The sequence below is a fragment of the Limanda limanda genome, chromosome 9 (genome assembly GCF_963576545.1).
Source record: "Limanda limanda chromosome 9, fLimLim1.1, whole genome shotgun sequence".
Classification (NCBI taxonomy): Eukaryota; Metazoa; Chordata; class Actinopteri; order Pleuronectiformes; family Pleuronectidae; genus Limanda; species Limanda limanda.
The window spans coordinates 9,194,578-9,338,756 of NC_083644.1; the positions used below are offsets into that span (position 1 = coordinate 9,194,578).

General features: G+C 42.3%; 4 protein-coding genes across 9 annotated transcripts in view; 1 reads left to right on the forward strand and 3 right to left on the reverse strand.

Moving 5' to 3' along the window:
• Positions 1 to 18,892: 18,892 nt before the first annotated feature.
• On the reverse strand, positions 18,893 to 79,654 carry nek7 (NIMA-related kinase 7). Of its 2 annotated transcripts, XM_061077661.1 has the most exons (10): positions 79,335 to 79,654; positions 56,460 to 56,547; positions 49,871 to 50,011; positions 49,025 to 49,087; positions 44,840 to 44,950; positions 41,243 to 41,351; positions 38,938 to 39,045; positions 32,551 to 32,645; positions 24,111 to 24,224; positions 18,893 to 21,716 (listed from the first exon to the last, which is right to left on the reverse strand). In XM_061077661.1, the coding sequence occupies exons 2-10, from the start codon at positions 56,517 to 56,519 to the stop codon at positions 21,606 to 21,608; spliced, it is 912 nt and encodes a 303-aa protein (XP_060933644.1). In that variant the 5' UTR covers positions 56,520 to 56,547; positions 79,335 to 79,654; the 3' UTR covers positions 18,893 to 21,605. The 2 variants fall into 2 exon arrangements, with proteins under 2 accessions (XP_060933644.1, XP_060933645.1); XM_061077662.1 differs by lacking the exon at positions 56,460 to 56,547.
• An 8,759-nt stretch (positions 79,655 to 88,413) lies between these two features.
• On the reverse strand, positions 88,414 to 99,929 carry lhx9 (LIM homeobox 9). 3 transcript variants are annotated; one of them, XM_061077845.1, is made up of 5 exons: positions 99,245 to 99,929; positions 98,153 to 98,355; positions 95,670 to 96,037; positions 92,072 to 92,274; positions 88,414 to 88,883 (listed from the first exon to the last, which is right to left on the reverse strand). In XM_061077845.1, exons 1-5 carry the CDS (start codon positions 99,422 to 99,424, stop codon positions 88,827 to 88,829), a joined length of 1,011 nt encoding a protein of 336 aa, XP_060933828.1. In that variant the 5' UTR covers positions 99,425 to 99,929; the 3' UTR covers positions 88,414 to 88,826. The 3 variants fall into 3 exon arrangements, with proteins under 3 accessions (XP_060933828.1, XP_060933827.1, XP_060933826.1); XM_061077844.1 differs by lacking the exon at positions 88,414 to 88,883 and adding an exon at positions 89,320 to 91,494 and having other exon boundaries at positions 95,670 to 96,034; XM_061077843.1 differs by lacking the exon at positions 88,414 to 88,883 and adding an exon at positions 89,320 to 91,494.
• Positions 99,930 to 107,476: 7,547 nt separating this feature from the next.
• On the reverse strand, positions 107,477 to 113,731 carry c9h1orf53 (chromosome 9 C1orf53 homolog). The gene is made up of 4 exons (XM_061078369.1): positions 113,679 to 113,731; positions 113,300 to 113,588; positions 110,761 to 110,862; positions 107,477 to 109,379 (listed from the first exon to the last, which is right to left on the reverse strand). The coding sequence occupies exons 2-4, from the start codon at positions 113,564 to 113,566 to the stop codon at positions 109,308 to 109,310; spliced, it is 441 nt and encodes a 146-aa protein (XP_060934352.1). The 5' UTR covers positions 113,567 to 113,588; positions 113,679 to 113,731; the 3' UTR covers positions 107,477 to 109,307.
• Positions 113,732 to 118,961: 5,230 nt separating this feature from the next.
• dennd1b (DENN/MADD domain containing 1B) overlaps positions 118,962 to 144,179 on the forward strand; it is a 106,961-nt gene continuing 81,743 nt past the window's right edge. For all 3 annotated transcript variants that reach the window (XM_061078317.1, XM_061078318.1, XM_061078319.1), the window contains exons 1-3: positions 118,962 to 119,046; positions 119,637 to 119,701; positions 143,184 to 143,227. In XM_061078317.1, the coding sequence (XP_060934300.1) occupies positions 119,030 to 119,046; positions 119,637 to 119,701; positions 143,184 to 143,227 (126 nt within the window). In that variant the 5' untranslated portion in view covers positions 118,962 to 119,029. The remainder of the gene's footprint in view (positions 119,047 to 119,636; positions 119,702 to 143,183; positions 143,228 to 144,179) is intronic.

Consider the following 144,179-nt stretch of genomic DNA (forward strand, 5'->3'; position numbering starts at 1 on the left):
ATGTGATGATCTGGCTCTCCTCCTACAAAGTCTAAAGAGGCTGTGGCTGTTTGAGAGCAATAGTGTGAACATATTAAAATGAAGGAAGTGCCCTTGAAGGCTTGAGTCTTCCTGCAGCGGCCACAAAATGAAGGAAGTGACTTGCATCAATTCTCAGTGAAGGTGAATCCAAATCATCTTCTATATCATTTACAACGAAAAAGATTAACACTCTGATTCAGATCTTATACTAAATAGAAACGACTTGTGTTCATCAGAAGGGCCGAGTTAGAGATTATAGTCAGAACAACCTCTCTGCACTTCCCCTTTTTCCTTCCTGTCTACACTCTCTGGCTCACACACTGTGACTCCGTTAGACTGCCAGCATCCCCTCCACTGTCTCAGGCTTTACTACATGAATCTATGCCACCTGGCTTCGTCTAAAAGAGACACTTTGCATCACTTCCTGCTCTCACGTGTCGAAGGTGAACTACAGGCCTCGTGTTAGTTCACCAACAAAATCAAACCTCCACAGTTTCACATCATCTGGTTTGCGTGCGACGGTGAAGCAGCTACAAACCACCGGAGGGCAGTGTGGCTTCACGTTGCACCACAGCCGTTTCCCCCCTCTTTCCACAAACATCCCTCCCCTCGGTTGTTTTTTGGGGGAATATCGAATTGGCTGAATGCATTATATACACACGCAAACACGTGTACACACACAACACACACACACACACACCTGCACGGTGCTGCGATTTGGACTCCTTTTGGTTCCTCTCTGCCGATGACTGGCAGGTTCTTAACGAGAGCAGCCTGGAGCGTTTGCCCTGCAGGCCTGTACATCAACCATCAACATACAACACACGCACACACACACATGCACACACACACACACACACACAAACACGCACACACACACACACACGCACACACACACACACTCTGGAGCATTCACGCCGTCTCCCATATTTACTGACACAAACACATCACCCACACAAACACACACATCGACTCTGTCTCTCTGCAGACATTCTCTGTCCTCGGCTCAATCAGTGTGTCCATCGCTGGGGGGGTGGGGTGGGGGGGGGGTTCGACAGTCACTGGGAGACGCTGCGGCTTTAACACTATTATTAGGTTTCTATGAAGCGGCCTTATCCAACGCAGAAAGAATGTCAGCTGCGCCGCTGTTCAATGAGCTTCAACACAAACACATTACAGAACCACACAATGCAGCTGAGGGCCGGCCGCCGTGTTCACACACACACACACACACACACATGTGTGCGTCGGTGTGTGGTTTGTTGTGAAGGCCGCAGTGATAAGACGACATAGCTGAGGAGGTGAGGACGGAAACCCAGAGCAGCACATTTTCTGCCCCCCTCTCCCCTCCACCCCCCTTCATGATTCATCCCTCCTCTCACCCCTGTTCCCTCTCTTTTTTTTTCTGTGGAGGAGAGAAAACCCAATTAAAATACTATGTGGATGGATACGATGAAGAAAGACATACCTCCTCCATGACATTCTCTCTACCCCCCGTGTAGTGACAGATCTGGTGCATTCAAACTGAGGTGAAAAAATGTGCAGGCTCCCGCCCTCCTGCTGCCATTAAATGTTGATGTATAATATCAAAAAATTATATATATATTTTTATATATATATATTTACACACACACACACACACACACACACACACACACACACACACACACACGCACACACAAACACACACACACACACAACATGGGGATTAATGTATAAATCAAAATCGACCACTGATTCACCACACATACATGAATATGCTATATGTGTGTGTGTGTTTGTGTGTTTGTGTGAGAAAGAGAGATTCCCATATGCCAAACAAATACCTGATATAGCAAGAGGTGTAGGAAGCATCCATTTTTTACATTTCCCCCACACACACACACACGTGAATACATGTCTTCAATGTTTATCTCTCTCTCTCTCCTACTCCTCTTCTCTTCTTCCGTTCGTGTTTTCCTCCTGACCCAACATCCGGCCCTCCCAGGAGATCCTGCTCTCTGCTGCCACACCACCACACCTGTACAGACACACACACACACACACACACACACACACACACACACACACACACACACACACACACACACACACACACACACACACACACTCTCTCTCTCTCTCTCTGTGGACCCATGAACTGCCAGTCAATCCAGCCGCAGCTCAGTACAGACCTCACATTCTCTGTGGTTGTGTGGGTCAGGGGCTGGAGACCAGTGCATGCTTGTGTGTGTCTGCCGATGTTTGTGTGTGTGTGTGTGTGTGTGTGTTGGACAGATACAGACAGATAGATACAGAGAGAGAGAGAGAGAGTTAGAGCGAGAGAGGGTCAACGGGCTGGAAGAGTGTAAGGACTCTTCTATTCAGGCCTACTAAATTCTGTATGCTGCTGATATTTACCTGCTTCAATATTACAACAAAGCCCCTCAGGAGTGTGTGTGTGTTTGTGTGTGTTTGTTTCAGTGTGTGTGTGTGCGTGCCAATCCCCAGCAGAAGGGGCTCAACTCTAACCTCAGCCATACACGCAGGTACACAAACATCCCTATTAAACATTTCCCCCCTGTGACGACTTGCTGAAGGGACTTGTTTAACTGCAGCAAACAGCGAGCCCTCGTGAGAAAGTCCAGAGAGACAGAGGCGACACGGGTCTCACGCCCACACACACACACACACACACACACACACACACAACACACACACACACACACACAACACACACACACACACACACACACACACAACACACACACACACACACACACACACACACACACACACAACACACACACACACACACACACACACACACACACACACACACAACACACACACACACACACTCGCACAAATCCAGTGCTGGGCTTTGAGTGGCCATTTAGAAATCTGGACGGCAGTTCACTGACCCAGCACTAACGAGGCAGCTACCCCGGCCTTGGAGGAGCAGCGCCTCTTATCTAGTGACCACACAGCGCCGGCTATCTCCTGACCGCCTGGGACCAGTGGTTAAACTGATTAGCCTGTCGTCCAGTCGAGTTACAGCCACAGTAACACACCCAAATATACATGCAAAAAGGATTTACTGCATGCAACTGTGGAATGTGAGGTGTATTTTACTCAGAGCAGCTCAGAAGTGTGTGTGTCTGCATGTGTGATATGATAGCAGATACGATAGCAGATACACAACTCTGAGCGTTTCACAGGGGCTCGGTCGCTCCACTTCTATCTGTCCAGTTGGATCGGACAAATGGTCAGTGGTGGGGAAACAGGAGAGGGGACGTGTGATGGCCAAAGTGTCAGGGACTCTGGATTCACCCGTTTAATGAGAATCTATGGCCTGGACTGATGAAGGGCCTGACTGAGAGACTGTGACAAGGCCTAATGCTCACATGTATAAATGATGGGGGCGGTTGGAGGGGGGGGGGGTAGTCCTGGTGGGACGTGGCTGCGTGGAATCAGTCCGCAGAGAGAGACACGAGAGGCGACACAAGAGGCGACATGGGCAGAAAAACACAGAATGTACAAAAGAGAGAAGAAGAAAATGACAAGAATGGTGAAGTGAAATGAGTCAAACCTTTTGGGAAACAAGCTCAGACTGTTCAGTTTGCCTTTAGTATGAGGCTACAGCTGGTTAGCTTAGTTAGCTTAGCAAAATGAGCAGAAACCATGGACTGTATATAAAGATGGACGACAGGACACATCCCAGAAGTGAAACCACATCATCTTGATTAGCTGAGCCTCCCTCGTGTTAGTAGATGGGACTCAGACCAAATTTGAGATAATTATCACTATGATGTTACGTTCAAGTGCAGATTTTTCTAGTCAGTTTGGTTTTGATTTGTTATTCCATAAAAAAGGGATGAAACGTCGTGATTGACCACTGAGAGTCGTTCCTGAGCGATCTCGGAAGTCGGATATACCATCTGGAAATTTCCAAGTTCCAACTTCTGAGCGTTCCATTTTAATTTACTGTACTTTGATAACTGAAATATTCTAATATACAAGAGGGAGAGAACACAGGCACTGTCACTAAATCACAGAAACAAGGAAACAAGTCCAACAGAGACGGGCCTCAGCTACAGAATCTAGAAATGTCCGTTCTCTATGAGCGCTGCCATTGTTGTGAGAGGTCAGACACCTGCTTCTCAGTGAAGTCAGGGTAGATGGATTTGCCCCAAGATCCCAAGTTAGAGCTCCGGCTTCGAGTGGTGCTCTATTGCACTTTTTCCAAATAGGAAAATTTGATGATAGCTCCACACAACAATCACCAGCGCACAGACACAGACAACAGGAGGAAGATGTGTGAGCATCGTCAGCCATCTTTATATCCAGTCATGAATCAGCCTCGTCCAGTCAAACAGCATCAAAATCCTACCAACATCTTCGAAGCTCACAAGTTCACATGTTTTCTTTCATTTTCTCTTGTCCAAACAAAAACAGCGGAACTAAAACTCAAGTTGTACCTTTTATAGGAGGAGCTGTGCACCAGACTTCCTCTTGGCCAAGATGAGTCGCTGAGCAGCAGGAGGAGATTTCAAGAAACTACTGATCCAGCCCAAGCAGCCCAGCACACAGCCATAAGAGCAAAGGAGCATTTTACTGCATGGATTTGGTTCCATATATCATATTAGTTTTTTTTCAAATTGTTGGACTATCCCTTTAAGGACAAACTAAATTTGTGAAAAAAAAGTAAAAATGAGAAGTGGATAAAAATGTAAATTATGGTTTTTATTTTGATTTGTGTTGACTGAAGTGGCACATTTGTACTCCCCTGTGTGACGGCTATTCAAAGGGCTACACATCTGAGACAATAATCCAAAAAGTACACACACACACACACGCACACACACACACACACACACACACACACACACACACACACACACACACACACACACACACACAGACTTTGTTATGTTGAGAGCGTTTGTCTCTGTATGGCTCCAGCAGAGAGGGGTTAAAATCCGATTGAGTCGATATCACTGGAGAATAATACATGCAACACGCAGCCTGTGTGTGTGTGTGTGTGTGTGTGTGACTGTGTGTGTTTGTGTGTGAGCAACACGGAGCCTAGGGACTTCCTCCCTCTCTCTTTGCAGCCCTCAGTTGAAATGGAATTGAATAGTCTGAATCCTCAATGGTAAATGTTCACAAAGTCAATACCAACTGTTAAGTCTCCCCTGCATTGGGGTTAAGGGCATTACCATTTCTGAGACTTCAGGAAAACACACACACACACACACACGCACACGCACACGCACACGCACGCACGCACGCACACACACACACACACACACACACACACACACACACACACACACAAACTCACCAGATGCCCCATGAGATGATAAAATATTTTTGAGTCTTTTACAAAATGCTTACTATACATTCTGCTTAAAAATTCCCTTTTACTGTAAAATATTCATCGAAGGCTTGTTTTCATTTCTGTCGACTAATCTGTGAACAATAATCCTGGTGGGCGTTTTTAAAGTGACATCAGTGCCTGAGGGACGGTGGTTTCACTGATCCGACTAAACACCAAATTCAATTCAATTTAACAGTGTTTAGGCACAAGGAGGAAAAAAAGACTTAGAATCACATGAGCTGCAATAAATTCATCATCAGGAGAAGTGATGCGGTTTAATAAACAATATTCAGGAGAATATGTGAGTGTTTCCCATATACTCCTATAAGAGCTGCTCCCAAACAATAAAACACTACATTTAGATCGTGTAAATGAGAACGATATGTATATTTTATTATTATGTGGTGTAATACAGTGGGTTCTATATTTCCAAGGAGATAACTAAAATAAACAATGTGTTTATTGTAGTAATTACAGACTTATATATATATTTTAACTTCTTCATGATTATGTTTGATACATGGATTGGTTATAAAGATAGACGAAATGACAGCACCTAGAAGTGAAGCCAATGCGACTTGATTGCCACCTGGTGGCTGCTTGCAGTATAGGTAATAAATCCTGCCCCCTCCATGTGAATGGTAGGGAGATGGACCAAAAGAAAAATGAAAAAATACACATCAAATACACTTTTTTTTTCCCGATCTTCCAGGTAGTTTGTATCATATGATGCATGTTCAAGTTTTAATTTCTCAAGGAAGTTTTGATGCCATACAAATGGGACACTTCTGGAGAGTGGGAGGAAGCAACGTCATTAACAGTCTATAGAACTACCTCAAAAATTAACAGAAACCAATTTTAAGAAATGTTTTTGTTTGGTCCATGTCCAGTCTGCTAACATGGAGGAGGTGAAATTAATGACCTTAACGGCAACCAACCACAACGGAGCAATCAAGACCCTTTGACTTTTGGGATCCGTCATGTCGTTCGTCCTCATACAGTCTGTGATTTAATACAGAAAAATGTTCACTGTGACTTCAGACACATTTTTATTTACATTTACCATAAAACTTTCTGTACCTGTTCTGTTAGTGACGGGATTGAAGGCCCTGTGCTTCCCAGAGACACTTTCTCTTTTGAGCAGGTCAGATGCAGGTTAGAACATCGTGCGGCTGCGTTCACACGTCTGCCTGGAGCCGTGATAAGTTCGGTTTGGGCAGATTTGCTTCCCAGTGCGGTGGCCAGCTCTACGAGTGGCGCAGCCTCTAATTCATCCTGCTGGTCATTAAGGTTTGGCCGACGAGGAGCTCCTCCACACAGCACAGTGTCTCATCTGAGCAGCGAGCCATAAAACCCCAGGCTCTGTCACTCAGTGTCATTTAAGCCGGGAGTGATTGGAACTATCTCTGGCCTTTGCTTTCCCACCTTCCTCTCCCGCTCGCAGTCTTTCGTGGTCGCTTCATGAATAATGAATGAGGATATATGCAGGCTGCAGCTCAGATATTAATGGAGCTGAAAAACAGAGGGAGAACCATCCTTTGTGCTGCCAGCCATCGCTTCCCTCCCGAAGCTGCCCCTTCCCTGCTCGCCCTCCCATTTTTTTTTTTCTACCTTCCTTTTTACTTCCTTATTCCTCCTTTCCCTCCATCTGCTGCCAGTGGGCCCAGATGAGATCATGCTCAGTTTCTCTCTCTCTCTCCCTCTCTCTCTCGCCCAGAGGTATGCACTTCTCTCTTGGCTGTCACAGCGAGGGCAAGGGTGGACGCTGACTTTGAAATGAGAGAGAGCAACTTTCAAATTTTAAAAAAAAAGTCGGCGAAACTGTGAAAACGCAAGGTGGCCGTCGGTACCATCGTTCAAGGGCATGGCAGCGAGCATCCTCCTTTGTTTACCCTCATCCTGTCTTCCTTCCAGCACTTACATGATTTGTCGGCTCTGGCCAAAGAAGCTCCGGCCAAACTGTGGCGGTCAAGGGCGAGAGGTGCAGTGCAGGTGGAGGGCGGCTGATCCAACACCGGCCTCAGCTCACGTTCCCGAGTCCCGGCCCAAATGTCTCATCATCATAATAATAATAAAAGCAATCAGATGTTAACGAAGCGAAACAGCTCCATTGTTTCGACTTCCATCACCTTGAGACCGACTCATAGACGCCTGCTGACATTGTACATGAGGCACGAAGGGGCTGGCAGGCAGCAGAGTCCGGCCCCGGGCTGGCACCGGCGCTGCCCATCCTTGGATGACTCGCCCGAGCAGGCCAGAGGGCAGACACGATGGGCAGAGTCTTCTCACCCTGTGTTCGTGCCAGATTGTCTCTTCAGCCACGTTACATCCGCAGCGTACAGAGTCAAACAGGCAGAGGATCATTATTCAGTCCAGAGGAACTCTGAGTTGGCCGCTGTGGAGAGAGGAGGCACGCGAGCGACCCGGACCAGGTCGACCTCTGACCTCTGACCTCTGACCTGCAGAGCAGCATCACCTCCTGTGTCTCCTGCGTCTCGTCCCTCACATGTCTAACGACCATTTTATCGGAGCTTCTTTAAAAACACAAACTAAACATTTTACTGATCAACTGCCGGAGCTTCAAATGAATTCTGTTGTTTTTAAGGAATATCAGCAGTTTTTGTGATATGATCCTATTTTTCAAACAAATGTCCCTACACTGTACAGTTAATATAATAACTCTATAATGAGAGGAGGGTGCACACGCCAAACAGTCTCCATAGATTCAATCATGTTTCAAACACTACTATAGATATCCCCTAAATATAAATAAATATATCTCCTAAATATACCTGTTGTTTTTCATCATTATCTCATTATATCGTGAGAAATTCACATAAATGTTGAAAAAACGTTTTTTTTTGTCCAGTCCGACAAACAAATAGCAGTGAAAGCACAACCTTGTTTGGTATCGTGCACTCCTCCTCTGAGCACCATCAGTAAAACATTTAAATATATAACACAACCCAACAGTGAATATGTGAATCTGGTGTACGTATCCTGCAGCTTTATCACAACCTCAACACACGACTTCAACATTATCCCAAATTAAATCTTTCCTGGTTCTTCACCACGACTTCGGGCTCAATGTCCTCGACCAGGAGGTGTTTCTCCGTGGTCGACCGCTTCAGAGCTGCGTTAAAGGGACAATTCCACGTTTTTAAAACCATCGGTCAGTGGATCCAATTACTGTGTCACTCTGTTTGCATTTCATCGCTGCATTTGTGTATTCTCACAGTCGTGCCTTTTTCCATTTGAACACTTTGCACAATTTTAAGTTTCCGCGGCTTGTTAATGGGACTCGCAGGTTGGCAGCACTGTTTTGCTGTCCACGTTCTCCAAAGACTCAAATAAAATATATTTCCACCATGAAGCCGGGTGTGTTTTGATCTTGGAAGTGAAGTAGTGTGTCAGTGAAAAGACCGTTAAAAAAGGAGTGCGGTTCAAAAAGTTGAAAATTTAACTTTTTTCTGCTTGCTTGGGTGAGCTTCTCAGTTAATTACGCGCAAATCCCTGACGCTCGCTGCTCCGATCCGCCGGCACCGCTGTCTCGGCAGAGGACAAAGAAAACAAAGGAGACTGACAAACAAACAGTGAGTGAAAAAAAATATAAAAGGGAGGAAGCTTTCTTTCCATATAGCAGCTGAGCTGAGGCGACAGTGGCGTTTAATCAGTTGGTTTTTCCAGCGCCGTCAGCGAGAGCAGCCTCGGCGGCGCAGCCCTCTGATCAGCGCCGGGAGAGGAGCCCCCCCGCCGTGCTGCTGCCGCCCCTGAACCACAGGTCAGTCCTTGGTGAGTAGGTTTCATTCTGCTGTCGCCTTCATAGAACCATCTCCTTCTCTCATTAGGATACAGCGTGTGTCTGTACTCGCGTGTGTGTGTGTGTGTGTGTGTGTGCACATGCATGTATTTATGGCCTTGTGTTTTGTTTCTGTTTGTTTCTCTCAATGTGTGTGTTTGTGTGTGTGTGTTTGTGTGTGTGTGTGTGTGTGTGTGTGTGTCTGTGTGTGTGTGTGTCTGTGTGTGTGTGTGTGGTGTAAATGCACCCCAGGACTAGCCTAAAGGGGATGTGGATTCCCGGCCTCCGCTGAGATCCGGCAGCACAACTAGGATTTCTACCAGTGGGGGGGTTGTGTGGGTGTGTGTGTGTGTGTGCGTGTGCGAGTGTAAATGTGTGTTGGAGGCAGATGCAAGATGCATCAAGTGACTCGGTGCCTCGGGGTCAGACACACACGCATGCAGAGAAGGAGCTGGTGCTGCGGAGGGGTAAACAAGAGCAGACTGTTAGATCTCATCAGCCTCATCACACGCTTTATTATGCTGATTTGGGAGCATACTGTAAACTAATCAGAAATCCTGCAGTCACGGGGGGGCACTCGGCTAAAGGTTAGACATATAGAGAGTCAAACTTGCTCTGCCTCGGAGTTCTCAACTTTTGCATCTTCTTATTTCTCTCCTCGGCTGCCTCGATGCAGGAGGAACCCGTGGCTGGAAGGTTGAAATCTCTTTCCCCCAGGTTGGAAAGGTTCGCTTAATGTCGGCCAGGGCTCATTCCAGAGGAGCGGGGTGATTGACGGGCAGCAGGGAACCCAACGTGGACCAGGAGTTCTGAACAAGGAGTCAGAGGAGCCCAGCCTGTCGGTCGCTATATGCTAATGTTGGCCTTTAAACAAATTTACAAAACACACTTCCAGCCTGGTCTTTGTTCACTTGCATAAATGCATAAGCTTCTCATTCTGCGGCGGAACACCTTCCCCGGCTTCCACAGCAACGTGACAGAGGGAAGTTATAAAGTTCACTGCGTCTATTAATTTTGAGGCATCTGAATAACATCTCGGTGTTTATTGGACCCGGCGGCGCGCTTCACAAATAATGACTGAAGCAGTCGCCTCTGGTTGTGTGGACACGACTCTCTGAACAGGACCGTCTCTGATCCGATAGATTGCTCTCGACTCCGATGTTTCTCCGAATCGGATCGCGATGGCGGGAAAACGCACACAACTTTTCTTTAAATTTAGCTTTCTGTCCCGTGCGTGTCCTCGGCTCCTCGGCGGGGAAACATTTAACGAGCGCACGGACAGAACTCGCACCGGATATATGGCAGATGAGCGAGTTAGAGAACGAGGGGCGAACAAGGAGGCAGGCTGGGGAGAGGTGGGAGAATTACCTTTTCTGGTCATGGTGACAGAGAGGAGACGGGGGGGGGGGTGTTAATTAAGAGTTTGAGTCGTGTGCTTTGCTGTGCGATCGTACACAAGCGTGCACACTGAACAAACTGAAGTGAAAAGTGCCCGGGGATATTTACCCGAGCGTTTTTTGAGGTAGTTTACTTGGTTATATCTATACAACTTTATAATCACATCCAATCATTTAACAAATGTTTTAAAATTAGAAAATAAGTTTGAGGCTTCTGTCACAAACGTGAATAAGTATTAACAACCTACTAATATCACATATTAGACATATGACACAAATATATATTTTTACACAGTGGTGCAGTGGGCTCTAGATTCGAATCCCCAATTAGCTGGGGGGCTTTCTGTGTGGATTCAGGCCAAGTCTCCCCCCCAAACAACCCTAAAAGGATAATATATTAAAAAGACAACAAAACATCAAGTACGACACATAAAATAGAAAATTGTATAAAAGTGGGGACAGTAATGAAAAAGGAAAAAATAAATATAAGAAATAGTAAAAAAAAGACATTGAAATATGAGTTCAAAACAGACAGTGAGGTTTCAAGCCAATTATTCCACAGGGTCGAGACCTTTTCACTTTTATACTTCATAAAACATCTGCACTTTTTTTCCCACCTTCTGCTTAAAAGAAGCGTAGTTTTTTTTCACCACTGCAATAACACACAAAGTCCCATGTGAACCTGAGCTTCACCTCTGAATGATCAGTTTGGTTTTCAATCGGCCACAAAGCATTTGTGTCAATTCGGCAGAACACCTTCATGGTGCACTGGTGGCCGAACGCAGAGCACATCGGTTTAAATCTGCTCCTGTGTGCACCCGCATATAATCATCTAGTCTTGAGAGTCTGTCATCGTCAGCCTGTGTTTGTGTGTTTGTGTGTTTGTGTGTTTGTGTTGCCGCGCTCTCTCCTCTGAGGCTCCAGTCTGTCGTTTAGGACTCGTAAACAAGAGTCGAGGGTCGTGCTGCTCTGGTGTCTCCTCTGAGCTGTCAGAGAAAACACGACACACTGGAGAGACAGACAGAGAAAGACGGAGGAGGACACGTCAAGAGAGAAAGAGGCAGGGCTGAAGTGAGCCGAGGAGGAGATAGCGGGAATAGAGTGAAAGAGGAACACGGATCCAAGAAGGACAAAAGTCAGAGGGACAGATGGACAAGACAAGAATCAATCAGTCTTTATTCCTGTAGCCCAGATTTACAATTTGCCTCTTAAAAGTGAAATCCTCTGCCCTAAAAATTAGGAAAAACGACCAAGAAAATCCTTTAAACAGAGAAAAGAAAAACGCGTGAGAACGGACAGTGTGTAATACGACTAAATGTTCATGAACGACAAAAAGAGGAGGATGAAATTGAAGAAAACTAGATTGAAACAAAACACAAGCAGGACGAGAAGAGGAAGAAGAAGCAACTTAACACATGAAATTAGATCATCACAGACGTGAACTGCACAACACAACCACAGAGAGAGAAGTCAGATCCAAACAACACAACACACAGTAACACACAGTGTAAGACAGTGGCCAACAAGTTGTGTGATGACCTGCCAGCAAATAACACAACCTTTTGGCTCCTCTCTCTCTCTGATTCCTATAAAAAGTGCTTTTGTTTTTATGTGTATGTTCGTGTATGTGTGCGGGGAAAAAAATGTTTTTGTCGGCTTACACACACACACACAGACACACACACTCCCAGCGCTCACCTGGAGGTGGTGGGTGGGAGTGGGAGGATGGGGTCTGTGTTTAGCTGTGGGCTCTGCAGACAGGGCGATCAAAGGCTCCTCAGTCTTTGTCTGCTAACGTTGAATAGACAATAGTAAAGAGGAGCCGCTTTGATTCCAGCTCACTGGTATTGATCACACAGGAGAAGGGATTGAAATAAGAGAGACAAGCCTGAACTGGATTCTTCTTCAGCTATTGATTATATCCAGAACAGACAGCATTTCACAACCATACAAGTTTTCTATTTCATCCTCTTCTTCTCCTTTTGAGTTTGTTTTTTTTGAACTATGAAAAAGTGTGTCTGGCTCCTCGCTCGTCTTTCAGGTAATAAACCCAAACTTCACCAGCCGATGCATCGTCTTCGCTCTCGGGTTGAAGCTGCTTCTCCGACTTGTTGTAGTTGACGTCCAAAACTTATCCAGGACGTGCTAACAGGAACCCCCCCCCTCGCTGCTCGTGTTTACGCTCTTTCATCCGTCCTCTCCACAGAACCTTTAAAGAGCTGTTAGACGGTTTTAGACGAGAAGTCAGTGTCGTTAGGCCACAGGGGGGGGGTCGGACCGTGGGAACTGGGAGTTATGGGACGACCAGGTACAACAACACACGGCCTCGGGTCATCTAAATCGTTTAAATAGTCCCTGGGATTCAGTGGTGGGAAGTAACGAAGTAGAAATACTTCGTTACTGTACTTAAGTAGATTTTTCACATATCTGTACTTTACTTGAGTATTTATTTTCCTGACGACTTTTTACTTTTACTCGTTACATTTGAGCACAAATATCTGTACTTTCTACTTCTTATATTCTCAAATCTTATTGTGTGTGCCTAGTTTCCCTTTGCTCGGTTATCATAAGGGGCATTGTGTATCACTCTTGCTACTGATGAGAGGTCCATGTTCAGAATATTTACAGAATGTTTTAGTGGTTATACTGTGGTTTATTAATGTTCTTGGCAGACTCAAGAGGAACTTGTGTAGAGTTGATTCTTTGTGGTCTCTAGAAGTGCAGATGCACTGGTCCATTTCTATTTGAACCTCAGCATCTAGGGTTCAAAATTTGTAAAATTATACATTATATACATAATATGCATATTGTTGTTGTCATTTTTCAATCAGTTAATATAAATCTTGAGGAGAAACTTTTTGGGTGGTTTTGTGTCTGTATAGGACTTCTATAAAAAGCACTTTGCATTTTTAATTTTGGTACTTTTACTTGTGATACTTAAGTAGATTTCAACACCAGATACTTTGGATACTTAAGTACTTTTAATATGAGCGACTTTAAGACTTTTACTCAAGTCATTTTCTGACGGGTGACTTTTACTTTTACCCAAGTCACTTTCACGTAAGATATCTGTACTTTTTCTCAAGTATGGCTTTCAAGTACTTTGTACACCACTGCTGGGATTCAGACGGCTCTGCCAGAACTTGAGACCTAACCAATCAGGTTGTGGTCCCGTGTTTCACTGTCACGAGGTGAGATGCAGATCTGCCTCCGAGCTCAACTCACGCACACGATGGTTTAAATTTAACTTGCAATAAAAACAAAAGGAGCCAGCACCTCGTGGAGTGGTAATTAGAGACAAACAGAAGGTATTATATCATTTTGCTTGACAGGTGGATTCAGACAACACCTTTAATCAGGACGTTTGTTTCAGCTCAACAACCAGGAAAGAACATTTTAATTTGAAAAAAAAGTATTTTTGAACCCTTTCTGGTTTTTAAAGAGCAGAAGTGTAATTTTCCTCGTCTTGAGGAAGGAGCTGATGGATTCTCGGGATGTCGACTTTTCGTCTTTTTCACGGCAGAGATAAGAATTCCCAGCGACTGCGTCTGTGTGCAGCCGCTGAGCTCCCTTCATCTCTAAACGTGACTCTTTAGGGCCTGTTTAAGTTGAGCTGACAGATGTGGTTATTTGGGGACAGCTCATTGGCAAGTTTATGGCCAGAGCGCTTATTTTACTGGAGCCGAGCACATGTGCCGGTGACAGTGAGGGAAATCCTTTCGGAAGTCTGGCATACGGTTGAAATAAAGGAGACTTAGGAGGACATAAAACCTGCCTGATGTTTATCGCTATAAAAAAAAAAAGGAATAAAAAAAATGTCAGAGTTTTGTCCGAGAACATGAGATGATGAAGTTTGACTGAGACATTGTTCCTCTCAAAAAAAAAGCTGGTTTTAAAGCAGGATCTTAATATTTGATAAATGATCACATCTACAAATCACTTCCTCCAGCATAAATTCATTGGTTCATTTAAAAATGCAAATTGATTTTATGGTTTTCACCTGAAGATGACGGCGTTTAATAATGCTCTGATATTATTTTAGAGAAATAAAACAAATAAATTGATAAAAGCCAAATTAAAATGTCATTTTAAAGGCAAATATTATTATTTTCACGTTGTTGAGTTTGTGTATCATTGTCGCACCATGCATGTGAAAAGCTGTTTGGAGTGGGTGTGTTGTGTTATGGCAACGTTATAACTCTTTCCATATTATTTCTAGTATGTACAAATACACATTTACATACTGTGCATTCTCTCTCTCTCTCTCACACTCACACTCAAACACACAAACACACACACACACTCACACACACTCCCTCTCTCAGATACACACACGCACACACACACACACACACACACACTCCTGACATCTTTACAGGCTGTATTCTGCTAACATTATAGGGGAAGGGGTGGAGCGACTTAAGTCTCACATAGGAAGTAAAAACCAGCAGTTGTGTGTGTGTGTGTGTGAGTGTGTGTGTGTGTGTGTGTGTGTGTGTGTGTGTGCGTGTGTGCGTGTGTGCATTGGCGAGGCCTGTCTACATCTGACACACCCCCAGCCACCTGTAAAGCCTTCCTCTGAGGATCACATTTCTTTTGAACAACTTTTAAAGACGGCGTTGGCTTCCAGTAGTTTACGGTTTGTGAAAACGCTCGTTCCGGAAGGCCGGGCCGCGGCTGCAGTTCGGTTTTCAGGGACGTTGTTTTACAAACCTCCTGTCAGGCCGCTGGACGGACCAGGGAGAGGCTGAACTCGCCTTTTTAAGAGCCCCTGACGGGTTTAGTGAGCCACTCGGCTTTTTACTTGGTCTCTGCTCACTGCAGGCTGCTTGTACTTTACTGTTCCCCCCCCCCTGTGCTGGCCTGGCGCTTGCAGATGTAGGACATGCACAGAGTGAGAGTCGCTCATTACACCGGGGTCCTGTGTGTGTACACATGCTTATTATGTGTGGTGTTTAGCGTGCGTGCGCCTGCCTCCACATGTGTTAGTGTGTCAGCAGCGGCGCTGATGAGTGACGCCAGTTGCGGCCTGCTGGGCGCAGCTCCCAACTGATAAATGACTGCAGGCGGCGTCTGTCTCTACCTGCACCTCGCCATGTTCTCCCCGGAGAGCGGCGGCTGACAAATATCTCAACCCGAGAAGCCGAGCGAGGCCTACAAGACAACTGTTTCATTCTAAATGTGAGTTTAACCTGTTTAAAGTTACTCAAGTTCAAACAATAGCAGCTTTCACATGATGAACAGGACTGTGCTGCTGTCCCTGGTGATTCTGCTTCTCCCAGCAAACTAATATGTTTGAAGCTCGGGCTGCCATCGCCAAGGAGGCGCCACAAGCTATTTCAAATGTGCAAAAATATTGATATTCCCGGCTTCTAAAAACAAAACAAACAAACGGGTGGGGGGGGGGGGGGGAGAGAGAAGATTTTTTTTTTTTCAAGTCAATGTCCTCTGGAATGGCCCCATTTCTACGCCTCAGAACCCACAGATCACCTGGGACAGATGATGAGCTCAGAGAATATTCTGCTCCGTCTTTAATCTACACACACACACACACACACACACACACACACACACACACACACACACACACACACACACACACACACACACACACACACACACACACACACACACACACACACACACACACACACACACACACACACACACACACACACACACACACAAACACACACATACACTGCTTATAAGATCCTGATGTATTTCTGCTCAAACCCTATTTAAAGTACGAGTGTGTGTGTGAAGTTCAAGTGTGAGCATCTACAGATCCAGGGTCCTTCAGCAGCAGACTTTGGTTTCACATTTCAACCTCCAGGAAATCAGTCTTTAACTAAACAGGTTCAGAACGTTGGATTTATTTTCACATGTGAAATCTGGTTCATTCACTCTTTCATACTTTTAACGTCCATTGTGGTTTTTGTATATTTACTACAGGGGGAAAACACAAGCTTGGATAAATATGTAAAAAGCTACGTTAATCTTTCATTTTGTCACTAATGCAGCTTAATGGCTGCAAGAGGAATAATATACATGCATCGGCTTTTGATAAATAAATAAAATATGAATATTGATGTATTAAAAGGACTCGGCGGGGAAGAAAACTGCAGTGAAGACTTTTCACCACAAGATGGACTTAGGTATGAATGGATTTGGGGTGAATAGTAAACAACAGGAAATAATTATCTGAATGCTGCTAAACTTTTGTTTTGAATCATTACACCCAAAGTGCAGAGCCAGTTTCTGGATATATATAAATATCTCTATAGCTTCAGGCCTTGAGGGCCCATCGATGCTGAGAAGCGCCAAACAACTTATGTATTAATTTCAGATATTTACTTTTGTTTGTTTTCACTGTGTTCGCGGCTCCATGGGAGCAATTTTTGCCGTGATGAAACTGAACAGCCGTCCCCGTGGAGTTCATTACAGGGAGAGAAACCGGTGCCCCCCCCCCTGCTCCTCGGCCAAGAGGGATTCAGAGGTCCCTGAGGGACGGGTTAGTTTGGTGGGTGGAGTAGATGAAACCTATAGTGAATGGAGTGAGGGTGTGACTGGAGGAGGGGGGGTGGTACTCAGGGGAACACTTGGGAGGAAGGAGACCATAAACACTCGAGTAATGACCTCAAACACACTAACAACACACTCGAAATTAATGAAACGACGCAAATGAGAAAATTCCCTTCTGGAGCGAATGGCAGAATGTTTTCTTTGTTTACACTCGGAGTAAAGACACTGTGTGTTGTTTTCTTTGTGTATTTATCGACTTCACTGCAACTTTACTTTTACAGTAAAAACAGGAAGGAGTTAACACAAGAGAGGCAGAAGGAAAACGTTTACCTGCTGCAGGTTTAATGTCTCAAATCTAAATCGCTCAAATCTTGTAACTCAGAGCATTTAAGCTGGTGCTAGAAAAAGAAAAATACAATGAAAGTTTGCAGATGTCCCGAGTCTGAGTTTTAAACCAGAGGCTCAGGCTTGTTTCCAGACTCCGTGACTCATCGTGTTCTTGTTAGTTTGGAATGGAACCGTTCCATCGGCGTCATATCGCAACACCGTGTTTCTACAGAGGCCCTGAGTGGACAAACCAAACACAGACTATCAAGAGAGACACTTCCTTTTCTGTTAATCACTTATAATCGGAGCATGAGACAAGTGGTACTCAGTTGACTGCAATATGCAACTTCAACACTAGAGGCCACTAAATCCTACACACTGAACCTTTGCCATTATAGGGAAAAAATGCTGTGTTGAAGCTGTGAACTTTTTTCTGTTTTTCTATTTTGGTTAGTGGCATTAACATCGGGTACAAAATTGCTGTTGTACTTTTATTGTGTAGAAATTAAATTATTGTAACCAGAAAACAACTGTTAAATTAGCTAATCATGAAATCACTGCTACGTTGTTCCCTGTGCTTTATGTCCGACCAGCTGTAAATAAACAAGACATATAAACATAAATGTTATAAAGATGGTAATTATAATCTTTTAATTGTTATTATTCTGTTAGCATTCCTTCACCTCAGCCTCCAGCTACACACTCACACTCCTCTCTTCATGGCCACCTCCTCCAAAAATGTCATACCTCACACATTGAGCATTACAATATATTGAAACCATGCACAGGAAATGTATGGATCATGTATGGTGAAGAACACACATTTACATTAATTATAGATTTCATGAGCTTGTGGACGCAAACCTGTCAGTTTCATTCCGTTAAAACCTGTTTATTCATCACAGGTGTTAAAACCCCCCCGACTGAAATCACAAAAATAGACAAAGTGTTGACGTCAAACAAGATTCACAAAGTATCTAAGCTCCGAACCAGGTTTGTTTGTGTTTGTGTATTTTGTCTTGTTTCACCAGTTGTGTACAGTAACAAACTAACAATACTAATGACACTTTCAGCAATAAATACTCTGATGTGATTACTACACTGTTATTATGAATGGGGATTGTTGCTTCTCAAGCTGCATTATAGAAATATTTTATTTATATGGATATACTTAACATTAAGGTGATCTATGAAAACACTTTAACTCAGGGAACATGAAACCTGTACAGCTGTATGTGACGGGCGACAATGGTTCTGAACTGCAGCTGTGATTCGACAGTGTTTTCTGAGTTTGGTTTTCGGAAGTTTGAAGAAACATCATCATGTTTGCGTTCAGGTTTTGAATCGATGCCCTGAAGTTTACAATTAAAACCTGTGTGTTGAGTTTAAAAAGTTTCTTCGATCAGGTGAGACAAATTCAAAACCTCGAAGAGCTCCAAGCACTCACTCCGATGTCCAAGAGAGATTTCAAAGCTTTATTGCATCTTAGTTAGCATACAAGGCATTCGTGATGATGGTCTATAATTTGACATGAAATGTTCAGAAAACAATCAGACTACCAGAACAATAAATATTAACCGTAACATTTAATATTTCACTTTCTGGAAAACGCCTGGACTCTCGGGAGTGTACAGAAAAGGAAGGTCAGGCAAGGTAAAAAAAAAGAGAAAAAGCCGGGACATGGAGGAGCGCTGTCATGTTTCATAAAAACAATAAAACACTCAGTATCAAGACACAGACAAAGTGTTAACGTGACTTATTACATGTACACACAGATACACAGAAACAGGGTTTTGAAAGTCTGCTCTTTGGAAGGTGTGTGTAGAAATCTTAGTTTTAGTTAAAACGCTGTTTGCATGTGGACGAGCCGCCCGAACGCAGAGGAAAAACAAATATCCACATCGTTCGGGCATCAAAACTCTCACCTACAGAGGATTAAAAAATAATAATCCTTAAAAAAAGACAGCAGTGCTTTGGAGGCTAAAAAGGAGTGTAAACGTAAATCAATCATTGAAGCTCTTAGAAAAGACAGATGCTTTAGTTAGATACAGTCAAAGCTCAAACTCTTTTTCCCATCGACCACCGGAGAATTACTATTTTGGTATTTTGCTGTAAAATACGACCAATTTATTGAAGGAAATTCTGCATAGCGACTAAAAAATATAGAAAGTGCTTTGAAGCGATTGCTCCCCTGAAATTACAACAATACTGAAAGGTTTTTCTGAGCAACACAGATGTGCTTGATGAGAGAGTAAAGAGTGAGCGAGAGAGAGAGAGAGAGAGAGGGTAAACAGCACAGAGGGTGAAGAGGAACAACAATTAAGGTAGTAATTACATTTTTTTTTAAAGAAATCATTTCATTAGAAGAGAGGAGCAAAAATTAAAGACAATTGCAAACAAAAATTGCAAACACTGTATTTGCACGTCTCAAAAAATATAACTAGTAGCAACACACTATCAAAATATTCTGTTAACCATCATAAAATAACTTATTTTCTTGCTCCTACAAGCTTTGATTTAATTAAAAAAAAACAAGGAAAAACTAAAACATGAAGAACATGAGCAATAATTCAACCGAGCAGTTAACAGGCTATTTGATAATGTTAAAAGACGATTCATAAGAGACTCAAATAAAGCGTTATCAATCCTTGTTTACATGCTGTACCTTCCATGTGGCCTCATTATGTAAACCAGCCCAAGTCAGTGATGGTCGTTTGTGACCCACTGGTGTAAAACTTATACTGTTACAAGAAAAAAATCTATCACCGTTCCCTGCCTCCAAATTAATAAAGGGTCATCACAACCCTTTGGTATTAAAACTACAGGAACCTCTTCACTCATGTACAGTAGAAAATAAACCTTATTGGTGCTTGTTCCTTATATTTGTGTTTGTCTGATATACATCTCATGAAGTCTTAACACACTGTAAATATATATAAACTGCTCTCTCTATGTGTGACTCTCCTCTTTGGTAACTCAGCAGAAGTTATGGAGGCGCGCTGGGATTTTTCTGATGAAATGGACGCTACACAAGGCACTGATCTCTTTCAACACATCATAACAACACTGCAAACGGACACAGCAACGTTAACAAGCTGGTGGGTCCATGGAGAACTACGTGTTAACTCTACTTTATCATGATTATATCTTTTAAACTGTTTTAAACCTAACACTATGTAATAACAGTACATGTTGCTAAAGCTGCACCGGGGAGGAGATATTTTGGTGTCGGTGACGAAGGTAAACAGCAGATGTAAAACTGCTTGTGTAACAGTTTCTACCACTCCTTCCAGGCTGTCAAGACAAAAAAGACACTGATTCTTTTCAAAGACAATACATAGGTGTCGACTTGACTTGCATTCAAAGTGTTGTGGAGACATCTGCCCATGTTCCTTCCCCCAGCGCATCTCAAGTCTACCCTGCAGATGATCTTTCCTTTCCTAATACATTCATTAGACGTGATCACCCTTCCAGCCTTCTTTTACCAGGATTCTTTTTTTTTAAAGTGCAACACAACAACACTTCAACCGTCAATACCGCTCTTTACGTCTCTCACTTCTTCTGACTTTGATTGAGAATCTGTTCACTTCAGAGGTACCGTCGTTCTAAAAGTTTTCACGGCCTTTTTTTTTGTGCCATTTGTTGAACACGGGACACATCAAAACAAAAGATGCTATTTTTAATAATCTTTGCATTGATGAATAAACACTTGAAATTACACTCCTGTTTGCTAATTTGAATATTTTCTAGTATATCTGCTTTAAACAGAATCTTCCGAGGAATGGCTTTACTTCCTTTTGTGAAAATACAATGGACATGCTTTTTAAAGCCACAGCAACAAACACATCAATGAGCTACAAGACACTGATTCTCGAGGGTGTAACATTGAAGCCTAAGGAATGGGAGGTCCGTGTGACAAAACAATTATAATCTCTATAATCTTTATCATAGGGCCGAGATGGTTTGGGTAGTCAGTGGTGTTGTAGACTGTGGCATCACCCTGGAAATATCAATCTGTTTCACGCTCTACTTATCACAGGGAGCTAAACTCTGGACTTAGTTATTGTATGAAAGCTTACAGATGTGTACAAGTCCAGCATGAAAAGCAAGGGGGATGGGGGGGAGGAGGTGTTGGGAGAAGTTCTGCAAAGCGGTCAGGTGTGTAACTTTGGGCTTAGCTGCCCTGTGTGTGGTTCTGCATTGTTTTGGCGATGTCGTACACGTAGGTGATGTCCGGCCTCTTCTCTGGGTCGGGGTTGATGCACATGTCTACCAAGTTCCTCAGCTGCAGGGGACGGACAGAGGGGGGGGAGGTAGAGAGAAAGGATTTAGTCAATGACACTGTGATGAAACTGATTATTGAAAGAGCAGATCCGCAACTGAACAGACCTGCTAATTTTCTCATTAGCAACAGGTAACTGAGACAAACAAGTGGAGATGGGTTCGAGCACTAATCACTTATTGGTCTGCTGAATCCATTTGTACAAGAACCCATCACGCACATCCGCCGGCAAACGTCTGGCATGGGGGTGCACACACACACACACTCACACACACACACACACACACACACACACGCACACACTGCTGCCACTCCATTGCCATCCTGAAACGGCACTTGAAGCTGAGCGAAGCGGCTGATTGGAGCAGATAGATAGACAGGCTTGCTGGCGGAACAGCCACCACCATCATTAAAAAAAGAAGAGAATAAAAGATGGAGAGGAAAGAGGAAAAAAAAAACATAAATTCTACGCGAGGTCGCTATGGTAACCGTCTACCAACGGCCGTTGTTGCATGGCACCAGCTTGGATGGGTTCTCGTCAGCCGCTGTACACACATATGTGTGTATGTGTGTGTGTGTGTGTGTGTGTGTGTGTGTGTGTGTGTGTGTGTGTGTGTGTGTGTGTGTGTGTGTGTGTGTGTGTGTGTGTGTATGTGTGTGTGTGTGTGTATGTGTGTGTGTGTGTGTGTGTGTGTGCCTGAGCGAGAAAGTGAGAGAAACATGCAAATTCAGACAGTCTGAGAATTAGTCCCGCAGAATGGCAATGGTGGTGGTGGTGGTGTTGGTGGAGGGGGGGAGGCAGATATGTAAAATATTCATGTGCTTCTTTGCATGGCGAGTGGGGTGGGGGAGTGTCAGGTGGAGGGAGTGGGAGCGAGTGAAGGGAGGCGTGGGGGGGAAGCATAGATGGAGATGGTTAAATGACACAACAAAGATGAGCAGCTGACAGTTTGCTGCCGATCCTTCAGGAGCATTGTTTACATCCAGACAGGCGCTGCAGGCACCCCCCTCATCTCCATCTCTCCATCGCCCTGTCTCCCGCTCTATCATTCCCTCTCTCTTTCGCTTTGTCTCCCTTTCTCCTGGATGGGGGTGACATGTGGGGCAACACAGAAGCTCACTGTGGTGTGTGTCTGTGTGCTTCAGTAACAAATATAAAATTTGCACAATATCTGTTGCATACATAAAAATACACATCAGACACCGAGGAGGTTTTGAAACACTTTACAATTAGCCTCCATGAGCCTAATGGAGTAAATCTCACTGTATCGGGCTCTGCAGGGATTAGTGTCTGACCCCCGAGACATGAATTAGGATAGTCACTTAAAACCACACACTGTGGACTGTGTCAGTCCGGATCATAGAAGTGAAGAAGGCAAGGAGATAAAGGACACAATAAGACGGAAACTTTTTTTCGTCCAAAACTAATATGTCCAAAATGAAACTTAAATAAGACCAACAGTAATGCATACTTGACCTGCACTGTAATGGATTACACAAGTATATGGCAAGAGTCTGAAGATTTTACTGCTGTTAAGAACTTTACGACATTAAATTTGGATTCAGAGACTGACATTTTTACTTTAACAGTCAGACATTTTATAGTTTGTGGCTTTCATATGTAAAGTTGTGCTCATTTTTCTCTATTTTATGTCAATGTAATCTGAATCTGTTTACACAGTCACACAATGGGGACTTATTTTCATTATGGGGACAAAATGCAAGTAAAGTGAAGACATGTTTTAAAGAAAGGTTTAGTTTAAAGTTAGGGTGCAGGTTAAGGTCTGAAGGAAATCAATGCAAGTCAAAGTAACGTCCTCTGAAGTCATAGTGTGTGACTGTGTGTGTTTGTGAGAGAGAACAAATGCCACCCACACAAAGAGGACATGCAACACAAAGCCAAGCGCACTCATACACATGTCACCGGCAATCACCAATAAGACAACATTTGACCACAACCCGACTAAATTACATTTTTGGGTGCACGGATAAGTCAACGCAGAATTACAGCAGATGATTTAACATTAAGTTTAGGGAAACATGACTCTCCAGCCCATTTAGTTTCACCTCACTCTGTAGCACGGCCAGATGCTTTTGATATGTGCGTTTAATTTAAAAATCATAGCCAGCCTTTTGATCACAGAGTAATATCATGGTTCAGACAGTTGGGTGGATTACACTTACATATAAGAAAAAATAAATTCGGTCAGTGGAAGTAAAAATCAGCAAACCCTCCACAGAGGAGGAGGAACGAGCCACTATTGCTTAGAACAGTAGAGCGTTTGAAAATGATAAATATTTCGACAGTTTCTTTTAAAGGAGTAGAGACGATCGTGAGCTCTTTTAAAAACACTGAGCATTTCCATGGCAGGAAAAGACAACTGAGACGGTACTCACCTCCTCTGAGTAGTGATCTGAGGGAAGAGGGGGGTAGTCACACTGTTCTATCTTCTTACAAAGGGAGTAAAGGTTCATCTTATCCCCATAGAACGGGCTCTGTAGAGCTGCCATCTGAAAGGTAAAGATGTGAGAGAAAGGAGATGGTGAGAAGACAAGAGGCCACGGTATAAGAGGGTGAGGTAAAATTCTCAACAGGTGCTACACAGAAAATATTGTGGTGTAGTAAAAGTATTGCCAGCACAGTTTACTGCTATCAAGCTATTCGACTAAAAGTTTTGTGAACATACAAAAATACATTTATGCATTTTTTTTCCGTAGTGGAATGAGCGATGGCCTAAAATTCAAGTGAACCAAGATAGAAACTTCCACGAGAGCCTCCCTTAGCTTATGTGTTTTTTCCTCCAGTTTGTTGGCCCTTTCTGCTGCATTGCTTCCAAAACTTCGAAATGAGAATGAGAGGAAACAAAGATTTGAGGATGGAAAAGAACGAGAGGTGGGGTGCAGGGATGCGGTGGGAGCGAATTTTTCAGTTTGCTGGAGCAGCTCGAAAACTGTATCCTCCTGAAAACAAATGCAAGCAGGCAGAACGGAGGGAGGGCAAATGGGAATGGTAAGGAAGTGTGGAAAGCATGAGACCTTCGCTGGTGAGTGGAAATAGCAGAAAAATCCCCCTCCGCCTCTCTTAGAGTATAAAACATGGCATGCACTTTTGCCAGACTTGTGACTGACTGACTTCCTGTTATTTGAATAGGAGTGTGCAAGGTGGAGCTGACAGCAGACCTGCATAAAAAGCACACTGAAATTTTTTTTCTTTCAGAAAAAACTGTTGATGCTTATGTGTTGGGCCCAGACAGTCTCAGCAACAGGAACCATTTTCCATTCCTGATCTGATTCCGATGGCTGGTCTTAAATAACATACATTACCGTCTGTATGCTACTAACCCTGAATGTAAATGATTGCTGTGATTGCAATCCTTGTTGTGAGGTTTATTTCTAAGGCTAGCCAACCCAAAGAGATATGTCACAATTTTACTTGACGGACTTTCCAGCGTGAAATCAAACAATCGAACTGCTGACATTTTAGCTCTGGTTCTGGTATGATACTAGAAATCAGTTCTTCACCGCTCTACAAAAACTATTTGCTGTATTTGAGCAGCGAAGAAGAAGTGAGTACCGGGAAAGAAAATTGAAATTTTATCTGGGTGGAAATAATATACTTAAAAGATGTTGTATTGGATCATTAGGCATCCTGCAATTCGGGAAACTGTTGATACATGCAGTTGTACTGTTTGACTCTGTGGCCTGTGCATTTCTCCGTTTTTTATTTATAACTTTATTAACTTTGATTTTACAAAATATAGTATAGTAGAGGCAAATTCTATGTTTCAGTTGTGTGAAATGTTACTGACTTGGGAACAGTAAGACACCTATAATTTTAAAGAATATGTATCTAATATTGTGTTGCTCATATTTAAATCATTCATTACGTTTTGTTGGGGGAAAAAAGAGGATCAAATAAAAAAATCGCATATTAAATCGCAATCGCAATATTGGGGGGGAAAAAATCACAATTAGATTATTTTCCCAAATCGTTCAGCCCTAAATGCAATTAATCGTTCAGCCCTAATCAGTACAGACATTCACATACTCGCCAATGCCCAACCCGACATTTCAAGCAGAATCGGAACATGTGTAGTATAGACTTTTATCAGCCAACAAATAAATTGGTCAGTCTCTAGTAAGCAGACCTCTTCATCAGCTCATCTGTTAAGTCAGTTATTACTTCTACCTAATCTTACCATGTGGGGGGTTTCTAGCTCTGTTGCCTGTAGCTATGAGGGTAACAGACGCTGCCCAAAAAGTGCCGAGCGCATCTCCCATTTGTAAACAGCTTCTTCATTTAAGTCTTCACTGAAAAATGTGTCAGACATTGATGGTGCAGAGAGAGAAAAGTTCCCGCTCCCTATCGGGCAGATTTTGACAGCGTCTCTGTCACAGCTTCCAGTGGGAAGTCAGGATGACAGCAGCATCTCAGCGGGCCATCTCTCTTCTGGACACGATACACTATCGCTCACTCATCCGCTCAGTTAATCAAACACTCGCATTAATATGATACATCCTCACGGAAAACGCATGTGAACAGTAAGTAAAGAGGATTCCCCTCCCTCTCTCCTTGGACACCCTTTCTCCCTCTGCTCCAGCGATTAATACCGAGACTGGCACAGCAGGTGGTTGACAGGGATGAGGGGGGTGTGGAGATGCTCGTTCCTGTGTGTGTCAGCAATGATGCACTTCTACTAGTAACAAAGCCTCATATCTCTCACCCAAGAGTTCACATCTGATTGTACAGTGATTAAGAGACAAACGGATACAGATACAAACACCAATCCTACAGACTTTTAAGGAGACACTTAGAATTAACATATATGGTATCTGGTGCGACATATGGTGTGAGAAAAACAGCTGCAACAATATTAAAATGCTTAAGCAGCTCAATTGCCATCAACCAGAGCCTATAGACAAATCCTCAGTTGGTGAGATGGCGGCCCTCATCACTCTCTAATCTCATCGTCTTTCCGCTTTGTCTGCATCTTTTACGTGTACGATACCTCCTTTTCAACTGGAGATATTTATTTTAAATGTATTTATTTTCAAATTTTGTATTTTCCTGTTTTGCGTATGTCGCACCCTCACTGGAATATTTTCAGGACATTTTTATAAGGGGCTGGCAGGAAAAGTAATGGAAAATGTCCAGAGTCTTAAAGCAGTTTAAGGTAAGGGCATTGCACTTTATTTCAGAAACTCAACAGCGATGCAAGATTTTTATTAATTTATTTTATTTTAGCCCTTCTTGTATATTTCTATGTAAGGTATTGTTTGTATGTATTGTTTTTTTTTATCATGTGGGCCTTGAGCCTGTAATAAAGTTTATATATATATATACTCTTAACATTACAATGTCTTCCAAAAGACCACATGTGAAAATACTCTTCATTGATTTAAACAAATATTCTTACACCACTTAGTAGGCAGTGTGTATGTTTGCGGGTTGTGTGTCAGGACTGCATAGAGCTTCTCAGAAACTCAGTAAGAGGAAAAGGGGGGAGGGACAGAAGCAGAGAGAGAAAAGGAAGAAACCCAGCTCGAGACACCAGGAGGCAAAGGGTTAAACAAGACCCCATCGTATTTTCATGCATCTTCTGCTTTTGACAGATGAAAAATGTCAACTGTCCTGTTTGTATTTGGGAGTTTTTGCACTATTCATCTGCTTCATTAGTGCCTGCTGCTCCGAGCCCCTGACAGCTGCCGGCCCCCTGCTCTCAGCACGCACGCACACGCACACACACACGCACACACACGCACACACACGCACACACGAGCATGCCCACAGACACACACACTTACTCCTTTTTTCAGACTGTGTCATCGCAGGGTTAGATGATTGACTCACTCTCTGACCTCTGCATCCCTGGTGTGTGATTGTGAGACTGTGTGTGTGTGTGTGTGTATGTGTGTGTGTGTATGTGTGTGTGTGAGTGTGTATGGTTCATTGATATTCGAAAGACATACAATGCACACGCATGCCTGCTGTCTGTCTGAGGGGTGTGAGCTGCTGGTGGCAGAACACACCCATGCACGCACACACACACACACACACACAAACAGACGCACGCACGCACAGGCACACACACACTAACACTCGCACCTACACACACACTCCTTTGTTCCTCAGCACATCTTCAGCTGGCCAGGTTGTGCCCTCCTCAGCCCAGGCATGTAAAGCCAGCATCTCTGTCCATGTACAAGGTCTGGATGGGGTCTTCCAGTTTAATTAACACCAATCCATCTCTTTCTCTCTTTCTCTCTTCTTCTCTCTTCAGTGTCCCTCCCTGTACACCAATTAAAAAAGAGCTACGGAAGGCTCCCGTCTTCCTCTTCTCCCCCCCCCCCTTCATCCCTGGAGCCCTTACAGCCTGGGACCAAAGGGCTTCTCATAAGTTCTCAGTTACTCAATTATAAACACACATACAATTATAGGCATATGCCACATCAAAATAAACATCTAAATGTTAACACACACATACAAGACACATGTATATTTGTATATTTGTATCCATCAGTCTCTCTTTCTCTTTCTAGCTCTCTCTCTCACACACACAGACACACACACTCACGCACACACACATTACTATATTACTGTAGAAGTGAGCAAAGCATGACTTTTTCATGTTCTCACTGGTCCTTCATGTGGCTTTATGATGATATATTAATCAAGGCAATAAGTCACAGAGCAGGGACAGTCATTAAAAATATACCTACACCCAGTGGAGTCATCACTTCTCTACTTCAACACACTAAAAAGGGAAGAGGGAAGGAAGAAAGACAAGAAGAAGAAGAATAGACGCATGTGGTAAAAGAGCAAGATTGTTCCACGAAGCTGAACTTTTGAGGAAGACTGATAATAAGTGTTTCCCCAGTGTCCCCATCTGAGCTGAATGCTGGCCTTTGAAATGTGAAACATAAAAGGAAAAACTTAACAATTTGGGAAACTTGTTTATGAGCTAATTGATCCAAATATCGATACCAGTTAGATGTTAGTTAAATATGAGGCTGCCACCAATTAAGCTTATAACAGGTAAACAGCCCGGCTCTTTCTAAATGTAACAACATCTGCCTACTAGCTTCTCCAAAACATCATCACATTGTTTTTCAAGTTTGTTTAATCTGTACCAAAACTAAGACTTCAGTTTTGTATTTAATTGACAACTTGCGATTGGTCTTGGTCTTTTCATTTAACTGTCGATCAAAATATGAAACTATAATAGTCTTTAGTCTTTTAAGACATTCTCATGATATGAGATTATAGAGGTACAACTGAGTTGAATATTTTGTTATTAATAAAGATTAAAAAACCATAAAGTAAGTGTTTCCTCAGGATGGGAAGGAGAGAGTGGATAAATAAGAAAGGTTAGGTATCAAGAAATGTATAAAGTGGTAAAAAATGTTATCCTTGAGATACAGCTCAAACTTTGGTTAAATAGTTTGTTGGACATGTCAAGGCCAGACACTGATATCAGTGCGAGGAACGTGGGTGTTAACGCATCAAAAGAGGCACACAGTATGATAAAGGTTAAAGAACAAGCAGGCTTGGTTTGAAAAAAATAACTTCTCTTTTAAAAACATGCAGAGACATAGCCACAGGGGCAGCTCATCACATGCAAACCCCGGCTCCTGGGAACCCAGGCTTTTTTGGGTCTCGTAAAACCAACAGCAAAACAAGAGAGGGACACGGGTTGAGGCAGGAAGCAAAGGACATAGGCACAGTGAGAGGTATGGATGAGTGAGTTCCACACAGGAAGGAGACAGATCTTGTAAAGCTTTTCAAGATATTCTACTCCTTTACGAACCTTTATACAACCACGACACATGCGTACAGACAGGAGATCAGAGAGTGTGCCTGTAATGCACGGAGCCTGAATTACTGATGTTAGTATCTAATAAGACATTTTGATTGGGAGCAAAAGGAGAGACCCCTGCCATCTCTGATTGGCATGCGACCGAAACATTGTCCTTGTCACTCTGGGCGACAACCCTGACGAGTGCAGCGTCCCTGTTTACCTCGGTGAGGAGGCACAGGGCAGGGTCAGGTGATGTAATGAGGTTAGACACGAGGAGAAAGGGATCAAACAGAATGGGAGATGAAGACAGACGCAGATACAACGACCAGGTATTGACATATGGACCCTTCGGACCCTCAACCAACCCTCGAGCACAAGAATGAAAACTGCAGGCGCTCTCAAACTGAGCCGCTTCACACATAAGGAACCGAGCTCCCTTGGATACAAACGCACGCGATAGTGAATTCACACAGGCAAAAACCTCAACACACGAAACCTCGGCCCCCACTGTATGTCCAGAGTGAAATCAATGAGTACCAAAGGGATCGGGCATGGATTTCTATGTGAATTTCTTATGCCTGAAGGTTAAGTGAGGAAAAGGGAGGCATACGGAGGGGAACTTACAAGAGGGGAGGAGAACAGAGCAGAGGGGGATGGACGAGAGAGTTTGGGAGAGAAGGAGGCAAGTTTCCCGACACCACAATGTAGCGCGCAGCCCACTTACCAAGAAGTTGGCAAGCAAGGGTCTGTTCTTCAAAGAGAATATGCATGACGTGGTGAGCACTCCTCTGGTAACAATGAGGCTGTAAAATCTTTATCTCCACAGGCTCCTTGCATGGCTCACCTTGACCTGATGGTTGGAGTTCTGTCTCTGCTCATGTACCAACAGTACTTTCTCTCTGAATGAACACCCCCCATCTCTCTCTCCGCTCCAGCAATCTATAACCCTGCTCTTGCTATTTGTTATTTTTCCCTTCCACTTCTCGCCCTCTGTTCCCCGTCTGTCTAACCTTCCATCTGCTCTTTCTTCTCATTCTCTCTTAGGACTAAGCCCTCACCCTCCACTAGCTTCCTATATTGTTCCTGTATAGATTCCTAAACTTTTCCACCTTATATCTTCATTCACAGTCCTCTGAACTCCTCAGGGATTAATAGGTTTCCCTCCATCTTTTCACATTTGCTCTCCATAGCTCTCTCCTTTGCTCTCCAGATTTCTGGTCTGCATCTTTGCTTTTCTCAGTGTTTCACCAAGACTGTGACCTCTAGCAGTTCTCCAGTGGTGAAAGGTATAACAGATCAATGCACCGCACCGCGACTGAAGCTGTAAAACAATCAATGCTATGGCTCCACATGCAGCACCATGACAATTTCAAACTGAGCAGCTTCCCCAACAAAATGTTGGAAGGATTTTGGACAATGTCAAAAAACAACAAAGCCCAATGTCTGACGTTGAAAATGATAATACCGCCCTGCAGCTGTGTCCCTCCGTCCGACCAGGGCAGGTTCAGTCCCTCCAGGGGATCCTAACATGTCGCATGTACAATAATGAGGTCACCATGACCTTTGACCACTGAAATCTAATTAGTTAGGCTTTGAGTCCAAGTGAACACTGGTTAGAAATTTGATCAAATTACTGAAAAATAAAGATGAGATATCAAGTACAAAAGACCAAAAACATGCTGTGAGGCCACTGTAACACATAACCACCAAAATCGAATCAATTCATCTGTGAGTCCAAGTGAACATTTGTACTAAATTTGAAATAAATTCTAGGAATTGTTTCTGAGATAACATGTTCACAAGGCAGTACCTGGGATTTTCAAATAAGTTTTTAAATAAACCTTGATCATCCTAATACACCTGACTCAGTGAAAAATAAACCATCTCATCCTTACAACATCACCCACATCGGAATGACCTCAATTTCACAAAACTAATTGGTGCTTGTGTGGTTACACAATCATGACACCTACATAAACTACACAACTGGAGCAACGTAACAAAGAAATAAGATTTTTATCAACAACTCAAGTAGCATCTTCTGTGCAAAACACACAAGTGCACCACAAATAAAAAAGTACAAAAACAGACTGTGACCTGCAGCACCCACCGCTGTAAGCCAACCACAGCCGTGCATTACCATAGTGCATTGTGGGGAACTAATTAGCATGAAGGACTGTGGTCTCTGAGCAACCATGACCTGCAAGCTGAGCTCAAAACTTCTTCCTTGCGTTCTCTCCACCTCTACGCCTGAGGCGCTGTAGAGGAGGTGCAGTCACCGGTGCGTTGAGATGCAGCCCAAGTGATCAGCAGCTCAGGGGAGTTGGGAGAGAGGAGGAGAGGAAAATGTGGGTGTTTCCTTGCCCGGCAGTGTGTCTCTGACTTCGTGCTTGTCTGTTTGTATTCAGTGCATGCGAGGGTTGGCAAGGTGAAAAATCAGATTGACTGCTATCATTCGTGTCCATCATTATTCAGCTCCTCACTCTCCCCTCTCTGTTCCCTGCGCTGTGTGCTCCTCCCGGGCTTGTCTGCTCTCAGTGTGGTCCGCAGCCCTGTGGTGGTTTACTCCTGACTAATCAAACTAGTCAGTGTCACTGGGCAGCCTTATCTAAAACACATGGCCATGTCAGTTCTCCTCACTCAACAGCTTTTCAACATTCAGCAGGTACCTTGCCTAAAAAACTCAGCCTCAGAATTGAGCCAGGGACAGAAGCGAGGAACACGAGGGATATGAGGTAAAGAATTATGACACAGCATTCCAAATTTTAATTATTAAACTGTGACAAAAGAGCACGCATTGTTTTCCTTTGCATGTCTAGTGATGCTCATTGTAAATACAGCATCACTCTGTGGGGAAGCGTAAATAACTGTATATATTTTCTTATAGTACTCCCTTATATGTGGGATTGAGGATGGTTTGTTTGTGTGTGTTTGTTTGTGTGTGTTTGTTTGTGTGTGTGTCCCAGCCGCTGTGTTCTCACGTCACTCCTGCAGTCGACTGCAGGGTGACAGTATGTGCACATATTCCCATAGTTTACCTCATAGAGCAGACATCCTAGCGACCAGATGTCAGATTTGAAGTTGTATCCGTTTTCATGTATCCTCTCCGGTGACATGTAGTAAGGAGTACCCACTGGAACACAGACAAAGGGGGGGAGGAGGGGGAGAGGCGGAAGGTGGGGAGGGGGACGGAGGACAGAAGGAGATAGAAGGAGGCAGAAGAGAACAAGACAAAAAGAGAGAGTGAGTGTTAACACTTTGCATTGCAAACCCATGCCCCCCCCCCACCCAGTTCATCAGCATCACTGACACAGCTCACACGGCACAGAGAAGCGGGCGAGGAACGGAGGTGAAGTCTCAAACTGTGACACATTCACGGGCTGCAATACTTACCGTTCTTTTAGCAATAGCACAAAAACCATAACAAGACCGAGGTAAAAGTGGATTCCCTCGGTTAATTCTAGGGAAGATCAAATTTAATAAGGTTACATTTCATCATGTACACCCATATACAGTGCATGCAATTGTGCAAGTACCACAAAGTTGCAAACATATGTACAGCAGACACACACGCACACACAAAATACACATAAATCAGTTTTGATTACTGGAGCTCGGTAATGATCTGAAACAGTAGTCAGTGAATATGCCCGGGGAGCAGTGGTGGAAACTTAGAAGTTGGCCACTTTCTGGTTCTGGTTTTGAAACTCAAGAATCCCAAACTGCCATGGCGACTGGCGGAGCGCCAAAGAATCAGATCTTCATCCGAACGGACACGACAAGGAACCCCAGCTCTCAACATCACATCCATAACGCACCGCAGGAAGCTTTGGAGATTTGCTGCTTTCTTAGCTGAATATGACCAGATGCCTTTTTCCCCCTGCATTTGCTTTCTGTTTATTGTGATTTCCCATGTAAAAGTTCACCAAGCACATCCAGCAGAGGTTCCACATTAATCGCATAGGGTTTAAGGATGGAAATCTTAGGAGCTCTTTAACCTGTGCTTGGCAGCTCTCAGGCTTCTCTCTCCAAAACCTCTCAAACAAAACGTGTGAATCAAGGACTTGCTGAAATACAACGATGACAGCTGCTCGGACAGTGATGCGCTGCTGTACAACTTTCATCAGTAGCATTGCAGCATGCAGATTGTGTCGGCTGTGTCTCTTATGCTTTAAATTTCAAAATAATAAACATCTTCAAGCATTATCCTTAAAATCCACCATGATTATTAACCTGGTATATTTGAGAAAGATAACCTCACACTGTTCCTGGTTAATTACTCAAATTTTCTGCTAATTAAAAATTCTGTGTGTCCAGTGCTGTACAATAATTCTCAGCTTTTCAGTCCAATCAAAACCAGCTAATTCTGAGGGTGCACATACTAGTAAAATCTATTTGTGAAGTAACTAATGGATTTAAATCTTAAATAGCACTTAACACCACAGAATGAAAGGGCTAACTTTGGACTTCTTCATAGATCTGCTGTACATATGAGATCAAACACAATTTTAATTTAAAAGCAGTGTATTATTAATTTAATCCCTTTACAAAAAATATTTTTTACCCAATCAGTCTTCCCCCTGACCTATATACAAAACGTGTAGTGATGAGTTTTGATAGAGAGGAACTGATGGTTGTTGCATTTACAATACACACTCAACAGTTGCAGTGAGCTGGGAAGGTGAGAACAGCGCTCAAGTGGAACTCCGAAGAAAAGTCAGCTTGCAATAATATAGAAGGAAAAAAATCTATAAGTGCACTTACTCGCAAGCGCAAACACACGCACACGCACACGCACACACACAAACACACACACACACACACGCACACGCACACAAACTCTCCAGAGCCGCTCTGCACATTAACAGGTTGGAGGAAACTGAACTGATGTAATTGCAATTAACAGAACTAATACAGAGGGGGTATTAGATTTGAAGTCTATGGGAAATGAAATGAAAGCTAGCACTTTTAATTTTGGTGCACATCTAATTGAGTTGAAAAAAAAAACACGCTTTTATCTTAAAAGGTGCGGTTTTGAATAATGAAGTGTTACCTGTCATTCCAAAAATAATCAGCATCTGCACAGCCAGAAGCAAGAGAGAGCACGCAGAAGAATAAACAGGGGACTGGGGATTGCCATTTTAATTGGTCATCAGGTTTGTTATGTGGTTTTTTTCTTGTGTGAGTGTGTGTGTGTGTGTGTATATGTGGGTGTGTGTATTCGCTGTGAGATCTCATGGTACGGCCTGAACAAGCTCCCCTAACATTCATTATTAGTTGATTAAAAGAATCAGCCGCTCTTATGCTAATAGTAGCATAAAAAAAGGCAGCAGCGCCCGACTCTGGCTCCTTCAGCATGCTAAATTAAGGGTACATTACTTATTCATGCAAATAAATTGAAAGTCATGTTGGGATTGATTTCCATTATTGTGGATGTCTATGACAACACTGTATTCTCTGTGTAACAGCGTAAGCGTTACTGTATAGGAGGTGAGATCCTATCCAGTGTACAGAACCCTGCTCTTGTGAAAATTAACCAGTCCTGTCGTTTAAAATACATTTATTGATATAATTGCACAGACTTGCTGCAATTTCCTGTCCACTTAAAGCTTTCAATTCACTACTCAAACACAGTGAAGCATTTCGTGCATAGTACTCATTAAATGTGTTAACCTTCCCTAATCTGTGATCCATCACCAGTTTTACATCTGTGTGTTTTAAACAGGGACGAGACTTCTGCTGTGAGGACTTGAAGCTTTTCTGTGTGCAACCACCAAACTAGCGTCTACCGTCTGGATGTAAGGTGTTTAGTGGATGTCTGTGAATTTTAATTACAGATGACCGAGGTTTTACACGCTCCCTCCCTGAACTGCAAGAATCTCTACATGCACATCAATCATGATAAATTCTCAATCTGTAGAAACACGGTTCTGATTCAGAGCCAGGGCAGGAAGAAACTGCCACTCAAGTGAGTTTTAACAGACAAAAGATTTAAACTATTAGTCAGGAGCACAGCCAGAAACGATTTATCCTCATAGACAGGGGATGTTTTCTGTATTTTCTTATAATCCAATTATGTTTTCCTTGGTTTTTCTATATGTGTTGGTGAGCCCTCACTCCCTCTTTGGTCCTCCACCTACGCCTCTTCGTTTCATGTCTCGCTTGTTTGGCTTTATAAGTTAATAAAGTCTTCATATACACATTGAAATTGAAAAGTCATAATATATTTTTTTAACACATGCCTCCCCTTCTTCTGTCTGCTTCCATTTTGTTCTCTCTCCTCCTCTTTTCCTCCCTTTCCCCCGGTACTCATCTTTAACACCTTTCTCATTACAGGTGTTAATTATAGGTTTATTATACTACTTATTACTGCCAATTGGCTAGTATCTCTTTTCTCTAATGATTGCATTAGCTTTCCTGTTACTTCTCTTCTTTTGTTCTTTTTTGCTTTCATCCAACTCTTTCCAGAACCCTACATCCTCAACACTGGAAAGCATAACGTGTGTAGTGGGTGTCTTTTGCATGCTTGTGTTTATTTTTGTCTTATGTCCCAAGTGGATATGTATGATGTATGTATGATGATGACTCTATGTGAATGGTTATCTGCTCTTTCATATGTATGTTCTTTCGTCCAACCCCCATGTGGATGTACATCTCAACATTCATCTGTATAGGAGACAAAGAGTGTGTGTGTGTGTGTGTGTGTGTGTGTGTGTGTGTGAGAGTCTGAGTGTCTGCAGGCTGCTGAGCAGCTGAGTTGAAAGCCTAGGAGCTGACAGGCTGTATGCCTGGACCTCCATCTCAGCTCCAGCACCCTGCTCTACTGTTCAGCTGGGTGGCTGGGCTCATTACAGACCCACGCTGGCACGTGATTGGGCATGCGAGTACACTTGTGTGTGTGCGTGCAAGCACACAAGCGAATGTACACACTCTTTCTTTCTATCCCTCTCTCTCACTCATGTTTTCCCTTTTCTCCTCCATTTTTTTCTGTCACATTGTCATATTCTCTCCTCTTACACTGCTGCAAACTTTTTTTCCTTTCTCTTTGCTTTGTTTTTGTCTCCTCTTCTTTTCATTGTCACTCTGTCACGTTCTCCTCTCTCGCACCCGGCACTCTTTTTTGGTTTCTTTGTCACTCGTTCTTTTTCTTATGCACCTTTCTTTTTCTGACATATTGCTTTCTCCCCTCTCTCTCTATTCCTCTCTCTGTGTGATGTCCTCCATTCTCCAACTCTAGTTTTCTCACACCTTCTCTCTCTTTCTCCTCCACCTTTGTCTTTCTCTTTGACTAAAAGTCAGGCGCCAGAGGGAGGGACAGAGGGGAGGAGAAGTGAGGATGAGCAAGATGAAGAAAAAGCAGCAGGAGAGCAGGAAAGGTGACAAAGAAAGAGAGGAGATCAGCTGTTTAAAACGCACGGCAAGAAATGTCAAGTGGAAAGCCAGTGAATCCCTTGCTGACAGGTCACAATAACCTAGGACATCATCTGCTCGACAGCACTAGATCATCTTGGAAAACATTTTACCAAACATCGTTGTTTGGTTAAAATATTCTTAAAAGAATACAAAGTACTGTAGTGACATAAGGACAAATAAAATTCATCTTTGAAAATAACATATGCATTCTCGTCATGCTTATGATATCATGTCAAATGCATCTACATATAAAAGAAAAATGATTTCACTCTTCACTGGAATAAATATTACACTGTGAGCTGTGTAGATTAACAAATCAGTATTGTTTGCTAGGAATTAATGAGTGGAGTATTCCAGTTGACCCCTCAGCTTGTGGGGCTGCCTATCCTCCGCCAGCCTAAAGAGGGAGCTGCGGACTCAACGTTTAATGAGCAATCACAGGCACGTTTCACCCCGCGCTGCCAGCACTGCAGGCTGCTTCGCTGATCGAGCTTCTGCTGAGTTCATCATGTGATTCACACTTTCAAAGGCTGGGCTGCGGCTGTACAGGGGCTGCATATAGCGCGCCGCTTGTGGTAATAACAGCGTGAAATAGGGAAGCAAGACAGGGCGAATGACAGCTTATATCTTTGTGTTTATATTTTCTAGATTTTCCCGTTCGTGCTTAAAGAGTTGGAATTCAGGGAATTACTTTTTGTGCTACAAGTATATTATTACTTTTATTATTTCTTGTACAATATCAGTTCTGTTATTATCTTGTTCAGTAATATATTGATATCATATGCAATATGATATTTATTATCATGTGCAATACTTCTCATGTCATTTCAATTACTACTTTTCTATATGTATATTTTTACATTTTTGTACCTTATACTACTATATTATTATAATATATTTAGACATATTTTCTACACATATTTTTTATACTATTACATCATTCTTTGTGATTGTAACTTTGGAGCAAGGTTTGGCAGGAATTTCTTTCAGATTAACAGAGCTCCATCTTATCTTAATCAATGATTGAAAGGGTAAAATACTGAAAATTCTTTCAGTAGTCTTATTTACAGGCTTGAACAGTAAGCAGAGCATTTAGCTTTCAGTGTTTTTCTTGATTTCTTCAATCTTCTAGCTCATAACAAAATAGAGAATATGCTCCGACTATTTCTTGACTTTGCAGCATATGCACAGTTAATCACCAGAAAAGGTGCTGGTGCAGAGAGACTGAAACAATATGGCACAGTGGTAAAAGGCTGCTAGGAACAGACAGTTAACAAATTGTTAAAAATGTGAGCTTGTGTTTTGAACACTGCTACACCCATGAAGCGAGGGAGATGAGTGTGTGCATTTGTGTTAAAGCCAGTGTCGTGTGGTAAGTGCGATTAGCTACATGTTTCCCCTGACAAGACAAAGCTAGAAATTGTAGAGATGTCGGTGTATAATATTTTTTAAATCAAGAATAACTAAGTTTTATTTCACTCTCCTCTCCTTGATACAAAAGATTTATAGAATGATCCTTGAACACAATGAACATCAAAGAATGGATGTTTAAATATAAACATGTGGTACCATTCAATTTCTCAGTCTGTACAGTCTTAGGTGAAGCAAATCTTTTTTTGTCACGTCTTAGTTATTTGGAAATTTTGGGCAAACATTTTCATTTCTCTGAACACACCCGAGCACTGCCAACAATAACCCTGATTGTAAAGTTGGCCGACTTGTTTTATGGCACATAGTCACAATCAGAGCTGTGTTTCAACCCGCCTCTGCCCACTCTTCATCTGTGTTAGGGTTAAAGGTCAAGGCAACAGGAAGTGGCTAAGTGGCCTATGAAGGGGGTGGGCACAGCCCTGGCCAGGCAGCATGACTGTATGACACATGGCTCTGGGCTCACCATGCCTAATGAAACACATCCAACATTGGGTGATTACTGGGGGCCGCTCTCGCTCCCTCTCTCTTTCATTGCATGTGTACATGTGTGTGTGTGTGTGTGTAGAGTTTTATAAAAATACCTAGCGAATGAGCGGCAGTTGTTTTGGAGCTGAAGAATCGTCCCAGTCCCAGGTCTCCTAGTTTCACTACTCCTGTGGCTGTGATGAAAACATTGGCTGGCTTGATATCTGGAGAAGAGAAGTGTGGAGAGGAGTCAGTGAAAGAGAAAAGGAAGGCATTTATGAACTGGTTGAATTTAACTCAGACTCACTGTTTACGGGCCTAATATAAATTATATATTCGTAACAGAAGCAGCAACAACACCTGTGGTGGGGCTTTACTATAGTAAACAAAAAACTGCATCTCCTCTTTGCCCAGAAAACATGTCAGCGTTACGGAAATAATGTAAATAATGAAATGTTAATCTAAGTTATTTTTGGGTGTTAGCATCCGATTTCTGTTGCTTTTTCAAACTTAACATTAATGTGACAACACATCAGCCTTTGAAATTTACTGCTTCCGTATAATTGTAAGCGGCTTTTGAATAGGCGGTCTCTGTTAAGTGATCATTAAAACTCCGAGCTCAGGGTTCATTATTGTCCCTGTGCCCTAATCAGAGTCAGCCCAACGGACGTACATCACCTGTAGCTGTGTGTGTGTGTGTGTGTCTGTGCGTGTGTGTCTGTAGCAGCAGCCTATGTACATGAATCTGGGACTTGACCAGGCCCTATTGAAAGCATGTGGGGCCATAAACACTGTGTTCTCTGGTCTATGTGTTGTTTAAGAGCTTCACTTAAAATTTCTGTCATATGCAACAAGGTCATTCACAGTAAAGAAAACCCAGATTGAAATACAGACATAATGTTCTGTTTTCGGTCATTTTCTGAACCATGGTCTGAGTGTTAATGTGACTAAAGATTGTGTTTAATCAAAATATCGGGAGATGATATGCTTCAACTTCTTCAAAATGCCAACAATATGCTTTTCAGGTTTCGCCTCTTCCTTTAGTGTGTCATATATTTTTTGTGCATGTAACAGGTCTGCTAAGTAAAAAACGCATGAGTCCTTCTCTTTCACAGAAAACCCTGCTCCTTAAGAGCCTGAAAAGCTAATATATTTATATAAACCTGGAAATAATTAAGAAGCTTGAGTATTAAAAATCATTGAAAAACATAAGCGCAATAAAGAAGAAACATTAAAGATTCAGGAAGAATAAAAGTTACAACACCATCAAGAGATCAATACATCAGTCTTCATTCCCTGAGAGATAGAAATCTCTCTCGTCACAGATAGAGATAAATAAAGAATTCAAGACAGCAATCAGCTGTCAAAGAGGGCTGTCTTGTTGTGGTCTCGGAGGACGAGTAGCAGATTCTAAACGGCTTCTCAGCCGGGAAACAAGGCCAAACATTTGATGCGGGCATTTCACTGTGGATGACTGAAAAAAATAAAAAGTCCTATTTACGGATGAATCCAAGTTTGAAATTGCAGGCAGCAACAGAGGAGTGTATAAAGGAGACAAACATGAGAATGATACCTCAGTGTATTAGACTGACTGCGAAACATGCTTGAGAGAATATTCAAGTCCGATGGTGTTTTACCTACTCTGGAGTCAGAGACCTGCACCGACTCGACTACACTCTGACCAAAGAGAGGTACCACTTCATTCTTCAGACACATGCTGTACTCTGTGGTTTGCATATTTGTGGAGAGAGCAGCAGGACAAAGACCCCAAACAAACCTCAAAGCTACAAACTGCAATAACTACATGAAGACCAAGGAGTCCCGACTGTCATTGCCTTTATTCCACAGTCACCTGACCTGTACCCCTGAGACAGCTGAGGCTTCTGTGGCATCACTAAGGTTATTGGGACATTGTGAAATATTTCAGGGAGAGAATGAGTCATCAAAGTCCATTTGTTCAAAGATTCAAAGTTTCACTTAAATTGTTAAGCTCATACAAACATTGAAAAAGTGCAGCAAATGTAAAAGAGTATTATCTGAAATAGCGTTTTTTAATTAAATAAAATAAAAAACAATATATTTTCAAGGGCTAATGTAAGAGTTCATAGCTTTAACTTAATTTTGCCAGTAAAAAGTGGTACCTCTGCTTCTGTGTTTTCTTTTCCATAAAATACATACGTGAGAACAGATCTGAGCAGCTGCAGCATTTCTACAAGTCTGTGCATTCAAAATACATAATCCAATACTACTGAAACATTTTTACATTCATGGATGCTCAATTTATAAGCACAACCTGAACCAGGTTTTGAGAGATTCTATATATTAAAATAAATCTATGTATTGGTATGTGTGTGGGTGTATGTTTATGTCCAGTGTGTGTGTGTGTGTGTGTGTGTGTGTGTGTGTGTGTGTTAACATTACCTCTGTGCATGACCCTCCGGGAGTGCATATGTTCGAGCGCACTGCAGAGTTGGACGAAGTACTTCCACACCGTTCTCTCTGGGATAAGCCTCCTCTGCTTCTTAAAGTGCTGAAAAGTAAGAGAGATAATCCTTCATGAGTCCCGCAATGGGGAAATTTGCAATGCACGCACACACACACACAGGCAGGAAGACACACAGAAAACCAAAGAATCATTAGAATACCTGTAAGAAAAAACACATAAAATACTTTAATAGGGATGGTTAAAGGTCTTGTGTGGCACGGAATACAATTTTAAGATTGTAGCAAAAGTTTTTATGTCTGCGTGCGTTTGTGCCGCATCAATCCCCGGCCTCAGTCCTCAGCTCTGTGACTCCACTCCTAATGCAACCCAGACCGCTCTCCTCTTGCTCGGTCCTTTTTCCTAACCAAGCTCCATCTCATTTTCTCTATGGCCTACAATGAGAAGCACATGAATTCCCTGAGAACAGAGAGAAGAAATTTGTGGTACCTTCCAAAAGTCTCCCATCTGGCACACAGCAGCTCTTTTGTTAAGTGCAGGTTTGTGGGACGAGGGTTCCAGTTGTTTTCAGTTTATTTATTTATTTATTTCATGGGGTGGTTCTGGATCATTTAGACTCTGGTCCCTCCCTAGAAAAGCCACACTGATGACAGAGCTTAAACTTGGACATCGTGGCTTTTTGATCCACAAAGACAAAAATCATTAAATGACCATTAGAACTCCTCCTCATAGCATTGTCTAAGTCTAAGAAGATGTAGGAAATACGGCTACTGGCAGGATTTTAAAGGGTGTCTTCATGGTTCTATTTACAGGACGGAAAAGCCTCAACTTGAGCCAGCTCCTGCTCATGGCAATTACAGTTTAAACATTGAGCAGAGACTCCTACGAAAATGTATAACAAGACCAACAGTACATTAAGTGCAACATCAGAAAGGACACCACATAAATCAAACTTACGACCCAAAGTAACTGTGTATGTGTGCATGTTTATATTTAATTGTAGTTGTATCTTATAAAAACTACGGTTATAATTTTGACAAAGCATGTGTGTGATTGTTTTCGCAGTGCAGTATTTAGAGGACCAGATTAGAGTTGAAAATATTTAGTAGGAGGCATTTATTATAGAAACAAAATGAAATTTAGTGTCTAGTCAGATCAGTAGTAGGTCAAGGTGGGGAAAGGATAAGACTATTACAAATTCATTAATTCAAATAACAAATAACAATAAGAGAAAAGAAAGAAACAGATTGAAAGAATGATGAGGTGATGGCACATTATGAAGAATCAGTAAGTAAAGGATGTCAACGATGGTAAGAGGTTTAGAAAACGAGGGATGGTGTGCATGAAAGAGAGGGATAGAGATAGATGGAGGGATGGAGGGATAGACCTTGGCCTACATCGAAACAAAGCGTCAGTGAGGAGCCATTCTTCCCTTGCCCTCCCATTTCCATATCAGAGGACTGTTTGATGTCAATGGGGGAGCACACCAACACCAGCACCACCACCACCCTCTTCTCCATGCCTTTAACAGCAAACACTGCACATGCAATATTCTGTAAGTGCATGCAAATCAAGGTCCATTTGATTTCATTTGAATTCTGAGATGGTCAGAGAGAGTAATAGAGAAAGAGGGAGGAATAGAGGAAGGAGGAGAGAGCAGCAAGGAAGACGAGAAATCAAAAAGAATAAAAAATGTTAAATTCATGCATCGAGGGGGGGGGGGGCTGGTGTCTGTTTTACATATGGAAAACTGTACGAATGTGTTTACTTCCCATTACAGCCAAAGAAGTGGGGCTAAGCCCTGGCATGCACCTCTGGACTGCCACTGTTACATTAGGAAAACAAATCATTTAGAGCGGTGCAGGAGACAAATGCACATGTGCCCTGTGTGTTGTCAGCAGCCATAAGGAGGAAGTCTGAATGCTCCCAGCATCCTCGGCAGCTCGGCTAAGATAGTGACGCTCAGTGGTTTGTTACCTTACCTCCTCAAACTGCCATGTTATGTCTTTGTAAAGTGAATCTCTGAACATTTGTGTGGGTGTCTCCATGGTCGTGTCTGCACATACCTTGGAGTAAGGCATGGCATATGTACACTATGTGTTCGGTTTGTAGGTGTGTGTCGGCACTGGATATATATACCAGTGTGTGTGTGTGTGATGAGCCTGCCATGTTCTTCATTCTTGTACCGCTAATCCTCGCCTCTCCTAATTTGCTGTGTTGAACTATGCGGATGTGGAGCTGCTGAGTATGACTGCAAACAGCTTGTCGAGCTGTGCCGATACAACGCTGCTGTATCATTTATGCATGGGAGAAGACCAGGGCTTTTACATGCACACCACTAATTTGCTATACTGGCAGGATTTTATCATAACTCTGGATTTTGGTCGAACCACGAAAATGAATAACAGGATGAGCCGGGGATGGAATCGCTGCCACTTTTAAACAATAATGTTGCTTCTTCTGCTTCAATTTCAACAGCAACACATGATTTACTTTATTCAAACATACATGTGCTTTTATATTGACTAAGTGTTACTTTAATGGTTAAAGCTAGTTAAATGAATGCATCCCCTTTATTAAGAATATCAAACTATGATGAATACCTGGGAAAATTAATTCAAAAAATCTGTGGTCAGTATTTATAGTATTATAGTATAGTGTAATATAGTATTTAAAAGATGATGTACAAGTGAAAAAAAAGATTTGAAACCTCAAGTTTTCCCTTATCTTCATTAAAATATTACCAGACTTCAACTTCAGGATTATATATGTAAAATATATGAGTTAAAGCCTAAGATTAAAGCCAGATAAGTTATCTTGGGTAATTGTTTATACACCCCCACAAACAAAACCATGCTGTAACTTCAGAACAATTGATCACAGTTTGATTTTTAACAACTTCCCTTTCCCAGTCGAGGCACATGTCACCGCAGACCTTCAGGATTAAAGGAGTTTGCAGGAGGCCTTATATTATTTGGCTTTGGTTTTATTGTGGAGTGGATGATTCACCGTGACTCAGTGTCCAGGTAGTCAAAATCCTTTTACAGCCACAAACCACAGACCCCCTGCCAAACTTCCTTCAGCCATAAAAGGCCACGTCAGCAGTTTGTTCATTCAATACTAACATTTCTTTCGGATACAAGATGTGAAATACAATGTCGGACTGGCTATTTTTATGTTCAGATATTGTCCCCCCCAAGGCCAGAACATGATTTAAAACCAGTTATACACCTATTCATCATCATATTAAAGTACTTAGTAATACATCTCTAATTGCTGACTGGGTTAGTTTCAAGCTTTAAAGATAAGTAGTGTGAAGTCAGTGTTAATATTTGTATAAATCACCTTAGTTTTCACAACTCAATAATCCGTAAAAACCAAAGTGACCACTTTCAAAGCTGGTCACGGACTTTCCCTTAAAATGCAATAAAATTACTGTATAATTTCAGATCATCTGTGTCCTTCAAGCCTCTTGTGGTGTTATAGAAAGTTTTCACAGAATCAAATCACTCCTCTTTCAGCTTCTTGGACACAAGTGGCAGCTAGAGAGGCAGCTGCTGGGCTGAGTTCCTTACCTTGATCATACGTGAGAGGTCCCCGGCATCCGCTAACTCCAGGACTATGTTTAGCTCATTGTCCTCGATAAAGGATGCGTGGTACTTTATCACATTGGGGTGGTTCAATTGCTGTGGGAGACAAAAAATAAAAAAATCAAGACATGTCATGAGAGAGATAAAGAAAAAGCAGGCACAAGACATGTGGGTGACACTTGTCACATTAAGAGCGTCCTTGGTCACACCATCTAAACCAAGAGTGAAAAATCCTCCCTTGTCAAAACTATGGACGGCAGCGTCTTCTTTCAAACCTGTTACACATTCTATATCCAAACAACCGACCAGCTGATAAATAACAGAGGTTTATTTCATAAGTTGTGCAATCAACTGTACTTTCACCACCAATTAAAATAAAACAGTTGGATCCATTTTTGGATTCCATATTTGGTAAATGCGGACCTAATGAGATGCTTTTGTCCTCAAGTGTGACAAAGCTGGGTGATATGTCACAACAACCCCTCCTGTCTGTGGTGACAACAACCCATGTGTGAGAAGCACAGACACACACACACACACACACGGCTGACAGGCTGACATGGCTGGCAGTCAGAAAAACAAGCATCCTGGGTTCATCTCTGTCTGAGATTCCTTCCTGTTGGTTGGCCAATAAGGCAGGAACAGCATTCCCTGTAGTAAGCACAAAGTCTCTATCCATCCAGAGCAGGAGAGGAAAAGGGGGAGAGAGGGAGGGAGGGAGGGAGGGAGGGAGGGAGGGAGGGAGGGAGGTGCAATGAAGGGAAAGAAACAAATGACATAGTGACACAGACAAGGAAAAGGAATGATGGAGGCAGAACTGGATGGGGTGACGAGTTTGGAAAAGAGAACAAAGGTGAGGGGGGGAAAGAATAGCAAGAGAAGGAGAAGGTGAACGAGGGTGGGGGGTGGGAGGGTGATATGTGGAGAGCTGGAGGTGTGGAGCTGTGTGGCGTGGCGATGTGGAGGAGAGGGGGGGGGGGCCCGTGATGCAAGCAGACGGAGCGGTGTGACACGCGTCCTCCACTCGGCTCCACTCTGCTTTCTCTGCTGTGATTAAAGAAATGTTCATGCTCTGGATGATCCAGACAAGAGGGGAAAGGAGAGCACAGTACAGTGCACTCCGCTACACTACACTCTCCACTCCATCCCTGCATCCCTCCGCAATCCTCTGCTTTACCATTCCTTTCCCCTTTCCCTCTCTCATGTCTCCATCCTTCCTTCACCCTCCCGTGTCCGCTCTTGCCAGATGTATTTTTGGCTCAGGGTGGCAGTTCTGCACGGATCCACACTGTCGCACAGCCAGGGAACGATGACAAGTCCCCTCCTCCGCCCGTCCCAACCCACTCCTCTTCCACAACTTCAACCTCCAGCGGAGGATTCAGAGAAATAAAGAGATGTGTTCCCGTGCAGATGTTTATGGAAATGATGGATTGGAGCCTACTGCAGTACAACAATCATTCATTGGGAAATATCACATAGCGTCTTGCTTGATTATGTAATTACACATGCTGGCTGAGACCTACCAGTGTGTGTAATCACTTAATCATGCAGGACTGTGAGATGTATTTGGTGAGCTGGTGATGTGTTTCGAAGAAGGACAATAAACTGATTAATGCTGATGACTCAAAATTAACCATGATACTAAATTAGATTATAGTTATAAAATTAAATGACATGCTTATGAGCAGCTGATCACAATGATTGATCTGGTGTGTTGATCACCATCACCAGCATAACGTAATGCCTTGTATTGTCAGATATTTATATTTTAGAGTAAGAAAATTAGTGCATATGGAAATTTGGGTTGAAGGAGAAACATAAGAGACATTAAAAATGCTACAAGAAATATAGAGCTTAGAAACAGACCTAAAGAAGTGCAGTTAGTGTGTGTATCATGTTAAATGAAGCTGCTTGCTGCCAGCTCTTGGTCTTGTCAGTAAACCGCCGGAATAATCTAATCAGAAGCAGAACCCTGACATACACGCTAGAGGGTGGATACAAAGATTAAAAAACAAAAAAACGTGTAAGGTTTCCGTTTGGTCATCTCAGTCAAATAATATTTGAACTTTGTGTGTTAAATCAATCTACCTATAGCCAATATAAATCACTGTCTTCTGACAGTCATTTAAAAGCTGCCCACCCATATGTAATCAAGGTAAACAGGCAAGCTGTGACCATGGTAACAACTCCATGACAGGGTAACTTAAACTCAGAGCTTCAGCTGAAATTAATTGCATCATGCTCAGGCAAAAAAACTGAAAGCCTGCTTGGTTCGGGTCGGGCTCGTTTACTCTCTCAGACTCGGGTCAGGTTCAGATCTAAATATGCAGCCGTAGCCGCACTCTAATACACACAGACACACACACATTTTTACACAAATACATAAAACGCAGAACACAGACAAGCAAGCACACAGACATCATTACTGCTCTTCACTGTTAATTTGGGCGGATCATTAGTCTTCAGAATACAATGCAGTCTTGATAGTAACCACAAGCGAGAGGAATACACAGCTGTGGGATTTCAAGAATGGTGAAGCTGGCAGATTGGCAGGGAGCAGGCTATTTCTGCAACCAACATTCCTATCAGCGAGGGTTTAGACAAAAGGACGGAGTGAGAAGTGAGATTCTCAAGTTGAAATCATCATGCCAGAACAGGAAAACACAGATGAATGAGCAGACACAAACACAGACAGACAAACAAACAAATAGACAGGCTGTTGAAAGGCCATGACTGAATGTGTGTATATGTGTTTGTGTGTGTGTGTCCATGCACAAGTATGTGTGTCATTCCAGTCGGCCCATGCCAGTGTGCCTCTCATTATTCTGATTTGGCTGTGTCTCCTGTTGGCCTGTCTAGTGGGGATAAGGCAGAAGGACTGTCTCTCTCTCACACTCGGCCCTTTATTATAAGGCTGGCTGGGCAGCACAGGGCCAGGCATAACTTCCATGTTCACTACCAATCAGCTTACACGATAAAAGAAAGGGCACAAAAAAGCAAAAAGCTCTGAGGGGGAAAACGAGAGAGGGAGAGTGAAAGGAGGAGGGGATGGATGGAACTACATGGCAATCGGGCGAATAAGGTATAGATCCACGAGAAACGAACAAGCAGAAGAGACAGACAGAAGAAGGAAGAAGATTCATATAATGAGACAAAAGAAGAGGGGGGAAAAAAGGAGATGCATAAAAGGAAATAAGAAATGTAGTCACCTGGCAGAGGGTGACATTTAACCCTGCACTGACCCCTCTTAGGAGGTCAGAGATACGGACCGAGGCGAACTCGGCTGTCTCATGCCGTCAAGTCAGTGATCTGCTACTCAGATTACAGCTCTCTGCAGGATCTCGCCCGCATCTGAGTATCGTTGTCTTTGATTGGCCTGCAGAGCCCCGGGAGCTTCACTGAAGTGTTTGAGTGGCACAAACTAATTGGTTTTGTTTTCTTGTTCTCTCTAATGTGTATGTGTGAGCACGCATATGTGCACAAACCGCCTGCAGTGCGCACTCACACACGCACACAGAGGGGCTGCATATATGGAGGGAAACACTACAAGGGATGCATGAATGCACACAATCAAAACCACAAACACACACAACTTTGACACACATCTACAATCTTTCAGACAGGAAATACTGAAGCTGTCATTAGTTGTTCATTAGTATTTGGGAGCAGCCCATTTGACATGTTTAAGATAGTTTGATAAATGAAACCTCTTGGAAAAAAAAAAAGTAAAAGAAGAATGAGGCACCGGAGGAGGTAAAACATCAAGAAGCACATGAGGGAGGCTGCTAAATTTCCATGCTGATGCTCTGTTGCCCGGCTTTAAACATTACAAAAAAAGATAAAAAACAATAATTTTGGCATTAAAAAGGGAGTCAATGTGAGCCTGGAGGGATGTAACACTGCTGCACAATACACACGTACTTTAGAGTCACACACACATATTCATTCACTCTTTTTACGTGTGTGCACAAATACAAAAACACCCCCTCCGCATTCATAACCCTGCAAGGGCGCGTGCACACACGAGCACGGGCCCACGCACACACAACACACATCCAAGCCGTCTGGTGCAGATCAATTGTTTTCCTGTGGTGGAAGGTCTCAGCTGAGGCACCTTAAGAGAACAGAGCGCAGTGCATGACGCTGTCTCCCTCTTCTCTGGTTCTTTACCTTAAGGAGATCTATCTCTTTGATGCAATCTTGCCGAGCTTTGGCATCCATCAAGTCGAATATCTATCAAGAGATCAAAAGGGGGGAGAGAGGGAGGGAGAGAGAGAGAGAGAGAGAGAGGGAGAGGGAGAGAGAGAGAGAGAGAGAGAGAGAGATGGAGGGAGAGAGAGAGATGGAGGGAGAGAGGGAGAGAGAAAGGGTGTGTTATGACATGTTCAAGAAATGGTAAGATGGATGTGTATCTGGAAGTGTAGAGAAAGTGTGTGTGGGGGGGAATCACTTAACAGAAAACATGGTTGCTGTTATCTAGACAGTGGCGTTGGAGTGACTACAGGTGTTTCACATTAGAGTAACACGGACCTATCACTCTGTGTGTGTCTGTGCGTGTGTGTGTGTGTGTATGTGTCTGTGCGTGTGTGTGTGTGTAACAATGAAGCTTAACCTCTAGGTTTTGTGAATGTGTGAACAAATCAGTAAATATTGTACAGTATCAGTGTATGTGCATAATCAACATGAGACCTACAGCCTATTGATACAGTTAATTTCATATTTATATACAGTCAATTTCCTTTGTTAATTTGTGTTTACATACACTATAAGAAACATCAACATAATAATATCAATGTGTGGATTAAGTTCTAGATAAATCCCCAATGTTAAACTTCCCTTTATTGTAAGTGAACTTGTTCCAGGTCCGACTGGTTGTTTTGACCTAATGTCACATAACGACAGGTGATAAAAGGTTGTTGGACAGAAAAATAGCTGATATTTCACTTTTGCTAAAAACACTTGCTGCACTAGGCATTCAAATGGACTTCATCTTTATCATATTTTTCTGTAACTTACCTGGACCTTCTTCAGGGCGACTGATGTGTTGTCTAGCAGATACCTCGCCCGGTATACCTCACTGAACTGCCCACGACCAATCTTCTTCTCGATCTGGAAGTTGGCGAGGGAATTATGGCCCATATCTGGCTGCAGTGGTTTCTGAAAGAAGAAAAACTATTCAGTTTGTACACAAACACACATTGAGGGTGTCACAAATCGGAAACTGAAGGAGCGTGATGGAACTATTGGAAATATTTCCGATATTTTGGACTAAACCAAATCGACTAAACCTTACTCCACGTATCAAGACTTTTTTTGGTCCAATCATGACTGAGTGATCACATATGCAGAAAAAGTTATGATAGTTTTATTGCCACCATGTCCTTCTACAGTTCCAAGACATACATGTTTGTAAAATGTGGGACTGAAAACCTGCCCGCCTGTGGGTGTTAACGTGAGTGTGAATGGTTGTGTATCTCGCAACCTGTTCTGTTTGTGCCCCGCCTCTCACGCAAAGTCATCCGAGATTGGTACCAGGCCCACCCCCCCCGACACTGACAGGATAAGCGACATGGCTCGTGGAATAACTTCTCAGCATTACTGGAAGAGGAAAAGAATGAGAGCTGAAGGATGTGGGTAAAACTGGAGAGGCCCAGCCTCAGTAGTTTGTTTTGCTGAGAGGCTGCTGAAGGCTTCTGATGATTTGACTGGCATCTTGCTGATGTGTCATGCTATGAAAGGTCCTGAGGAATCTGCACAATTTAAACTGTAGCAACACATCACCTCACTAAAAGCCCAGAGATCGAGGAAACTACAGAATTTCTGTTATTTAATTAAGTATCAATTCAAACGTGTTACTTCCATGAAGCAAGCCAACATTAACCTTAAGGCATGCAGTAGGACACCAGACATTTTGGCACCAACTGTTTGATTACAAATTAACACTCAAAATCTAGATTTTTTTTTTGCACACACACACACTAATAAACCAGAATGAGCCCCTTGGATATGACGTGAGAGGAACAAAAAGCACAGAGCAGTCTGCGTGACCTTTCCAGCCTTTTGTGAAACTTGTACAAGGCGTTGGCGGGAGCAAACAGAAGGTGACAGATATCAGAATGCCACATGTCACCAGTGCTTCTGCCAATGTAGCTGTGGGAGCCGCTCAGGGGCAGGCGACTTAGGACAGACAGAAGGAAGACAAGAAGAGGGGAGAAGGTCAAAAATGAAATCTCCCAACCACCAAAACACACGAGGAAGGAGTGTCATCACACTTGTTTGCTTAAGTTGTGTGCCACTGTTTGACAAAGTTACCATGAAAAGACCAGAGGCTGTACAGGATTCATTCAGCTGCCAACTCACTACCAAGGAAGACCAGGTCAAATTCATTGAAGAATTAATGACCATTGAACTAAACTGGAGTTGGGAAACTAATGACAAGTTTATTTTCACTAATAATTCTCTGAATATTGTCTTTTCAATCAACTAAGACTGTAGTTGCATAATGTCAAACTTTTGAAACCAGCTATCAAAATAATGTGGAATCATGTTGAATCCAAAATGACTACACCAAAACAAAAAACATTTAATTTTTAAATGATCAAATAAAGAAAATCAATAATTTCTTGCATGTGAGGTGTTAGGAACTGATTCATAAATTCATAATTAATGACTGCAAGGACTGTTCATCCAAGGCTGGGGTGGGTGGGTGGGTGGGTGCGGGGTTGGGTTGGGTAAAGAACCAATTTAAGCACGTCATTGTTTTATGTTTGACAGCCAACGGAGGAGGTGCGAGCCAATGAGATGCCCTGTCCAATTAACACTGCTGAGGTGTGTGCATTTTTCAGCATGACACCACCATCATCCAAAGCTGTCTGAGAGTCAGTCTGACAGCGAGCATGACACTCCGCTCCACAGCCCACTGTTTAACATTACCATCGCTCAAAAAGAACTGTTGTGTCTCTTTGGTAATAACCACTGAATGCTTTCACAATACTTTCATAGTTCCAGGGGGGATTTCACAATAAATTTAACTTGTATTTAATACGTGTTAAACGCAAACCTATACAAAAACCTACAAGGGGCGTGTCATGCTGAAAACGTGGCTAAATTATGCTTAATAATGACAAACGAAGAAGGATTAACATTTTGAGGAAGGGAAGGAGAGAGAGAGAGAGGGAGAGAGAGAGAGAGAGAGAGGGAGAGAGAATGAGTAAGAGAGGACAAGGGGGCATTGCTTTCATTCGCTGCGTGGTAGCTTGACAAATGTTAGCATGAACCTCTAAAGCGCTGTGACAACCGCCTGCTGAGAGCACAGTCTCGCTAATGTGTCCTGGCATGCCAGCCCCGTAATCACACATTTACATATGCAATGACCTACATTTGCATGTCAGATCGCACACTGTCCGGCATGATTAACAGTGGGCACCTCCCCGTGTGGAGTCGCCCTGGGTGGCAGCAGAGGCCATGCGAGGGTGGAAGAGAGGGCTGGAGGGAGGGCAGCTTTTTTGGCAGCCAAGGGGCCGGGCTGCCAGGCAGGATTATGTCAGCCAGCAGCCCCGGCATTAGACACTTCATTAGAGCTAATCTGTTTAGCAGTGGGCAGTGTATGTAAACTTCACAGGCCATTTGCGGCACCTCTTCGCCCCCTGGCCTGGCCTTCAAAGGGCAGCCAGGCCGCAGCTGACTGACAGGCCGTCTCATCTGCCGCACACGGGTGTCACACAATCAGAAGCTCCCAGCTGAAACACAAAGCCCTGACAAACACACACCCACACATGCGCGCACACAGGAAGTCACAGGGGAATGACCCTGAAGGACACAGGGTCAGTGTCTTAGCAAAATTGCTCGGGCTATACAGGAAAAAATATCTTAACATGACTTTCAGGTGTATGTTAAATAAGAAGGTTGAGCTAAAGGATGAGGGTATCACGGACCTTTCAGAAGAACAGGTCATGTGCATCATGTTTATCTGAATGAGTTAAGCATCGCACAAATGCTGCCAAGGCTAAATGTTTTATTCATTCATGGGATGTTCATGAAAAATCTAAAAGAAGAAAAGAAATAATAAGGCATGTCAGGAAAAGCCTCCTACTCAAGTCATTTAAAATAATTCTCCAGAAGATTTCAAACAAAGCTGAATATTTACCTGGAATTAATGAATCACTTTATTTAACATTTATCCATGAAAAAATCCAACAGGAGCTGAAATCTGCGAATAGTATAAAATCTTTTTTTTTAAAGTCTCAGATCATCAAACATTTTTTAAATAAAACATCAGATATCACAATTGATAATTTACTCCAGGCCTTTACTACAAGTAGAGGTTGAGAAGAAGAAGCAATTACTTTTAGGAGCATTGGATCTTACTGTCTCTTTCTAAATTAGGATTCTCGTGATGCAGACTTTCTTCATCTCTTTCTCACCTCACTTTTCTGTCCTGTACAATGTGCTGTGCTCCCTCTTTTCACTCACATCATTCTGGTTGGTGATGGAGACAAGCTGCAGGGGATGGAAATTAGGTGGCAGCCGTGCAAGGAATTATGGGAAAGGTCTTTAAGGGACAGCATGTCTTGGGTATAAAGGTGACACACAACCGCCATGGGCTACTCACTAGCAGGGGGATTGAAAGAGAGAAAAAGAAAGAGAGAGGGGGAGAGAGAGGGAGAGAGAAGGAGAGCGAGAGACAGGGAGAGCAGACAGACCGCTCGTCGGAGGAAGTGTGATACAGGCTGCCCGATAATGACACCATTGCCAAACAGCTGACAAGACACATGGTGAGTGGAAAAGGGAATGCAGGAGACAGGGAGAGGGAAAGAGGGTGAGAGGGGGGGAAGACAAGCAGCAGAGGGAAGAGGGTGAGATGTGACAGCCCAGCAGTGCCAACGGCTGCCACAGAAAGGCCAGCGGCGGCAGAGAGGTGCTGTCTCCCATGGAGAGAGACAGAGGGGGGATGCAGAAACAGAGAGGGAGAGAGAAACTCAGGGCACGTCCACACTGAGCTGGCTAAACTCGGGAAAAAAACCCACCACCAAAAATACATCTCCCGATCTGTGCACACTGAGCACCACGTCTGGTGGAATAAACCTGAACACTGTGGTCACATCCTTTGGTTTGGTTGGAAAAAAATGTAATATCCAATCATAGAAAGATTATTGGATATGAAAATGATCCCAGACCAGACATGAACAGGGGATGTTGCGTATCATCAATGACGCCTTCCCCCCTTGGCCACCAGGACGCCTGTGATCACTGATTCAAATGTTAATATACCCAATCACGCAGTACATGTGTTGACATTGATGTGATGTTGAGCTGCCGATAATCTCATATCCGGATTGAGGACCTATCATAATCCAGACCACGATACATATAATTTCTTTATCATTGTTGTCAGATCTGGAGCAGCAATTGTAATATCCACCTTGGTAAATGTACTTTTGTTGACTCTCTCTGTGCAGTTTGTCATGATTTTTCTTTAGTTATGAAAGAGGTTTTGCGATGATTGAGACGGTTGCAGTGACTTGTCTGCGACATAATCTGCCAAGTTTTTTGGTCCGTGTCAGTAGGTAAGAGATCCTCATTTTGTCTTGGTTGGTCAGAGTCCTTTTCATGTTTGGATTTACCCCCCACTGTGCCCCATTCACACTCCTCCATGATTCCTTCATGCAAATTTCCTGCTAGCACCTGTGCCATGTGAAAGAAGGCAGATCGTCGTCCAATTAGAATTGTGTCTTTCATTTTCTGAATGTTTTAGTAAGGACAGGGACCTCTGTGTGATGTTGTATGGACAAAAATTGTTTTCATACATACAAAGTGTTTACAAAATAAGTGGGACTACTGTGGATGTAGTCACCAAGACAGACAGGGAGGGACACGGGCAGAAACAGCAACTGGCAAGCAGGGGGGCTCTCTCCCACCCTCTGCAGCAGTCACCAGCCCCCTTGAGCACAGCACCATGCAATATTCATCCTCAGCCAGTCAGCCAGTGAGCCAGCCAGGCAGCTAAACCAGCAGGATTCACCCCAAAGGTGCTTCTCGTTCCTCTCCCCTCAATCTGCTCCACAACTGCTCCGCCTTGTCCCGGCGCTTACCGACAGATCTGTGTCTGTCAAACTCTGCAGTGACGATCAAAATCTGATCTGAGGGGGGCCTCCTTGCCAACCCTCCCACTCACTCAAAGAGCAAATGCGCCATTAAAAATACACACCTTTCCAGCTCATCTGGTTTACCTAATGCATATGCATCATACCTTCGGGACCAAGAGAAATGATATTGCAAGCAATACAGATTTTCCTTTATCGCACATACAATTCAGATTTCTCCAGGAGGCTGGTGGATTTTTTCTCCTGCGCTGCAAAACAGACTGAACCTTTGGAAAGTGTGAAACAGATAGAGGACTTGTTGAAAGGCACCCATCTGGTTCCTAGCTAGACAGCCATCTACATATACTAACTGACTCTCTCTCTCCAGCTCCCACTAAATGGGAAATCAGTTCAGACGTGTTCTGTCAGAGTAAAAAACAGGATGCCACACAGAAAGTTCACTGTGCATTCAATAAAAGTAGGCCTGGAAATAAAACTGACGTAAACTGCTAGAAATAGATTGGAAAAACGAGAGAGAAGAGAGAGAAATCATTAAGCCTGAACAATAATACATAATCAACTGTTGGGAGATCCGCAGAAGATGTAGTGCCTGTGTGTGTAAGCATGGGGGGCTGTTGCCTGAGTCAAATTAATCATTAGAGCTTTTATCTGACTTTCTTCTGTGCACAACCCAATTATCCTTAATTTTCCAATTACAAATCTTAAAATAAATTAACCCCCTTGGCAATAGCAGTGTTAATGTTGCAGCGCCCTTGCATATGCAGGAAAAACAACTACCGAGAGCACCAGCCTATTTTTAGTGTTGTTTCTTTCTCAAAAAAAATTACTCTGGGGCATATGGATGATCCTCTTTGTTTAAAGTCTATTCAATAGTTATGGAGGCCAAAACATCCTTCTGGAAAGAAATCAATGGGCCTGATGTTGGAGGGCGGTATTAAAATCCAACAATGACCAGAGTTGCACACGAACCGGAGCTGTATTGAACCAAGAGAGGCATGTAGGGAGGCCAGGCTCTGCCAGCTTCCACAGCTCTGATCAATAAAACAACTCAACATTCATCCACTGCTGTCTGTCTCACACACAGTGGTCTGCAGGATGTTTGGACTGTATGGCACATCTTGATTGACGCAGGCAAAACGGGGGGGCAAGGATATTTACAGTTCAAAATGTGAAAGAGGTGGGAAACTATGCTGGCAATGAATGGATGAAGGGATATATCATCATAAATTATTGAACACTTTCTCTCATAAATTATCTACAGGAAAAACGATTCATTCCACAATCCTTTTTACAAAAATCACACACTGTGTAACATAAACCCTTAGTTACAAGGATATTCAAAATAGGTAAAATCTTTAATAGAAGCATTTCTGACTCTAGTATTGTAGTATTGAGTATTGACTCAATTGCCTCCTAAATAAATTCATTTGACTTTATTTGTCATCCTAATTCATGGGGCTAGATTGTCTCATCTCCACGTGTGTGTCCGTGTGTGGGGTTACCTGGGGTTGGAACACTGGCACTGCTGCTTGCTGTCCTTGTGGCTGCGTATCCATATCCATGGTGTCAGGAGCTTGATCCTTTACACCTCTAAGAAACAGAAACGACCATTATCCACCCTAGCAGTCATTCCCTTAAAAATATTTAGAAAAAACCTTTCACAACGGAAATGAAAAGTACTAATGACCCTAATCAACTAGACCAATGTTCGTTGTTGTTGTTCAGCAGCTAACTATTGAGTGCTGGTTGCTGCCACAGTGTCCTGTTTCAGCCAAACTGGATCCCACGTCACGCCTGTGGATTTGACACTCATTCTCTGGGTCCTTCTCAAGTTGCAGCATGGCGCAACTACGACAGGCAGCAATATCATTCTGAATGAAGTCGAGACAATGCTACTCTGTTTTTCGTTGGCATTCTTCCAAAGATTTTTCCTTGGAACTATTGGTTAATCCAGCATTCAGTCACTTCCGCTTCATTCTACGTTTACTGAGAAAACACAGTCCACACAAAAGGTAAATGTGTTGGGTGTGGGTGTATGCCATGAAGCTATATAAATGCATGTTCTGGCTTGTAGCCTCGAAGCAATCTAATTGCATAAGATACCTCACCAGCCGTTCAAGGCTTACGAACACACTTAAAACAGACAGTGGCATGAAATGAAATGTTACCTGAATGAATAATTTACACAAATCTTTAAGAGAAGTATGATGAAAAAATGATTTTCACACGTGCAATTAGCTTAGGATTTTAGAATCTGCTCTCAAGTCATGTTTGGGGGAAGAACTCGGATTCTGGCAGATGCTCTGGGATCATTGCCAGTGCGCACTAACTCACAGAATGTGGTTGCATAGCCGAAAAATTAACACCAATTTATCCATAATTTACACAAGATACAATGCAGTGTGTCATCCTCAAGGAAACACATATGTGAGGTGAGGTGTTTGCATGTATTCAACATTCAAAATTAGGCTATTGAGATATATTCACACATTTGATGTGATGTTTGAGAGTGTGAATGTTTGTCTGAGGTTGTTTCTTTCATCATCGAGTACAAATGTCATCCTAGGAACCAGTTACTTGGGGATGGCTTACACTGTCATACATTTGGGGACAAAAGCCACACCCTCAATAGGGAGAAAGCTGTTATTCGAGTCAGAGGTTAGGGTAAGACTACGGAAAAAGTATTTTTAACATACACAAAAGAGGCAGAGGAGAACATATCTGCGTGCGTGTGCTTTTGTGTAATGGTTGCTGTCCACCGACAGTAAGTCTTAGCCTGTACAGCTGGTAGTTGAGTTGTGACTGATAAGACCCAGTCAGGAAGTGAATGTGGGTGACTGCGTCATTGTTTCCAAATGCCTCGGTGTCTGCCTGTCCAAACTACCAGGCAGCCTCAAAGTATTCAAACTAAAATAGGGCCAGTAGCGTTTCCAAAATTCTCTATATTAGTTGGCAGGCCATGCTTAAACATAACAGAAGTGATGAGTTTTAAAACTCAAGCATGTCATTGTGGATGTAGCCGCACTGGAGAATAGCTGTGTCCCTCCTGTCAGTCCCATTCACTAAAGGTTAATAATGCTAATCAGACACCAGCACTGAGTAAATAAACACATGCACAGCATTGTTAGAGCTTGTTTGTGTGTATTGAGCGCTTTCATGTGCATGTAAGAATAATGTAAATGTGCACATGAGCAGGCAACAATTGTGCCAATACTGTGGATGTTTATTTTAGATTAGTTCAGCTTTTCTTTCCGGGCGTTCACTGGCCTTGGTGTGAGCTTTGAAGATCAGGGAAATAAGTGTTTGCAGAGCGCTGTCTCTCCTGGGATTATATTGGCTATATTAGGGATATTATTTCCTGAAATTTACATTAAAAGCTTGTTTCAAACAAGTTTAAATCAATTCAGATCTGAAAAGGGTTTATAAATAATACGGCCTTAAATGCAACCACTGCTGGAGGCAGCAGCGGCAAACACTGTAAAATGTCCGATCCTGAGGATCTTTTTTGCTTCCCATTTTTGACCTAATAAACTCACTAAAGTAAAACAACTTTTGAAAGCAAACTAATGCCACAGCTTTCATAAAGGTCTAACTCTGGTTAGGCTGCGTAAACACCATACTCATGGTTATAGATTTTTGGCTGTTTCCTTGAGAACCACTATAGGGCCTAAACACTGAATGGTACACGGTAGTCTGCCTTAAATTTAGTCTAACTACAATGTACCATAAACATGATTCCACTAGGGCTGCCGCGATTCGTCGACGTCATCGATTACGTTGACGCTGAAAATGCGTCGACGCATTTTTTTTTTAAACCGCTGGGCACCAGCCGCGATAGACTATGCATGCCGCGGCTGGGGCAGCAGTCGCCCCGGCGCCCCCCTCCCCTCCACGCAGCCGGAGGCTCGGTGTGCGGCCCGCCTCAAGTTGTTTTTTTTTTGGGGGGGGGGGGGTCCTCGTCCACGGCGCTTCACGGCGTCGCTGGTGCGGGGGCTTCCTTTCTCTTGGACCGCGGGGCGGTGTCCGTCGCAGGTGCGGACGGCGGCCCTGGACGCGAGTCGGGTCCTTCTCGCGTCACCTCAGCTACGGCGCCCGCGTGGGGGGAGGGGGGGCCGCTAGACTGAGTCCAGAACATGTGGACATGCTGACATTCTTACATTACAACACGCATGTCTAACTAACGTTTGAGTTTGATTTTGAGCTGGACACCATTGTTTCTTATACTTTAAACTTGTTGCACTTTGTTTAATATGCAGACATAACTTTTTTATTTTGATAAGGGGTTAAATAGAAACTTTGATATCTTTTTGAGTTGCACTGCTGACTTAACTTATATGCCCTCTTTTTTATTTATTTTTATCACGTTGGAGTTGCTAGTTTAAACCTACAGTTTTGCACTTTAATATTTGAGCCTTTGTTTACATTTTGTTTTGTGCTGCATTATACGATGACATACAGTTTGTTGTTGTCAAAATAAAATTAACTGAAATGAAATGGTCAATTTGATTTTTTTGGAGGAAAATTAGTCGTTTAGATTAATCGACTAATCGATAAAATAGTCGTCCGATTAATCGATAGAAAAATAGTCGTTAGTGGCAGCCCTAGATTCCACACAAGCTTTTTGACTGAGCAATAAAAATAATTTCAAAAGATAAGAAAACCGCACTTTTTAGAAACACAACCAGAGAAATGTACCATAATGTGAAGGTCAGTGTTTACACAGGCAGAAAACAACTAAAATGTATCACAGTATATGTAGTACCCATGCAAACCCTTAACAAGTAGACAAATTGGTTGAAAATGTAATTTTCTATACATAAAGGGTTTCAGTTACATACAATGAAAGATCATTGGTTCAGTAATCTGCACTAATCTCTTTATAATCATCACCACATTTTGAGCATAATCCTGTTAATGTGGGTTTTTGTCACGTTAGTGAAGGTGTTGCCTGTCAAGAATGTTTTTAAGCATGTTTATCTTCACATGTTAAATGAGTGGTTGGCAGCTTAATGAATTAAGGATGAAAGCTAGCGTCAGGAAAATTGGTTTGGCAGATGTGTGCAAGGTGATTTACATTTATTATATAAATGATTCTATAGTGGACACCTCAAAAATCTCAAAAATAAAAGCCAATGACATGTTCTTAAAATTAACAGTGTTTACAAGAGTGTGATTTAAACATGCTGAGGGCACCATTAAGATATTTTAGGTCACAGGGATGAGATGATTTTGAACAGTAAAAGGGCATCTATTATTGTTGAGTAAATTATGATCAAATATTTATTATTATAATCAAATTAAATGAAGACTAATAAAAAAAACCTTAAAATTGATTGTTTTTTGAAGTTAGATTGGTCAACAATTGTACAAGCAAGGAGTATCTTTATCCTGGAATAAAATGAGTGAAAACATCAGCCACATTAAGAATTTTGCACTCCAGCCTTTCATATGACTAATAAGACATGTTGGAAACATCCTGGATATGCATGGAGAACTTAATACCAGGTGAAAAAAGGGCTTATATGTCAACGCCTAACTGGTTGGCTGACTAACATGGTTATTGTGATTTTGTGGTCATGGGGGACTTGCACGTTATCCACCCAGCCAGCGTTCCTGCCTCCTGTCGTGACTCTCTGCACTTCAGCCTTGTGTTTCGTTAGATTGGGGCTGGCACCCTCACTCCCCTCCCTCACCCTCTATTGTTTCTGACTGTCGGCATGTCAAAATAACCAGGAGGCATCTGAGATCCCTGACGTTCTTTTGCCTCCCACGTCCCACATTAACGAGATCAATTAAGACTGCCATGTTAGATTAACGCACGGCGAGGAAGAGCACAATTAACGAAGCCAACTCAATCAAGGGGAGTCAGCCAGGCAAAGTCAGACAAAACTTTCACCATATTAACCCTGAATCTCCCTGAATCACTCTTTCCACAACCCCACTGCGACGTTTCTCTCATCAACCCCCAAAGGACCTGTTGTCATCACAGGAAAGGAATTTTTTGACTTCTAAAAGATTTGGCAGACAAAAACAGCAGTGGAAACTCAAGGTACCAGTCTGCCTATGAGAATATGGTGGCTGGCCTGACTGGGATTTTGGCAGCAGCAGGCCAGCAGCAGCTAAAGCCTAAATCCCCTAACTATTCATAGATGCCTGTCAGAGACTAGTATAGAGATTTGGTTTAAGACAGCTGCTGTTTACACCAGGATTAACTCATGTTTGGTATGCGGTAGAGAATCATGTAGCCTAAAAATGTTAATGCGCAATATACAAGTAGTGCTCCTAAAATAATTTTTCGTTTTTTACCAGTCAGGAGTTATCTCACTGCTGTGAAGTCTCGTATCTACTGTCATTCAATTATATTGTTAAACTTTAAAACAAAAACAGTTCAAACAAATGATCCAGGCACATTCTTCTGTTGCAGTTAGGCTGGCAGGTGTGAATATATAATATTTTTGCAGATGAATACTTGGGAGATCTACATTATATTAAGAAGCGAAAAAGCGAGAACCTCATTTATCTTCCAGACAAACTGATGGCTGTTTTTCTGCCACCCAGACCACCACCACTCAGTGTAAACAATGTTTTTTTCTGAAATTCTAACCTGACATTGTCACAGCAGGCCCAATCACAACAAGAAAATGATATGATGGACGAGGGAAGGGAGGAACAGAGTGAGGCAGGGCAGGAGGAGGAAAGACAAAGACATTAACGATGCTATTCTGCAATTTTCTGTGAACAGCGTTTGTCTTCCTCCTTCAGCACACACCAGGATTTGTAGATTTTATTTTAACTACTTGAGACATGTCCCCTGTCCTCATTTAATTTCTATCATACTCATCTAATCTGTGTTTTTTTTATTTGCCTGTGACACCGGATCAATTAACCACTGTGTTGTGCAAAACCTTTCCTTTCCTACTCAACATAAAAGCTGCTTTCAGACATGCGCTCGGAGAAGGCAAATGTCCGAGACAGTTGCACCAGACATTTTCCGGCTCCCTAGTAAAAAGTTTGGAAAATATCTGAGTGAGACCGTGTGAGAATACAACAGGAAATTCAGAAGGATGTGAACCTGGAAAAAATAATCTTGGGAAGAAAAAGAAGTGCCATGTATGTTGAGGATGCTGACAAAGATTTTTTTAAAGGAATAATTCATTTTCGGATTAATGAAAACTATAAGATTCCATAAGAGATATGGGACCTCATAGTTTTGATGGTCTATTCACTAAGAAAAGCAAGTTCAACCTGTGTTCATTTATTAGTGGGTTATTTATTATAATAAATCTTAAATCTTATTATTGTGCAGAATTTTTCATCTTATTATTTCTCAAATCACTACGATGATGAGCTTTGCTGAGCCTCAAAAAGACATTCTGGAAAAGTATGTACAAGTTGGCTTTTCGCAGACGCAGTGGACAACAAGGCGTCCAACTTTGATATGAAAGAGCATATCTTCAATCGTCTGTGGCAAAACTGAGTGGGAGTATGGCACAGCAGGGATGAGGTAGGACAGAGTGAGACAGATGCAGAGCCGAGAAAAACGCCAGGAGAGAGAAAAAAGAAGCTTGTTAGCCCTGATGTGCTCCTGGTCGTGTGAGAGACGGTGTGGAGCTGCACACCACAGAAGTTGGCACTGGCTTTAGCGCCTCTTTAATCCCCATTTCCTCCCTACTGCATTATTCATTTAGAACCGGAGAAGAGGAAAAACAAAGAGCGGCAGCCGATTATGAAAAAAAAGGTGGATCAAGCAAAGTGGGAGGGGGGTGGTGGGGGTGTATGGGGAAGTGAAGGGGAAGGGTCCTGGAATTAAGCGGTCCCAAATAGAAGAGTGCAAAATCAGCTCTCGATTGAGGACGATAAATGTGAAAACAGTCTGATGAACTTGGGTCTAAGGAGGAGAGAAAGGAGAGAGGGGCAAGAAGAGGGGTGATGAGCAGGGTTTGGGGGGGTATTTAAAATGGAGAGCGGAAAAATATAATGCGACACTATCCGGCCCGGGTGGAGGATGTGAGGGAATCAAAGACACCTTTGAGACGCCAGAAGATGACAGTGAAAGTGCTATAAGAGTGCTGTCCATGATTACAAGAAGTGCAGAAATCTTTGAGTCTCTGCTCATGAAAGGCCACCCCAGGCCTCGTCTGAAACCCCTGCTCGACTCACACTGATGACACAGAAACGGAAAGAGAGGAAGAGAGAAAGAGAGAGCCACTAATGATGGAGGGGTCCAGATACTACAGACGCGGCTCGCTCTCCAATTCAGTTTTAATCACTATTCAAAATCATTAGCTCAAATGTGCGAGCACTCGTGTTCGTTGGACCGAGAACCGAGAGAGAGTCACGGAGTGAGAGGGAAGCAATTACACCTCAGCGTGTGCGCCCGTCTTTGAGGACTTTGAGTAAGACGGTCCAAGACTTGATGGAATAGAAAATGAGGAGAGGAAACTATTGTCTCTCAATCTAAAAGAAGAAAGAAAAAAAAAAACACAACATGAAGATAAAGGGGAAGGCTTTGAAAATGTGCTTTGCGGAGGCAGCCAAAAACACGACAGAGTCGCAGCATTTGGACTTTTCAGTTTCCCCAAATGTGACTGTAAAAGCCTCCAGTTAATCAGGGAGCAGCTCACTGGGAGAATATTACAGGATCTCAAACAGTCAGACAGAGGATCCAAACAACAACAGGGACATCAAACAGGATTCATTATTCAACAAGCAGAACATGGCCGGATTAATGGCCAGGTCTCTTCAGATGCATATAGTATGTGAATGTCGAGTTAATGAGTGTAATGTACAAATAAATGTATCTGATCAAACCCAGAGTGGCTCTTCAGGCTCTTCCAACTACAGTCTGACCAAAACTGGATTTTTTTTTTCTGCGAACACAGACAATATTCCAAATTGTGATGCTACTGTTGTATTTTTCAACGTAAAAGGAGAATTTAGGAGCAGCTGTGGCTCAGGAGATAGAAGTTGAACATTAGTCAGGAGGTCGGTGGTTTGATCCCCAGTCATACAGAAGCACTTTGTGACAGTGTGTTCAAATGGTTGAATGTGACTCTGGGTCTAAAGTAAGCGAAACAAAATCCATATGAATCCCTTACATTTTGTTATTTAATATCTGTGTTTAAAAATAAACTGACAATTATAAATCATTTCCTGTTCTTGAAAGTCCAGGGTGCACCCCATCTCTCACTCAACGTCAGCTGGAATGGGTTCAAGGACCTTTGAGGATCTTAAAGGATAAGTGGCATAGATCATGGATGGATGGATATTGTTATTGCTGGACACCGCAGCATGAGAGCTAGGAGCATTCAGAACTTCGACTAAGGGGGTCGGACTGACTGATGATTCAAGTCCTAAACGTTCAGGGGGCAACACTCGTGCACAGAATCAAGTTTGCCATGTAGAGTTTTTAGAACAAGAGACAGGAAAAACAACTTAAAAACATGTTATCTATAATGTGTCGTGCATTACATGTTTATGTGCCTGTGAGTCTGTGTGATAACTTCACCCTCTCCCTTGTGAAGTGAGCACAGCAAAATGATAAAAAATAAAAGGAAATTAAAACAAAGAAAAACCACTCGGGTCCGCTGGGACAACACAAGGCCAGTGATCCATAATGTTGCCTCCCTACTATTTATAGCCTTCCTTTACATTTTTCACTTTTCAATTTTTATAGGCTAATGATTATTTCACTCCAGAAGTAAATAGCACAGCACAAATAGCCTGGGCTTCATGTGCGGCCCAAATTGATTTATTCCCCAACAATCCTAATTAAGTAGCACAGTGCTCTGCTCTGGTGTGTGTACATTTCACCTCCTGCAGCTTCTATAAAACATCTGCACTATCATCTGGCCTTTCATGAACCAGTAAACCCATTAACTACACTGGACCCTGCTCTGTCTTCATCTCTGTGTGTGTCTGTGCGCGCCCACCTGCACATTTGTATCTGCTCCCATCTCAGTTTTCATTTTACATTCTCAGCCACTATGTATCGTAAACATGTCCACCACTGTGAAAAGAACTCAAGCACATGCAGGTGTCAGCCACTCTCCATCTCCCTCACACTTGTCCTCCCCACCTCCTCCCCACCCCCCTGCTCCTCTGTGCTCTGTTGCTTCTGTGTCTTGTTGACACGAGCTGGCACGTGGCTAAAAGCCCGGGCCACCTCTCTGCTCTATTGTCCTGCCCACTACACTTGGGCACTGATGGCTCTCTTGTGGCGGGGGGCCCTTTGTTGCCAGCCCGTCACTTCAGCAGGTGCCCTACAGCAAAAGGCAGGAACCAGCCAGGCAGCCCGCACCGCTTCGTTAGCGCGAGGCACCGTTTGATGTGCTCATTTCATCAGCCGGAGACGGCAGCCAAGCAGGATGCTAATAATCACTTGAAAAACAAAAACATTCTACTCAAGCTTGTAAAAGATAAACTCCAATTTCAATGATAAAAGAAGAGTGACAGACAGCCATGGTAACAGTAGAAAAAAGACAGTAAACCACACCAACCCTCTCTCTTTTTTCCTTTAAAAAAACCCACCTTTTCCGAGGTGAATCCAATTCATACTGTCAGTCACTGAGAATAAACAGGGTACAAAGACAAATTGCTGACTGTGTAAGGAAAGACTAAATCATGTGGCTATAGTATGCAAAAACATAGCTGCATTTAAGACAGCTGTGTGATCCCTCGGAAACCTTAGTGAGTGACGGAGCAGGCTGTGTGAAGCAGAGAACCCCCCCAGGCGTGCAGGAGAGGGGACCCTGGGGGTTTGGCCTACACTTGCACACCCTTGCTAAAATCACAGCCCTTCAAGATGCCATCTCAACATCACACCCCAGTTAAAACATATAAATTGAAGACGTGAAAGAACGTCAATGACACTTAATTCATGCTGGCTCATCTAGCTGTACGTGATGCAAGAACTTTTTGCAAAAATTATTATAAGAAATCAGAGGATTCCCCTGAAACCGGTGCATTAAGATCATTCCAAACATGGATTTACATTCAGCTCCTGGTTGTACTGTAAATGGTTTGAGGGTTATAGGGTTTTCAACGTTTAGGATGACAATGCTTCATTAAATGAAGTGGATCATCACAGAGACAATCTTTGTTTTCAAAAGCTACATATCATAATAAAAGATAATAATATGTTATAATCAATAACATTATCAGTTAATTTAAACATTTGAAAGAAAATATCCACACCCAGATGTGCACACCACAGCATGACTAGGTCCCAAGGCTTGCGGTTGCATTAGTGCCCTGTAGTAACGACTCATGGTCTTTCACAATGCAAAACAGAGCATTGCACAGCAGAGCCGAGCTCCCAGTGCTCGGGGACCAATAAGGACTTTGTTTGTTAGCCATGTCACTGACTGACCACTAAATTAGCTTCATCACCTCTGGAAGGAGGATATCGGATGTGACATTGTGTACCACGGGGCAGGGGCTTTGTTTGTCTGCAAGGCTCCAGGGTGTTCAGTGTAAAAAAAGAGAACGACATGAAAAGGGGACAAATGAAGAGATTTCACAAAAACATAAAATAAGGAAATGGCATGTTCAGTTTTATTTATTTTTGCACTGTTCTAAATAAAGGATAGTTTTACACAGCCCCGTCAGCAGTGACAGTCTGGTCTTCGTCAGGATGGCTGTGTTTTCTGAAGCCTATAACCTCGTGATCATGCTAACAGGAGTCAACAGATGAGAGCATCATCTTCCAAGCAGCGTTCAGACTCTGAAATTACATTACCCTTCTTTGTCCTCTAGCAATATCTATAGAGGAGGAGATGAGGCTGCAAAGGAGGCAGCTTGACATTGCCCATGTTAACTGAGAATTGCATTAAAGCAAACAACCAACGGCAACAGAGGCTTGACTATCCTGGGATACAGCAGCAAATAATTTGGCAGAACACAGTAAGGACCCTTGCAGACAAGAATCAATTAGTCATTTGTTTTTTGCACAAGAAATTAGGTGTGTATATAGAAAAGGAGATAAAAAAGCTACACTGCATTTCTAGCTGTTCTGTTGTTTTTTTTTTAACAATACTGTCAAAGCTAATTCTGATCCATCTCAGGACTCATTTTAACAATGTAAGGGCGATGGTGGAACAAGAATGATGCAGGTTAGTCAAACTAGCAAAGATACTTGCACCACACTTGGAGTCGCCTTGACCTAAGATAGGGCCCGAGAGTTATTTGAGACAATGAGACCTGTGATATGATTTTCTCATCTATGAAACAACTATTGAAAAACATCTGGTGAATGTAGTCTATTTTTCCTCCTTTCAAGCAGTCTCCCCCCCTCCCTGGACAGTTTGAGAGTTACACTGCGTCATCCTCAAAGTTTGTCTAACGGGAAATGTCAAAATCATTAGTAACGTGAGAGGAGCATTTCCCAGGCATGTCTTGTTACATAGTTGAGTGCTAACGTGGAGGCTAAGGACTCACGTTGGGGCTCTTCTGAGCCCAAGCCTTCTCATAGACTGTGAGGGGGGTGGGAAAAAGAGGACTACAACCACTCAGCATCTCCATGGTCAGTAAAGGAAATATCAAGACTCTACCAAAACAAACCTGAGCTCAACAGCATCACACTGAAGAAAGAGATCCCAAAACATCAAGTGTGGTCCACACATAAATGTGACACACACAAACCCACAAACAAACATATGCAAATGGTTTTAAACTGAATGCATATAATGAATACACATAAATAGTGAGCCCATGGGAGGATGGCTCCACAAAAATCAATCTTTGGTCTGGCTCTGGATCGGTTTCAGCTTGCTGTGGCCTCTGTGGTGGGCCCTGCTGGCTGCCGCACACACGCACACACAATCATCTAACCAGAACCAGAGCACTGCTACTCAATCAGAGGTCAAATGCAATACTGATGCTGCATACAAGTGTGTGTTTATACACCCATGTTGTTTTCATTCTGCCAAATAGGATGACTCCTATCCTTGTAACCAAACACAAAAGGAGTTGATTCCAGTAGCCTAATTCATCCCGTCCTACATCACATCACACAGAGATGATTCAGCTTGACCACATATGTTAATCTACAAAGCAAAGACAATTTTAGCAGCTAAAGGAAGGGTTATTTTTCAAGGTTTCGTTTTACACTTTTGAATTTAGGATTAGAAAAACAGACATTGTGTGATGATTATTATCAGCGGTGCAGACAGGCAAGCATTGTTCATTTCTAGACATATGGTTCAGTCTTGAAGAGTAGGTGTACCTTTGAGGAAAACCTTGGGACTGAAAATAAATTAGGAATAGGGCGACCATACAAAAGCCAGACAACATTTTAGGAATGGGTACTTGAGAAAATAAAAATCTTCCATTGCTTTCCACTTCTCTATTTCCAATATTCTATGGACAGTACATATTTGTTTTGCCTGCACAGCAATGGAGTGATAAAATGAGAAAAAAAGCTTATTCTGCTGTTTAACTCACTCACACTAGTCTGAATGACTTCGGCCAAGATGCCGAACGTCTCGAAAATGTACATTTTGAAACAAATTGTTAGAGAAACCAATGAACTAATATGCATGTGAGCGGAGAAGATGCACAGGCAGACGCACAAATGCACACGCGGGAAGTTAAACGTTTATTTTATTCCTCAGGCGCTCATTCTTCTTTGCATGAGTGCATCATCCAGCGCGCTGACAGAGCATCCCCAGTATGTGTGCGAGTGTAAGGAGCTGACGATCAGAGAATAGCGTTACCCCTTAGGGGTCGCACCTCCCTCCACTCTCGCCCTCCTCCCGTACCCCTCTGGTCAGTGCCTGCAGGGATTTCCCTTTTCAGTCCAGGAGAGATGTCAGACCTGTTCCACCATCCCTCACACAGAGGCTGGACTCTGTCCTCCATTCCCCAACATCTGTAACCAACTCCATCAATCAGCCTCAACTCTAGATATCAGCTCCAAATGGGGCTGTAGAGATCCACAGCTAAAAAAAACCCGGATGAAATCATATTGTGATTGGAATGAGGGTCACAGCCCTGTAAACTGTTATTTTTATATAGCTCATTCTAACAAGTGCTTCCTTAACCACTCTCTTAACCCTGTCAACAGATCCATCACACTCCATTCTAAACACCATGACACCAATTCCTTTCTTTTTTTTCTCTCTTGTCCTTCCTTTAATATAGTAACTTTCACCACATCTTCATTCTGTCATCGGAAACAGCCACAAACAGTGAGAAACTCCCTCTATAAATAATTATAGGACACAATCTATTTAAGAAGAAATCACACTAACCTCTTATGCATGAGAGCAGCTGGCATGGTAAAGGTTTTTGCTTTTATGTCCCTTTGAACAAACGGTAAATACACAAAATGAATCCATAACTGTAGAAAAAAACATTGGTCAATTGTTTATAACCTACAATTATTTTGATAATCAATTAATTGTTTTGAATAAGCTTCTCAAATAGCAGGATTTGTGGCTACATCTTTGACATACATTTTTGGGAAGAGAGTTAGTTGAACAAAACAAGCCATCACGTTGCAGAGTTGTGATTTACATGTGAGCATACGTTAGCATTTCTTAGAATTACAATGTTTTATATATATATATATATATATATATATATATATATATATATATATATGATGAATAAAAACTGATCTGTATGTTAATCAATGATGAACATAACAACTCAAGCATCACCATTGGTCTAAAGGGAATACCAATCGCTGTCAAGCATTCCTTATCAATGATACATCGATCACACCTTGATTTCAGGAGGTCTTGTGTGACACAACATTTAACATAACCAGAAGTGCAAAGGGTTGAATATATTTTGGAAGATATTTTTTACGCTGCAATATTTCCCTGATAGATTGAAGAGAAGGGGCAGTCAACTGTGTCACATAAAACCTGCTGTATTGCCCGTGTTACCCCCTGCCAGCAAGTCTGGATGGCCGGGCAGCTCCATAAATATATGGAAATGATCGGCCAGCTGTTCTTCACATTTCCTCCAGCAAAGACCTCTGCTCTTAAGAGCTATTCAAGCCAAAACTATGAGATACGAGTCTGAGGAAAGGCTTCTATATCAGAATAGAGCTGACAATATTCAGAAAATGAAAACAGCAGTCGTCAAAATTACAGAGAAAGATCGAGGGAAAGAAAGAAGGAGAGTAAGAGGGAGAAAACAGCTCCACAACAGGGGTTGAAAGCAGCTAAACCAAAGAGGTCTTCCCTGCCTCCTTCACATATTACAATATTAATATTAATGAGACTTCCTGTTTTTTTCCCCCTCTGTTTTTTCCCCTTAGACGATTTGAACATGAAAAACTTAAAAAGCGCAAATTCCAGGAGTTGCGTATCACAGTTTGACCTGGAGCCACACAGCAGACACCAACCATGACAGACTCACTGTTCAAAGCAAGCAGGAGCCGCTTTCATCAGGGGATCCTGGTGTTTTCTGTTTTTTTACAGTGTGACACCACCAGCCCATGCCATCTGCCTTTTTCTAAAACCAGAACTTCAAGATGTGCTTTCTGCTTATGCGTTGTTTTTAGGTGGGCTTCACAACCAAAGCCCAGCGTCACGCAGGCGTTTGCTTCGATGCTGCTTGCTGACTGCTGTTTACAGCCAAGCCCCGCAGTGTGGCGCAATGTTGAATATTCACTGTTAAACTGTCTAGCCAGAACTGGTTGGGAACCCAGCCAGGCCTTCACAGTGGTGTGGCGTAGGATTCTCCCCCCCCACCACCCCCCTCAAATGCAACCCGATAAAAATCCATCACTCCTTCTCCAGCGAATCCAGAGACAGACCAGTCTACTTCCCTCCTCCTACCACACACCCACTTCCTGAAGTGTCTCGCCTCCTGAGGAGACCTTTATTAAGCCCAAATCCTCCTCCATTCTTACTTAAGTACATTTAGTTCATCATAAATAACTTCATACCAATACATTAACACACATATCATTTGCACATTAAAGACACCTTTCCTCTATATCGGAGCAGGCCTCTGCTGACTCCTGATGCCTGCCTTCAGACATCTGTAAAATATTTTTATTCGGTGCCCCAATACCGCACTGGCAAAGGTCTCTCATCCTTGGCTTGGCAGGACTTCTGACAGAGCCAGCCGGCAGCGCCATACAGGCCTAACCCCTGCTGCTGCAGCTTCCTGCTGCTCCTAGGGAGTCAGGCTGCCTGCCTCCCATTGACAGAGGGCCAGGCTGGGCAGGGAAAATGAGGCTGAGGGGAGGCCCCCGGGAGAGGACCCCCACTAGTGGAGCGCAGAGTCAAGAACGGGGGGACAGAGGCTGAGGGGTGGGCAGAGGCAAGTAGAAGTGGTGAAAACTAAGTAGGGAGAAGAATGGCAAGTCAGCAAGAGGAACTAAGGGTCTAACACACGAGGCAGTCATACAGACATGGGTGGCATGGAAGTGGAAAGGGAGCGAGACAAAGGGGCTCGAGGACATGTTCAGCAGCAGGAGTTAAGGGGACCTTCTCATTATGACTCCGCTCCCTCCTTCATGCCCCCAGGCCTTGACCACAACCTCAAAGCCCCAGGCCAGACCGAGGGACCAGGGAAACCAGGGAGGACTGCTGTGAGTCAGGGTACAAATGCAGAGAGAGGAGAGGGGGGGTTGAAACGATTTCATCAGCACCCAAACGAGGCAGCGTGAAACAAAGAGACTGAAAATAATCCAGATTTCACAATTAAGGATGTTTTGTATCTGTGATCCTAGTCTTTTGAGATATATTTTCATGAAAATGGCTCTATTATGTATTTTTTTTCTAATTACAATCTTTATTAAAATTATTAAAACCCAAATCAAGTTATAATATATATGACAGCAACACTGAAAAACATGTAGAAAAGCCTTTATCACAAACTTGTTCTGAAATACTTTCTCATGATATTTATTATTTTATATTTTGTGCTAGAGTTGTTTGAACTCCCAGTAGCTTAGCTCCTAACAATGACAATATGAATACAATTGAAACTGCTGTTTGTGCTGTTTAGCAGTTCAGTAGCTTTGTAACACGAACTAGGCAAACTGGGTGTTGTTTACATCTGGTGTACCCAATCTACAATGTGTTACAATAGAGCTTCTGGCTTTATAAACCTGATCTAGTTCAATAAAAAAAAAAGCCACTAAACACTAATCAACCCTAAACTTGATCTTGCAACTCAATAAGCGACGTCAATAGAAGATTAAAAAACAGAATATTAAACAAAAAATATTTGCAAGAGAGACTGTCCCTAGCTTTTCACACTGAAAAGGGGGAGGGCAAAACAGACAGTCTGTCAACACAAAATGCTCTCATACAAATTTGTTCAATTCCGCAGCAAATCCCGTGTGAAACATTAACGCTCATTTGTGGTGAGGCTGGAACAAACGCCCATAGCACAGTCAGCGAGCAACACACAAAAAAAACATTCCTCTCTCATTCCGTTCATGAGTGCAAATTCATTCTGCTTTTGTCTCATCTCATGACAAATGCATACTGTCACTGTCACTGATGTGGTGTTTACACTGGCATACAGCATCTTGTAATTATTCTGTGAAAGTGAATTTGTATCCTGAGGGATTTGTATTTTTGCATGTGGATAATCAAAAGAGATAGAGAGGGAGAGGGGACACTTGGAGAGTGATCTCCAATAAAAAAAAAAAAAAGGAAGATAGTGCTTGAGAGCCATCTTTTCAGTGCAGTTCAAAATATGCCAACATGACTTTGGTATCTGTTTTGATCAAATGTGGACAACATCTGGGGTCCTGGTTGTATACAGACCTCAAAACAATTTGACCATGCCCACAAAACAATTGATTAATACAAAAAAAAAAAAATCAAAATCCTAATAAATGCAAAAGGATCTTATGATAGCAATTAATTTTTCTCAGTAATAACATCAGTTTGTACACCAACATGTCCTTCAGGATGGTCCCTTCTGGCTGTATGTATGTAGTGCTTATCTAACAAAATGGACAAACAATAATGACAGACCATTGGACCTAGTTTGTAGTGATGTGCTCCCACTAATTTAAATGGCCAATCTTGGGCATCATTAAATTAATTTTCATTAAATTAAAAACATGCTAAACTGGATATGTTGCAAGGAAAAATAAGCTTGGATGGAATCAAGGGTCTTCGCTAGAGTTATGGTGCCACACAAGCTTTCACTCGACCACCAAGTTCTTACATAGACAATGTTATGTTACGATGGAGAAGTAACTGCCAAGCATGGACATACCAAAGTTGAAGATTTGTTTGAGCAAGTTGATTAGGCTAAAATGTAGCATGATCATCATCATCATTACCATCTGACATCAGACACCTTGCTTAAGAGAAGCAGTTCCAGCAGTTCCATACGTGTGTGTGTAAGCAACGTTATTTGTATAGTACCTTCCGGATCCAAATCACAGTAACAAGTAATAAAGAGAAGAAGAAATATTCTTGAATTAATATATATTATAAGAAAAGGATGTTATAAAATGTAAATTGCCTTACAAAGAAAAAGGTTCCTCACCCCCTGGTTTGGCAACAAACTGCAGTATATTTCTCAACATGCAGGAACCCACAGGTGCAGTTCACATGGTTCTATAGGCAGAGATACACACAGTACCTACTGTAATAATATATAATATATATAATAATAATTATACAGGTAGTCCACTAACAGCCAAACTAAGAGGCTCTTTATAAAGCCTGACTTTTAAATAAAATCTCACTCATTACAGTCCTCCATAAATTTAGAAGAGTCTGTGTACTTAAGCAAATACTTATAACAGCTATACAACACAACTACTCTGTCAAGTCAGCAGCTTCAAACAATGAAAACAGAAAGCTGCAAACTATTTAAGTTTAATATATCAAAATTAATGAAATATCTACTCATTTTCTGTGCGGATTAACAACAGTGTTTCAAAGTAGACCTTGTTTTAACCTTTCCAGTACGTGTGGATAAAAGGCAGGCGTAATGAAGCTATTTCTTTCATCTTTGTTTAAACATTATTTCTGCTTAAAAGGCTATTTAATGCGAGTGTAAAAAACGCTTTAATGTTACTTCTTAAATTAATCCATTATTTTAATAGGTTCATAACTGAATTACACATAAAGAGACTTTTTTTATAGAGCAGGATTTCAGATTCAAAGCAAAGACAATAACTGTGAGAAAAAAAAAAGAATGAATAAAATCTTTTTTTCAGACACCCTTTGCGGGGAAATAAACCATAGATATTGTGTGGTCATGACACAAGCTGACCAAGGGGCACTGACAGCATTTCATAAACTTTAAGCAGGGTCCTAGGTCAGTAATTTCTGTGTTTGCATGTCTTTGAAGTGTGTTTCCCCCCAGAGCACTATAGAGCCCAATGAGAAAAGGCATCGACGCCACAGTGAAACCGAGAACTTTCACGTGACGTGGGGAGCCGCAAGGCATCCTCCAAGGATATTTGAATGTTTGAAACATCAGTGACCCTTCATAAGATAGAAAGGAGATGGATATGAAAAATATTGACAGGCTGGCTGTTTGAGGGGAGTGTAAAAAGCAGCTCAGACAGCCCACTCTCATTGCCAAAGACCTTACGCTAAACCCTTACCAAACTGAGCCTGGAAAGGATAGACGATGCTTAATTCTTCTGGGAAAGGAATCTAGTTCGCTGTTTCTCTTTTGAATTTTCTTGCTTTTTATCATCTGATAATCTAACAGATAATTGCAAAGCCCTAACACCAAAGTAGCCCATATCCTAAGCAGTGATCTGCTACCTTTGCCAGCATCGTTTCTGCACAAGGCTTGGCCAAGGTCTTTGACATCATGCAAAAGACAGTGTTTAATGTAGCTCAAAAGTCGCCTAAGGAAGCATCTTCCTTTAAATATGCTTTGTGAAAGAAAAAAAAGGCGAGCTTTATTTTTTTGTTCTTTGCGAAAACCCAAAGGCAAGATGACTGTTACAGTGGTCAGATGACAAATGTCTCATCTGATCTTTAATCCAGTGGAAGGGCCAGCTCCAGGGCTAAAACAGGAAACTCTCACAGGATAGAGCAATTTGGTAAATTCCACTGCGCTAAATCACTTCTGTGGGTGCAGGAGATTTCTCCACACCAATGAGTAGCATTTTAGTTTCTCTCTCTGCGAATGTCTTAGTAGTAGAAAGCCATTTAAAGTGCACCGAGAGAGAAGATATGTACTGAATGGCCTTGGCCAATATTTATGTATCTGAGACCAGGATACATTATCGAGAGAGAGATATACTTTTTTATCTGTGCTTCCAAGAAGGCAAACAAGTAAAATACAGAAAGAAAATAAAGTCAAGTGAGATGACCAAAATCTGTTACAACAATAGAAGCAAATAGCACATTTTCTGTCAAATTGAATACATTTTTTTCTGTGTAAATTGGGATCATGCCTTTGTGGATATAAATCGTCTGGGACTTGTTTTAAGCACTCGACTTTACATTTGTGGCTCTCATCTGTAATTTGACACGTTTCTTGTGTAGGTGGTTGTGGGGACCACTCTGTGGAATAATTAGCAAACTACACTTTTCTGATTTGTGTCAGACTTATACAAGCAAGAGAAGTGGCTCCTTTTTTAGGTATGAGCTACGCATTGACTCAGCTGGTAAGAGTCCTTCTCCTTTTGTCACTTACTGTGTTCTGTGTCACAGTCACTTTCTGTAAGTTGCTTTCAGGCAAATTCTCCCCCTGAATGTGTACACAAGTCATCCAAATTAACAAAAAGGTGTGGGTTAAAGTGAAATAAGCATTAGCTAAATATGAAAGACTAGTTGCTTTTCTATCGTAGCATGATATACATTGTCACATTGCACAGCCTCAATTAAGTCCGATGACAAAAGATCTCTTCCTGTGCTTCTATTTTCCGTCTAACTACTATCCGTCTAGCTATTATCTCTCTCTGATTCTACTACTTTTATTAAATGGAAACACTGCAGCGGGAAATCAAAATCATTAAGTTTTGCCAAAAGCTGTCAAAAGTAATCCACCTCTCATCAGCTGAGGTTCAAAGCAGGGTATACTGGCAGAAATCCCTCATCACGCAGACTGACACGAACATTTGGCAGAGATTCGCTGATCATCCGGTTCATGACACATTCCTTGATAGTCAACTTCACAGAGCCAGCCGGTGTTCATCTCCATCACCTGATGACGCTGGCACATTCAAGCCTGTTGTCTTTGACGATCATCGAATGTGGCAACAGAGAAGTGAGTAATAATTGGGTCAACAAGGTATGTCAGTTCCCACTAACTCTCGTCTGAATCATCTCTGTGCAGCGTAGCCAAACGTGATAGTATGACGCCTGAGTTATTTGGCTGTGATCGGCAGCGACAGCAACATGGTATGAGATACTGTTTTAAACCTTTGTGTGACCTTTGAAATGTTCAGGCCAGAGAAGCGTGGCACTGCCTAAATACCTCTATGGTTCAGCTCTCACTTCAATTTCTTCATTGTTCGTTGAGGCTTTTGGTTACGTGTCATCCTCTTGTATTATTATAACAATTATCATTTTATATTTATTTTGATTGTTAATATTTAATACAATACTTTTTCAAAATGGGCCCCTCAAGTCCGCAGCTATGAACTCAATCAGTACGTAAAGGTTTCAGCACAAAAAAAGCACTAAGTCACAAAAGAAAACCCTCCTCCTCTAAAGAAGACTTCTAGATTTATTTTTTATTCAAATAAACCATTTCCACTGGTATTTCTCTTCCAAATAAACCCTGTCCTCCAGGCTATAACTCTTACTGGAATTTTAACGGTGTAAAACAGACAGCTGGGAGCAGTGCTTGGGCCAAGTCTCTCTTTTTTTCCCAGAGATACAATACACATATAAACTTTATGGTTTAGAAAAATGTACTGACACAATTGGCTGAAATCTAATGGCTAAGAAATGTTTGTCCGGTGGTAAGAATTGGAAAACAAAGCCGTTAGTTTTTAGAAGAAACACAGAGAATATTCATAAAAGAGCATGTTGTTTTAGAATATGTTTGCTTTGGTTTGAGTTTAATAACACTTTATAATGACACATCAATTACAATTAGAACTGAATACCAAGCTGGTTGAAGTATATATTATTTGATAATAATTTTCCATTGCATGTTTTATTTTAATTTGGCATTAAGAAATTATTTGATTCAAATAACTAAATAAATTATCTATTTATTCAACATATTTATAGTTTCTTTAAACTTTTTACGCCAACTACCCCTGAAGTTATGCACTGGTTTGAACACCTCACTCTTTTGCATTGTTAAATCACATCTTATCATATCAGATTAAATTACAATTTAAAGGTCTATCCATAACCTACTTTTACTATCAGGTCTGTATTAAGACAAGTTATCAAATTTTTATTCAACGATTTATACTCAACAACAGGTCTCTAATATAATTTAACTGTCGTACAGCTGAAGAGACACCCTAAGGTTAAGTCCCCAATAAAGTTTGGCCCAGCAGAGATAGCATGGATACGAGTACAGCTGTAATTGAAGTATCTGCTCTCCATCTGTGAACATCCATAAAATGCTTGTCGTGTCCTACTTTTGTGGTATGTGAGTGAGTTATTGAATGCAGATGAAACATAAAGTTATACATGTTTTGATACTGGCTGGGGACCAGTCCAGCAAATCATTGCCTTCTCATTCTCTCCTCTGCTCTGTTATTGTTGTTTCCCGTCTGGAAAATTGGGTCCAGATATTTTCAAGAATTTGCCTTTCACATATTTCGATCAGATGTGTTTACCACAACAGGAAAATGTCCAGAGAATTTAGGTGAGCGAGTGGTGCCTGGGTTGAGCATCCAGGAGCCAGGACATGATGTTCGCGATTCTCGTTTTCTCAATTTGACATCTTCGTCGGCGTCTGCCACATGTATCTTTAGTATCCTGCGATATTTGGTTTTTATCAGTTTTGCATCATCACGAGTTTGAAACATCATCAACACACCCATTTGCTCACTCTGATATTTTCCAGATATTTTAGCAGACAGCTGGCAGAAAGTTCTGGAGAATGTCCCTTCAGAAAATTTCAGAGAAAGTCCGGAGTTAAGTGTACGACTGAAAGCAGCTTCTGCCTCCTCACTGCCGACTGCCAAATATAGATTAAAAGGAAACCTTTAAAAGATGATAATAACATATAGGGGCAAAAAGGGTATACACCTATCAGCCTCTCTCTTTCCCTAAATAGACTCATCAAGTAGACAAGCAGCAAATGTGGACCACTAGATCTGAATCTGCTGATTTATCAGGGTTTCTGCAGGTTTCAACAAGTTGACTTGAAGACTTTTAAAAGACATTTGTAAAACCATAATGCATGAAATTCAAGACCTTTGTCAAGTATGACAAAATATTGGAGTTATTACCTACAACCTCCCCAAGTTTTCAATTCAGTTGATTGTTGTATTTTGATTAACTTTGTCAATATATACTTCCCACTTCAACAAAACAAAAACCCACAACATTAAACAAAACAAGGGTCTTGTTTGTAGTGTTGTTCCAGCTACTGTCTGTATCACTGCGCTAGAACTACAACACATGGAGACACAACAAACTATGCGTGTCACCAAAACAAAAAACTAATATTTAGGAAACGGGAGGAAACAGAAGTAGCGTTAAATAAACGTTCACATAATTAGGACCTACCTAGAAGTGTTTGAGGCTCAGTATGAAATATTTGACCATATTTAAGACTTTTAGAGGCCTAAAGGTCAGAGTATTGAAGTCAGAGTATTGAATTATATGATTGTTAATACCCAGGCCCTCTTTATGATGACCCAACCTGATACTGTCTGTTGTGTCCACATGGAGGAGAAGATATCAAAGTGTTTATTAAACTATTAACAGGTCCTGACACATTTATAGTCCAAAGTAAACACGGCAGGATGAGTGGATGATTACTGTCAAATCCCTGAGGAGAACTTTAGATCCGTAAACCACATGAAGACACACATATGAGCTAACTAACGTGTAACATTGTATACAGAGTAGATAAACCTATTTTGCCAACTCATCTTTAGCAGTAAAACTTATAAATGAAGTTGTGTAGCACTGTACCACAACATCTGTAGCGTGATGATTAATTAAAGTGTGTAACTATCTTCTTCCCACTTCAGCTACGTGGAGGTAAAAGCTGGTACAACACACGCTGTTATGCTAATGTTACTGTGCCACTGTCAGATCGTGAAGTGACAGCATCGAACTGCGGCGGCGGAGGGAGCTAGCAAGCGGCGTGCTACTAGCGAGCTAACAGGCTAAGCTAGCTGCGTAGAAACTTCGTAGAAACTTTCCCCGAAGTGCGCGTCACACAACGTGAGGCTACACAACCGAGTCAAAATGGAGAGGGGGGGGGGTGATACCACTGTGGTCCACTTTCCCGAGCTGGGTGTCAGGTAACGCTGTGTCAGGTCTTACCAGGAAGTGTGGGACTCTTCTGGTTGCTAAGCTGTTCCTTCTTCTTCTTCTCCTTCTTCTTCTGCTTCTTCTTCTGCTCCTTCTTCTTCTTCTTCTTCTTCTTCTCCTCTTCCTCTTCTTCTTCGCCTCCTATGGCGTAGCACGTCTCTGTTTTGACTTTCGCTTTTCTCGACAAGGTCGCTCCGGGGGAAGTCGTCTCTCCTGCGTGGCACTGCCGAGTCCGAGTCCGAACTTTTTTCTTGTGTGTCTGTGTGTGTGTGTGTCTGTGTGTGTGTGTGTGTGCGTGAAGCGGAGACACAGGCTGTGTTGTGGAGCCAGTGGAGATGTGTACGTGTTTCACATCTCTCCTCCTCCTCCTCCTCCTCCACCACCGTCATCAGCGGCTCTCCTGACCCGGGTGCCAGTTGTGTCAACACGGCAGCATTCCCGGGAGGGCCCGGTGTCAGAGGGGGGGGGGCTGGGACCACCGCGAGATTCAACTGGGAAACTCCAACACAAACTTTCCGCACTCCATTTCACTGGGAGTCCCATTAAATGTGTGTGAATTTGTGTGTGATGGTGAGTGAGAGTGTGAGTCCATTCCTGACCCAGGAAACAACTTGAGTTCAGGTTTAGTTTCACCAGTGTTGTTGTGAACATACTTGTGTGTGTTTGCTTGACCTGTGGTGATGCTGGTTGCAGCTTCTCCTCTGATCCCAGTGCACATCTGGTTTTAAAAGGGATAGTTCCAAGACTAGGTTCTTTAAGACGCCCTCCGTGGTCTCTAAATTTGCAGATAATCCAGCGGCAATATACTGCTGGAGACGATGTGGAATGGTTGGCGACCACTCACACATATTTTGAGATTGCCCAATGATGCTTCCTTTCTGGAAGGGGATAAAGAGCGAGATAGATGCAGTTTTGGGAATTAATATACTATTCACCCCAAGTCAGTTTCTTTTCGATCTAACTCCTGAAGGCATGTACACAAGAGACCAAGAGCACTTGTTACATATATTCTTTATGACTGCTAGGAAAATGGTGACAATAAAATGGTTGAATCCACAGCCACCTACACTGGCACAGTGGAAACAGAAGCTGAGGGAGGTGTATGGAATGGAGGCTTTAACTGCTCAATTACAATTAAGGTCTGATGTTTTTGTGAGGAGGTGGCTACCTGCAGGATACCTCTCTAACTGAGGGGAATCCTGTGGTACGATGGAATGTCTTAACTGTCCATTTATTTATTTATTATTTTTCACTAATCAGTCTGTCATATATAATTTGTGATGTTGTCAAGGAATGTTTGTGTTTCTCTTCAATAAAGTTCTAAAAAAATAAAAAGGAATAGTTCCCATTGGTTACCTACTCACCACTGTGCCGATGGAGGTGGTGGGTGAAGTGTTCGAGTCCACAAACCACTTCTGGAGCTTCAGGGCTGGAAACAGCGCTGCAGCCGAATCCAACACAACTGAAGTAAATAGTGACCACATCTTCAAATGTGAAACAAAAACATAAAGTGGCTCCATGCTGCTCCTGTGGTGTCATCCAGGCCCAGACATTAAATTATTACACCATGTGTTTAGCCTAAAGTCCTCTCTCCAGTCAGTTGTGTTTACGTTCACGTTCACGTGCACACACACTTCCCACTGCATGTTCTGTTGTTATTTTACCTTTTATAAAAGACGTTTGTTATCCAGGATGATAATGCAAATGCCCTGAATAAATTTGTAATCATTGAAAAACGACATAGGTGTTTTGGGGCCTGGGGAGTTATGAGACCACGTAAGTTGCTTGCTCTGCCCAGGTAGTCATCCAATCTTGCATTGTGTTATTATTATGGTAAATGGGCCGTAGTTATACTGTGCTTTTCTCCTCTTAATGGCCCTTTAAAGCACTTTACAGCGTAGTCCACCCATTCACACAATATAATGTCATGCATCTCATTCTGCCGGCACAGCCATCTGGAGCAGTTTGTGGTGTCGGTGTCATCATAGATTTATTTATAAAGGCTAGATGTCTCGTTCGACGGAGCCGGACGTCAGCACATGGCGGCCATCTTGCTAGGGGGCATCTCACTCACCCATAACATTGTGTTGGTAGTGGTAAATAACCATAACTTGCTCAATTTTCAACTGATTTTTAAACGATCTGGTTTGTTATAAACGTCAGAGATGTAGTTATGACACTGCATAAATTATTCATTTTTTTTAGAAAATAACATAATTATTCATAAGTATGCAGTGTCATAACTACATCTCTGACGTTTATAACAAACCAAACCGTTTAAAAATCGGTTGAAAATTGAGCAAGTTATGGTTATTTACCACTACCAAGACAATGTTATGGGTGAGCGAGCTGCCCCCTAGCAAGATGGCCGCCATGTGCGGACGTTCGTCTCCGTTGGCCGGCAACGCAAGACATCTAGCCTTTATATATGATATCTATGGGTGTCATGCCAGAGGACATTTTGTCTTGCGGACCAGACAAACTGGGAATCCAACCACCAACCCTCCGACTTGTGCTCTCTCTCCTGAGGCACAGCCACCACTAGTAGTGATGTATTTTCATTTGAATCAATTGTTGAAGCAGAGTTCATTTCTTTTCTGTTCTTCAAGATTAAAGATTTGGTATTTATCTTGACTCGGGCCAGTGGCTTTTTCCACAGCTTTTAACTATCTGCCCATAATTGACTCTGATTTCATAGAGAAAAGCCAAATACTAAACATAATGTTAGGTAGTTCAATCTATAAACATGTATCATACTTTATAAACCAACGTGTTTGCCTGTCAACAGGTAACAGTAGCTGTCAAACAAAAGTACAATATTTCTTAATGAATGTAAGTGGTTTAGAAGTTATAATGACTTTCCCCACAAATTCAATTTAAGTATTGCAATGAATGGTCTCGGTTACTTTCACTCACTTTGTGTGACACATACTTGCAACAAAAACAATAAGCCTGGTTGATGTAACTTTGCTCAGAATGTGCAGGATGATTTGTAAGCGAGTGTGGGTGTGTACGTGTGAGAGAGGGAGACGGAGCCAGCTCAGGCTTAATGGATTCTGCTGAACACACTCGTATCCACACACATCCACACAGAGCCTCTCTGGCTATTACCATACGCAGATGCATGCAGAGTACCCACACGTCCCATGACACACACCCGCACGCACACACAGCGGGTAATTGGGTATATCATGAGAATTTATTGACAAAAATGGTATCGCGGATTGACACGCATGGACAGCGCCAGCATCTGGAATTGATCAGCTTACTTTGCTTTGATAAGAGCTTCGGCGCTGATTCCAGACTGACAATTCAAACACTGCTGATACACAAGAAACACATCTGTCTCCTTCCCATCCCCATTGTTAATAATCAACAAGTTAGGTAGGTTTGTGTTTTTTCTCCCTACTTCAATAGCCTTTCTTGTTAACCTCACTGCAAATACGGAAAAAGGGAGAGATGCCTGGAGTGTAGGATTTCTCCCCCTTTTTCTTCAACAACAGTTGAAGATTAAAAGAAACGTCTCAGGGAAATCTGTCAATTCTGTATGTGAATAATGCTGTGTGGAATTTAATGGCATGAGTTATATTGGGTTTCCTCTACACCCACATTTTCTTTCAATAAGATCAATGGCGCTCAGTGACAGATAGGGACGGTCTTTTGTATCTTCAAATTTCAGGTTTCTGAGGGAATAATTAGATGGATGGATGAAAAGTAATGCATCAGTCTGCGAGGGGAGCTGCACCCGGAGATCCTCTAGTTCAACATGCATGCCTCCACGTCTGTTTGGTAGGAAAACTGTTTAATAATCGTGTCGAATTTCCATTGTTCTAAAAGTGGCTCTCTGCACTGATCTGGCGCTTTAAACCAATGGCAAACTTTTTGTGTTCTTTTTGCTGATATTGTTTATTTAACAGAGAGAGGATTTCCTTTTGATTTGGGGATTTTTTTCTCCACGTGAAGAGAGTATTGTCATCTATTTCAATCTCTTCCCCTTTAAAACTTTCTGGTGGCGCTTGCAGCGAACCCCCGAATCCAAGGATCTTCCTCTGGATGCGCTGAGGAAGGTGGAATCGCTGGAGTTTCAGTGATGCTTTGGACATTTTACTGTAAAAGTGTAATTTAACTCTGACGCGTTTGATTCTTGATTGTATTTTCGTGTGCACAAATGTTGTCTGATGACTATTAAGTTGAATTTAATTGACATCTAGATGCACATTAGGCTCAAATTGATTTTAAGGCTACTTTCAGATCATTTTTTGGAAAACCTGCTAAATATTTAAATTGTAAAGAGGAACTGTGATAGTCTGAGAACACACGCACCCCGGCTCAGTTTCTATTTTCTTCAAGACACACATTTCACTGCAATTCTACCTTGGTTTTTCATTGCTAAATATGCAGAAATGTTTGCACCCAGAGGCTGAAAGCACATTTTAAACACTTGAAAAAGGGAGAAAATGTTGATATTCTCACTCGTGTCTTTTATATCTCCCTCTGTGTTGTTGATCTGGCTCAGGGGTTAGGTATGACTGCAATGTGGTAGAGACAGAAGCTGCAGTCAAAGCTCCTGTGATCGGGTGCAGACTTCATAGAGACCAGCAGATGGAGGGGAGAGGAGCTGCGTGCATCCTGAAGGTTTAGCAAGAACTGAGAGGTTAGACTCCGCCAGTACAAAGATGACCTGTCACACACTGAAGCCTGCCGTATCAATGCAGACGAGCTTCCTGTTTATCTACCTCACAGAGCGCAGCCATTAGAGGAAGAGAGAGAGAGGGATTACAGATGGAAATATGTATGAAATGTTGTCTCTCCCTCCGTATACCCAGACGAACTTGGAGGCAGCGAGCATGTGATGACTGCATTTCCATTTTATTTTCTGCTAATTAATGTTGTTTTGTCTTCAAAGCGCAATTGCAACCCATAGTTATCAGCCTTGATCGCAGCATTTTCAAGGTTGTTTAGATGTGAGCCGTCACATAACAAATACGCATAAATATAGAATAACAGCACAACAGAGAAATAAAGGATTTATGGCGTGTGGAGAGCAGCGCGCAAATGAGGCACAGGAGAGATAGTCTGCGGTAATGTGAAGGACAAAACTGGCATATTATTTCTGCCTAGATCACTACAAGAAAATCTATTTCTCAGTGGCTGCTTTTGTGTTTCTGCATTTGTGTGCGTGTGTGTGTGTGTGTGTGTGTGCGTGTGTGCGTGTGTGCGTGCGTGCGTGGATGCATGTGCACAAATGTATCTGTTAGCATATTCCTGCTCTTGGCAAACATCCAGCACTGTGGATCTCTCCACCTGCTCGGCGTCAACCAGAAGGGCAGGCCTCAGTCTCTCACACACACACACACACACACACACACACACACACACACACACACACACACACACACACACACACACACACACACACACACACAAACACACACACACACACACACACACTAGTCGCTGTACACGTCTACAGTGGCTACACACACATACACACACACCAGTAGAGCTGCGTCTCATTCACATCATCACCCCGCTGACATCTGCCTATGTGTGTGTGTGTGTGTGTGTGTGTGTGTGTGTGTGTGTGTGTGTGTTTCCTGGTGCCGGTGTGTATTTGTGTTAGCGGGGTGGCTGGTGTGCAAGGTGAGGTTAAATAGGTGCCTAGCAATGAGAGGATGGAACTGAGGTGGAACTGGCAGAATGTCATACACACACAGACACACACACACACTCACACACACAAAAACACACACACGCAGCGACAGTAGAAACAACACCATCAGAGACACATGTAAACTGCAGGTTGAGGCAGAGTGAAGACCTATGCCTCAGTGATCACTCCATACTTTGTTTTGACCCTGTCGCCTGTCGCCTGTCACTGTGTGTGTGTGTGTGTTTGTGTGCGTGTGTGTGTGTGAGTGTGTGTGTGTGTAATACCTTGCAGAGACTTGCTGATCACACAGAAGAGATGTCGTCGTCGGAGTTAATACATGTTCGGGAAATAATCACACATCTGTTGTTCCATGTTGAGAATAACTTTGATTTCTGCTGGAAGACGTTCGTGAAGGAATATCTGATGTCCACATTACGAGCAGAGATTTCCTCTGATACACTTTTGTTATAACAGATAAAGTCAAGTGTTCAGACCTTTAGTTCATCATTTGACCTTTATGAGTGTTGCACTTTTTGAGGCAGATCTGATCAAATAACAGGCCTCGGCTGCAAATAACACACAATTTAGCAGGATTTAGAAACATCACCCTGATGAACTCACATGTATCTGGATCATAGACCCTTTTAATTATATGTGACTCCAGTAAAGGTTTTATCAGCAGCTACAGTATCCAGACTTTTTATAAATCAGGGGCCATAAAGGGGCCACAGTTTACACTAAGGGGCCGATGATATGTACAACATCCTTGCACATTACCTGTTAAGAAAGGTCCACATTTAAGTCATTTTTTGTATAGTTATAGCATTATTGCTGTGATGAAAGACACATGTCATTGAATATATTTCGGAAATTGTTCCCTCTTCAAGCACAATGTCTTCTTAATAAGAACTTATAATTCATTGTTAATTCTGCATTATTATCACTAGTGTATTTAAAAAATACAACTGACAGGACAAGGACACTTCAGGGGCCGATCAGATTTAAGCTGGGGCCTGAGCCCCCCCCCCTGTCCTCCCCCTGGGTCCGCCCCTGGTCTATACATCTGAAGTGTCGCAGTGGGGGTTGAGTTCCTGGACAACATTTATATGGAGATTGAAGCTGAAAAGGTAAAACACAGTGTCACACCTATCACCGTAGGATTACTGAAGCTTTATGGACAAACTGTTCGTGTGACAGCAAACACGTCGGGTTGTCTGGATTGTTTTTGCACAGTCATTGTAAACAGACGCTGTCATTTAACAGGAGGAAGTGGTTAGAGGTGGGAGGAGGACGTGAGCGGCAGAGACCCTCCTCTCTCACATGTTGAGGCCTCTACACACACAAGGCATTATTACTTATTTATTTATTCATCGATTGATGCAAAAGTAAGGATCAGAGCTTGTAGATGGTTATCGCTCTATGACAAATACAATATATATACAAATACACATGTGCTCAAATGCTTGTAAGCAATAACGTCATCATTAGGTCCAACAAGGAGGTTATGTTTCCACCCCTGTCCATTTGTTTGTTGGTTTGTTTGTTTGAAAGCAAGATTGCACATAAACAACTGGATGGACACGTAGGAACCCATCAAATTTAGGTGCAGATTCAGATCAGGGATTTTATCACAAATTTTTTTTTGTTTTTAACATTTTCACCATTTTCCCATTGAATAATTCATGAATCTTGATGGAAACAATCAGGTACATGTAGGGATCTGATATCTATTAATGTGTGAAATTTGGTGCAGCTTGATTGAATTTAAGGAAACTGGAGGTAGGTTCTCTACTGAGTACCATTCCAGTTCAGCAATTCTGCCCCCCCCCCCCCCCCCCCCCCCAGTATTTGTCCATTCTCCATATCATTTTATATATCTTTGGAAATACCTGGAATAGGGTGAAGCAATCCTTCTGGGAAGAAGATGGTTGAACAGACCCACACCCACACACTCACATTCTAGTGTTGTGATAGGCTGCATTCCAGTCACCAACAACAACACCAACAGGCAAACCCCTGAAATTCTTGTCAACACGGGGCCGTGATGTTGTCCAGAATTTTTCATCCCGCAGCTCCAAGGGAGGGAAAAAGAAGAAGCTGAGCGGCGCTGGCTGTGTTTGTTTGTGTTTCCTCTGCAGCCCGGCTTCCTGTAGCTCTGTGGTGTCAACCCGCCCAGCGTCAGGCCCGGGGAACGCCAGCCCGGCTGCCACAGCGCCCAGGCACCCCAGCGACTGAGGTTTCTTCTTGGACTGACTGAAGTGTTTGCTGTTTCCCACATTGTTGGAATTCAACACCAGCCTGTTTACTGGTCCCCATGTGGCTTTAGTCTCTCTCTCTCTTTTCTTTCTCTCTCTCTCTCTCTCTCTCGCTCTCTTCCCACAACACACCCTCTCCTTACATCACACACATAGCATATAAATACTAGGTAATGAGACTGTACGCTGCCAAACTCTGAAGATATGTGTGCTCTGTAGTTTGCATAATAACTTCTTCTCCAACCATTTTACTGTACATGTCAGGTTTGACTTCAATCATAACGATAAAGTTGTTGTTTTTATTGCAAAAAAAACATTTAGGTGTGAAAATGTGTGAATTTACCTTTAAGTCTCATTGAGTTTGAAATAGAATTGAAAATAATTTTTGTGTAAAATAAACTGTGACAATGCCACATGTTGTATGATCTATATATAGGAGCGTTTAGCAGTGTTATGACATGCTCCAAATATTTAGCTAAAATCAGTAGAAAGGACAATAATGTGTTACCCTCCATGTTGAGCTGAATGTCGAGAACAAATAAGCTTGAAGCATCGTGTCCTTACAATGACATGTGTTCAGTTTCCCACTGTGAGGTGCTGTACGGGCATCAGGGACGTCAATCTTATCATTATCGTGCTTTATTTTTTGCAGCTGACAATGACTCATACAGTGAATCAAAGGAAATAATACACATCTCAAGGAAAAATGTTAACAAGATGATGAGGCGCATGCAAAATGAGGATCTCTTCTTTATCTGCTTTGTGTTTTTTTCTTCTTCTTCACTTCCTTCCCTCGGTGCAGCCAGATGGCAAAGCTCCAGCTCTGCAGTCCCCCTTCATACACTCATCAGATTTGATGGGCATCCTGCTGCCGAGTTTCAAGGAGGCCATGTGTTTATGAAATGACACTCGTGACAAAAGAAAACTTCTATTTAGCAAGCTGATTCTTGGGTGGGGTGCATGGGGGCAGCAATGTGTGTGTGTGTGTGTGTGTGTGTGAGAGAGTGTGTGTGAATGTATATAGTAAGTATAGTTGGTATATATTGTGCTTACATAGGAGCAAGGAAGTGGGGGAAGTGTGTGTGTGTGTGTGTGTGTGTGTGTGTGTGTGTGTGTGTGTGTGTGTGTGTGTGTGTGTGTGTGTGTGTGTGTGTGTGTGTGTGTGTATTTCAGTAACATCCATACCGTCTCCATTTCACACTGTTGTCATGTCGAATGCCATGTTTGTTGTTTTTTTTGTCACATCCTGTTTCTTTCTGTTGTCTTTTCTTTCTCTTTTTTTTAACTATGATACAATACATTTTATTATAATTTTGTGCATTTATAAGTTCCAATACAGAAAGATTTTTTCTTTTTTATCACATTGATTTCAGATTTTATACATTGGTGGTTCTCCTCCGCCGATGGACTCAAACATTCAGGACAAACCTTTGTATTTTTTCTTTTTAAAAAATCCTCTGTTGTACATTTGCAACTGAAACAGGATTTTATGGTGGTTGTTTATTTGTTCTCAATTTGCTATCATCTTATCCTAATATTGTCTTTGTCTTCAATCGTGATGAATTCCCATCAAAGTTTCCCCCTTCTCTTAATACTTTAGGGAATTTTCAAACGTCGGGATGTATGGCTGTAATGCCCCAAGATTTGTTCTCCCTGAAAGAAATGATAGAGTAAGAATATATTAACTACAGAGCAACCTGGCTTTACTGGGTCTGCATTTACTCTTACTTCATTTTAGGTTTACCAATATGTAATGCATAAATATAAATATATATATATATCAATATATGCTTTGCAGCATTCCTTGGATTTAAATTTTAAAGCCATGTTCATGCATTAAAAAGCAATTTCATATTTTTGACTGCAGGGTTTAGATGCAAATCCATGGGGCATTACGTTAAAAAACCATAAACATCATAAAATAGGAAATAGAAATTAAAAATGAAGGCAAAAATGAGGACGTTTAACTGGTCATCAATAACTCAATGCTGTCTCATTTGTTGATGTGACAAAACAAAAGGAATAATTTTCAAGAAGGAACACAAAAAATGGCAAGTGTAATGAAAAATAAAACCCATTTAAAGCAAAGTAGTTTTATTCACACAAATTTAATAAGATATATAACAACCGTTTGGTCCATAAATATTTAAGGGGAAATAGTTTCTATACACCATCTTTATCAAGAAACAGGGAAACATGGACAATCTTGATAGAACACTTACTGTACTCAACTATTAACACGAAGATCAATATATAAGGTTCTTGGATTACCCAACTATATCTGAAAGAGTGCACAAATGCTTTCTATGACATCGCTGCCCCCTTTTTTAAAAACAGGATACACCAAAAAAAAGATCTTCGGAAATAAGATGCAAAACAGTACAAAACTAGTGAGGCGTCAAAAGGATGTGAATCAGTTAACAAAGAACACATATATCCTGAATTTCACAAACTTTCTCCCAAGTTATAGCATAAGGCACATAGTAGAACTGAGTTAGGCGTCTACCTCATCGAGTAGATCTAGAGTTACCACTTTGTTCTACAGTAGAACAAACTGTGACGCGCTCACAATGAAATGCATCAACTCCATTGAAGATTTGCTCTTTCCCTCTTTCTCTCCTTTTTTCTTTCCCTCCTCTACCTTTCAGCCAGAAGAAACATGTTTTTGGTTTCTGTTCAGTGGCAAGTGTCATTAAAGAAAGTATAAATATGGCCAAAAGAGAGAACACATGGACGATGATTTCCCACTGGCTGCCTCTCACGACTCCACCTATCTGAGGTCATTTGAATGTTTGTGTCAGCTCGACAAATCTAGTCTGCAACGTCGCACCCCCCCCCCCCTTACTCCTTTTCCCTTTTTTCAAAAAATCACATTGTTACCCTGAGCAACATGATAAAAACAATAATGCACTTTTCACTGGGCAGTATATTGTCACTGTGCAATTGAGTTTAGCTGTGGATCTATGGATATGTTTGCTAGGATTCATCCATTTGCCTGCGGTGAATCGATGAGGACAACGAATCTGAAAAAGTGCTCTGTCAAGGAAACAGTCGACTACAACGGTGCCCGTTAACTGCTCTCCGATCTGAATTCCTCCTGCTCGCCTCTAATCACCAAGCTCTTGTGTTGATGTGACTGCGTTACATGTCGGACAGTCACCACTGCACAGACTGTGGGACTAGCTTCTTGAATTTCTCAAGACATAAAAATGTGTGTGTGTGGTTTTTGGGGCATCTACCTGCCATCTTAGCCGCGATGGTTGGGTGCTTGTAATGTAATTTAGACGTTCTACACGTAGCTCTGTGAAATATCCCAATGGCCGATTCCGTCCAACTCAGTCTCACAGACTGAAACATACGGAAATAATTAAAGCCTGTTTTCTGGAGTTACCCAATACAGAACATTCTACAAGTTTATTTCCCAAATTATTCCAAACAGAAAAAAAATCTTTAAATTGGATAGTGCGAACACAGTGCATACATATACAGGGTTCTGAGTGCAGAATATTCATATTATTTACCAATTAACCATAAATTAGAGAGGGATCATTTGATCATAATTCAATACAAATGTACAAATCAAGTCAAATCAAGTAAAACTACTTATTTTTTCAGACAAGATTCAAGTTTCGTTATTTTTTTCCAAATAGGCTGTGAAACACACAACAACTTTTCTAATGCCTTCAAGTTCAAAAAGTCTTATCCAAGATTGAGATCTGCGTCCTGCGAGTCAACTACAGTCATGGCTGCCGTGCGGTTTCAAATGCTACACATTAAAATGATTCCTCGTGTTTTAATGTGGTCGCTGCTGTTCTTGTTCCTGTTCTTCTTGTTTGTGTACACAGTACAGCACGTTCTGTGCCAAGGAGCTGTCTCTGGTTCATTTAAAGGTGTCACTTAAAAAAATAAAATGTCAATCGAAGAAGATAAAATAAAATTCAAAAACAAACCAGCAAATAAAAATCAGATAAAATAAAAAATAAAAATAAATCAATCCGCTAGAGATAGCTTGTTAGAAAAGGTTTGTCAAGGTAGTTTGTGAAGGGCTCCCCGAATCATGGCTGTCCAAACTAGAGGTGACGGAGGTCACTACAGTGATAGAGGGGTTTGTCAGGTCTGTTAGTGTGGCCGCGCTGGAGGGGGGGGTCAGGGCCCCACTGTCGGATGAGGGTGCAGGGAGTGAGGTGCCATCAGCCTTATCAACTCCATTCTCCTGTCGCAAAACGTTCCTTCTGAATTTGGCTCTTGCGTTTTGGAACCAAACCTGCAAACCAATCCCAGTGTGGCTTTTACTTTTCGTGTTTAGGTAGGATTAATTTTTAAAAAAGAATCATGTGTACATCAAGTTATCACAGCGGTCACTCTATCAAGCTGCTCTTTCCTCACATAGATAAATCTTTATACGGCATTTTGAGCTGAAGGGACAGATAGCTATGAACCAGTTAGCTCCTGAACAAAGATATTTAATAGCAAATCAAAACAATAATCCTGATCAAAACTTTTATCTGCGATAGTTGAATTACACCTCTTTCTGCTCCTGAGATAAAAAGGACATGTGCACTCTCGTTATTATTAATATTAGCAACAGTCTAACCTATTTTGCGCTTAAGAGCTACTTTTCTTTCCCAAAAAGAAACATTAAATAATTTACAAAATCTCAGATAAAAACCCCTGGATATACATCTAATGACTAAATGGACCAACCAAACAAACAGAAACGAAAAAAGATGACGTGGATGATCATTTGGGTGTGGGATGAGGGGGGCGTGGAGGAGGGGTGGGGTGCAGACACACACATGGGCTGATCAGATATCAATAAGAAGAACGGACTCGCGGCTTACCTGGAGAACTCTCTTAGTGAGGCCCGTTTTCTGGGCCAGCTGCTTTAAGTCCTTGGCATCTGGGTTGTGGTTGATGGCAAAGTAGGATTTCATTGTCCGCAGCTGATGGTGTTTGAAGGAGGTCCGCATGCGCTTGGTCTTCTGCGTCGGAGCGTAGGACCCCTGGTCCCGGTCCATGTGATCCGTGTCATTCTCGTTGCAGCCTGAGAGGTCAGAGAGCAGAGCACAGGGCGAGATCAGACACCCGAAGAACTACGCATTCATTTTCACTCTCGAAAAATTCTGTTTCCAAAATTTGTTTTCGTTGTCTGAGGACAATCGGTGATGATGAACTTCATATGAAGCAAATCACCACAGTGAGAATCATGTTTTAGAGACAGAAATCACTCATTATTAAGATAAACTTGTTTAATGGCCTTCACACACTTTATGAACTCAAGTAAATATGCATATTTCCATTGACCTAAGCCAACTACTTTATATTATTATGTGTCGTCATAGTAAATAATTGAAGTTTTTATACGTAGTTAGAAAATACAAATCAGCGAAGGTAAATCAACGGACCTGATGAAACTGCAGACATTTAAAACATTGCCAGTTTTGGTTATCGTGTTTTTTTCTGTAAGTGCCAGAGATTTAATAAGAAATTAAATGAAAATAAAGCAAAGTGATGGCTGTGCTAAATTAATTCTGCTTCTATTTGCTAAGACTAACAGGCCTAATAGGGCTCATTTGTCATAGCTTAGCGTGTAAAATACTTAAAGATGTAGATGTGCAAAAAAAACGGCTCCACACTAAATTAAAGGCGTGCGTGCAAGGTAACGCTGAGGCTGAAAATCTTCATCACAGCATTAAAAAAATCTATGTTAACACTCAGTTATAAATATATATTTTTAAAGAAGATCTGTGCATAATTCTGTTCCGTTGCAACAGAGACGATCCCTTGGAATTCTCGCATTGTGACTGTGGAACATTGACATGATTTCTATACGAAAACATCCAGTGATTCAGATTTTTTTTATAGAATTTAGGTTTCACGTTAAACAGATCTCATCACTTATTCCACTGAAGATGCAGAGGAGCTCGACGCAGCACAGATTTTAATATAAATCATAAAGTAAGCTGCTGTAATTTGCCTGTCTCCCTGCGTGTGTCCAAAATGCTGAGCAGTAGTTTTTCTCTGTGGCTGATAAATGATCAAATGAACGATCTCAACACAAGGTGCAGTGCAAACACTTTCCTGTGCATGAATCATTAAGTTAAATCGCAAATCAGTTTAAATGAGGAACAGTGGGTTTTATGTGTTTTTGTTTTACTTCCTCTCGTGACACATGTCATGGACATCTCATGCTGTGCAGCTGCAGCCTTCACAGGGCTTGTGTTTGACTTGATGTTACCCACTAGGGGTCTCTATATCCAAACAAGACCCAAGTTTTCAGAGAGCTGTGGAATACTCTGTGGACCCACACCTTTCCCTAGTGGAAACAAACATGAATGTGCTCGCTAAAGCAGAAACAAAACCTCGAACAAAACCTCGTCCCATTTGTCAAGAAGGAGATTCTCCTGATCTGCAGAGCCAGATTTTATCCGGAGCCAGAAAAAAAAAGGTTTAACAGAACAACAAAGGAATAAAAAGGGAAATGTCAAAATGATTCAGTTGTGCCCTCAAACATTATTTAAAAATGTCCCATAAAATTGTTTGTAAATGTGATATTTTGAATGTTGTTAGGTGGCATTAAATTCAGCATTTATTTAACAATTAAAAAATGTAACTTCAGAACAAAAAGCCAATTAGCTTTTTTTTCTTTTTTATAATACAAAAATTCTATTCTATTTAAAAATCCCCATTGAGTCATATAATATTCCCAGTTGGTCTTTCACTGGTCTGACATCATCTCGCTGCATTTGGTCTGTCTCTGCATTTTTCTTTAGTGTGACTTTTGTACCTTGTTGTGGTTGTGTTACTCATTTTAAAGCTTTGTTTGACGAATGCGTGTTGCCCCATTTTAAAACAACAACCCTGCAGACCCTTGCTGGTTATTTGTCATCGCATGAGAACTTGAGGATTTGCATAATCTCCTAAGAATTGTGTTTATCCTGGAAACAGACCCCAGCCCCTGTGTGGTGTACAGTTCAGGCTCCGTAGCCCCCCGGGCCCCCCGAGCCCCCGGGCCCCCTCGCCCCGCGGCAGGCCCCTCTGCCCGGCCCTGAGAACCGGCGCTGACCGCCGCTCAGGGGCCAGGGGATTCCAACGTCACCTCCAATTAACGGAGAACAATTAACGCGCAGATTACCCTGATTCCCCCCCACTCGCCGGGAACACAGGGAACTTTTCAGCACAATGACAAAGTTTCCCAAGCGCGACCTAATGCGCAGAAAGCGACAGCAGAATGGGGACGCTGTGGGGGGGCTGGGGGGGTTTCCAGGAGGAACCTACATTCACCAGCAGCTCAGTGTCCGTCGGCCTCGCTGCTTTTGTTCCGCCAGCAAAAAGGTCAAGCACGTTCTTGACGTTTATTTGGCTGCGAGTTTATGTTTCTTCTAGATCTCTTTTCCACGCACCGACCCTGCGCCGCATTTCAATCCCTTCACACTCGCTCCATACATTTAATTTGACCCGAATTAATGGTAATTGAAGAAGTCGATGGCCGAGGTCAGATTTCGATCCTTCTCCCGCACTAGACGGTGCGTTCAAGGACCACGTAGAACACAGAGCTGCAGATCAATTAGCCCTCGGCCGCGGGCGTTCACCTACATTTGCATCTGCCTACAGGGCTCGTGGATTCATGTCCTAGAACATGGGGAGATACGCGTTAAATATGGGAACCCTTAGAAAATATTTTACATATTGTTTTTAACGATTAAAAAATTATTTAAAAAAATATTTGTATTTATTTATGTGCGATTTTATTATTGATTTTTACGGGCTGCAATTAAATGAATAAATTATATAGGCCAGTATGGTTTTAGTGTAAGATACATAAAGCAGAATCTGGCAAAAGGTTCAAGGACAAAAGGGTCTTTAAGTGGATATTTAACCCGAGCTCCTTCAAGAATGACTCCATGTTTAATTAACATTATAGTTCATGTTATAGGTCTCACCGTTCCACGACAGTCAAAGACTAAAGGCTGCTTTTGCACCGTAGACAACAATGAGAATCTCATTCGCCTTGAAATGTATGAATTCTATATTTAGGGTCCGAGCACTGACAGGCACTGACAGACGTGAGGCCCTATTGAAATTGTAAGGAATTATTAGTATTTATTATTATTAGTAGTAGTAGTAATATTATTCAGGCAAATGAATTGGCTTTTTGGAGCTTTAACATGCTAAAATTCTTACCAAAATTTGCAGAAAGTTAGAAAGTGGTGGAAATTAAACGTATCCTGGAGGAATTTTCAATGGGCGTGGCAAAACGGCTCAACGGTGCCCCCCGAGACCCCCGAAACGTGTTCACATTGACCGATCTTCACAAAAATCGATACATAGGTGTCTCATGACCAGACAAACAAAAAAGTCTGAGGGAGCAATTTGAAAAACGCTACAGGAAGCCTGCTATTTTGCATTTAGCTGCATTTTGGCCATATATATATATACCTGTGTTGTAGCTGGGTATATCGATCCCCATGGCCGGGCTCTTCCTCTTCCTCGGCCGGCCCTTCTGGGCACTGCCGGTGCCGGTGAAGTAGGGCAGCGCCAGGCCGCCCCCCCCCTTGGCCGCCAGCTCTGCGAAGTTGAGCTGGGGGGGGTAGTCCGGGCCGGGCAGCCCCCCCAGGCCCTCGAAGTGCAGGCGGCAGTACACCAGCAGGTCCTTCATGCCGAAGTGGTCCCCCGTGGTGAGGGTCTTGTTGCACGTGGTGCACGTGAAGCAGCTCAGGTGGTACACGGAGTCACGTGCTCGCATGACCATCTCCGAGGCCGAGATCCCGAGGTGGCAGCGCGCGCACCTCTGCACGGAGAACCTTCTGGAACACACACAGCGTCACACACCTCGTCCGGGGACACCACGTTACATTACATTACATTACATTCAGAGGTGTCAAGTAACGAAGTACAAATACTTTGTTACCTTCCTTAAGTAGACACTTTGGGTATCTATGCTTTGGAGAGGCGGTGGACTAGTGGCAGAAACTTGGACTATGGGCAGAAAAGGTCTCTGGTTCGACTCCACGGAGAAACAATAAAAAGACGAACCTGGATGCATCTGTCCAAAAATTCTCCCTACCCTGTCTAGTGCCCCTGAGCAAGGCACCTTACTCCCCTAATATCTGCTCCCCGGGCGCCGTACATGGCTGCCCACTGCTCTGTGTGTCCTGTACCGGATGGGTTAAAAGCAGAAGTTAAATTTCCCCTTGCATGAGTGTGCATATGTTTGGGACAAATAAATGTATCTTAATCTTACTGGAGTATTTATTTTTCAGACGACTTTTTACTTCTACTCCTTACATTTTCACGCAAATATCTGTACTTTCTACTCCTTACATTTTAAAAATAGCCTTGTTACTCCCATTTCATTTTGGCTTGTTTTCATTCCGGTTTGTCATCGTTCAAAAACACACACAATGTGCCGCCGTCCTCGCAGCATTCCCACATTTTTCAACATAACATTTTTTTTTGGAGGAGGTGGGGTAGTGCACTATAGGCCCCTGAGACGCGGCTTAAAAGTTTGTCTTTAATGGAAAAAAAATTCCCCTTATTATTACTTTTACTTTTATACTTTAAGTAGTTTTGAAACCTATACTTTTATACTTTTACTTAAGTAAAAAGCTTGAGTTGATACTTCAACTTCTACAGAAGTCCTTTTAAACCCTAGTATCTATACTTCTACTTGAGTAATGAATGTGAATACTTTTGACACCTCTGATTACATTACATTACATTACATTTCATTTAGCTGACGCTTTTATCCAAAGTGACTTACAATAAGTGCATTCAACCCGAGGGAATAAACCCAGGACAGTACAATTTCTTCTAAATAAAGCAAAACTACAAAGTGCTATTGGTAAGTGCCATCTTAGTGCTACCAAAGCGTTAGTTTCAAAAGTGGTTATTTTTTTTAATTTTTTTTTTTTTAAATTTTTTATTCAAGGTACAGTCGGAAGAGGTGTGTTTTTAGTTTTCTGCGGAAGATGTGTAAACTTTCAGATGTCCGGATGTCAATTGGGAGCTCATTCCTTCATTTAGGAGCTAGGTTACACCAGGTTACACATACACACACACACACACACACACACACCAGCACCTCCCTGTGTGTGTGTCTCAGCTGTAACACTGGGATCACACCCTGAGCTGCAGCAGCACATCTGGCCTGCAACTGGCTGACGGCTTCCTGCTCCACCAGCCTCACTTGGTTTTAAAAATACTATATCTGTGTACAAATACTTTCACTCATAAATAAGAAGCTTTAAAATGCCAGTACTGATACAAACATAAAACTGCTAACCCGGTGTATTTCACATTAAACACAAGAGGCTGCATGTTATTAGAATGTGAGACAGCTCGCAGCACATCGAGCATTTCTCTGTCATTACTGCGGCTGTGCATTATAAAGCCACTCTGGACTGTGCGTGGATTGTTAAATATATAGGTTATATTAAAATATAGGCTAACACGTGACCCAGGAAATATGTTTCTTCCATTCATGCTGACAAAACAAAAGCAGGGATGTGTAATGTGGGTTGTTCTTTGTTTTATGAGAGTGACTCTCAAGTTAATGTGTATTTTACATAATACACCCAGAGCTGGAAAATGTCTAAAGCACAAACATTTAAAATTACAATTTAAGATTATTCCCATTCAACAACAAGCCTGGTCAATGCAGACTGTTGTGATTTATAAAAGAATAAACATGAGGCCTGTTTGGACGAGAGGTCTGAGACATAAATCCAGACGAGCAGCTTCAGCCTGTTGAATCGCTGCTAACAGTGTCTGTACTTTTTAAATGTAGTTGCATTTTTTACATTACACCAGGATCATAAATGGATCCATGCGTGCATTACGTGGGTGATTCTACGCGCTTGCATGTGTGTGCATGACAGTAACTAAAGTGTAAATAAACGCTGAACCTGGATTTTTCTTACCTGTAGTAATCATCTTTGCAGTAGATACTTCCATCCTTTGCAAAACACGTTAGCTCCGACTCCAGCGCCAGTTTACATTCACAGCACTTGAGGCATCGCAGGTGCCACTGCTTGTCCACGGCCAGGAGGTAATATCTGTCCGAGATCTTCCCTCCGCAGCCGGCGCACAGAGCAGGCTTCTCCGGGCTCATGGAGGGCATGGTCTGCGGGCAGAGAGGGAGAGGACACGGTCACTGCACTGCACCAGAAGCATGCACATTGTGTGTTATAACACGTAATACACAACAATATCTGGACATTAAGTTCAACTTTATTCGGAACCTCGATGAGGCCATTGGGGGCTTTTTCAACACGATGACAAACAATTACAAGCTTCGGGCCCAAATGAAGGAATAATGCTGAACAACCGTGTTTCTAAAAATCCATAAAATGTCGAGCAGAATTAAAAACATTAGATTTTACATCACGAGTTTAATCGGCTGTTTATTTGTAGCCGTGAACAACAACTTCACTTGAATTGATTTAAGAAATCGCATATAAATAATATATTAAACATATTGCAAACAGGTAAAGAATTGTTTTCTGTCAAAATCCAAAAGCACAAATTTAACAACAACAATAACACAAATTATAATAATTATCATTACTATTATTCACACAGTTTTTCTTATCTCTTTCTCTTATTTTTATAAAACCAACTGCCACTAAAATTATGTAATAAGCCCACAGAAAACGAGATGTTACTGTTAATTATAATAATGTACAATGTTTAATTTAATAATAAGAGAAACTCAGTGTTTCAGCTATTTAAACAACTGGATGTTAAACGCTGCAGCCAGTTTGCTTTTGGTAATTCATTTTGTGCAGCTATTAAAGTTTTCAACAATTGCAACAATCCACGAGGAGGTGAAAAGTAGTTTTAACAAATTTAGTTGGACTAAAATACATTTTAAATTTGATTTGTACATAAAGAAGTGGCTGAGCTCCTCCTCTCCTGTCTCCTACTCACCACCAGAACAACTACAACACGGTTCCCTGCGCGTTACCGGGTAGAACAAGCAGTTTTAACACGGGTCCAGCCCCGGCTCTTACCGACTCTCTCCCGTTCAGCTGCATGCCCTTCGCCAGCCGAGACTCCGTTTTCGACCTCCTCTCCATCTCCTCCATGATCCCTTGGATGTGGTCCCCGGAGATCCCGTGGAAAAGCATGGCTCCCGGTCCTGGACGCAACTTGCAACTGCTTGCCTCTCTCTTGCAGCCCACAACTTCCATATACCTCAGCTCATCCAAGGTGGGCTCTGGGGCTCTGGGGGGCTCAGGGGGGGGGCGCAGGGAGCCCCAGAGACTCAGGCTCAGATCACCTCCTCGCCACAGTGCAAAGGCAACTGGAAGGAAAAGGAGCAAGGGAGGAAAAGGAGCTACAGCATGGGTGGGACAGGAGGAGGAGTGGTGTGTGTGGTGCACCAGCGTTCTCTCCTGCTTCCCGTCAAATGTCTCTCTCCTCCAGAAAGAAAGACAGGAACAACAACAATAATAAAAAAAAATAAAGAAGAAGAATAAAAAAAAAATTGTATAGTCCAACTGGTGCGACAGAGCGGTGTGGAAGTGGTGTTGGTGGTGGCGAGGGAGGAGGGGAGGGAGGGGGTGCAGTATGAACACTCTCCCAAAAATAATGACACACAGTTATTGTTGTTTCTCTCTCTCTCTCTCTCACTCTCTCTCCTTCTCTCTCACTCTCTCTCTCTCTCCCGGTTCTCCCAGGCAGGGGCTCCGCGGTGCTTGGAGGTCAGGTTGGGACTGACTGGATTTCAGCACCGTGTCCTATTTGTGAAGGGAGCAGAGCCTGCCCAGTCTGAATAATTTGGTAGGAGGAGTTCCCCTCTCTCTCCCTCTCTCTCACACACACACACACACGCACACACTCACTCCCCCCTCTCTCTCTCTCTCCATCACACACACTCTCTCTCTCCCTCTCCTTCTCCACTGATTTTCTATTCACCAACAAAGAGCTGTCACTCTCTCCCTCAAAAACCTCCCGATGCTGCTGCTGCGAAGGACCACCGCTTCATGGTACTGACATTTTCATTTACTTTTATTCCCACATTTAGGGGCGAGGACGCTGCGGTGTGGACAACCGATGCATACAACAACAACAAAAAAAAGATAATAATAATAGTAATAATAATTAACTGAAATAAACTTTGAATAATTTAAACGCATATTTTTCATCCATTTTGCACATCTTAAATAAATATATGCATCTTAATTAAAATTAATGGTCTTTAGTTATAATAACAGGACGTTTAATTTCAAGAGTTTATTAACTTTAATTATACGTTTTATCATGAAATTACATTAATGTTTAGGGATTTAATCGGTTTCGAATTTGATTTTAGTGTGTGTGTGTGTGTTAAATTTAATACTGTCTAAAAAAAATTGATCAAAGCTGATAAAATTTAAAAAACTGCTCAGCATCAAACTCCTTCAAAATAAGACAATTTTGAATTTTTTTATTTATTTTCCCCACTTATACCAAAGCTCATTTTTTGACGTATTGATAACAGATTTAATTTGAGCAGGCGACAAACCACTCCCTCTTTTATAGTCTACATTTACAGGCTGGTCTTTTCAGTGCAAAATCAATTTTTATCTCCATCAAACGAGCATCATAGATTTTTACCGAGCCTCATTAACACGGTCCCTGCAGGGTCTCTGGAATTAGACCTAAAATCTGCTTCACTGGTTCTGATCATGAGCGGAAAAACAGGACCATATATATTTTGGTGTTTTCTTATGGACCCTGAAGCATGACAAAAAAAAACACCTCCATAATATTTAATAATGATAATCTACACTGTGCACGAGGCTGTGAGGCTACAATAAAAGATCTGTGTCCGTTTTAAAGGATGTGAAAACTCTGTAACACAAAGTATATATACACATATATATATATATATATAATATAATATATATATATATATATATCTCTGCAGACCGATGAGTTTAAGGTCCGACTCACTGCAGGACGAGGAATGATGACAACAAGAAAAAAGAAAAGCCAGCTCGAGGTATTTTGACAAACACAACACAGGCCTTTACAGCTGATATCCGGATAACGAGCTCTGCATGCTTCCTGCAATATCATATATATATATATATATATAAAATACTAATATATATATATTGCATTAAAACAATAGATATATATTTACTGTCTGAATCTGTGACTCTTTGGTCCCATTAATAGATTTACTGAGGGGAGGGAGGTGGTGGTGGGAGGTGTTTGCAGGTGTGGATGCTTCATTACTTCATATCGAGACGTGTTACATTATCTCTTGTGTCTCTGCCCCCCCCCCTATCCCCTCCACCACCACCACCACCACCGACATCACCCACCACCATGAAGTTGTGTTGGCTTTAATTGGAGGCCCCCTGATAACGCAGCCAGAGGACTTAAGGCTCGGGGCCCCTCCTGGACGAGCTGGACCTGCAGCTGTTCCTGTGCGCTCTGTCAGTGTCTCTGCTGCTGCTGGTGGTGGTGGTGGTGGTGGTGGTGGTGGGTTTGAAAAGAGAGTGTGGGGGGGGGGGACACGAGGATCTGATTTCACCTGGACAAAGACACCCTGAGAGGAGGCATCAGCTCAGCCCTGCGTGATATTTAATCTCACCGCAGGTTCCTATAGACCCTGGAAAATTAAATAAAGGCGATTTATGATTAGAATATGACTTATTCCCATTTGTGCCTGCTCCCGTTTAATTTTATATTTCAAGATGGAGACATGTATGTGTGGATAGAGAAGAGTGTTGTGACCCGTTGCCTGCAGCAGTGACATTTCATTTGACTGAAGTGGGTGTAACATTGTGTCAGTGAGGGGCTGAGGGAATCAGGTCTTTTGTGTTGTCGTTTTGTTGTGTTACGTTTCCCCCCTTTTCCCCCTTGTAATTGGGATATTACCTGCAAATAAATAAATAAATAAATAAATACACACTGATGACGTGTTTGTTTGTATTATTTTAAAGCATCACATTAAACTGCAGATGTTTTAAAAACTAAAGCTCTCTCTCACTTTTTCTATTAAAACTAAAGGGGTAATATTTTTTGATTGAATTGGAAATGAACCCTGCCAATTAAATAATCTACATCTATGCTTCCCATCACGTTTCATTAGTGGCTTCAGATAAAGTGGAGGTAAATGAATCAGGGCGATGGTGTGTCATTTTTCGTTTTAGCTCCAGACGATGATTTGCCCTAATTTAAGGTGCATGATCTTGTAAAAGCAAATTAAAGCTTTAAAAACACGAAACAATCCGAATTAATCACTGATTGTTTTTCATGTTTTTTTTCATATTTAAACCTCGCTTGCAAAAAAAAGAGAAAACCAAAATATTAACAATGACAAATGTGCTGTTTAAAAAGGGCGATGATGTCTCAGGGCCAGAGATTTGTCATATAAATAAAAAGAATAAAATCTCCTATATCTCAGTTATTAATACGAATTAAATAAATGAGAAAAGCGTCTTTTTTGGGGGGGGCTGCATTTGGATTTGATACCAAACTCCAGAATAACAAATTCAATAATTTAATATTGCATTCATTCATTGCTGAAAATACGTATTTACAATATTCGGTGTATAAATAAATCGGTGAAATGAACGAGGACCTTGCACGTCTATCCCGGAGACGAGCCTCTATCGCCCAAGCCACTGGATTCATCAGGCATCAGATCAGTCGCGCATTTCTTCACACGCTCTCCTCTGTCGTTCCTCTCCTTTCTTTTTTTTTTTTTTTAGTTATAACCTCTCCCTTGTATTTTTAATTTCCCAATCCAACACTTGCATATAGAAGAGGTCTTACCTGAGGCTGCGGAGTGAGATCCGGATCCCTGTGCAGCTCCGGACTGTGCGAGCAGTGCGCAGAGCTGCAGACGGAGGAGAGGCTGCCGGTAGATGGGGGGGGGGCTGTTCCTCGTTTCTGAGCCTGCACCTCCAGCTCAAGCGTCAATTAAAACACAAGACATTTAAATATTCCTCTCCCATGTGCAGGCGGCCCTCAGCGCACCACAAAAACACACGCACACACACACACACGCATGGACAAATGGGGAGATGAGCCACTGGCCTACTCAGCATGTAGGTTATAATGTGTGATGCATACTCGTAAATTAAAGAGGGTTAATTTGCAGGATCTGGAGTCAGTGGTCGCCAAATGGTAAACAACCATCATCACAGAGATTTGAAACAAGATTTAAGGATTTTTTTCTCCCACTTTCCACTTGTCTTAATAGAACTAATGTTGGAATTCAGCCCCCAAAGTTGTATTTTGTGGCCCTGGAGCACGAATAAAAAAGCATTTTGAAATGAAAAGGAATAGCAGATTAGCTCCTAAAATGATAATCACATAATGTGTGGGTCCAAACTGGACGACACGTCAAATGGTCACAGGTCTGATTCCAGTGGCTGCAGAGCAGAGGTCTGTGGGAGGGAGTGATTGGAAAGGTCTGTACAGTCAGACCAGATCAATCAATCTGACGGAGACGTGGAGCACAACAACACGTGTCTGTGGAAAGGAAAGGGTCCTGAATAATTACATCAAATCGAAATCAGAATAGAAATAAAAAATAGATTTTAATTTCTGAATTTTAGGAGAAGAATCCAATCCAAAGAGTGATTGGCAGAGATTTACACAAGATGATTTTTAATGGCAAACGAATAATTACTTTAAGTCATCAAAACGGTACAAATGTAAAACAAAATATGAATTCACAGGTTAGGATGTATAACATGTGTTTTTTTCACTGCATGTGCACTGAATACAGAATATTTAAATAACTGAATCACTCGGTTCACATTTCGTTTCCCCTGAACTGTGACGTATGTTTCTCTCACCTGGAGCAGAGGCGACAAACCTCATCTACATTCAGTGTATGAATCCACAGTCACAGTCAATAAAGCCAGGAAGCATTTTACACCCATTTGGCCTCATGTTGCAAAAATACTGAGTAAAGAAATAATAATAATAATGTCAATATTTTACTAAATATTCATACAGTTCATGTTTTGAAGAGGGTTTGAGTGTTGCTGTGACAAAATGACCAATATCAATATTTTCCATGGTAATGTGATGGTAATGTTGCTCTAATTTCATTGTGCATCGCTGGATCACTGTTTACCCGAGAGGCTGGGCATAATAACAGGCCATTAAATAATAATAGAATTAATAACCCAATGTAAGACAGTTTAAAGGGCATGTTCTGGATTGTATGTTTACTGTTAACATGACAAAGGGGGGGGGGGTCATCCACCAGGCAGGATGTCCCAAACCACAGTCACACTGGCCACATGGAGGACAACCCACTGCTGTATGGACTGGTTTCCATTGACAAGTGAGTACTGAGTGAGTGAGAGCGCTGGGACTGGGAGCAAAGGGTGGCAATTAATTACACCTCTGTACTGCTTGCATAAATGATCATGTGCCATACTGCTAACAGTCATTTTGCTTTGCTCCTTCCGCCTGGGCTGACATCACAATGTATCTCATCAATAATGCAGCGGCACTGAGATCCATTTCAGTGTGTACGGTGACGCGTACTGTGCACACAGCGCTCTCCAAGCATGATACCCAGCTCTGCAGCGGGCTGGGTTCAACAGTGAAGCCGCAGATGCAGCACCAACCAGGATGCCTGCCTCCCTCCTTCCCTCTCTCCCTCCTTTCCTGCCTCCCTGGCTGAATGGCTCCTCTCTGCTGTAGGGCACGGCGGTTAGATTACCACACATCCAGGGTTCATCTGGAGTTATCATTTCTGGGTCACCTCAAGTGACACTCGAGTCTCACAGAGGGAACACTCAGGAGCTCCCGAAGCAGGACCAGAGAGAGGAGCGGAGGAGAGGTGGAGGCGACGTGGGCAAGGAGTCCAAGGGAGGTGAAGGAGGAGGAGGAGGTGGAGGAGGAGGGTGGAGGAGGAGGTGGGAAGGCGATCCCAGGATCCACTGTGGCTCAGGGAACCACAGGCTAAACACTGACAGGAGGAAGGTGAGGAGTGGGAAGGGAGAGGGGGATTGAGGAAGAGGAGGAACAGAGGGAGGAGTGGAGCTCTGGATATCCCAGTCACATGAGTCTGGGTGGGTGGGGAGAGGAGGGTGGTGAGAGGAGGGTGAGACATCCTGGAAATATTTACAAACACACCATGGACATGGAGTCACAGTTATTGGCAGAAAGGAAATATTAAAATATTAGGATAGAATATATAGCCATACTGATATTATTTCTGATTCCTGCAACTCAAATGTTTAACAGGGGTTAAGTAAAAATAAGGATAGACGAGACTATAAATAGATCTCCTCGGTCGCCATGGATCCTGTTTTTCATTTCCATCCTTATATTCTCTCTCCCTCACTTTTTCCCCTCTCCTCCTCCCAACTCCCCGCTCCTTCCACACTTTCTCTTTTCCGTCTCATCCAACCAACGCTCCCCCTCCCTCCCTCCCTTTACCCCTCTCTACGCCGCCCCCCCCCCTACCCCCACCAGCCCTACCTCTCTACACCCCCCCACCCCTCCCTCCTTCGATCCCCTCCCTGCTCTGCTCTGCTGGAGCTCAAATCACAACCCCGGTCCCTGGCAGATGGAGGATAGGAGAGAGAAGCTCTTAACTAGCCAGCCTGAGCCTCTGCTCTCTGCACACCAACTGCTGCCTGCCTCCCCTCCCTGCCTCCAGAACACCTCCACACACACACACACACACACACACACACACACACATACACACACACACACACACACCCTCTCATCTCCTCTGGGGACAGAGTATCCTCCTGAGGAATGGTGCACGTATTAGTCCATATCTGGCCACACTAGAAAGGACATGGAAACATAATAGATGGATGTTCTTTATCGCTGTATAACCTTATGGGGTAAAAGCAGCTTTTTGGGAGGAGGCACAGCGGGTTTATGTGATGCTTGTTGTTATCTTGTCAAACGGGCTCCTGCTTCCGACTGCAAGACAGAGTCAGAGGGGAACATCATGATAAATAGGTTGGGCTTTAGATGGTAAAAAGAAACAAAAACAATGGCATCCCCTTGTCTTCTAAATTGGGACAAGAAATCACAGATAGGATTACATCAGCAAAGGGACCTGGACGGAAGTAAACAGGCCAAAGTTCTCTGCAGGCTCCACTAGGTTCCTCCTGACTGCCCCTGATGCTTCTTTCATCTGGGCTCATCTGGCAGCCGCGGCTCGACCTGGCATGAGCCGGACCACCAGTTGCGGTCAGAGGGAGAAGCCGCTGCTCTGTGCTATTTGCAGCGCCCGTCTGTCCAAAGGCATCCGACGCGCTGACTGTCACTCACTGGCCATGTGTGTGTGTTTTTGTTTTTTTTATCACTAATTCAACCACAGGGATCTGGTTGTCCATATGACCACTGTGGAGGCTGCTGCCCCGGGGCGAGCTGACATTGTCTGTGTAGAGCGACCAGACGTTGATGTTGGTGCTGCTCAAATTCTGCTTGAATATCAACACGCACGTGCATGCACACACACACACAATCATACAAAGCAGTGCCTGGCCAATTGCTGAGACTGATGTTCCTTTCAGCCATCATACGGCTGACACTCAAGTTGTTTTTTTTCTCTTCCCTCCACCAACACTGTGTCAGTTCCTGGCTGGTCTGGCCAACAGTGATGGAGACACTGTAACTGACTGTGGTTGGGGCCATTGGCCGCGGGGCTTCTGTGGCTGTTTGAGATGGAAGGGGAGGGTGGTGAAGGAGGAGGAGGGGGAGGGTGAGGGGGGCTGCTCGGCCTGTTAACTGGTTGTGACTAGAGCCTGTCTGGTCACAGTTCCAAACTGGACAGCTCTCTCTTTCTCTGCGGCTAGTGCCGGCGTCCGGTGGAAAGACACACGGCCTATAGCTGCCACTCGGCTCCAGCGCAGCATATGCTCCAGCTGAAGGTCAGAGATGTTCAGTCCAAAACGCCTGAAATAAACACCTCACGTCTGGTTGGCGGTTGTAACTTGGGAGGCACATCTGCGCTGTGGGAATACCACTGGCTGAGGGTCAGTGCATGTGTGTGTATATTTGCTTACATAGAGAAGTTTCTTAATTTCATATAATTCTACTGGTAGTGCATAAAACAGACAAAATCGACAAATGAATGAATTGAAGAACTAGGAAGAATAAATTTATTTTGAATAATGTGATAAACTTGTCAACTTAAATCAAAATTAGCAATAATTAGGTGTTATAATAAAATAAAATAGGGGTTCATGTTAAATGCCTTCTTGCCAATTATGAATCATCCATTTAAAGAAACACGATTCAAGAAACTGTTTGATTTAAAAAACACAAAATGTTTTATTTATCATGTTTGATCAGTCAGGTCATAGATGTTCAAGTAAATTCCACCATAAATCTGTCGAAGTCATCGCTGTGCTGTTTGTGTCTAAGTCACCAACTGCTCAGCTACAACATGATGGGTGAAAAAAAAAAAAAAAAAACATTTCAAATTGTGCCATCACTGGATTGGGGAGACGTGGAGGGATGAGGCAGACATGAAAGTTGGCCTATTTCATGGTCAGGCTGCGGGACCGCCGAGGCCCTGAATGGCAATGCATCTACTTTAATGTGACAGACAAGTCCCTAGGCAAAACCCGCAGAGCCGCGGCAGGCAAGCAGGCCCAGGTACTTGATGAGTGTGACACCTTCACCATCCCGCTGTAGGAATGTTGCTGCCGCACGCTCCGCTGCCTCGGTTTAGAATAACACCAAATAAATTCGCCTCTCATCCCGCCTGACGACGCGTCCCCAAGAACCTGTCCTCCCCAGCACTGTTGGGATCATGAATCTCCTTGTAGCCGCTCACAGGGCTTTGCTCCGATCACTAAGCACTTGCCTTTGGGACCCACCTGCCCAGGAAAATTGTGGTCGCGCCAGTCGGCGGCTGCGACAGAATTCCGCGGCAGACACATCCTCTCATCCCGACGCGGTTTGCCCAATCAGGCGGAGAAGGGCGAGTGTGTGTGGCAGGTTGAGAGCCAGCGCCTGAAGGCATGGCGCTGCCTGCCCACATGCACTCACAAATCAAGTGGCACATCTCATCTCAACATCTCTTGCACGCACAGGTAGCTCCGAACGAGCGCTTGACCCCACCTTGTACCATTACTGTGGGCTACAAAGTGCGGTGCTTAGTGCAACCTTTATACTATATTGGCCTATTAGGAGCCACAGGGTACTCTGATGGAGTAAGCCTTCCTATGCATGTGTGCGTCTAAGCATGCTCCTGAACATGAGCTGATCTAGCGCAGAGCTGGGATAACAGGGCCCAGGAGTTCATTAGGCTGCAGCTCAGGAGAGCAGCTGCAGGGAGCTGCGCTGTAGCCGAGTGTAGCCAGGAGGCTGAGCTGCGAGTCCGGTGGGGAGGGCTGCTGTTGATGTCCATGGCATGTTTGTTAACAGCCTGATTCCATCAAGTGGTGTAAAAGCAGCGCAGCCAAGTGTGAGGCCTGACCCCTTGGCCCCTGCCTATTTTTAACAACACAGTGTTTCAGTCAGAGGTAGACAGTTCAGTCGAGCACTTGTGGAGTGAGAATGATGCAAATATTCATGCGGTTGTACATTTGGGAGGAAAAATAACGAGAGATGCAAAGCAAACGAGCACAAGACTCCGTCGGACTATCTACTGATACTTTTGCTTATGTGCCCTTTATCTTGAGGGCGAAGATCTAAAATGCTCTTTCAGTTTTCATCTCCATACTCCCACAACCCTGGTAAACGCATCAGACGAGAGAGAACACCACATAATATTCAAGACTCTTAAGTAGAGACGAAAAAATTAATCTCGTGGCACAACACTGGACATCCGAGTAGCAGCGTTAAAAAGAAACACAAAACAGAGACGTGATAAAAGGCTATTTTACATGAGGTTCTGTGGAAAGAATCCTTCCTCCTCCATCCTCGTCTTGTGAGAATGAAAATAATCCGAAGAATAGTTGTGATTCATAGGAGGTAAGTATTTCACAGTCACTACCCATATTTCATCATTTAGTACACTGATAAAAAAATGACTCAAGTAGTCAAAATAACGACAGGCAGAAGAGAAGCAACATGCGCTCCATTCTAAACAGGCTCTTACATTTTACCTTTGGCACCAGTGTGTTAGGCCTATACATAAAATAAGGAATTAAACTGTTTCTTCATTGCAGGGTCCTTCACGTTGACCTGGTCATACGGACACTAGAGGAGAATAAAAAAGATAATGGTGTTAAATGTGTGGAACAGATCTTCAGTGAACAAGATAGTAACATGTGCAAAGAACATATAAGAGAAGAGCAGAGTGAGAAACAGAGGGGAACAGGATGAGGAGGAACCGAATCAGGACTGAACCACATTGAGACTGGGGGAGACGGGATGGTGCAAGGAAGGACAGAATATGAGACGAGGCTGGATGGGACAAGATGTGGACTCGACAGACTAGAACATGTCAGATATGAAAAGAAGAGTGAGATCATAAAAACCACCCTGTGTTTAAACAAAAGGTGTGAAAGCTAAAAACAAATCCAGGTAACATATGAAAGGTCAGAAGCCTCTTACAAAGTCCAAACACCAACAGAATCAACTGTGATCTGTGCTTTTCACTTCCACCAGTAGTGAAGTGTATACGTTCTGGACCTGCCTGTCTGGAATGGGCTCTTTGCTCGGCCTGTGGTGATGCTGGTTGCAGCTTTCATTCTGAAACTGTCTCAGTGACCTGCTGTTATCGGACCGCCGTGGCAGGTAGAGACTCAGTGCACAGAACCCTGAGTCTGCACCACGCCTGCTGCACAAAGAGCTGCTCACCTGTTTATCCAGCCACCACTAGTCACTTCTTAACACGAAACACATGTGGAGTGTGAAGCCGTTAAGATGATCAGTTCTTGAGATATGAGGCAACAGAGAGACATTGCTGGAGTTATTGAAGAGATGTTGAAGATTTATGTTGTAGTCATCTCCTGCCTCTGTTGCGATATTTGGACTTTGGTGCTGATTTTTGTCTTTTCTAGTTTTGCTGCTGTATAATGCACCCACGGCCTCCAATACAAGAAGGTTAATTTACCAGAAATACACAACACCTATATGAAGTGATGACACTGCTCACATCCAAGAATCAACACTAAGATCTGGAGCTAAACTATACGTTCACTTTCTTACACTAACCTTCACTGATCAACATGTGTCATATAGATGCAGCAAGGTGGAAGCTCTGAGTATTAAATGAGATTTGGTTAAAAGATTTTATATTTTATTTTTTAAGTGTTTGTGTGAAAATGTTCAAGTTAAATAAATAATTTCATCATCCTCATCAGCCCCATGGACAGCTGAACTAAGGATGCTCTGACCTGCTGTACACATACAACTTGTTTTAACACGATGGAATCAGGAGTTTAACACTGTATATAAATTAAAGTATGGAAACAGACTCCGGGACAGAAAAGGACCAAACAGGATGGGAAGGGGGTTGCACAGAACACAACAGAACACAACTACACAACTGATGAACAGAACACAATAGAGCGCAGAGACAAACAGGGCTGAGGAGGAAGATGCAATTTGGTAAAACAGAAAACAAAGAACTCACATGTCTGCACGCGCTGCCACAGCATTTTCCTCTCTGAAGGTGGGCATACTCTGTGAACACCTTGTACCCACTGGAAGGGTCGACATACAGCTGCTTCTGCGCCTGAATATAATGAAGATATTATTATATGATTAGTATGACACACAAACACATATGGGAATGTGTGACCCCTGCATACTTAACCCTATACATTACATATACACAAAGGCATGCTCAAGCACAGGGAGACAGATTGCTTTGGGTCGACTCGAACACAATGGATGACCTCTATGCATGGAAACAGATGTAAGACAGTGGAATTCTTATGATGTTACTAATTAGTTAGTGCTGTCCTTTTGTGTGCATTTCACAGAGCACGGGAAGAAGATCGTTTCCATTCACCGCAGATTCGCAGGACGCCGCGACGAAACGTATTCCAGACACAATGGGCTCTTTTATTTGTTGTGTGTTTGGACCGATCGTTTGTCTCGCACAGCCACACAAACACCTTCTGCGAGTGGAAAACACCGAACTCCTCTGCCATCCCTTAGGAAGTTAGGAAATGTCAGCTCTCAGTCTGTTTCAAACTGAGAGCCCACTAGTTGGTGAGCTTTGACAGGCTACAAAGGGAAAAGGGCCCCGGGCACTTTGGTGACACAGCCTGTCATTTCACATGGCATTGCAGAGGCCACATAGTGAAGCTGGCATGGCCACGGCCCCCTCTGTATTGTGCTTTTCCCACCCCGGCTCTACCACTCTCCTCAGGTCGTAGCCAACTTGCTTCAGCTTCACCCACAGTCAGAAGCACAGTATTTACGGCGAATAAGCCCAAAGGCGTAAAGACGACACCCGTACACCGCGGCCATCAGAGCTCCCTGGCCCTGATAAAGAGCCGGGAGGATTTGGTGAATATGATGGATCTGATGAAAACAATGATCATTGCTTTTATGACATGTGCTGGGTAGAAAACATGTGAGATGGTATGCTTCTAAAGAAAACAGAAACAAAGCTGCTGGGACTGGAATCGTCTTGAAATATCTCCAGGCTACTGCTTGAAAGGGTTTTACATCACATGCGGTGAATCCAGCCACGATCTCTTTGTTAAATGGTTCAGAAAATAATAAATATTACAGTTGGGGAGAGAAGACGAGTGAAATCTGATACCAAAAACAAAGAAGTCTATTCTGCAGCACTATACCCACTAGTTGTAATTGAAATGACAACATCTCATTTTGCCGGGGACCCATGGGGGATCGCTGCCCTGGAGACAGATGGGCTCTAGAGAAGCACCACAGTGAGCATATCATTACGGCTGGTACAGTCTCAGATTATATAAACAATGTTGGTATTGGTCCAAAGCCATTTGCATCTCATCATTTTAGGCTTCTTGTGCAACTGACAGCAGGTCTCAGGCTATTACATGTTAAATATGGTGTTTTTAAAAAGGCACTTAAAGGAGACATGTCTTACACAATTATCCTGCTTTGTACGAGGATCCTCAAAATAAATTATTGGTCAATATTTTGGGGGAAAATACAGAATATTGGTTTTAGATACACAATCATTTACCCGTAGAACACATTTAGAAGAACAGATTCAGCCTGTGTAGTTAGTTGTGTTTGTTTCATTGCAGCTCAGCAGTTTTGCTATAATATTATTCACCAATGACTAAATTCATCAGTATCATTTTTACCTCAAACAAGGAGAATATGTTTTCACTACTATTTCGTCTGTCAGCAAAATTACTCAAAAACGTCTGAACAGATTTCCATGAAACTTGGATGGAACTTTGGGAAAACACAGAACCTGGTACATTTTTTGGGAGATCTGGACAAATGGACAGATCCAGAAATGTTATTATCACTTTGTTTAACATTGCGAGCTTTGGTGTTTTTGCATATTTTCCTCATAGAATGTTTATAAAGATGGAGGACATGACATCTCCCCAAAAAACTCTTCAAATATGCATAGCTCATAACCAATAAGTAAACTATTCACAACACAAAGATGCTCAACATACACTTTACATTAAAATGCTGTTCGTATGCCGTATGCCAATAGACTAGAATCAGGTTTAGAATCAGGACTGGGCAATAAACTGATATAAATAATTTTCACAATAAAACAAAAACATTAAAAGCAATATGACAAAAGTCAGATACACAGTGAGGAGGTATAAACACACAATACCTCTGATTTGTAAAATGTTTCCTTCACTCAGGGCAAAATTCAGCCTTTAAACCAAACTGATATTATATCGGCTGTTAAGTAAAATTAAAGTATTGAATATAATCATAATAACACTGACATGAGTAGTTATACTTTCTGTGTATGCAGGCACTTTGCTGTTAATACACAAGACTCACAGTGTTGTACTCTGTGTCACATTGTGAATGATATACTTAAGTTGTATTTCTAGTGTAACTATCTTAATACCTTGTGAACTGAAGTTTTATTACACAACAAACAGTAGAAAAACTCCAACCACGTGGTCTCACTCATCACAAATGATCGAGTAGATGACTGAGCTCCAGATGAAGGTGGAGCTGAAGCTTCTCACCTCACACGCCTCTCTGTGGACCCTGTGGACCTCCATCTCTTCCTGGGAGAACCTCCCCTGGTTCTCCTCTCGGCTGCTGCTGGTCCCTGTCCCCGGCTCGGACCGCCTGTCCCCGGCATGGACCCGGGACACGGACCCGCTTCTCCTCGGTGGACCCGAGCTTTCCTCGGACAGGTTCGGGACAGACATCGTTAAGAGTCGTTTATTGAAGCGGAGGAGGATCAGTCCGCAGACGAAGGCTTTCCCCGGGTGGTTCTGGGGGAACATGCTCCTGGAGCTGGAGTTTTCACTGGAGAGAAACACGAAGAAACTCCTCACACAGGGAAACACAAACCAGCTCTTTATTCAATAACGTGTCTTGTGTGTGTAGCATGTTTACCTCCATGTTTACCTCCATGTTCACCTCCATGTCTCCAGTGTCCAGTGGCTACTTCCTCGTCACATTGGTGCCATGTCACCGTCTCATCCACAGGTCCACACAGCGCCCCTGCTGGCCACAAGCAGCAGCTTCTGAAACACTGCTGAAGTGAAGATGTCTACACTTTACTGAGTGTGTAGAATTGAGTGGTGAAGTTTCATGTTGCAGCTGAATACACTTCTCCTCACCCCCCCCCCCTTCCAAACATGAAAGAGAACCAGTGGAAAACTTCAGTTATTATGAAAATTCAAAGGGTGTTTAGTTTGTCCAGTTTGGACGACTGTGAAAAACATGGCGGCCTCCGCAGAGAGGACCTGCTCCAGATGTAAATATAAAGTATATAAATATATAAGATCCATTCTAGGGGGAAAGAAAACCACAATTTGTGCAATGTAGATAACACATTTGTGAACACATCACTAGGATTATTTTATATTCAATTTCTGACACTGGTTTCCTCTCACCTAAATCTTACACACTGCACGTTTAAGAAAACAGATTCATCATAGATAGATTACTGAGCAACTTCCTCAACCACAAGTGCAAAAGAGACGAGACACATAAAAAAGACAAACAATTTTTTACATTGAACTTACACTTAAGATTGCATTTCTATAAATTCACCTCAACTAAAGTCTGTTTAGATTTCTCTATATTCTAAAAGCTCCTCGCTGGTGATTGATGATAAATGCGTTGTTTTATTGACTTTATTATCATTAACTGATTTAAAGTTCAGCAGAACTCACTGGACCTGATTCTTGGAAGTGGATATCAATCAGTTACATCTCACAAGAGATCACACCCACTCACTGAAGTTACATAGAGCAAGAGTATCTATCTATCATCTCTCTAAGAAAAACATACTGCGTTATCTATAGGATAAGATTAGTTGAATTGAAACTACTATCTACCAAGAGAGAGTGTTGCGTAGAATAATATAACATTTTGTTGACCACATTATAGGTGCAAGGTGGTGAAGCAGCTAAACCTCCACTGTCCCTTCTGTGCAATTTATGTCTCCTTGACTGCCATTGAGTGCAAACAAAGACTTCTTATAATATAAGTAATGTGGGGACTTGGAGTAAGCACTGCAAGGTTGATGAGTGGACATTAACGAGTCCCTCCAAGGTTATCCACCGCTGTAAGCCACCTCCCATGATGTGTCTACTCCAGGATTCTGGGTAATGAAACCTGACAAGTGTCTTTTGACTGACATTGTGAGGTCAATTTACCATCAGACAAATTACACATCACTCGTACAAAAAATATGCAGACCTACTATGGGAAGCATAGAGGACATCGAAATTTGGTAGATGTACATAATGCTTTTAGTGGTGATATATTATATTAAATATATAGAAAAGACACTGCGGCAAAGGAAGAATCCCCTCCCCTTATTTCAACCAAAAGAAAGACGATTACAAAAAAATAAGTCATATTTTTATTTAAAAGTACATTTTCAAGCGTTCTGTATCTGATGTATTTTCAATCCAGCTGCTCATACTGATAAATATTGATTAAACAGGCTTTTATTAACCATACCGCCATAGACTCCAGAATACAATGCAATCATTTGTAATAACTCTGCTGCATTAAGTTTAGGGTTTTGTTTTCTGGGCCTGATAAAACTTAATCTTCCTTTTCTTTATTGTCAGTTTCTCATCAGTGAATATAATCTGGGACTGTCTTGACATCTCAATCCTCACTGGTTTGCAGTACTCTATGCTTTATGAATGTGAATGCTTTGCATGTGTCATATTGTCATATTGTCATATTGTACAAATAATACGAGACCAACTATGGAAAGCATAGAGGACATCGAAATTTGGTAGATGTACATAATGCTTTTAGTGGTGATATATATTATATTGAATATATAGAAAATATACTGCAGCAAAGGAAGAAGCCTACATGGATTATTCAGAGTCCTCCCCTTATTTCAACAGAAGTAAGTCTTATTTTTTATTAATAGTACATTTTTAAGCTTTCTGCATCTTATGTATTTTCAATCCAGCTGCTCATACTGATAAATATTGATAAAACAGAGGTTTTATTAACGATATTGCCATAGACTCAAGAATACAATGCAATAATTGTTAATAACTCTACTGCATTAAGTTTAGGGTTTTGTTTTCTGGGCCTGATTGAACTTAATTTTCCTTTTCTTTATTGTCAGTTTCTCATCAGTGAATATAATCTGGGACTGTCTGGAAATGTGAATCCTCACTGGTTCTCAGTACCCGATGCTTTATGAATGTGAATGCTTTGCATGTGTCATATTGTCTTTTTTATGTAAACGCTGCAGCGCCGCCATTATCATTTCATAGGGATGCCTGAAACAGTAGGCCCCAGTCTGCTGCCACTTAATTACCTTCCAGTCAGCCTGGAGAAATCTGGCTCTGATCCAGACAGCCTCTCTGGAGAGGGGAGAGCACTACATCTGAGCTATTGGTTTCAATTTACCATGGGACAAATATTGCTTAAACATGAGACTCAATGCAAACGTTAAAAGGAAAAAGTCTGCACGAAAACACAATTCACATGGTTCGGAATAGCGGCAGAGATTGTTGAAAAGGAAAATAAACACTTACAAAGAAACAAATATGTCCCTTAAGGTGGAAATCAGAGCCTCTAGTTATTAATTGATAATGTCATTAGGTGTCACTGTTGGGAATTAGTCCACTGACGAATTAGCAGCTAACTCTCTCAGCTCAGAGGATGTTTTGTTTTGCGATATTACACTGAAACCAGATTTAACTGAATGACTTGAATCAACATGTGTGTGTGTGTGTGAAACAAGGAGCTGAAACCTAAACTGTTGAGCTATGAAATAACATTAAGAATAAATAAAAGTATAAAAAATAAATGTACTTTGGGAATTTCCTCTTTAGGAGACAAGTGACTCAGCTGATTCATGACCTCTGTGTTTAAAAGGGCGTCCTGAAGCAGTTTCCAGTCGCCAGTGGGATAACTTTATACATCCTACACACAGCATGACACACACGGTCTCTCATAATTTATAAGTGTAACTGAGTTATGCTTTGCAAATTCAGCACTGATTTCACGCTTGGACAACAGTAGTCTAACATGGTTAGTGTAAGTGGCATATGCTCACGACACACTGTAATTACGTGGAGGAAAGTGAGGTAATCGTGCCAGCGCTCACCAGACTTCCCCAGTGCACCGCAGTGGGATTTGTTGGCGACGCAGCACTTTCTGGGTTAAAGACCTTCATTGGGGGGAATGAAGGAGGAGGGGCAAGTTTCACTTCTCACATTCAGATCAAGCTAAATAAGCTCCAGACATGAAATTTGCTGCTCAAAAATTCTAGGCCAGTAGGTTATAAAAGGTTGACCTTGAATTTGATTGCTTTGCCCATGGTGCCACTTGAGACGACATAATAAGTATGTCAAACTCCAACCAACAACTTATAGTCAAATATCCATTTTCACAAAGTAATACTTTACATGTGACACTATTACATGAGGTTCAAAGAAGTTTGCTTTGGCCCCTGTTGACCTCCGAGAATCCATACTGCTCTTTGTGAACTGTGTACGAACAGTGTCATGTCTGTTTGTCGAGTCCAGCTCACACAACAAACATACGGCTATGCCACGCTGATTATCATCTTGTGACCCTTCACATGTGGAGGAGTGTTGTGTTCCTTTGAGTTTGTATTGAGCTCGTTTGTTGTGATCAATCAAGTTGCTTTATTTTCCAAGTATTGAATAGTAGGAGAGGTCCTGGGAAGGGTGTATAATTCCATCATAGGAAAACTGTAAGGCTACAACCAACAATTATCAAGATCATCAATTCATTCGACAATAATATCCTTTAATAATCAATTGATTAAAATGTGTAGGAAATTGGTGGAAAAGACAACCTTTTTAATTGAACTATTCGCACGTGAGAAGTGATCAGATAAACAATAATCAACATTAATCATCATGTGTCAGTGAACTATCCCTTTAAGCTGAAATGTTTAGATACTTAATTATGTATCTGATTAGTCTGAAGTTCACTGGCAACAATAATGAAAATTGGTTATTTGTTTAAGTCATTTTTTCAATCAAATATACCCAAAACAAAATCCCCTCTCAAAAGCGAATAGTTCAATTCCCTATTTCTCTTTAACCAAAATAAGAAATGTGTAAATTCCCACTTGTCGTTGTTCCACCTGTAGTGAAAACACGGTTTAGTCATGGGTCACTTGATCTCAGGTCAGCTCGTGCGCATCAATTGATTAATATGTGTATGAAATCGGTGGAAAAGACAACATTTTTAATTGAACTACTCGCATGTGAGAAGTGATCAGATAAATAATAATCAACATTAATCATCATGTTTCAGCAAACTATCCCTTTAAGCTGAAATGTTAGAGATACTTAAGATACTTAATTATGTATCTGATTAGTCTGAAGTTCACTGGCAACAATTATGACAATTGGTTATTTGTATAAGTCATTTTTTCAATCAAATATATGTAACCCAGATCTCCTGGGCCTGAGTTCGTAAACACAAAAAAAATGAATATGATCTCAAAAGAATATTTGAAACTAATCTTATCTTCTCAATCACAGAGCCTTTTAACCACACATCTATTTATTGATTTACTTAAATCTACTTAAATTTACTTAACTGTAAATATCTAAACTTATTAACTGTACATATTATATTTATTACATTTTATCCCGTATTTAACCTCATTTGAACTACTATTTTTAATAATATGAACTTATCTAATTATCATGAACTTTCTCTTTTAATACAACATTTGTTATGCTATTTTGAGATTAATTGTATGCACTGTATCCTAATGATTTTTATACAGGGCTACATATACCCAAAACAAAATCCCCTCTCAAAAGCAAATAGTTCAATTCCATATTTCTCTTTAACCAAAATAAGAAATGTGTAAATTCCCACTTGTCGTTGTTCCACCTGTAGTGGACACACAGTTTAGTCATGGGTCACATGATCTCAGGTCAGCTTGCAGGGGGGAGACGCCGATGTGACGCGCTGACGTCAGCAGGTCTGTGACAGCACTTCCTGGAGTGGTGTGTGTTTGTTGTGGGAAATAATAATCATCACCACCGTGGAGTCGGACCTGGGAGAGGACGGGGACGAACTGCAACCTCCAGCCCGACCTCCGAGCATGTGTCCGCGGCGGCAGCAGCAGGGACCGGCGGCGGGGAAGTGACGGCCGGGACCGAGGAGGGGGACACGGGGGACAGCGGGGGGACAGACACGGTCCTGACAGCCGCTGCAGAGCCGAGCCGAGCCGAGCTGTCGCGATGTGGTAGCCCCGAACCATGGACAGCAGAATAAAGTAAGAGTCACACAACGGTCGAGCTAACGGCTAGAGTGAGTAGCTCCGGCTAACCGGCGGCAGCTGGACGGGAGAGCCGCCGGAGGAATGTTGTAATTCCTACCGCCATCACCCGGCATCATGTCCGGCTGTGGACTTAAAACCGCCGAGGCCAGCTGGCTGCTCCTCGGCTTCAGGTCAACCAGTCTGCTGCTCCTGCTCCTGCTAGCTCACCGCGTATTAGCCGCTTCGCTAGCCGAGCAGAGAGCCTCTAAACCGGGGGATACCTGTGGACACGACGCGGTCCTCAGCCTCACCTCCACAAGCCGGGTCCTGCTCGCCGTGACCCCGGTGTCCCCCCCGGTGTCCCCCCAGTGTCTCCCCCGGCCCATACATGAACACGTATCATTTATACATGCAGCTAACCTGGACATGAGACTTATGTCCACTGAAGTAGGCCAACTCAGGAGCTCAGAAATGCTGTGAATGTGCAGGAATCGAACAGTGACATTCTTGTTACACATGTGTGTGATGCTGTCAGTGTAATAACAGCTGCTTGTGATGTCCCCCAGAGAATCAACAGTGTGTGTGTCTTTTTGTTGTGCTTCCAGGGAGAGTCCAGACAGAACATTTGATCTGGTTCTGCAGGTGTCGTGTCCAGCATCTGAGCATGAAGGTATGTGATGGTACTACTACAACTGTCTGTGATCTGTCTGGGTCATACAAGTTTAAAAATAGGTTTCTGATCTAAAATGGATCGAGATACAGTTGAAACAAGTAGTCACTTAATTGTTTTATCAAAAGCATTTAGAACTGTTTTAGTAATTGATTGATCATTGATATAATTTTGTGTAAAACTGTGCAAAAGTTCATTGTATTAACTTCATAACTTGCCACTAAGGTAAATGCAAAAATAAGAGCTCAGGCGTTGGTCATACGTGAGGATGTGTCTGACACGTCTTCATAAAAGGTGTCTGCACACGATCAGTCCGCTAGAGTCTGTTTCACAACTCAATCTGCATTTAGTTTCATATTAACCTAGAAGCCAAATCAAAGCCAAATCAAAGGAAATTTATTAGATTGATGTATATTCATGTGAATCAAAATTAACACGGTTTGTTTGAAGATCGCACTTTGATATGTGGGAAGTTTTCGTTTAAATCTGACATTTTGAAGATGAAATGACAAATTGATTGATCGGGAAGGAATCGGTACTTTCTTTGATATTGAGAACATATATAAGTAGGGAAATTATTAGACTCTGGGCATTAATCAAACATTATTGGTTTCCATAGTTTTGGAAGTGAGGATTTTCTCAGTGTCATTTCCCTTGTGTCGTAAATAATTAATATATTTTGATTATGGTTATTTGACAAGCAAAACACAACACAGAAAACTGTTATTTAAACTCTAGAGAACATTCACACAGATCCAAGATCTTATAAAGAAAATAAGTAATTATTTTATGAAAAAAAAAGGGACGATAAATACGAATCTTAAATGATTGTGTCTGTGGCAGTAGCTTCTGTTTTCATTAAGGTTTTTATGTGTGCTTGCCAGTAGAATCTTTTTTGTTCACTATTTGTTTTTGCCAAATATTACTGTGTGTTGTGTAATTCCTGTAATTGTAAGGCTGCACCGCCAAGGTGTCGTGTAACGTCAGCAGCTGTGTTTACCAAACCTACTTGCACAGTATTTTAGGACAGACAGTGAGAATCACACAACAGTGCAGGTCTGAGTCGATGACAGCAATCATTATGTCTGCTGTGCTATTGTGTGTGTGCCCCGGAGAAGAACCTATTCTGTCATTAAGCCCCGACCATAAGTTCACCATTGTAGGCTTTTCTCTCGCAATCGTGACCCCACAGAGATTGTTTGAGCGAGATCACGCTTGGGTCAGCAAGCTGCATTAACAGTTCTGCTGCTTTCGGTGGTCAAACATTCCAGCAGCCGTGGTCGGGACAGAAAGTGGTCGGGCTAGCCTGGGAAATGACTGCAGGTGATGAAGAACAACATCATATTCTGCCTTTATGTATATGGGAAATAAAGTGACCAATACTTCACATCAGTATCCAGTGTCACCCGTCAAGTCAAATATCATGTAAAAACATTTTCATAGCATATTACACCAGCTGTCTTATTTTGCCCACTGAGTTTTGACGTTAAGGAGGTGTTATGTGGACGGTTCACTCGTGCAGCTGCTGAGCTGACCAGAGGAGGCTGAACGTTGTCCTTGGATGTAGTTCTGATATTGGATTTTAAACCAAACTCATAAACCACCGGCCTGTGCTGTAATAACTGACTTCCCCCACGTATGATCCAGGGTCAGACTCATATCCGGACTTCTGCTCCCTGGAGCACAGCTACAGAGCAACGTTTGCAAACCCCTCCAGTCAAATGGAACATGAGCATTCTGGGCAGTCATTTGACTGAAGCACACTAGCCGCTCTGTGCTGAGCCCTGATTGGACAGAAGAACATCCCCGTTGAGGAAGTTATGTTGTAGATGTGTATCTGCCAGCAGGGGCTTACGGTTGTGGTGGCTTGTTTTTTAAAGGAGCAGTTTCAGATGGCCATATGAGGAATGAATCACTTCTCTCTGAATCTAATCAATTTCCCTTTCTTTGTCTTGGCTTTCGCTTAAGTTTATAGGAAATGAAATGCTTCTTGAATGGTAACACTGTGCTGAATGGACTCTTAGGGCCTAACTGGATTGATTGCGTAAAAATATTATTTATGTACATGTGTCAAGCTCTAAAATATGGCTTTTCCCTTAGCTCTTGTTTGCATTTGCCTTAGTGTAATGCTAGGTACTTTTATTATGCGATGAAAGGGTTAATGCTGTGAGTCATAACACACCGGCTTTGGCCATGATATGAAACCTTCTCAGTCACTCGCCACAAACTGGAGCTGCTTCTTCTGCGGCCAAACATTAGGTGTGTTGCCAAAAGGCAGCACTTCGCATTCACACAGTATCTTCCCACTACCTCACAGAGGCAAACAAATAACAGTGCAACGGTGACAGACTATTACATCGTCATAGCAACGTAGTGTAAAAAGCATTTGGAGAAGTGGAAGGTTTCGGCTTGCTCATAAATTTCATATCACCTCACAGTTAAGGGAATTCACGTTTAAATTAAGAGTGATTCTGACTGGATTTCCGTTTCTGTGAAATCCTTCCACCAGCAATTTGGTTTACTGTGCTCTGTGCGTTAACATGACTGAAAGGGTGTATACTCTTTGTGTGCCTGGAAAGCGTGTGTGTGTGTGTGGGTGTGTTTGTGTGTGTGTTCAGGGTTTTGCTGATGCCGCACTAATGTTTTGCCACTCTCACCACATCCTGGTTGTGCAGGTCTGAAACAAGATCCGTATGACACGATCTAGCTTAGAGTGTAGTGGGGAGATCAATTTGTTAGTAGTTGTAATGATCAAAATGCAGAGGTAAAAAATACCTGCACTGAAGTCAGACACAAATGGCTTTGCCTCTTTATAGGTGGTCAGTAAAGCTTTCCCACAACTTCCTGTGTTAACTGGGTTTCACACCTCCTGTAGTCTGCAAAATATGTGCAGATAACACCCACATATGTGCAGACAGGGTTCCTATAAGCTTGTTATTTAATAAGTTGTTTCACGGTGACCTTTTGGTACCACTGGTCTCAGAATAGATTCCTCACTCATTATATCCGTGACATTTTGCAACAGAAACTGGCTGAGTTTGAAGTTCACAAGGTTATAATTCTTGCAGGCCAGCATTTTCTAAATGAAGTTGTTAATGCTTAAAATTAATGAGTAAATGTTAATTGTAAAAGTTCGGATAGAAAGTACATCGACCGAACAAATACACAAAATCACCCGACAGTAATTGTGCATGCACGGGAAATAGCTTCCATCTGTGGAGTAATTTTAGTAGCTTGACTTGTACTTACTTCCCATATAGCAGGGATTACTGGGCCTTGTGCACCATTAGGAACTGTTATCTGAGCCAGTGGTGCAGGTGTGTAGATAGATACACACATTTTAAAAGAACAACCAATTCGCTGTTGTAAGAAAAGGGAAATTTATTTTGTATGTACAATGGCTTGATTTTGTGCGAGTGAGATTGAACTGACAGCATTACTCTTTTTTTTAACTGATCACAGCCTATCATTTTGTGTATTTTTAATCCTTAGATTGGTTTATGAATAATTATTGCTCATTCTTTTTGTGCACAATTGATCAAAGAAATTGAGTTTACGAAGGACGAACTGTTAAAGTAGGTAGCATGGAGCTTCATGGGTTGGTTTAACTTTCGCTGTCTGTTCCTGGCGAGCATCCACAGAAACAACATACCAATCAAGCCGAAGATAACAAACACACAAGTGCTAAACAAATAATACAGAAGGTTTAATTTTAGTAAGGACTTTTTCCAGGCTGTTTGAGTTGCGGTCTCCAAACTTGTCAGTAATTGAGATACTATGAAAGCATCAACATTCCATAACTGGAGTGTTGCTGGAGGGGGAAAAAAACAATAAAATAAAGCTCACAGCTACAATGGTGGCGTTGTCAATATCTGGCCCCACACTTCTAACCATGGATGTGTGGGTAGATGACAGACACTGGCCCTTTTTCCTCCTGCAGGTCCACGGAGACCTGGCCTCCCTGTTCAGCTCGAGCTCAGTTCCGCTTAGCTCTGTTGGCTCAGTGCTCCGTGGATGCTCAGGCTGTGAGCGAGCGTTGCCTGAGAGCGTGACTGGCATGCTAGCTACTAGCGGCCCTGGCTACATAAAGCCATATTGATGTGTTTCCAAGATGCTGCCACAACTAGCAGATGACACTAATGCTGCCAAGGCAGTAGGTGGGGACAGATGCTACCTGTCCTCACCCGCTCTCTCCAGCCAGATTGTTACCAGTAACAAAGCAATAAACTTAATAGATCAGCATATCAATTTTACCGCAACATTCATGCTGCAATTAGGAGAACGATTTATTGTTTTAGAAAAAAACTCATGAGGGCAGCTTGGTTAGAAATGAGACTTCACAGAAGTGAGATCCTGGGATTGAAATCAAGCCCTGGTTCCTCTCTTTGTGCTTTGCTTTCTGTTTCTCACGCTGACTTTTCCCTTTTTGTCAGTCCTCCTCCCACAGTTCAGATATGCAGGTCAGATGAATTTGGAGCTCTACCTTGTCCTTGGGTGGACGTGAATGTTTCTCTGTGCACTGAGATAGAGTGACATTCTGTCCAGGTGGTTTTCCTGCCATTTACCGCTGACCTGAGACCCACATACCACCACAGGATTAAACAGTTTTACAGATTTTATTTTATTAATATAGTCCAAAACCTCAAATTTGTCCTTAAATGGTTTTGCATATGACACCTTTGAATATTTCTTTTGAGCGGTAAACTCAATAATATGACAAAAAAAAAAATCTGCATTTCATGGGTTGAACAAGGCTCATAATGCCACCCAGCAATTAAAACCTACTTTGACCTTGCAAGGCCGATGCTGAGTTGATGCCCTCTAATTAAATACTGGTGGGTCTATTATCAGACTGGGAAAATGGTTCTTATTGACAATTTGCATCTGGTTTTATTCCAGTAGTGTAACATTACCTCTGTAACCTTCCCCGTGGTCCTCCACCACACTAATGCTCACAGGGGATTCATGAGGAGAAAAGTCCTCCACTTCTAAGGAGAACAATGTGGCAGAGGTGTCTTGCGATTCGGAAATGTTACGACATTGACACTGTCACTCTTACATCCAGCCCTGCCCCCCCCCCCTTCCCCCCTCAGTTTCCTGCCCAGTTTTTAGCCTTTTTCAATATTATCAGTGTGTAAACTAAGGATCAGAGCTGCGGGTGAAGTTACACCTAAAAGGATTGTTGTCATTTTGTTTGTGGCTGTCAGTTATGGACCATTGTTCATGTGTCTTTTCTTTCATGTCTGACACAAGTGACAGGTTTATTGTCTACTTTGGTATTTCAATGAGTTTGTCACTAAATGCTGCCTGAGGTTCTACTGTTCAAACATAAGAGCACTTTCATAAGTTCAGCGACTCCTTCAGATATTCATCAAGAAAAAAACAGAAAGCAGAAGTAAAGAGTAGACATGTTTTAATGCTTTGATTCACTTGGCCTTATAGCTTCACTTTGTCCAATTATGCAAAAGTTACTTCAGTTCTGTATCCAAGGAACATTTTCGCTGAGACCCGGAGGTTTCTCGGTGTCACCTGCTGTTCGCTAGTTATTATCAATCTGCCTCTCTCTCTGCCGTCGCCCTCTCAAGTAACACTGTGATGTTCCATTTATTCCCCGTTGGCTTTCACCTCTTCCCATATCCACCCTCCGTACCCGTAGAGCAAAACTCCTCTGTAGAACTTTTAGAAAAGGTTGAACGTTGACATTCTGCAAAATGTCAGAATTGCTCCTTGACCCGAGCGTTGCCGGTTCTGCATTCTGATTGGATCCCGGCTGTGTGTTGAGTTCACGGCTCACACTCAGATGGGAGGCCATTGGAGTACTAACAGATGCCATGGCAACAAGGAGGGTGTTGATTGGTCATTAGAGAGGCCACACTCTTCCACTCACACTCCTGAGAAGACCCCAGGGTCTCACACTTTGTTTATCTCACAACCCTCCTTCCTTTCTCTTTTGTCTCACTCTCATGACTTCGCTAAATTGGCTCTTTTACAAAGAACCAGATATCATCCAAGACTCTTTTGTCTTTTATTCTGTTTCCTCTTAAAAAGAACCGAGGAAGTCCCTTAACTCCCCTACCGTGGTATGATAATTAACACAGTATGAGTTAACTTTGAGAATTCCCTCTCACTCTGTGTCCTCGGAGTGGCGATAGGATTACGTTTGAGCCACAATCCAAGTTATAGCAGTCTAACCTCTCTTTGTGTTTGCATCCACGGTCTGGGTCAGAGGGTATTTTGGGCTATTTGTGAAGTTTGTGGAGTTTTCATGACATGATGTACTTAAACTTTGACCTCTGGACGGCACTCCAAAAGTCCATAGCAGTAGCAGGGACTATTACAGGACTATTTGTGAAATTGTATTACTGGTGTGGAGATCAGAACATTATTAAAGGTGTTTCACCTGAAACTATACAATAAAATATCCTAAACATCGATAAAATGTTGGACAGTATAAAGTTGTCAAAATAAATTAAATGTGAATGTAAAGATGAAATGAATGTCTTGGTAAAAAGGCAAAATCTATTATAAAGACCCACAAAGAACCTTTATTTATTTCAGAAATAAAGTGTCGACTTATCAGTGTGAATCTATGGTAGAGCTTTTAATTATGATATTATCCCCTTTTCTTTTCAAGAGTGTCACACAGTGAGATACAACCCAATGCTTGTTCGTGCATTTTTTGATTTTTGGCAAGTCAGTGTCATTGCTTCTCTGTGGTCTCCAGCCTGGTTCTTTTGTTCAGGTCTGGAGTTATTTGTATCTCCCTACCCGCAGTCACTCACCCATTCAGTAGCTGTGTAGTGGCCTGCTGCTTCCTGGGTCCAGTTCCAGCTCTTTTCTTATTTAAAAGAGGTGGAAGCAAGTGCTGCCCTTTACATTTCATCCTAACCGGTTTGGGTTCAGACTATATGGAGAAGCGCTATATATACATATATCTATATATTAACAATTTTACCGATATGTCTGTGAAAAGTTCATATTGGCTGATCGTTATCTGACAACTTCTAAATTGGTCTGGCTCTAAAGTGAATAATATCCTCCACGTTCAATGCAGGAGAATTACACATTACCGGCAATATTATTTCTCTTAACGTTATTGTCTGGTTTTTCTTGGTGTATGGAGATAAAAATAATTCTGTCCAGGAACAGCTGCCTGTTTCACGCATACATGCATTACTCACGTAGCAAATCTCCCGTCTCGACCCGTCCCTCCTTTTGCATATCCACTTTTTCTTTGTGATCACACCTTGTTTGCACAGTCTCAATCAAGGTGCCATACTTCTCACCTCCCCTCCTGACTGTCACTCGTTATGACAGGGACACACGGGCTCTGCAGGGAGAGCAGAGGGAACAGGTCACCGGGAACTTTTTAGGTGGTGCCATGTGACCTCACGACACATGTTCTCACACCCAATCACACACACATAATCACACACGCACACACACTGCTAGTGGACTTTTCTGTTACTTCTTCCGAGTACAGGGTATTATTGGCCAATCCTCGAGGAACTGGGGCAAAACGAGGTGGACTTGGACAGGGAGGAAAGGAGGGAGATGGAGTGAGGGGGGGGTTGGATATGCTGATGGCAGTAGTCTATAAATTGAGAGGTGAGATACTGTGGGGGTTGCAGGCTGCAGTTTTCCCATTCACGGAGATAGTGGAACGCTGAAGCTCCAGGGGAATACAGTGTTTTGTGTGTCTGTGATAGCAGTTATACATTTGTATCGTGTGTGTGTATGTGTTAGTATGTGTGTGCATGGCAGCATGGATGTGTGTGGCTGGGCATGAGAAAGGGAGACAGAAGAGCTGCAGGAGGCTCATCTGAATTCACTAATGCTTCAGACGGGCAGAACATGGAAAGACTTCCAGGCACTGACTCTCACAGGCTATTTTTAGACTGACCCCCTCCTCCGCGGAAAAGTGAGGAAAAGGAGGGACCTGATCAATAATTTAAAATAAGATGATTTTGATGAATGCAGAAGAGGATCATCCCCTCACCTTCACCTCACAGCATTGTGTTTGGTGGCTTGTTTTGTGTGTTTGCGTGCATGTGCTATTTATCATTCTCATGGCAGATGAATGTATTCCCATGTGACCGCTCTAAGTTATTCTCTAGAGAGCTGTTGGAATTTAATGTGTTAAAAATAAACATAGCAAAGGCTAAGTTAGTGTCCAGCTGAATTTAGCTTCCATCTCTTTCCAGTAGAATTGATGGCCAGGAGTTTTCAGTATAAGTTCAGCACAGCAGATGGCATAAGCATGTACAACCAAACGCACACAAATGCATGCAACCAATTATTCAAACAACAATGATTGGCTAGTTCTACTGCATGTAATACCTATGTGGCCTAGTTTAGCCCACAAATGAACAGGATTAGTGCAGCTCCTGCTTTAATGGAGCTTTAGTGATGTTAATCTGTTCTAGTCTGACAAATTGGATTTCATACAAAAAAAGATGTGCTCAAAAATATGGTGACTTCCATGACTGTCATGTGGAGCAGATTTCATGATGACAGGATTTTAACAGGATTTGGGGATGACTCACTCATCATGACCACAGCAAACAGTCGATTCCTCACACCATGCGCAGAGGGATTGCGGCAATGTCGTATTTGTCAGTGAAACCGGGAAGCAAGTGTCAGACCGGTTCCCTGGTTGGCTTTTGGAATGTTGCAGAACATTCCCTCTGTGATACACGAGAGGTTATGACATGTTTTGTTTGGTAAGATAATCTTCAAAGATAAACATCCCTTGGATCTTTTTTAAACGTAATCGCCAGATACAAAAAGCTAATATAAGTCTATAAATAAATTACACACAACACTTCAGCGTCACCACCAATATGCTTCCACTTTGTTAATTCATTTAGATCAGGGGTCACCAACCTTTTTTAGACTGAGAGCTACTTCGAAGGTACTGAGTAGTACGAAGGGCTACTTGTTTCCAGTGGTGGGAAGTAACAAAGTAGAAATACTTCGTTACTGTACTTAAGTAGATTTTTCACATATCTGTACTTTACTTGAGTATTTATTTTCCTGACGACTTTTAACTCGCTACATTTGAGCAAAAATATCTGTACTTTCTACTTCTTACATTCTCAAAACTGGCTTGTTACTTGAGCAGCGGAGGTTGGCGTAACGTGCACCTTTACACACGGCGCACCTCTCGCTCTCTTGCTCCTGCAGGAGCTCGGTTCAGTCTTTATTATTAGGGCCAGAGCACTGACAGACGTGAGGCCCTATTGAAATTGTAAGGATTATTATTCAGGCAAATGAATTTGGTTTTTGAGGGCCTTTATTAGGTGACTTTACATAATTTTTTGAAGGTATTCCTTTTTCGATTCACATTCGTTTTCCCTTTCCTGCTTCGTGTCAACATCTGCACATAAATACATAGCTCGAAGCAGCAAGTGATTAACTTTTCTTAAAGAAAATATTGAAAGTATTTGGTTTAAACAAAAACTGTTGGTAAATAGATTATCATTGGTTGGCCGTGTCTACTTAGTCTTACATGTCCAAGTCCAACAAAACAAACAGATTTAAAACAAGTCGAGATGGAAAAACAAACAACACAACCAATTATATAAGCAAACGCAAAAACAACTTTCAGCCAACACAACCAAAAACAAACACTGTGTCGTGGACTACTGCATATTCACGCACACAATTCAGGTTTTTTAATGGACCTCGCCAAATGGAACCCTGGGTAATCAGGCCCAGTTTTCCACTCACTATAATGCCAATATAATTTTTGCAAAGATATTATATATCTATATATTGCAAAACCCAATCCTTAGCCGCCCTTTGTGCTGACTCAACACAACTTAGAAGCTGTTGAGTCTTTATATATATATTGTACAAACTGGCTAATGTGTACAACTTCAAGCAGGGTTGTGTCTTCACTTTGTCGTCCCTACAGGCAAGATACCCTACAGGTGTATTGTCACCCTGCTGGAAACAAATGCAAACACAAACACAGGCCCATTCAGTGAAGAGAGTCTAATGATAAATAAACAGGCTTACATGTAGATGAGAGGACAAGCTGGCGGCAGGTATACAGGCAGGTAAACATCCAGGCAGTTACAAAATACAGCTAATAGACACAAAAGGTTAATTTGGTCTATTAGTGTTCTTAGGTAAAATCAAGAGGCACTTGTTTATTCTGTTGTGTTGATTCTTTGTTGTCGCTAGAAGTTCAGATGCACTTGTCCAATACTACTTTAACCTCAGCATCTCGGGTTCAAAATTTGTAAAATTATACATTATATATATAGTGTTGTTATAATTTTTCAGTCAGTTGAAATAAATCCTGAACTGAACAATTTTGGGTTGTTTGTCTGTATAGGCCTACTATAAAAAGCACTTAGCATTTTTAATTTTGGTACTTGTACTTTTACTTTTGATAAAGTACATCAGATACTTTTGATACTTAAGTACATTTAATATGAGCAACTCTAAGACTTTTACTCAAGTCATTTTCTGACAGGTGACTTACTTTTACCAAAGTCACTTTCAGGTAAGATATCTGTACTTTTACTCAAGTATGGCTTTCAAGTACTTTATACACCACTGCTTGTTTGATACAAACGTCCTGAATAACAGAGTTGCACAGATCACCTTTTAATATTATTAATAATATATGTGAAGAGACTGTCTGATCAAGTTAATGTTAATTATTCTTTGAAATAATTATTAACAATGATTTCCACAACAATGATTGTAGGAAACAGATATATTAATACATGCAACATTTATTTCTGTTAAACTGTTTCAACTTTGCTTAAATTCAACTTAATTGAAGTACTTTTGGTGACATTTATCACTACATGCCTCCATCAGTCTGTTCTTTTTCAAAAGTAGATAAATAACCAAATAACCACTTATAAGCACTTTGTTACAAGATGATAAAGCTCAACCAGAAATAACACATGCATATGACTGGGGTGTAATGTTTCTATGTGTCTTCTTCATTTTTTGGGTCTCATACTGTCAGCTGCCAGAGTTTTCAGACCTCAAATCCATACAAGTCTCTCCTCATGCACAGGGAGCCGCTGCAGAGGAGCTGAAGCCGCGGGCTGCTGACCACTGGCTACAGCGAAAGAGCGATTTGTTTACTGCTCCGCCGTTAAAGATATGCAGACGTCATAACATTAGTTCGGCTATAATATTAGTTGCGCCTCACATTTCCTCCTAACGGTTGCGCGCCCCACACAGTTTGAGAATCTGTCACTACGTTTACATGATGGCAGAAACCCGATTTCGGCCGAAATCGGGTTTCTCTATCCATGGGGGGTTAACTGCTCTATCTCAGGGTACATGGCACTGAAAAATCCGACTCTTGTCCGAAAGCATTTCATACCCCGCTACGATAGGTGGCGCTGTTTTCATTACAGCTAGTGGTGATACAGCCATTTCCGCTTGACCTCGTCACCACTAGCAACCATAAACAACAACAGCCTTCAACTCAGCATGCGAGAAAGATGACGAACAGAGAGCAAGGTGAAGCTACGTCCCTCTACATGATGTTGTGCATGTTTACTCTAGGAGTACTGCGAATGTGAACGGCGCATTTGATTAGAATGGTTTGTTTGTTTGTGCCGGCCGGCCGGCACCGGGCAGCGACATTTTATCTAACTGTCGACTTCCGGGTCACGGCCAGGGAGGGAGAGGGGGCAGGATCTCAAGCATGCGCAAAGACGTCATCTCCAGTTGTTGTCTAGCTTCCAGAGTTACATGCGCGCGTTGTCCGATATACGGCCAAATTCGATCTACTTATCTGGGGGTGGTTATCCAACTTCAGTCGGACACAAGAAATCTAGATTTGTGGAGTTACATGACATGGATCTTTGATTGAAACCGGACAACGCCAGAAATCGGGTTTCAATCGGACACATGTAACCGCAGTGACTGCTCTGAGCGAATGATTGGGGGCGGAGCCCCGGGGCCTGTGTGTGTGTGTGCTGTCTGGACACACACACACGTCCCCCTCCCGGTCGCGCGCCCTAGCTGTTTGAGAATCACTGGCATAGAGTGAGATGGTTTGACTATTTTTTTAATTTCAAATTTAATTATTTTTTCGTTTTTAAAAAAAAAACATTTTTAATTTTTTTTTTTTTTTTTTAATTTAGAGCATGCCTTGCGGGGTCCCTGCGGGCGACCAGGTGCCCGCGGGCACCGTGTTGGTGACCCCTGATTTAGATCATTAACCTCCTCTGCAAGCCCCTTTTTCTCTTAAGTTATACCTCTTTAACACCAGAATTAGAAGTTATACACCTACTAAAAAGTGATTGAGTCCACTGCTGTATTACCAGTGTTGTATCTTGATGATGAGAGCATGATACGAGAAAGGGCTACTGGCTGTTTGCACCAACGCACCAAAAAGTGCAGCGTCAGCGTCTCATGACAAAATGAAGAACATGAAGAAATAAGTGCGGTCGTCTAATGCAGAGTCATCTTGGTGAATGGCGATTATATCCATTCCCATTGCAGACAAAAGTCAGATGTAGTGGGGTTTTTGACCAGTGGAAAAGAGGCTTTAGTAATAGTTTGGGAGTTGTGACTACATTGGTTTTCATGTTTGGCATGATGACATTTAATGTTCCCGACTTGTTAGCAACCCCCTGTTTTAAGACACGCAAATTTGTATGTGTTATGTAGTAGAATAAAATGTGAAAATGTTTTTAGCTTGTGAACAGACCTGATTTTAGAAGTCAAACCAAAAAACCCATTCATGAAACCCTTCAACGTCAGGACGAGGGAACCAAAAGTGCAAAAAGTATTACTTATTTAGGGGTTTTGGACACATTCCTGCAGCCCTGTATATTATAAATTTATAAAGCTTTTCATATAAACCAAACCATATTAAACAAGACACAACTTTCTCTGAGATTTTCCTGCATGAACGTGGAAAGATTTCAACAACATTGCATATATTCGTCTTTCCTACTGTATTTTTTTTTAGCAAATAACATCCAATATGAAATCACAAGTATTTATTTTGAAAGGTATTCTGAAGGATCTCCTGCCATTCTGTAAATCGCATTTGCAGACAGACCGAGGAAGCAGAGAAAGACGGAGCTTGTTACAGAGGATGATGTCTCTTATTTTCTGGGGTCACGGCCTGCTGCCACATAGACTGATGTGAAACTGTCCCAAAGATGATTCGAAAGACAGAAATTTATTTTCTCCGGCAATTAAGGAAATCAACCTACTTATTGATATGATGCGAGTACCGGTATCTTGACATCTAGACTGCTGTCCTTTAGACCTCAATTCTGTGGCCAAGGCCGAAACCCATGTCAAGCAGAACTAGTAGTGCAAGGCCACTGTCTGTGCTGTCATTTCAGCTTCTCTCCTCACTGTTTACATGTCAACAGCTATGCCCTGAGGCTACGTCTCTCCACTCAAGGCCGCTGCCTTGTTGCCTAACACCACACAATTACTGTGAAGATGATGGCGTTTACATGCGTGTTACCCCTACCGGCCCTTAATTTGGTTCTGGCCTATTTTTCAAGACTGAAAATATAGGTCGATCTTGATGCCTTTGTGAGTGTCTGAGACCATTTATCATCGCAAATCACTTTGTTTTGGTGGATAGACGCACAGACAAAACACATTTATGCTTTCCTCTCTTCATCTACCTTTCAAATCCTCCTGCCTGCTTCTATTGTTGGGGGGATTTTCTATGAGTGGAATACCAGCTAATTACCTCACTGAATGGGAATTAGTTAAAATGAGACCAGCAGTTGTATGGATCTAAATTTAATTGACATTGACGTAACAATGTAGGACAAACCCATGTTATTTAGCTGGGCTGCAGGACCTGCTGCCGACCAGGGCTGAACTGGTCTGACTTTGAAAGGATATCTTTTTTTAATTAGTATGTAATTACTACAAGATTATTTTAGCATCATTGTAGATGGTGGTCAATATTTAATTGGGTATTTTAGGAGGAAGAGTCTAATTCGAAATCTAAAAACAGTGACAATAAATATCTTTTCAAGTTATCTCAACTCTACCATGTTTTCAGTGTTTTATTCTTTAGTTCCATTGCTAAAACCTAAAATCAGTCCTAAATATGCAGGATTTCCAAAGATCCAAATTATTATTCCCCGAGTAATCTCCCAATGCTAAAGAAAGTCCTAAAAGAAATTCCTGGATCCGCCCCTGTATCCAGATCCGCCCAAAAGTTGAATGGATTCTTTGTTGGCTCACGCTCCGTCCTACGTTCAAACAAACTGGGGCAAAAACATGACGTCCTTGGCAGAAGCAATCAAGGGCGTAACAATTCAAACAAATCCACGGTTTGAATCAGAGACTTGCGCCATGGTTCGGTTCATACCTCATATTTCTTTTGTTCTTTTTTATTGATTAATTAATTAATTAGAAAAATAATTATTCAGAATTTGGGGTTTTGTAATTGAGTGGTTTATCAGTCATCTCTATGGAACTACAGCATTAAACCTGAGTCGCATGTGAATTGTGGAGGACATGGAACTAAAGCTGGGACAACAGCCAGAAGTTAATGGGTCCAAATGTGTGTGAAAGTGGGTGTAGTTGTTATACTATCATGTCATAGCTAGTGCTGTCACTTGTTGGCTTTGCACATTTCAGTTCAAGTGAGATTCAGAGAAGGTGCAGTATCAGTGATGCATTGTGACTAGTACAGATGATTTTGATTGTTGACGGGGGTAATTATCGGGTCAGAGGATGTTGGTTTTTACTTACCTATTTGAATTTAGATCATGATGCTACTTGATGCCATCAAAGGTAATGGTGCAACCATATCTTCATTAAAAGGTTGTTGAATATTGTTAAATCCTGCAAATTACATCGTGCAAGGTGAATTCACATTTTAGATTGAGCTTGAACCCTGGAAGCCACTTAGATAAAACTGGATAAAGGAAATGGAGAATCAAATAATAGATGACCTACACCTGACTTTTTTCAGTGACTATCACAAAAAAATCCCCTCAGAAGTTGGTGTTCTCTAAAACTTCACTCTTACATTTTAAATGAAGCCAGTTGAATATTTGGGAAATGTTTGTATCACAGTGTGTTTGTTTCAGTGGTTGTAAAGAATTTGCCCTGTTTTTTTTTCTGTTCGCATTTTCCACCGTCAGTCCTGTGGTGCATTGAGACCCCTGTGAGCGTGTTTGTACGCTTTTAACAGATACAGATGTATTGTCATCCCTGTGGAAAGATTGGCTGACTCACTGACTGTCTGCCTGCCTGACTGAGAGCTGTCTGTCTGTCAGCCTTTGCATGTGAACTTCAAATCACAGCTCTGCAGCACCGAGCATGTAGCCGCCAAAGGCAAGGCTTTACACTGTCATCAGCACCACACGGCTGCCTCTGGGTGCTGTGCCATATGACATTAACTGAGATCGATCCTCTCCACACCTCAAGGAGCTGCTGTGCTACACACAGTGTTTTCTCTGATGCTGAAACCACCACCTCAAAGACAAGAAAAGGAACTCTCTCCCAAGCATATGTAACTGTCTGGCAATGACCTGATCTCCAGCTTTTCGGAAACTTTTTAAGTTGTGCATCCAAAAACAATATTTTGTCAGGCTCATCAGGCAAAGGTGCCTATTCTGTCACATGGGACGTCAGCACAAAATTCAGGGATTTCTTTTTTTGACAGAAGAGCTTCAATAACAGTGTGCAACCACAACAAATAGTCTCTGCCCAGGAATAACAACAACCTCGAAATTATCTTTTATAATGACCTTGTTTTCGTCGGAGCTTGTTTCTTTGTCTGTTTGTTATTTCGCAGGATTATGCAAAAATGACTGGACGGATTACCACAAAGTTGGTGGAAGGATGCAGATCCAGGAATTTCTTTTCACTTTCTTTAACATTGCGAGATGGGGTGTTTTTCCATAATATTTTCCTTTGATTTCTCAGACAATAATGAATAGATCTTGATGAAAAAATCTGACATATTTAAAAGACGGACCATTTATACTCCAATAAAAATCTGGAACAAGTGAATATACATTTGGTTTCGTAAGGGACTGTTTCAGTATCGACATGGTCTAGCGTACAAAAATAAGGCCGATAAAGTGAATTGTACTGTTTGCACAGGTTATATTCATGTCTTTTTATGCATATTAGATTGATAAAAGAGATATTAATTTACTATGCCTTCGTAGATGCTGTTATTTGACTGAAGCAGATGGTTGAACCATATGGAAAGAATTACATGAAGAACATCCAGCCAACAACTGGTGACGGAATCACCGTTACCTGTGCTGCTGCAGTCTATCCTCCGTATTTCTCCATGGATTTGGAAAATAAACATCTAGATCAGATCTGGGATTTCCTACTTTGAATTATGTCTTAGATTTTTAGTTCACATCCCTGCCTTAATGGAAGAGCTCAATTTCCGTGGCAACTGCATATCATGCAGCGTGAAGAAAGTTGGAGAGTAGTCTGTCTGGGGAGATACCGGTTTGTTTTTCTTTATCTTAGGAGGCTAACACTCCCCCTACAAACATGCTGTCTGTGTGTTGGATTGAAGATGCAGTCATGCGGAGCTTGTCTTTGACATAATGTTGGACCAGTATGGAATCTGACTGGGAATATCAACGTTGATATGTGGTGATACACAGAGGCTGTCACAAAGGTTGCATCCATATGCTGTGCCACTCACTCGTGAAGCTGTGAAATTGGGTTGCATCCCAACTAGCCTGGAGACAGTATCGCTTTCACTTCTCTCTTTCTGCGTCCCTCCCCACCTCTTCTCCCCCTCCTTCTCCCTCTCTATCGCTCTCGCTCTTTCTCAGCTCCTTCCTCTGCTGAAGCATTTTTCCTCATAAAGCCGTGAAGACGGAACAACTAATGTGGCATTAATAGGGTCACATCATCACCATGCAGCTCTTTCTTTCTTCTCCTTCCAGTGAGGCTGAGGCAGTTGTTTATCTTCTTCAGATGTAGCTGTAGAAATGGCTTAGAAATCCCCCAGGCCAGCATCTCTCACATTTGAAGCCTGCCAGTTGATTTTTTTTTTGGCTGGTAAAGCAGGCTCTACCTCAGAGGTTTTCTTTTTGTTTATTTAAGATTTCAAGCTAAAAACGGAATTAAGTTGTATCACTCCTCTGCAAATGGAGACCTGTTTGCAGACCGAATCTAGATCTGTGTTGTGATAAATTTGTCAGTGACTTTTAAAAGAAATGGTTTAAGAAATATGCTGTTTGAGTGTTTTGCATTAGCACATCATGTTTCGTTTGCGATCCAGTAACCAATTTGATATCAAACGTAAATGTCTTCTAATTTAATTCAGGTCTTTCACGGTTTCTGTCATTCCCAAAGCCTCATGTTTAACAACATAGTGTGACAAATCAGTATTAGTTAACTTGAGGACCATATCATCGTTTAAGAAGTTTCTCTTTTCTCCAAACCTTACTAAATCAGCATGAAATGTAATGCCATTTGCAGTGTGCAATCTGAGACTTGATGGGCCAAGGGGGGGAGAAGGAGTTTTAAACGTGTGTGAGTGTGTTTTTCTTTCTGCTGGCTTTTGAAAGACGCCTTAATCTGCTTACTCCTTTAATTGTGAGTGAGGGGTTGGGCCTCCTCCTGGCCAGAATAAGGCTACTGATCCAGAAGTAAACCGATGACCACCACAGTTATTCCTTCCCTTAGGTTGTGCAGCCCCCCAGTCTTCTTTCGCCACACCTCGTCTCCTCCTCCTCCACCATACCCTCCCTCAGAGGGGAGAAAACCCCTTGTTCTGACAATAGACATTTTTTGCCATATGTTGGCTTGACATCTTCATCAGGTTCACAGCAGGTTACCTTAGTTAACTTTCACTCCACTGCCTGATGGGATTTTCTCCCTCTGTTTCTCCAATCGGCCCAGGCTCAAAGTCTAGACGGCCTCCGAGGCAGGGTCCTTGCAGCCCTGTGCCCACAATGGCAGTATTGTGGATGGTTAGTAGCGGTAGCTTCCTCCCATTACAGCAAACAGGCTAGTGCTAAAACAATGCTTTTGTCTGGGGGCATGTGAGGGGGGCCTAATCCACTACATACTGTGAAATAAATCTCTCTGAGAGATGAGAGAGCGAGCGAGAGAACCAGAGTGAATGAAATCATTGCCAAGGAGGTTAGAGTGCAGCAGTTTAACCCCTGGCCAAGAAAGAGGGAGGAGAGGAGGCAAACGGAGCGAGAGAAAGGAGGAACAAGGAGAGGCAGGCACTACATCCCTTCATCTCTGGAGCACGGATGGAGGAGAGGGGCTGCCGGTGGCTTTCACAGCCTCTCTTCTCACCAGAGGAACTGCTGTTCACCATATGGGATTTGGCCTCTCTTAACAAACAGGCCCCCTATTCACTTGCAACACACATTCAGTCGTTCATGGAATAAGGTGAAAAAAGTGCATTTTTATGCCTTTAGAACATTGGATGGCCATGAGGGCTCTAAGTCTGTGTTTGATTCACATAGTATAGAGAATTATAAACTAGAGGCTTTCATCTAAATGTGTATTCACACTGGATTTAGGGTTAGGCCTTTTTTGTGTTATTCTGAAGTCTCTCTCAGTGTTAAAGCCAGAACCACGCATTCAGGCCACTGTTATTGAGCTGCTAAGGTGATCCTATAGAAATACTGCACACCCACAGTGCACTCTGCTATGTGGGTGTATATCGTGTTTACCATACGCTTTTCCCGGCAGTTTGAAAATGCTATTTTTATAAAGCTCTACGTCGTTCAAAGAAAGTAAGCGAGTTGGATCATACTTTTGTAGGTTAGTGACAAAATGGCTTGAAGTTGAATAACTTGCAGTGCAGCGTTGGGCAGTGTGCGCTTTCTGACAGTAGTGATACGTGCCAACTTTTTTCTCCAAGCCAGCAGCATTAGGGCAGCATTAGGAATGACATTCTCTGCCAACAGCCTCCTTTTAGCCTACTCAGAAATCCCATGAAGCATAGATTTATGCCAGTAAAATAAATATGCCAGTATTTCTCATTTTTTTTCAGCCTACTTGGAAGCGCTGGTGAGAACAGATTTATGCAGAAAAGTGAAGAACTGAAAGATGAAGGGGGTAGGCTTATTTGTTGTTCCTCTCATGTTGCGGTGCAAGCGTGCCTCTCTAATTTATTCTGTTTAATCCCGTCACGTTTAATGATCCACCTGTGTAGGTAGGAAGGGAGTGGTGTCAGTTGAGAGAGGAGAGGTCTACCTCCCACTCCACCATCCATCCATTTCTTCCGTCACGTCATCCTTCCTCCTCCCACTCCTTCCCCATTGCCCCACTCCCAGTTCCCAGCACCCTTCACCTATTAACCCGCCTCTCTCCATCCTCCTCCGACATATAAAGACAGGTGTCTTAGGAATAGCCAAAACATTGATTTTTGACCATCTCCACCCCCACCGCCCCCCCCTACCCCCCCCTTCTCCTGTATCTGTGTCACGGCTCATGGCTGCTTTCATGTTGCCCCCGTCGTTACTGTTGGAGGTCACCCACGCTTGAAGCCCTCAGGGATCAATGGACATGCTACTGTACAGTAAATATTCACTCCCGAGCTTGCCATGTATTTGTAAACACGCATGGACACGTTTGCACGCAGACACACTAGCACTTTGCACGGAGACCAAGGGGCTTGGGCATGTCGTCACATTTACCTACCTCCATTTCCCGGGGTGTGAATGGAGGAATCTGACTCGGGATAGGTGATTTCAATTCAATTCTCACCCTCAGGATCTGTTTACGCTCCACGGGGGGTGAAATATGCTATAGGTTGGCCACTGGCGTCACATCAAATGGACACTTTTTATACTGCTTGTAACAACTCTTTATAGATTTTGTCAACTGTAAGAAATACAATAAACAGGTTTTCAATGGTTTGCATTTTTGAGGCTTTGGTGGACAGAGGTGAGAGAGAGGCTGATGGGAAAGAAATCCATGTATTATGCAGGCAGGCTGACCATGGTGTGCCTGAAAGATTTATCGGTTGAAAATAATCGGCCGATATGAGCCTTTCACAGATATTTAAGTTTTTGGTGTTAATTGTTTATTTTCTTAATTCAAGATCAATATATTTGATTGTATTTGTGTTTTTTAAAAATTTATAATAAAGTCTACGATTTAACTGGGATATCATATTTCTACCCCCAGAAATTGACATTTTATAAAATCCTTGTCAGGTTTTAAAAACATATTTATTGGTATTGGAAATTGTTAATCCCTTATATCGATATTGGCATAGTCCCTAAAAAAACCATATCAAATTGCCTCTTGGCAGATGTCGGAACCTGACGAGGATCAAATGTTTGTGTGTATTTCATGTTCTCATACCTGCAAGTGTCTTGGCGGATGTCTTCTAGGGCCCCTGTGGGTCCAATTTTAACTGACAGCTACTATCGTCTGTTGCAAGAAGAATATGTTTTATGACCTTGTGGATGAGTCAAAACATTTATAAAGGCCGAGTGCACTTGTAAAAGAGCTGTTTTGAAAGATCACAAAAAAATCCTCATCCTCAGAGGTTGCAGACTGAAATGTATTGAGCATAATCTCTGCCCTCCACATCAAGCACTGGAAAATTCGGATGACATTTACACAGAGCAATTTTATGAGCAGGTAATTTTCACCTGAGATACTATTTATGTGCTCGAAATAAAATTGTTAAACCATTCTGCATATTTCACAGTTGACATTGACGTTGCACAATGGAGAAATGAATTGCATTATATTTTTTGGTCAGAGTCGCAGAGCTCTTTGTGTGTCTGTGTCTGTGTGTGTGTGTGTGTGTGTGTGTGTGTGTGTGTGTGTGTGTGTGTGTGTGTGTGTGTGTGTGTGTGTGTGTGTGTGTTCTGTGTGTGAAAGAGGGGAGGCTGGATTAACCAGTGCAGGATCTGTCATGGTGACATTTGTGTCCCCTGGCGGAGCAGCAGGGGTCCTCTTCACCTCTGTAACCTTCAACTTACAGCCCCAACTCCCTTCAGGCTTCCTCTCGCGTCCACCACACGCCCAGCACGTCTGGAGGGAGGGGCTTAAAGACACAAGAGAGAGCGTGAGGCAGGAGCAGAGGTTGATATATATATAGGGAAAGAAAGGTTTTGGAAGACGTTGGGGATAAAAGCAGCATGTACATTAGGCTGAAATGTGGAAAAAACGAGAGGAGTAGGTACAAGTATAAAGACTGGATAAGAGTAGCCAAATGATTGGCAGGGAAATGTGGAGGTAGAGCAGAAAGAAAAGAAATAGAGCCTGTAGAAGAGAGAGGAAAGTATACAGGATATCTTAAATTGTCACTGTTGTATAGAAAACCTAAGGACAAAAAAAACAATGGGCATTAGGCTATTCATCACACTGGGGGAAAAATATCCCCCTAGTGCGCTAATGGCTGGAACAAGAGATAAATGAAAGACTAGTCGTATAAATGATTGTATTTACAGGCAATATACCGTAACATTATACATTTTCTGGTGAAAACGGAGCCCACTGCATCAGCTGTAAATTTGATCACTGCCGTCAGGATCGTGTGGAATGTGGAGAAAAGTTTTTCCCTTTGCACGTAAACCTTCACCGTTTTCAGACCTCTGCACACCTGGCCAGTCTCTGCAGAGGAGCCAACAGAACTGTCAAAAGTTACCAACACTGGGTACAACAAGCCAAACCCCCCCCCACCTCCCACCCCCTCCCATCTTCCTCTGTCCTGTATCATTGTCCGACAGCAGTTCCCATCCTCTCACCCAGTAAATCGGCATAAAATAGCCCTAACTTTGGCAGATCATAGGGACGGGAGAAGGGGCGGGGGTGCTGCTGGATGGAGTTGGGGAGCAGAGCTTTGAGCTCCGGTGCCTTTTTTTTTCTTTTCTCTCTTTCAAGATGGGGCCCATGAAATTATCCAACAGGATTATGTAAGCCATCATGGATTCTGCTGCGTCCTGTCATGCGTTGGTACATTGTATTACCCCCCCCCCCCCTCTCAGGCAGCCTGCCACTTTACAAGCTTCTCTGCACACTGTGGTGCTTTTGCATATCCTCTTTACTGCTCCTCTCCTCTGACTTTAAGCTGTTTATGTTCAGCTTTTTGAGCCTAGGATGGGATCACAGGCAGATATAACCCTTGTTAGAATGGTCATACAATAATCAACCTCATGGTTTACACTTGTTGAACTATGTTATTATTTCTATTATTTAGTATCACTGCAATCAAAGGGTTTGTTGCTCACAGATAAAGAAGTCTGGTATGTTCCTGAGCCTGTGGGCCTTGTGTGTGTCCGAGCCGGTGAACCTGGCCTGTGAGAGCACGTCTCTTCAAACCCTCGCTGCTCCTGTGGAGGTCACAGGGTGACCTTGGAGCTGTGGAAACCATGTTTACCAGAGACCCCTGTGTTCAGGCTGTGGCTGGCTGGCTGCTTCCTTTTAACCATATTGTATAAGCCTGAGAAAAACGAAGCGTTTATTATAATGTTTGGAAAAAAGCTTTCAGAGAGATGTAAACATGTTGCACAGAAGCAATCGTAGGCTGACTGGTTACTACAACAAATAAAATGGCAATTTCTTGCAGTTTGATATATTTATCCTCCAAATTGGCCAGTTCCTTCTTTATTTTAATAGTAATAATAATAAAAAATAATAATTATAAACTTATTTATAGATCACTTTTCAACGCAAAGTACAAAGTTCTGCTTCTTTAGTGAACAATATGCTCTTATTATTAATATAAAACATTTATATTCTGTTTTCTCTTTCTTTGACTGGAACTGGTTATTTTACTGTAGATTAGTCAGTTTTTTTGGTCACAAATCAATTAATATGTATTCTATAAAAAAAACACAAACAGAAATACCCATCACAATTTATCAAAGCACAAAAATTGTATGCTTTTTATCTTAGAAGCAGCTGAAACCCTCAGTGTTCAATTTGTAATGACATTTTTGAAGCTTTTGAACTCTGTAAATCTATTCACACTATAGTGATATGTCATTAATAACTGACATAACAGCTAGTTTGCAATATCAGATAGATTGTTAATTTCCTGTCAATCTACAAATCGGTTTATGTACTTGGCAAATCTTGCAGCATTAATTTGTTTGCTGATCTCACAAACCCCTTCACAACCGCTATTATAATAATAATAATAAACCTTTAGCGAAGCATTTGCCTCATTCCAGCAAATACCCAGGCTTGTATCAATGTACGAATAATTAAGTGAATAAACCCGAGTATATGTGCTGATGTGGCTTTCTTAAACGCGCATGATTTGGTGTATAATATAAGCTATCATATCTACACTGAGGATATAGATTTGCATATTTGCAGCACATACAGCCGAGACGCTTTCGCTCTTGTCTTTCAATGTGTGCGCTCGCTCTCTCGCTCTCCGTGTGTGTGTGTGCGTGCTGCGTGCACAGACTCGAAGCAGCCACCCTTGCCCCCACCCCTCTCATTAATATGTATGTGTTCTGAGGCAGCTAGCGAAGACGATGTGTTTCTCACCAGCTGATTAATGCTGTCTGTCAATTACCTCTAGATCCAACCGTGCTGTGGAGCTTCCCCCAGGACCACACAGACCAGGTTGGAACACACTCTGCTTTTTCATACTTCTCTAACTCTCTTTCTCTCTCTCTCTCTCTCTCTCTCTCTCACTCGTTCCCCGTTACAGACAACCTCCACCTTCTCCTCCTCTCCCATCTCCCTTCCCTTTCCTAATGCCCTTCCTCTCCCTGCCATCCTGTGGTAACCTCCCCCAACACCTAACACCACCACTACCACCACCACTCTCCTCCTCATTCCTATCTCTGCTTCCTCTGCTTCCTCTCGCTCCCTCTCTCCTCCTCCTCCTCCTCCTCCTCCTCCTCCTCCTCCTCCTCCTCCTCCTCCTCCTCCTCCTCCTCTCTCTCTCTCTCTGTCTCATTGTACGTCTGTTGCTGGTAATGAAAAGCAGTGAGCAGGTCTTCAATAACCGACGTATCAGTAATTATCATGCAACCGTGACAGGAATGCACACCTCTGTTTTCCCCGTTTCTCTCTCTTTCTGTCTCTCTCTTTTTGTATCTCTTGCTTTTTCTCTCATTGTCCTACTCTGCCTGCTTCCTTTTGTTTCACATTTATAGGTTTATCGGATTCATTTTCAATCTGAAAGCAGCAGTTTTGCAGCACGTTTGGCCACTGAACTAAATACTGCTGGGTTTTCTATACATGCATTGTATCACCTAGTAATCTGTATTGATGAAGACATTGTTGTAAAGATAATGCCAGTATTTTACAGCTTCAACTGCTAACCATTATAATAACACATTACTCCCCAAAGGAATAACTAAAGTCACTTTCCTGGGAACATGGGAAAATTGCTGCACTTACATATGAATGTGCAAGTAACACGAGCAGTCAGATTGTTCACAGTTACAGGTTGTAAACAAGCAAACAGTTTACCACAAGTCAGATTATATAATCTACTAAATTTTGAGGTAAAATAGAAATTAAGTCTCTCCCAAAGGCCAATGGTGGGTAAATATAGTAGAGGTCA

Bases quoted from the DNA above. Each gene is read 5' to 3' on its own strand.
- lhx9 (XM_061077843.1), bottom strand. From the start codon at position 99,424: ATGGAAGTTGTGGGCTGCAAGAGAGAGGCAAGCAGTTGCAAGTTGCGT. The intron at 98,356-99,244 runs GTAAGAGCCGGG...CTCTGCCCGCAG, and splicing joins AGCTGAACGGGAGAGAGTCG to ACCATGCCCTCCATGAGCCC. The intron at 92,275-95,669 runs GTATATATATAT...CTGACCTCTCAG, and splicing joins TATACCCAGCTACAACACAG to GCTGCAACGAGAATGACACG.
- nek7 (XM_061077661.1), bottom strand. From the start codon at position 56,519: ATGGATATGGATACGCAGCCACAAGGACAGCAAGCAGCAGTGCCAGTG. The intron at 41,352-44,839 runs GTAAGGAACTCA...CTTACTTTTCAG, and splicing joins ACCTCTCACGTATGATCAAG to CACTTTAAGAAGCAGAGGAG. The intron at 39,046-41,242 runs GTAATGTTAACA...TCTCTTCTCCAG, and splicing joins CCGGAGGGTCATGCACAGAG to ATATCAAGCCAGCCAATGTT.
- c9h1orf53 (XM_061078369.1), bottom strand. From the start codon at position 113,566: ATGTTCCCCCAGAACCACCCGGGGAAAGCCTTCGTCTGCGGACTGATC. The intron at 110,863-113,299 runs GTGAGAAGCTTC...CATTATATTCAG, and splicing joins TCCACAGAGAGGCGTGTGAG to GCGCAGAAGCAGCTGTATGT. The intron at 109,380-110,760 runs GTGAGTTCTTTG...ATTCTCCTCTAG, and splicing joins GTGGCAGCGCGTGCAGACAT to TGTCCGTATGACCAGGTCAA.